The sequence below is a fragment of the Aedes aegypti genome, chromosome 2 (genome assembly GCF_002204515.2).
Source record: "Aedes aegypti strain LVP_AGWG chromosome 2, AaegL5.0 Primary Assembly, whole genome shotgun sequence".
Classification (NCBI taxonomy): domain Eukaryota; kingdom Metazoa; phylum Arthropoda; class Insecta; order Diptera; family Culicidae; genus Aedes; species Aedes aegypti.
The window spans coordinates 391,023,288-391,167,466 of NC_035108.1; the positions used below are offsets into that span (position 1 = coordinate 391,023,288).

A 144,179-nucleotide genomic window follows, 5' to 3' on the forward strand; every position below is an offset into this window, starting at 1 on the left:
GTAACAACAGTCAAACAAGTCTTTGAGTGAGTATTTCCGTGAAAGTACGGTGGATTGAATGTACAACAAGATGAAAGTCAAACACTGATGCTACTCTGTTGAACGCATATATGTCAGTTTATTAATAGCAATATTTTGTCCAAAATTCGTCTTAGATATGTCATTTCATATAATTAGCTTGCCGTTTCTAATGTATGGAACGACATTCAACCGATCAATAATTTCAACGCCGTTCTGATTGTGTGGGTATCCTACAGCGGAAAAATGTTTCAAAGTCGCATGTACCAGTGAACAGTTGAGATATGAAACAGTATACATCGGTGAAGTTCTTAGCGATGTGAAATATACATCCTGAATTCCTGAAAGCTTTCGTGATGACGGAAACGATGTGAAAACTCATCACTTCAAACTTTTTTTTTTCCTGAGAAGAGGGAGGATGTGTGGTACTGAATGAACATTGTCATAGATCTTGTCTTCCAACCCTGTTATGATGGTTGACAATCAAAAACCTGTTGAAAGAACTCCGAGAATGTAACATCGGATCGGACATCAAACGATCTAGTAGGCATGGCACAACTTCGTCGCCTTACTCCTATAGTAATGTCAGAATGGAATGCAAGGTTCTTCGTGGTGCTCCCGCTTGCCAACAACGATTCTGGGCTGCACAACTTACATAAAGATTCCACAGCTATCCAGGATGAGCCGTTTATTCAAAATTAATTTTAAGTCTCCAGAACTCCCGAAATAAATCCCTTCTCTCAGTTGACATGGACGAGTGTTCGAAACAAGGTTGATGAAGAGTCTTACATCGTCGTTGACGTGTTAAAAGCTTCCGTCACAAATATATTGAGCTCAATGAATGCATCATAAAATTTTAAGGTATGTTCCAATTCCTCTCTAGTAAAGAGAAAGTAACAAATAAAAATCATTTCCAAAGCACAAACAGAGTTTGGAAAGATTAAACAATACAAATATTGGTTAACATTTTTGTTCTATTTCCATTTTTCACATGATATGACGATTTTCACATTATTTTATGGGCCAAAGAATATGTACTTGAGAATGTCACATCTTGCAAATTTCATCTTACACAACAGTGTAGTTGAACTTAATTGTTCTGGATTCAGCCCATAATTATTGATACCTTTCTCAATCTTGAGACACTGTTTAGCTGGATCAATCCTTTGAAATCGAAACAAAAACTAGAACGAAAAAAAATCATAAAATCAGCTTGCCATTAACTGACCACAATCAGCTGGACCACGGCTGAATAGGCTGAAGCTTGTTCCGACAACGATCAGAACAACAAGAGTGTTTGTGTAAGCTTGGAAACCGGCAAACACGAGCAGCTCGTTGCATAAAAAGGCTAAGTGATAATATTGCCGGTACCGTCAATGAATAGACTTTGGGAATGTGATTTATTTCAAACGTATCAATATTATAATCAATAGGTTATAGCAGCTAAAGTTGCTATCATTTCCATATTTAGGCATATATTTTTTTCGAGCTTATTTACAAATAACATGCAAAGCCTCTAGAACAGAGGACCTTTATTACTTAAGACGCTGTCCATTAGAAATGAATGAGTTTTGAGGATTTTATGATCTCCTTTTTGCCACAGTAAATAAACCTGTTTAAATGTTAAAATAATGCAATATGAGAAAACTCGTTAGTTCTCAATAATTTCATGTATTTCTGAGTGATATGTCTATTTACTCCATACACAAGATTAAGACAAATAAAAAAAGTTACAATCGAAAAAACATACGAAAAATTTTAACACTATTAAATTTTTTTATTGATAGTATTTTGTTTTATTATTATTTTAAAGTATTCATTGCGATTTTTAACGTGTTTGATGTTTGTTTGAGCTCCATATGTTTAAGTTTAGGGGCCTTCCTTAGCCTAGTGGTTAGAGTTCGCGTCTTCAAAGCAAAGGATCTTTTCGTAATGGAAATTTCTTCGACTTCCCTGGGTATAGAGTATTATCGTACCTGCCACGTGATATACGAATGCGAAAAATTGCAACTTAGGCAAAGAAAGCTCTCAGTTAAGGTGAAGATAAATCGAAGCCAAACCTCAAATTTTCAAGAGCACAAATCTGGAGAACCAAACATCCGTTTGAGCTGAAAACTTAATCGTTTGGTCACTAGCTGGTGGTGAGCATCGATTAAGTTTTCAGCTCAAACGGGTGTTCAGTTCTCCAGATTTGTGTCCTTTAAAATTTGAGGTTTGGCTTCGATTCATCTTCACCTTAATAACTGTGGAAGTTCTCATTGAACACTAAGCTGAGAAGCCGGCGCTGTCCCAGTGGGGACGTAATACCAAGAAGAAGAATATGATTAAGTTTATATATGCTGCTTTGATGGAGCTGAACAGTTGCGTTAACTAATTCAAAATAATTTGTTTGACAATCTATGTTTCGCATATAGTTCTAGTATTTGCATCACTTACGGTTACACGAAACCAGCCGTAAGAGAAGGAACATAAATTAATGTATTCCAAATACACAGCGCTCTCAATGTATACACGGTGAGTGTTATTTTTTATATCACTCGCCTGAACACAGATCGATTTTTTGTCCACATCTTGCCGAGCAAGTTCTAGAGGTTATTTTAAAAACATTTCGTTTGTGTTATGAATGCGAAGTAGAACCGAAACGAAACGACATGGCGCAATGAGTAACAAGAATCACACCGATGCACACATAAAAACTGTTAACTGGAAAATATCGTGTGAATGGTTGTTGATTTACCGTTTGTGCAAAAAAGAGTAAGAGCGTAAGCGACTGTTTAGTGGTTATTGATGGGTTTAGGATACGTTGTTGGAACTATGGAAATTGAGACGATGGAAAAACAATCTACAAGAACTTGTTGCTTATTAGTGAACTTTTCTTTCGTTTTGATATTGCCTCTCAGTGGCAGATGTAGCCATCGTCTCATCTTAGTACAATCTGGTCGGCATTAAATCAGAGTGTACCAAGTAGAGTAACCAATATATTTTGGACCCCTATATATTATGGACCCCCTGGGCCATTTTCCTGCAAATTTCCCAGTTTAAATCGAAATACCAACTCAAATCGCATGCCATTTGGAAAGATAGGACTATTCCGCACTCGCATCAACCGTTTGTACATAGATAATGTGTTTATTTTATCTGAAATTAGGGTAACGGTCGTATTTTGGACCCCCTAAGGAAGTGATTTTAGTTTTTTGTCCTAATTAATTAATTGCACAGCGTAACCAAGTCAAAGAACATGCCAAAATGTAGAGAAAAACTTCCCCTATGAGATAAAAATGTCCCTACGATCATGTAGGATCCAAAAAATGTCGTAAATAACTGGTTCATCTATGCAACCGTTACAACACGTTACACACAGAAATTGAAGCCGTCAGAAATTTTTCAAATGTAAACAAAAACGTTTTTCATATTTCTGCACTAGAAGCGTAGAATTTCTTCGGTTTTCCATTGTCAATCGATTGATTAGACTATGGGCAAGCTGATTATACAACCAGTGTCGTGGACTTTGTCGCCAAACGATAAAAAATGCCGGGGGTCCAAAAAATATACTTTGAGGGTCCAAAATGTATTGGTGTGTCCAAAATAATGAAAAACCGTGCTTCACAATTCAATTATTTACGACATTTTTTGGATCCTACATGATCGTAGGGACATTTTTATCTCATAGGGAAAGTTTTTCTCTACATTTTGGCATGTTCTTTGACTTGGTTACGCTGTGCAATTAATTAATTAGGACAAAAAACTAAAATCACTTCCTTAGGGGGTCCAAAATACGACCGTTACCCTACGAAACATGGGAAAATTGGATGATTCTGATGCAAAACTATCTTATCTCCCTTTTACTTTGACCAAATTTGATGAATGTTTTAAACTGCGAGATAATTGCATTTTTAAGTCGATTCCAGAGTCCGATAGAAATTTTTTGGATGTTATATGGTACTGTAATCCGGGGTAACACTGGTCAGTTTTTTGGATGGTTTTTAAATATTTCGCTTGAAAATACAAATGTTGCATTTTTTGTATTTCTAACAAGTACTGTCATCCATAGCTCGTGACCATATACTGTATTTTGTTTTTTGATATAGCTGATATGGGGTAACATTCGTCACCTATCACACTGGGCCAGGAGCAGACAAAACCTCTAGCGCTTTAGGAGTGCATTTTTTCGGGTTGGTGTCAAAGGAGACTTATCTTGAATTTGGTTGTTCTTCAATTTGATGATGAAAGTTAGTTGGAAATTTCACCGCAAAGGTGGCGCTGCGATACAAACTTTTTGTTTTGCTTCCTAGAGCTTTCGCGTCTTCGAAAAAGTTTTAGATCGTGTAAAAATATGACAAAGTGTCGAAGACGCCAAAGTTCTTGGACTTTGAATAACAAAGTTATGGTAAAAAATGTGAAAATCAATTAAATCTTACGTTTTTTATACTTTTTACGTCAAAATCGTAAAATGATTTATATTGAACACCATGCGTTGCTTAAATTCGATAACATGCATTTACTATATGACAAAAAATCTTGTTTTTATTTGTATATTTTAATTTCTGAACAAATTATTGTAAAATATCATATTTTTTAACATAACTTTGCTCAAAAAGTTGCAAATTTTCGCAAAAACTTATCAATATTTCCAAATACGCTATATTTCGTCTACCAAATGTCAAACTTTGGGGGATGTATATTTTGATATATTTAAGATATCAAAATTCAAAATACCATAGTTTTCATATAAATAGAATAGACTTATTACATATTAATTACATCATTATACTACAAGTTTTTTGACATATTGCGTCAGTCAAGATTTGTTAATAAAATACTTTTTGTTAGTCAGGTGTTTAAGTATATAGAAATTTTCATATTGTTGTGTGGCTTTTTTGTCATCACCAAATGGAACTTCGCTGTGGCTTACTATAATTTATTTTTTACACCCTGTTATGACCATGTTGAGACAGTTCTCTCTGACATAAATCACAATTCACAGAATGTATTAAAATAAAAGTATATGATTAACACATCTTAACTGACGCAATGTGTCAAAAATCTTGTAGTATAATGGATAAAGTTAATAATACAATCTATTCTATTTATATGAAAAAGATGGTTATTTTTAAATTTAGATATCTTAAATATATCAAAATATACATCCCCCAAAGTTTGACATTTGGTAGACGAAATATAGATATGTGTAGTCATAACAGCCATAGATATGTGTAGTCAGTCTACGCTGAGCTAAGTGAAGCTAATAAACGGTTTAATCAACGAAAAACTATGCTTGCAATGATGTATGATTCCAAAAATGAGTCAAGTATTTCTCAATTTACCTTACATACAAAACATTTTAGTTATTCAATGTTTGCATGTAGGTTTATTGTTTGTACAAACTTTTCCAACAGTATCGATTAAATTCTTAAAAACTGTAAGTGATCCATTAGTTGAGGGTGTTCCTATAGTTGCAGTAGTGCCATTTTCACTGATTGTATTGCATTGGCCACAGAACCGACACTGCCAATCGACGTATTGGCTTGTTGATACACGAAAAAGCTATAAACAGCGTTCAAATTGCTATAAAACTGATGAAATATTACTAAAATTGGTAAAACTTTTCTTACTTGTACCAATAATTGCGGCAAAGTGTTCCTATAGTGGAGGTTCCCATAAGAAAACCACGGATACCGCAACTATAGGAACACAAATTAAAAATATACCGCAACTAAAAGAAAACTGTACCAATAGTGGAGGTTTTTTTTTCACTGACATGCCGTCGGTTACTGAGATGAAATCATTTTTCTCATTAAGTCAATGGTCGTTACCTCCCGTTGCAACATTAATATGTACATACATTGTGCTTCTTGATTTTAGGCGATTAAATGAAGTTAAATCGTGCTCCACTATTGGTACATCTACCCTATTTGTAATCAAAACGAACATTGTCAAAATAAAAAAAACTTTGAAATCACCTTTAGACATTGTTCGATCAAATTTCTCCCATCGATCAATTTGACCCCGTAATACGATACGATTCGCACACAATCGAGAACTTCTGTGTGTGATTTTAACACATGATAAAAAAAAACCTGCTCCTGTGATGATTCTTCTTTTTTGCAAAGTAAAGAAGCTCCACATTACTAAGCACCTCCAAGCGTCGTGAAGCTTGAGAAAATTGAGTAGAAATCAGCACAAAGTCGAACGCGCAACACGATTTTAATAAATGTTTGAACTCAAATCTGGTACTGGATAAATGTTTGAATGACATCTGGTGCTCTGATGGCTCAACAGTACAAAAATACTAAAATCCATTGCCCATTGTTCGTATGCAATTAAAAAACAAACAACAAATTTTACGTTCCGAATGGTTTTTATTTTTAATCTTGATACACAAACTTTAAATAAATACACTATTTATTCATTGGACGGTACAACAAAAATGTTTCGTTCTAATCTGTCAAGATTTACTGACATAAATTCTAAGCGACTTCAACGATAACGATAAAATACTACTTTACTAAATATGATCGTCTTTTGTTCTTAAAAAAATTCCTTTCTTTTGTTTTTTTCGCAAACAAATAACTTGCCAACAAACGCTTGCTATCTTTATGTTATGGGAATATTTAATTTTGATTCTCTACTCATATCGATTTTAACATAAAACTTCACAAGAAAATAATACTCGCATCAATAAAACAGATAATACAAATTCGTCAATTGATTGTGATGATCATACAAGGAAAGATAATGAACTGAACATATGCATTTTTATGCATCAAGCATATGATTTAATTCGATTGCGATGTGTGATGATTTGATTTATCTTTACGACTTCTGTAAATAACTCGTATGATCCTATCGATTCAATTTTACAATATTTCTCTAACATAATACGTGTTACGCGGTATCACGACGGCAATCACAAATTTTGCCTGGTTTGTTTCGTTTCGCCCTTAGACTCTATATACGTCCTATCCTATGTACATGTGTAAAACTATAGAGCAAGCAAAGACACTTGAGTTCGGCTTATGCACAGAGTACGGATTCACCTCCCGGTTTTCGTTTTATGTTTCACAGCTTTTCACCTCACCAGCACTGGTTGGCGCTTTCGCGAGAAAAGCTCACCAAACTACTCATATTATAGATTTCTATCTTTATGTTTCTTCCGAAGCTTCCACTATGGAAGCTCTGGTCGAAATCGTTTCAACTAGATGAAAATTTAATTAAAACACTTCTATTCGATGGATTCGATATTCATGAAACTTTCTATGCATATCTGGCTGTACATTTCCGAATTTTTCTTATGTTTACATAGCAGTCTCTAGTGGTTGAGAATAGCTGCGGCTATCCGAACTGAGCATGTCCGTCATTGGTGGCAATGCTTCGTCGAAGTTTGTTTCGAGCAGAGCTTCGGAACGGGAGCGAGCGTAGTTTGTACGTTGCGGAGCGCGTTGAGGTTCCTGTTCAGCTGATGCCTCATAAACAGTCTTTGGTCTACGGCTGCCGTTACTATCAACACGTGGCGGAGGAATTATGGACTCCCGTTCCCGTCCTGGAGTGGCGTACTTTTTGACCGCCCTCATGTATGAATCAGGGCGTCGAATTTCCCGAGCGTCAATGCTGGGTGTCGATGGTTCTGGCCTTCGAACTTGAATCGACGGTTGTTGGTACTCGTGAGGAGCACTGAAATTAAGGCGATCAATCTTCTGATCGTATGGCAGTGTACTTGCACTTAGCTGGGATGCGTTGGCCGAGGGTGGCTCCGGAGGAGCTGGCAGAAAACTACTGTGACCGTTGGAAGGCAGTGGTTCGTACTCCGGTAGGCGATTTTTGAGTTCATTTAGGAATGATAGATTATCACCTTTGATCCGCATCGGTAAAGTACTTGAATTGCCGTAGAAATCGGGCCCACTTTCGTCGTTATCGCCCTGGTGATGAATGATAGGTGTGTCTTCGTTGATGGCCGTGTTGATGGAATTGTTTCGGGTAACCCCTGAGTAAGTAGTGGAGTTGTCCCGGAATCCTTCGTTTCTAAATGCAAGCTCAAAAGCGGTACTTCCTCCATGGGAACTATAGTCCGGTAGACCGTAAACCTTGGTACGCGGTGGACTGTCGTTAGGGCGCTGCATGAAATCGGCTGCCTCGCTTGTAGTGCCATCAGTGTAACCCATTTGGCTCTTCAATTGCTCTGTATATTCGTTGCTGTACTGCTGCTTGTCGTACATATCATAATTTGTCTCCGAGCTGAGCACGCTTTTGTCTACGGATTCAATCGAACCATTTGACGCCATCTTTTTGTAGTCTGTGGTCCCGGTGGTGACCGATTTCAGCGTGTCCGTTGAGCGTGAGACGACCTGTTGGATATGAAGTGTTGTTAGAAATGTTTGTAAATAGACATTTTACAAAAAAAGTATAGAAAAGCGTGTTAGAAGATGGTTAGTGCACTTACAATATTTATACATCCGTAGGCTAGTATAAATGCAAATTACGAAAAATAGTAACATTAAGTATATGTAATCAAACGAGTTAAGATGAAGATAAATCGAAGCCAAACTTCAAATTTTCAAGAGCACGGATCTGGAGAACCAAGCATCCGTTTAAGCTGAAAACCCAATCGATTAGTCACTCGCTGGTGGTTCAGTAAAATTGTGTTTGGCTGTAACCCTTTTGTCGAAATCATTTCTTCAAATTTGATAGAAATTCCGTTTAGTCCATTCAATAATGAAAAAAGTAAATAGATTCGTTATCTGTAAACCTCATTAGAATTACCTTTTTTAATGAAAGGTTTGTAGTTATTCAAGAAAGCAAACGAATTATGAACAATTCAAAAAATAACTTAAAAGTTGCAGTATCTAGGCTTGGAATGCTCGAACATCAAGTTGAAAGAACAGCAAAAGGGCCAGATACAAGAAGGGTTAATGTTACGAAATTAGTACAAAAATTTAGTTGTGTATCACTAGTAATTAGATTGCTTTCTTAATAGTTTCACTATTAAAACAGTGTACTAACATTAAGGATAATCTAACGAGCATGGAATAGCATATTCTGATAACTATAGCAACTGAATCAATTTATCTCGTTTTCATGGCAAATGAAGCTGCCATGGGAAAGATAGGGTTAAATTTTCAACGCAATCCAAGATTTCCTGGCGCATCTTTTGAAATATATCTAACGTGTACTTGAAATTGTTGTTCTGCAAAACCCAAAGAAAACTATCTGATGGATTTTCTGTGAAATTGCTGGTTTCATTTTGCGGAACAATTATTTTTGGAGTAATTTGCGATGGATTCACAAACGGGAGATTTTTGATAAAATTCGATCATTTTAAGAAAGGTCTAACAGAATATGTAAAAAAAAAAAATGATTAAACTCATAATAAGAGAAATTTCTAGTGAAGTATCTGTATTTGTAGTAGGATTCCTTGCAGAGGCGCGTCCACGTTCGAAACCATGAAAAGGACAAACGTTGGTAAATATTTTGGACACAGTGAAGTTAAGAAAAACTTTAATCCTGGACTTGAAATTAAAGTTCTCTATATTTGAGGGTTTGAAAAAAAGGATTGTAAGTGACATTCTGGTCGGTTTTGAGTTGCGTTGAGGAAATTTTAATATTTTCAAGCGTTCTAGCGATATTTTAAGTTGATTTTTCTGCTCAACAGAACATTACAATACTAAGAAAGCTTTTCGTTTATACAGGGCTTGTAGCGACTGAGTGAATTAAAAAAGCAAAATGAAGACCTCTTGCTAGAAAAAAGAAATCTTAAAGGAATTAAAAAGATACCGAAAAAGACTAAACATGGACTAAAAAAACAAAACGAACCCTAATAGGAGCCATGAGATAAGAGCATAAGATTCTAAGATTAGACACTTTTTTTTTAGAATTCCTTGTGACATTACGACAAAAATTACTGTATGTTCTTCTACTTGACATTAACATCCTCACTGGGACAGAGCCTGCTGTTCAGCTTAGTGTTCTTATGAGCACTTACACAGTTATTAACTGAGAGCTTTCTTTGCTAAAGTTGCCATTTTTGCATTCGTATATCGTGTGGCAGGTACGATTATACTCTATGCCTCAAGGATATTTCCATTACGAAAAGATCCTGGACCAACCGGGAATCGAACCCAGATACCTTCAGCATGGCTTTGCTTTGTAGCCGCAGACTCTAACCACTCGGCTAAGGAAAGCCCCCATTACTGTATGTGTTTCTTTCATAATTTTCCTTAGGAATTTCGTCAGAAATTTATTCATGTATTTGCCCAGATGATCAGAAATTACTTCGGAAATTTCTAAAGGATTTCATTTAGTGATTATTTCCCAAGGAATTGCCCCACGAATTTTCCTAGGAAATTTCTTTAAGAATTTTGTTAAGAATATCTTAAGAAATATAATTTCTCCGACGATTACTTCATAAATGTTCTGAATTCCTCCAAAACTTCATTGAGACATTTTTCAAGAAAGTCCCAACTCCTCAAAGGTTTTATCCAGAGAATCATCGATCGGTTTTCCTGGGACATTCTTAAAAATTTCCGATCAAAACATTTTCTAAAATTCAATCAATAACTTCTCCAGAAATTCTAGGGATATCCTTCAACATTGTGTTTTAGAACCCAAATTATATTTAGAAACCCAACAATTGCTCCAGGGATTCCGTCTAAAATTTCTACAAAAATTCCTCCAGTAATTCTTTAAGATTTGCTCAAAGATGTCAAGAATTATTCCAGGAATGTCTCCAGGAATGTCTCCAGGGAAATGCCAAGGAAATTTTTCTGCAAAATAAAACCAAGAAGTTTTTCCAAGGAAAATCCCAAAAAAAAAACCTCTGATAAAACCTGTGTAAGTTTTGAAGTCACCCTTTATGATTATTCCACAGGATTTTATGAAGAAATTTCTCGAAAAAACATTAGACAGAATTAGATATGTGTGTATGTTTGTTTCGAGGAATTTTTGGTAAAACTGCATGAGTAATATTTCGATCAAATGATAGAAAATTCCTAGGAAAAAATAGATTTATTCCAAGAACACATAAAGGAATTTTGGATTCTTGAGAGGAAACGTGGATGAATTTTTGAAGGAATCGACATGAACATGCATAGGTATTCGCACAGGGTTTCTAAGGAAACAGCTTTGGAGGTAGTAGCTTTGGAGATCTCAAGGATTTCCTGGAGCAAATTCTTCTAAGAATCCTTTAAAAAATCGCTGAAAGAATTTTTGGGATAATAAGTAAAGAAATCTCTAGATGAATTTCTGGCGAGATCCCTGTAAGAGACCCTGAAAGTATTCTAAATAAAACTACAATGATAATTTCTGAAGCTCTCCCTCGGGGAATCTGAGACGAAGTTCTTAAAGAGCCGGTTGAACACGTTATAGTATTAGAACGTTTCTTTAGAGCATGTAGAATGTTTCATCACGAATCAATGCAAAGAGAATAAGGAAAAAAGATACCTCAAAAAACATTTTGGTTAAAATACATGTCTTAGAGATAATAAAATCGACCAAAAGTTATTCTCAGAAAAACTTTTTTATTACAGTCAAACCTCCATAAGTCGATAGCTGAAGGGACCATCGACTCATGGAAATACCGAATCATGGAAACTAATGCCTTGAAAAGCTTTTTGTGGAGACCATCATAGTAACCAAGAAATGTTGCTTTTAGTATATATAGTTCCATGAGTCGATATCGAGTCATGGAGTATCGACTCATGAAGGTTTTAATGTAACTATTTCTCCATCTATGTCCCAAACGTCTGCTTCCAATCAAGATTCGATGGCGAAAATTAAAAAATATCGAAATTGGAGTCTTTATGCAATAAAAAAATAAATTTAGAAATATTTGGAATATTTCTGAATAAAATCGGGAAGAAATTCATTGAAGAATTCTGGGCGAAATGCACCTGGAACATTGCATTATTTCTTTCCAAAATTCCCCAAAGAAATTGATAACATATGAGAAATTTCGGAAAGATTTTCGACCCATTCATACAATTTTGGCCTTCTTCTTCTTCTTTCTGGCGTTACGGCCCAACTGGGACAAAGCCTGCTTCTCAGCTTAGTGTTCTTATGAGCACTTCCACAGTTATTAACTGAGAGCTTTCTATGCCAATTGACCATTTTTGCATGTGTATATCGTGTGGCAGGTACGATGATACTTTATGCCCTGGGAAGTCGAGAAAATTTCCAACCCGAAAAGATCCTCGACCGGTGGGATTCGAACCCACGACCCTCACAGCTTGGTCTTGCTGAATAGCTGCGCGTTTACCGCTACGGCTATCTGGGCAATTTTGGCCTACTTTGTATGAAAATCCGAAGATTGGCAAAGAAATCTTGTAGGTCGAAAATTAGAGCTTTTCCCCTATCTTTACTAATTATGAAGCACATGTTATCCCAAAAATTACTACAAATATCTCTCAATGGATTTCTTCAGGAGTCAGAGTCTCCTCAGAACATTTCTTGATGTATTCTTCTCCAAATTTGTTTTCAGATTTTTCATCATATTAAAAAAAGGAAAATTAAAAAAAAAATACTGACGAAACTTTTTCAATTATTAGGATTTTGCAAATTCTGTTCCAGATTTTACATCAAAAATTCTCCATAATATTGTTTTTTTTTTCCAAATTTATCATCAACAATTTCTCAAGCGATTTTTCAGGGTTCTCGTTATAAAATTTCTACAGCTATTTTATCAGTACTTTTACACGAATTACTAAGGGATTCCTTCTCAAATGCCCCTTTGATATTTTCCTAGGATTCTTTCAATAATTCATTCAAAATGCCACCTCCATGCATTCCAACTTCATTATAAACTGCTCCGTAATTCCTGTAAAAAAATCTTCAAAGATACCTCCAAAAATGGGCAAGAAATTTCTTCACAAGTCGAAATTTTCATTAGGATCCTCTATCAATTAAGATGCAATAATTTCTTCAAAAAAAATATACAGGAATCCATTGCGAAAATTCCAACATAAGATTACCCATATTTTTCTCAAGCATTTTGCTGATCGATCGCATATGCTCTATGACTTTGCAATCGATATCGACAATTGTACAAAACAAACTACATGGTTTTAGGTAGAGATAGACGTAGGCTGGTGTTGGTAATGTATTTGAAGTTGTTGAAGAATTAGTTTACCTTAGAATACTCGTGACATTTGACTATGCATTTTCAGTGTAGCGAATGTTTCTGTAACCTCAGTGAACGTAAGGTCTGAATTATTCTTCAGAAGGTAAGGCGCACGAAAATGCCCAAACGGTAATACGGTGCGTTAATAAAAAGCGACATTCTGTTCTACGTTCTAGGTTCATACCAAATCATAGGAATATACTTACAAAATTCCTTCTTCGAATCGAACCCTGCGGATCAATGCTGTTAAGACTGCGCAAGCTTTGCCGAATGCTATTCCTACGCTGCAATCTCTGCGTTTGTCGATACCGAGATTTATACACCCAGCAAACACACAGACAACACAACATCATTAGCACAATTATCAACGCAGAAATCATTCCAATTGCAACGGCATCCGCTTTCCAGAAGAGAGGATCGATTTCAACCTGAAATTGTAGATTGTGTGTTAGATTACCTCGTTCGACCCTTTATCTTCACCCATTACCAACCTTGGGATCGATTTCACACAGGAACGCATGCCGCTCATAGCATTCCTCAATCTCCACATTCCGGTAGATGAACGAAGTGCACTGATCGATGTAGTTGGGATCTTGAACCCAAACCTTTTCGGCCGATCGCAGGTAACGAGACTGTTGCTCCAGGAAGAACCACAGTGCATTATAGTCCCCATGGATGAATGGCAGCGATGCGTTATCCGATCGGCAGAAGTCCCGCGCTTCACGGAAACTCATTGGTGCCCCGACGTACATGTAACAGGTGTCGATCAGTAGCGTCCATCCGGGTGGGCACTTTCCGTTCAGCACCGTAAGATTGTTCATGTGCAGTGGTAGGTATTGGACTTCCAGCAGCTGAGGATCATCGAAGCGATCGCGAATACGGGATCCAACGGCAAGGGTTTCGTTGTAGCTCCAGTAGTTCAGAGTTGCATCGATTTTGGTTTTCCAAACATCCAGGGTGCTAAATGATAATACATATGATATTTAAAAACTTATTCTTAAGACATGCGTTCAGACAACTGAGTAGACTTAGACAATAATATACAATAGAGACAATATCTACACCTACCTATTCCAAAACTGGAAGTCAAATCTGCAAGTACAACATGTCGGCGTCATGCAGAGGAGTTAGTTTGAATATGGGAAAAAAGAAGAAATAAAGCATGCAAATTTTGAATGATTTGTTCAAACCGGATTATTATGCTTAATATTGTATTTATATCGTTTGAAGAGATCGAACAGCTAAGCCCCAACTATTAATGTTTCTTACCTTGATGTTAGAATTGAAGAGTTTACTAAATAAATTCAACATGTAACGTTAGTGCTAAAGCTTATCTAATTAGTGCTTTACCCAGAACTTGGTTTTTAGTCAGACTTACATTGAACGATTAACAGTGATCATTTCGTAGTCATTCTCCGGATTGGCAAAAATATTATCGACATAATGTTGACCTGCCGTCCCTGCCACTATAGTTGCTCTTCCACTCCAATCCGTTGCAACATTACTGGAAATAAATGATCATGTATTACTTCTATTCTACACCATTAACATTGAAGTGCATTCATACTCATAAAATCCATTGTGTGAAGTCGTCTGATAGATTGGAAGGCGAACTCTATCGAATCCGGACACTTCAATAATCCTACCACCCTTGTTACTGTGGACATAGTTGTAGCTGAAGTTTGAAACCACCTGACGCAACACAACCACGTCCTTGAATGCAGCATCATTTTGAGTTATGTAATTGTTATGAACGGTAACTTCCTGATATGGAGACGACTGTCTGCCTTCCACATAGATTGCAGGTCGGTTTCGATTTTTTACAAATAGATTGTTATGAATCCATCCTCGAAGGGACGTAGCGGACCCTCGGGAATCTGCTCGTATCGATAAACCTCCCTGATTTTCTTGAACAAGATTATTCTGAAACAAATAAGAATTATCAATACAATCCTCCAAAAATAGAAATTTGAATTCTTACTCTAAAATGCAATGACTGCATGTTCTGAACATCAGCACGAATGGTAGCCTCACACGACGAAAAGTTACCATAAAGCTGTCGGCAGTTGCGTATGAATCTGTTCCTTTCCAGTGTCAGAATAGGAGAAACTTCTCCAACAGTCACATAATGTAATCCTCCACCGACACACTCCTGAATGTCCGAATTCGAAATGTTATGCTGTGCGTCACGATCTACAAATAATTAATTTAGGGTTAGCATCATCATTTCATTTGACTGTATTTATTATAACTTACTGAATCCAATTGCGGAAATTGGAAGCGTTACCACTTCAGCGATGAACCCATGCCTTGCTGGTGCTCCACTGGCAATCAATCGAACGCTCAGTGCAGATTCAACAGTTCTGAATAGCTTCTTCTGATTATCAGAATCAGCATCGAGAACTCCAATCGTCCTCGCAGATACATTGTAGATATCACCATCCATCAGTTGTATCATATCCCTTCGACCGTATTCCTTGGAGTGGTTGAACAGGTTCGACTGCAACAGTCGAAAGCCAAGCGGTTTTACGCGATAGGCACTTTTGAAGATCTTCACACAATTAACTGGATTATTGTCATATTTGTAATACACCAGAACTCGTTCTTCCAGTGTAATCTCCTTGTTCGTATCACATATGTCAATCATCGAAAACAGATTGTATGGTAGATCCAAATCTTTCAAAGGATTGTAACTCGATTCATCGCTTTCGCGTCCTTCACCGGTTAACGAAATTGCATTTATTCCTTGTCCTAATGCCTTGTAGACCGATAAGTAGTTCAAATGAATAGCATCACTTGGTGATACAAGGTTTACAGCATGGTGCGCACTATTCCTAACGGACACGAAGCTTATACTTGGGTTTTTGGAAATGGTCTGAATCGCTGGCGATTTCTCTCCGTGTAACATTCCCGCTCGATCAAGTTTAACAAATTCCATAACGCTCTCTACCGGCTTCGCAGTCGAATGAGTTATTGCATCATGAATTCTATGCTCGTACAAACTGGCTTCAAAATCCTGGTTAGCAAACCGAACTCCTCCCCAGTAGTTCCTCTCCTCTGGTTCTCCATTGCAGCTAATGAACACGAAATCAGAATCCCACTGGCATTCGTGTCGACGTCCGTACAACTGACCGTTTAATCTCTCAGGACATTCTTCTAAGCGTAGCTCATCACCATGGCATTCCATTGGCTCAACCCAAGACCAGATTCGAGTAAGAGAATTTGTATGGAACTCAATTCGACGATCGTGACCGAAGAAGACGTCAAGCGGATCATAACCAAGCTCCCGACAAACTACCTGAGCATTTCGTTCAGTAAATCTACGATCGCAAATTGGGATCCACTGGAGCGTAGTATGATTATAGTATTCCAAGAAGCCTTCTCGGATTCTGTCGTTCTCTTGTTCACTTCCTGAACAGTTCCTATTTGCGCACAGACGGATAGAGTCGTAATTAACCATATTCTCTAACGATCGTTCAACACGATTCAAGTTCTCCGAAGCACTTTGAATAGGCTTCATAATGATTTCTCCATCGCGTGTACCACGGGCAATCAATGTACCCAAGGCCAAAATACCAACGTTGGGTGCAAATTCCATTACGACACCTGGATAGATGTTCATCGTAACTCCTGGCATAACAGTTATATCTGCCTTGACGACATATGGTTGATCTCTCCTGAATATTGATATATCCTCAAAAATTCGTCCACCCAAGTTGTCCAAGTCAACAGATCTATTTTTGGAATGAACCACCGAAACACTTCCATCGACGCTATCCTCAATCAGATATGGCTTATACTGCGCCTCAGCATGATTGTTCCAATCGTCAAAGTCGAAGATTCGTGTTTTGATGTGCTCTTCGTCTTGCGACCCCCACCAGTTCTCTCGTACGTCCAAGAAATTATTCAGCCTTGCAGATTTGATTCCCGCGATCAAATCATAATCTTGCTCGTTGTTCGAAATCACGTTTCGATAGATTTTCACCTTCTGAACGCCACCGAATCCGATCACACAGGTGGGATCTTTGGCATTACCTCGATCACCTCGAATAAAATTCCTCATTTCGGACCGGGTGGACACCACTTTCTCGTTACTCTCGATATGATTAAATGCTACAATTGCTGGAATCTCGCCTAAAATTTCACTCTGACTATCCGAACGGAACTCCAACAAATATTTCCCGGAATTTTTAACGATTCGATTGTTATCAATGCGCATTTTCTTCTCCATTCCTTTGAATCCAACCAATCCATGGGCACAAACATTATCCATGAATATGTTTGACGAAATGTTCACCACCGCATAGTGTCCGTCGATGATAATTCCAAACCTTCGATTCCGAACCCAAGTATCGTTTCCCAAGAACACTGAATGAGTGAAATTTTCATTGTATTGCCAAACGTAGGGCAGGCTGAGCTCTAGTCCTCCAAAAGAGTTACTCTCAACAGTTGTATCTTGCAAAACGTAGTGGAATAGGTTATTGGATGATCGCAGGTCTTTGGAGAATTGACGGATTCCTCTACCGTTGTCTCGGATCATACTGTTGTTCACGTGGATCGTTATTTCCGAGATATTACTTTCGTGGACGTCCCAAAAGGGAGAGTTGATGAACATTGCTTCCTCTCGATTATGACTGATTTCACAGTTGACCAATTTGATTGATTCATTCGCTTTTCGCAAATAGAGTTCGCTCTGTTCTCCCAGGAATCGATTGTAGTAAGTACCAGTGATACCACGGAAATTTCTTTGAATCTTTGTTGAAGTGATTTGAAGAGTTGGTACTGGACCGCGAACTATTCGATTGTAGATGTTTTGTATTGGAGCTTGAATGGACCGCAGGACTAGAACTGCACCTCCGATAGCATTGTGCCCACTTTTGTATTGCAGAATTGCACCATAGCTACTGGTAGTAAGCGGGAACACCGATACATCTCGTTTTACTTGCCAAATATCAGAATTTGAGCTACCAGCTAACGAATCATAAATCCAAATATTTTCCGTAGATCTATTTTCGATAGGGTTCAATAGCTGAATGCCTATTACATAACCTGGCTGGCAACGAATAGTTATCATTTTTTCAACGGGCTCATCGTGAACGGGTAGGGTTATTATGTGTTTAACCTGCCACTGATCGATGTCGATGTTTTGAGAATCCTTCGGAAGCATAATTGGTCTATAGTCTGAATCATCAACGTTGAAATCTGGAACCATATTGAACCAACTAGTGATTTCTCGTTGCTCAAGAGCAGATATTACAGCATCGTGATTGATTCCGGATCCTCTGTTATCTTTGATTATGCTCCCATGAATCTTTAAGCCCAGCTGCTTGATACTTATCCCATTTCCACGATTCGCTGCAAATTCTGAGTTCTTGATAGTATTCACCGATCCGGCATAAATATCAGAGTAAATCACTCCCAACCCATCCTGCAAATTTTCTACGACTCGGATGCTATCCAAATTATGTCGGGACAAGTCCATTTGAAGTGCTGGTTTGAACATGTTAGTCATGTAATCAAAAAGGCCAGCTTTCTCAATCGTTACATACTGAAGATCTGCTCTCTCAGATAACACTCCAAAACGTAATCCTGCCCATGCTCCTTCATAACATCTCACACCAACATCATTCTCATGACTGCAGGAATGCTCAAAATCTCCTTGCGATGATTTTTCAGCTCGGCATTGCGTAATGTCAATATCATGCTCAGTACAGCGAACATTTGAAAGAAGAACATTTTCCGAAGTACCAGCTCCGGGAACCTCCGATCGCTGTAGTCTCCAGTCTTTCGGATTAAGTGCTAGTCCTAACTGGTGGCAAACCAGGGCAGCATTGATTATGGTCCAACCGTAATCACACACCGTTCCCCACTGCCCTTCGGTGTAGACCTGCAATCTTCCTTCATGGTCACTTATTCCACCAACCAGCCTAACGGGAATCTTAGGGGTCTGCGGATCTACAGGCCCCAAATCAACAATGGATTCGGTTTCAATGTCCATCATAACCTCAGGGTCCATCATGATAGCTTCTGTAGTGTCGTTTTCCATCATTACTGCTTCCCGCTTCAACGTAAACATGATGTCATCGGGTTTTCGTCCCCGAGCTTCCAATTTTCCTGTGACCATCATTCCTACGCTTGGTGCGAAGTTCAAAATAACTCCCGGGTTAAGAATCAGTTTTCCTCCCGGCCGGACATTGATGTCACGTTCCACAGTATAACTTCCTGACGGAAGAATCTCCTGGCCATCAACTTCTCCGCCAACGCGATCGCTTCCTTCTTTGTGGAAGAATGGTACAAATTTTGCGAACTGAGCTATGGTCTGAGTGCCAGGATTAGAATGATGCAACAAGTAAGGGAAGTATTCAATTTTTGCGAGATCGTATCGATCTTTACGATGAAATAGTCGCTCGTAGATTTTCTCCTCTTCCTGGTATCCTAACCAGTTATATGTAACGTTCAAGGCTTTGCTCTGATCTGACAACTGTGATCCCACTTCGTAATTTGATTCATAGTTTGATATGATATTCCGGAATACATCAACGTTATTGGAGGAGATGACGACAGGTGCAGCCACTCGTGATCTGGGATTTAACCGGCCTTCTCCACCCAAACCTTCTCCTTCGTCTTCCATAGGGCCGAACGCTTCTTTGATCTTGTTGTTCTTCACAAAGTTTCGCGTAAACAACAACCACTGTGTTTTATTGTCGGTGTTTGGAGATAACCCCAGAGAGGCAACGTAAATGCCTCTGTTGTACATGAAGTAGTTGTGCTGAACTATGAGTCGGACTGGTAGATGTCGGAATTCTTCCCAGGGTTTGTTCCTCGTCAACAAAGCTCCGTACCTCCCCTTCAAAAATTGATTGTACTCGATTTTTCCTTCCAAGTTGAGAATAGGGCTTATGATAATCCCAATCTTGTTCGAATGTTCAAAATTATTGTGTCCAATCTGAAGTCGTAGTTTTCGATTCTCTATTGTCTCGAACCAACATGATTGAATGTCGATTGCATTGTGAGTGCTGTCGTTGAACCAGTTTCCCGTAATGTTTACCCACGAATCGCCACAGTAGTTTCCATGCAGAACACCAATCTCCAAATTTTTGATGACATTAGAGTATTCAATAGTTGTCGTTTGGTTGAACTCCAAAAATTCCTGACGATCCTTTGTGGTCTGATTCAACCAAACCGCAAAACCGTAGCCTTTATTGGAGCTCAAAGAACTGCGTGAAATGTTCCGATTTCCACCGTAGTACGTAATGTTAATGCCATCGCCAATGTTGAAGCTTATCTTGGAGTCAGTAACGTTGACATCACCAGCACCGCTAGTAACGTGCAAACCGGCGGCATGTTTATTGTTCGCAATCGTTGATGCGTGCACATGAACCTGCGACCGTAGATTATCGATGGCTATGCCACGACCTCCATTATCAACGATCGTCGCTTGCGTTACGTTCAGATCGTATGCTTTGGTGGTACCGGCAGTGATTCGAAAATGTGCCAAGACTCGACTTCTAGGATCAGCACGTAGCTTTATATGCATTTTCTCTCGAGTTGTAGTCACAGTTTGTGGTCGAGTCGAGTTCCGTATGTTCCACGATGCTAACAATCGATCGTTTTCTGACATTCCGTCGTAAACTTGAATGACTGCACTTTCGTTGCGTGCCATCTCGAAGTGCACAAAGTGAAACGTAAGAACATAGCCATAGCCGGTTGTGAGGGACTGGGCGCATTGCTTCTGAGATAAGGCAAACGGAGACTGTTCGAACGACAGTTGCAGAGGGTAAATTTGCCAAGCAGTAGTCGTCAAGGTACAAAAGTCGAACACCTTGCTACGATCGGTACGTTCGTCAGCCCGTAGATCATGGCCCACATATCGGATGCCATCAGCACCATTTTCGCTCACTGTCACGCTGTCCAGCAGCGTAGATCCATAGCTCGAGTTGACGAATATTCCAAATCCGCGACTTCTTCGTACGGTTACATCCTTAAACATGAATGCTGCATCGTGCTTTGTAACGTTGATTCCCGTGAATGACGAATGATCAACTAGGACATGATCCAAAACAGGGGGAATTCCCAACACGGCAATAGCTGATCCAGCAGTTCCTCCCCGCCCTGTACCGGCACGTATGATGTCAACATTCCTCAACTCCGACAACGAAATGAAGTCATACAGAATGTGATTGTGCGCTAGCTTCTCCTTACTTTCGGCGTACTCGAACCGAATTCCCCGCCAATGGGGGGTTACCTGGTCAAACAATGGCAAACACTGGACTCCGATATCACTGTGGTAGTCGCAAACACCGGATCCAACCTGTCGGGTTTCCCAGGAGCAATCGAACAGCGATGCTTCCGTGCCTCCGCACTTTGGGTCCTCGTACAATAACCGAGGTTCGTAGTTCTGTAGACGGTCCATCCAGTTCCAGAAGCGACCTCCCTTGTAACCCATCTGGCGGCAGGTTGTTTCGTAGTCTGCGATGGTCCAGCTGCAAGTAAAAAATGAAAAGATATTAGGATCTACAAATGTAAATAATGGTAAACCAGTGATCTATCGAAGGCTTATAGATAATAATTATACCCATATAGGCTTATGGAAATATATTCTGCCTGATTTTGAGTTCAATGAACGTTTCAGAACTTGTTTTAATAAAAGGCTTTAGATATACAAGCGTAATCAGGTATCTTTCGTAGGATTATGGACAAGGTCGATGCCTTTCTTCTTGGCACTAATGTCCTCACTGGGACAGAGCCTGCTTCTCAGCTTAGTGTTCTTATGAGCACTTCCACAGTTATTAACTGAGAGCTTTCTTTGCCAAAGTTGCCATTTTCGCATTGGTATATCGTGTGGCAGGTACGAATATACTCTATGCCCAGGGAAGTCAAGTAAATTTCTATTACGAAAAGATCCTGGACCGACCGGGAATCGAACCCAGACACCTTCAGCATAGCATGGCTTTGTTTTGTAGCCGCGGACTCTAACCACTCGGCTAAGGAAGGCCCATACGGGCTTTTTCAAATATATTTTAACAAGAATTTGTTACAACGACTGTTTAAGTTTATTCAAGAACAGTTTGGAGAACATGTTGTCAGATCTACTAGCGTAACCAGTGATCTTACAATATTTTGTGAACAAGGATGTAACCAATACAAGCAAATCTCGTTAAGTTCAACCCAATTCTGAAATAAAACAACTATTATGGCAGGTTATGAGTTTGACGACCCTTCAATGTTATAAAAGAACACGTTTGAGTGTAGGTTTACAGATCTGCAAGCGTAATCAGAAATCTTTCGGAGGATTATGAACAAGGTTGATACTCATACTAGCTCTTTTATTTTTATTTTTATTTATTTTTAAAGAGACTTTTTCCAGAAGGGGCATTTGTCTCTATAACTCTTTCAATATTATTCTACAAATATTCTACAACGGCGGCTTGGGCACGTCAGGAGTTAATCATTAACCTCCTTTTCCCAAGTAGCCTAGATAACCGTGTAGTGTCGGTACTGTTTGTTTCAATTAGCTAAGAATTAACACTACGGACTGCCTGTTCCGGTGGTAAAAGTCCATCTCACAGGTGACCATTAAGGCTCCCCCAAATCTACGCGACTTTTTACGGCGACAGCGACAAAAAATCGTCGCGATTTCGTTGTTGTGTCGCTGCAAGCACTCTTCTATGGAACCATCTTGACTGACATGACGTGAATTGCTGCGAAATCGCGTCGCTGTGGCTTAGACGCGCTCATCAAACAGTGCATGCAGCAAAAAATAAGCGAAATCGCGGTGATTGTTTGTCGCTGTCGCCGTAAAAAGTCGCTTAGATCTGGGGGAGCCTTTAATTGATGGTGTGATACGTACCGTGCCTAGGAATGAATGGTTAAGGGGGTCTAAATAAAATCTAGCCGCTAACGGAGCCTGTGGAGTATCAGGGCGCTCTCCACAGTATTGTGCCCTTCCTGTGCTACCCGGAGCAATGGCGCTGGTGACTTTGTGTTTCTCCGAGATAATCGGCTACCCTTCTATAGTCTCTAGCAGACTCATAATAAGGGTGGGATTATGAATATGTTGCTATTAAATTTAAATTATCGTCCGTATGCAGCTTTTTACGCCATAAATTTTGGACCACCCCCTTGTGACGTTTCATGTCTACACTATAATTTATTTATAGTTCAATCAAAGCAAGCATTGTGGTTGAGTTTTAATGTTGACTATGTGTTTATGCCAGAAATTTTCACATTTGTGTTCAGGAATTTCAAAAAGGATAATTTTTTTTAATAAACTTAATGCTCTTCATTTCTTTCTAGGTTGATAAGCTTACTAAGCTACAGTTTGAACAACATAACCTAGGCGTACTGAAGGAATGACGTGATGACGATTTGAGAAAAAAATGCTTTCTTGAGATCATTTCACTAAAATACATTGAGCTCAATAACACCGACGCTTGTAAAATAATTGTTGTGTCAAAATATATAAAAAATCATTCGAATGCAACCTTTTTATCACCAAAACCAAGCTGAAGATTAAAATTTATTAGTAGTCACTTTTGTAGTGGCACCTTGAGTGGCACATTAATTGAAGACTTCTGGTAATTATATAATGTGTGGTGATCAGATAAGCCAACGTGTAAATCAACGACATATGATAGGTAACATAAATCTGAATGAATTTCCCTGAAATTTCCTACAGAGAGCCCCCTTTGAAGTGACATTTCTTCTCAACTGCGTACTGCGATCAGAAAAATGTGATTTTCTTGACCATTTCTTGGAAGAAATTTTCCACGCATCGAGATAGGCGATTCCTTTTCTTGTCAGTAGCAAACTGGCCTTAAAGCTAAGTATGCTGTTCCGCTCAAGAAACGTAAAAATTTCTGCGGAAGAAATGGTCAAGAAATTTTCTTCAGTGAGCTCCATTTGAAATGACATTTCTTTTCAACTGCGTACTGCGATCAAAGAAAAATGCTTTTCTTGACCATTTCTTGCAAGAAATTTTCCACGCGTCAAGATAGGCGATTACTTTTCTGTTGAAGTGCATACTTCGCTTGAAATTGAGAATGGCGATGAATACAATCGCATAGGAAAATCTAATGCTTTTAATTTAAAGAAGTTCAGCGTCGGCAATCTAATGCTTGCCTTGCCAAAAAAGGCGATTCTTTTAAGTCGAGGAAGATCTATTTAATGGCATTTCTTCAAATTTTTCCAAAACCAGGGGAAAATTTATATGCAGAAAAGCGCATGTATAAAAAAGAAGTGCTGCGAGGGCCACGGCAAGAGCTCATATTTCCCAAGGATTATTATTGGAGTTACAATGATTCGTCATAAGTTTATTTATTCCTGTGAATGATAACGAGGTCTTCATTTCATTGTGTACCTAAAACAAAATAAATGAAGTTTAGTTAAATGAAATATAGTTAACGAATAAGTAGGTACTTGAATACGAAACACGAATTGGTTGGTGAAAAACAGTCGGGTCAAACAGCTAAGTCACTGCCTACTAAGACTTAGTTATAAAATCTGTACGCAAAACATGTCAAATTCGAATCACCCCCTGTTGTTTTATAGCCAGCGTAAAAAGCTGGATGGTTTCGCATTATTCGTTTTACTCAGTGTATTCTGTGCTTTTTCGCCTTTGGCGACTTTCAATAGATACCGATCTAGTTTTTTCGCTGCTGGTCCTTTTCTTGCTGAGATTGCAAAAAGCTTAATCCTGCCTAGTTTGGGTAGCGGCTACGGTTATGTTAGCTCAGATCAATCTTCAGCATAAAAGAACAGCAACGATCAATATTTGCAAACTCATGCAAAATGGTACAGCCCAAGCGGCGCTAGTTCAAGAACCCTACTTTTGTAGAGGGATCTTCTATCTAGGTAACCTTGTGGAACCAGTTTTTGCTACTTTCAACAAACTTGAAATGGCAAACTCGCGCTTCATGTCCCGCGCATGCGTGCTCGTTGATAAAACAATCGTTGCTACACTCATTTCTGAGTTAACTACCAGAGATGTATGTGCTGACAGAATCGATGTTTCTGTTGATGACCTCAATAGGAAATACGTCTATTGTTCTGTATATTTACCACCATCCCCAACGGATGATTTTAAACGAGTTGTTGTACACTGCGTAACAAAAGGTCTTCCGCTGTAGGAGTTGGAACAGACGCCGTTCAGCTGGATAAGAGTCGTTAAAGACTTACAAGAAGGCTCTTAATTCTGCTGAACGATCCGGCTGGAAGTCAGTCGGCTGAACAAAATCCTTGCAAAATCTAAGGATTTCCAAGTTTACGAAATTCGCTTACCTAATGGTGACTTTACTTCTTCGGATGAAGAAGTTTTAGAATGTTTATTAAATACACACTTCCCCGAATGTGTGGACAAAGCATCTACGGATAAACCAATTGTTTTTTAATGTCATTAGGCTGATACAAATATTAATTTTCTTTTATGTCACCCCCCCCCCCCCTTCCAAAATCCGAAAATTTTGAAGGGGAGAAAAAAAAAGATTCCTAATTTTTTTGACATCAGTTAGGTTTTTTCAATTTTTAAAGTAAAAAACAAGTGAAATGATGATCCAGAGAACGTTTGAAAAAAGTTCAACAATTATCGTTAAAAATAAAAATTCGAAAAAAATACTTTTTTTTTATTTTTATTTTTTTGTTCCTTATTTATTTTTATCCCCCCTCGTACCTTCCAAGTGGTCTCGGACATAAAAGAAATTTAATATTTATATCAGCCTTATGAGTGTCTGGCTTAAGCTCGCAGTGTCGTAATCACTGAATCGATTAGATGGGCACTCAATAGCTTTGCTTCTTTCAAATCTCTAGGAGTGGATGAGATTTTTCCAGTTCATCTCCAGATGGGAATTGAGTTTATCAAACATGTTTTGAAAAAGCTACTTGTGAGCAGTTTTGCTACCGTATATATTCCCAGATCTCGGCGTGATATTAATGTAAAGTTTATCCCGAAAGGACGAATTGCGTTGTATGAAGAAGCGAAGAGTTTAAGACCAATCAGTCTGACCTCATTTCTCCTGAAATGTCTGGAACGCATTATCGATCCTCATATACGTCATGTTTATTTGGCAAACACGCCTCTTCATGTGAACCAACATGCTTACCAATCTGGAAAGTCTGACGTGTGACACAAAGTTGTATACGATATTGAGAAAGCATTCGCACAGAAGCAATCCTGCTTAGGTGCTTTCTTGGATATTGAATGTGCCTGCGATAACGTGTTTTCGATGCCATTTTGAAAGCGCTGAACGAAACCATAGGCTACCTACAATGATTCATCAAATGCTCAAAAACCGACATCTCTTCTCGACATTGCGTCAGTTGATTCGAAAATTGAGTGTTTGCGGATGCCCCCAAGGGGGAGTATTTTCACCGCTTTTATGGAATCTCATAGCAGATACGCTATTGAGGCAACTCAATAATAGCGGTTTTTCAACTTATGGATTTGCTGACGACTATCTAGCTTTGATAGTTGGTATGTACATAAGCACCTTATTCGACCTGATGCAAAGTGCTCTTCAGGTAGTCAAGAGTTGGTGTCGCCAATATGGCCTTTCGGTTAACCCGAATAAAACATCTATTGTTCTTTTTACGGAAAGACGAAACCGCGGTAGAAGTCGACCTTTACGTCTTTTTGTCACTGAGATTAATGTGACCAATCAAGTAAAGTATGTCGGAGTCATTCTAGTTTCCAAACTTTCGTGGACACCTCACATTTATTTCAGAGTCAAAGAGGATTGCATGGCCTTCGATCAGTGCAGGACAACCTTTGGTAAAACCTGGGGCCTCAAACCCAAGTACATCAAATAAATTTAAACGACAGTTGTTCGACCAATATTGACATATGGATGTTTTGTGTGGTGGCAAAAGGGCGAAGTGAGAACAATCCTATCTAAATTGGGCCATCTCCAAAGGATGTGCTTGAAGGTGATGTCTAGTGCGTTTTCTACGACAGCGCTCGAGGTTCTTTTCAACGTATTGCCACTACACATAAATCTTAAACAAGAAACACTTTCTTGCTCTTACCATTTATGGGTACTGGATCTACTGGAGGAAAATCCAGTGAATCGTAGATCTACACACACTTCGTTGTTTCCACTTTTGGTGAATTGGGACAAAATGGTTCTTGCTCCAAAAGATCTCACAATTGCTTGTCACTTTCCTCACAGGAAATTTACCACACAATTCTCTTCACGGGAAGAGTGGACGTCTGGCTATTTGGAAAGAAATATATCGAACAATGTAGTATGTTACACTGATGGCTCCCTTCTTGAAGGTAGCGCTGGTGCTGGTGTAGACTCTCGTGAGCTAAGGCTGAATCAGTTTTACTCACTCGGTAGAAACTGCACCGTTTTTCAGGCGGAAATATTTGCTCTTATGTGTGGAGCGCAATCAGCAGCGCGTAATGGGTAAAGTCATATACTTCTGTTGAGATAGTCAAGCTGCTATGGAAGCTCTTGCTTCAGCCAATTCAAGGTCAAAGCTTGTTTTCGCATGTCGAACTCAAATTGAGGAACTGAATTCAGTCAACTCTGTAAACCTTGTATGGGCCATTCTTCCATCGCTGGAAATGAATTGGCTGATGAGCTAGCCGCGAAGGAGCATCGCATGACTTCGTTGGCCCTAAGCCAGCTATTCCAATTTCGAAGTGCTGGAAGAAGCTTCAGATAAATTCTTGGGCGGCAACTCAACGTAAGCAATATTGGAAGAGTCGTGTCGTCAAACAAAATTGTACATTACTAAGCCATCTCCAAGGGTGGCGAAGTATTTAACAAATCTGTCAAAGCAGAATTGCAGTCTCTTGTTCTGAGTTATGACTGACCAATGAAGTCCATTTGTATGTGATAATTGTGATTCTGATTATGGAACTTCGTATCACCTGATAGAGTCAGTGACATAAGTTAGAATTGGATGCTGTTTTTCCATACAAAATGCCCAAGTTTGGGGTGCTGTATCTCAGCTTCTGGTAGTCCAAATCGGCTGAAATTTGGAGGACGAACTACAAATAACTTGAAGTTTTGCCTGTAAGGGAATTATAACATTACAGTCAAAGACAAAAGTAAGTAACCGACAAAAGTAAGTAACGAGACTTTTTAATTTAATTCGAAAACGGTAAGTCGTGGAAAGTTGGTGTGTTCTGCAAATTTTTTTAACTTCTGAAATTGAACAACTTTGTGGAACAAACCAACAACCCACAACTTACCGTACAACTAAACTTAGTTTAAGTATTTGTTAGATTCAGTGTATAGGGAGCCAGATCCTGTTATTGGGACTTTTGATTCACTTCGGCAGTAGGGTATTTTGAAAGCTAATGAGGTCATATTTGACCACAATATGCGTCGTATTGAAGTGCTTCGTACTCTTATTTCAGATAATTCGGTCGAGGAATACCCCCCATGCCAAAGTGATTCATGGAAGTGCCCTTATAGCTCTGCACCCACATAATCACTAGAAGTTCAATTAAACTTACTTCTTCGAGTTGCTGCAAACCGATCGCCATTTTCCTTGATTCAGTAGCTGTAGTCTACCCGCCAGCGGGTTGGGACCATCCACCAGCCGTGCACCGACCTCTCGAGGGTCCGATTCGATGTCCTTGTAGCCAGAGTTGGGCAACGACGTAAAGGTGATTTTGTTTTCCGATGTGCCCTGCAAGAATGAAATTGAAAATATGCATAAGAAAACATGTGTAAAAATGTATCAGTACGGAATGAACATGCGTTAACCGAAAGTGAAAATGAAATCAGCTGTAGGCCGAGTAGACGGGCAGGTGAAAACGAAAGCCTTCTAACCGAGTAACCGAGTTGCGGCGGAGGCAGATATAAATACGTTGAATGAGTGATGGAAGTTACCACACCTCAAGTGAAGTGAAAATTTCCCAATGAAAACTACGATTACTAACCCGAGAAAATTGCTGCAATTACTCGTGCATACATTCGCTGGTTTGAACTCTGCATGATGTACAATTTTTTACTTTATCAGATTCAATTTCACTTTTATTTTGATGTCTTCGAACGCTATCTCAGATTGAATCAGCCCTGAAGAAAAGATGTATCATGGTTTAATTTGCACTAACACTATACCTGAAGCAGTCCAAGTTTGTATAAAATATACAAAATTGTTATTGGATTACGTTTGTCTAATGGGGCCAAATAAATCTTTGACAAATAAATGAAATGTGATTTGTTGTTAAAAAGACGTTAATAATAGCTTAATAAATTCCACAACTAAGATGATAGTGTTGCCCAACATGGAATAGGTATAAAACGTGAAAGTAATATTCAATATAATATTGATGAAAAAAATTAAAAAAGGTTTCATTTGCATTGACAAATGTTATTTTTAATAAGAAAAATGGATTTCCATGATAATGTTAAAGTATAATATACTCTCCTCCACTGCCATTCAAAGTTTGAATCAATCTTAATTGCATTTCAGACGGGTAAAGATGTCGCCATTTAACAATTGACCTCGACCAAGCCACATGGTTGGCATCACGACATTACAACCATTCATATCCAAGAATGTGCAATTTGAAGAATCGGATCTTCTTTCAACGATAAATTGGCTTAGCGCGAACTACCGATCTGTCTTCTTAATTAATTAACGGCTGACCTAACCTTTCGTCGAGAGCAGCGAAAGCGGATGTTTTTCACACACACTCGCGACCAGCCAATCAGCCAAGCATATAGTAGCTAGATAGATACGATGATTTTATGAATGAAAACGATGGGCGGAACGGTTTGTCACGCGAGTGGCGTTCGCCGGGCTATTCACCTACTATACATTAAGAAAGAGATGATGGGGTGATATGCGCCCCTGAGAAAATAAAAACCGATGTGAATTGTCATATTTTTACTGCCGTGAATCGCAAGTCAGTCCCATCTGTAAAAAGTAGGCATTGAGAAAATGAGCTGTGAAGTTTTCAAACTCGTTTTCCATACGAATATTCAAAAATTCCAGAGGATTATAATATGTTTCAATCTTAATAAAACTTTCACAACTTGCTTTTTACTACGATACCTTTTCGAGAAAAATATAAAGATGATCAAAACAAGTTGCATTTTTGTGTTTCACGGTGCGAAAATCTGTGGTGGGACTGATATGCGGTTACTTTTCATTATGGGACAATTTGACTTGCTGTTTTTTTTCCTAATTTTTCCGAACAAATCATATTATTTCATTAGTGCAGCTGAAAGAGCATTGGAAGAGATGTTGAAAACTGAATTCAACTCAATTTTGACGAAAATGCAGATGGGACTGACTTGCGATTCAGGGCAGTTTAGGACATAATTTAAAATTTACCGGGAATTCATCTATTCTATCTATTATACGGTATCAGTTATAGATTAATGGCACCGTTCGTGTTCGTTACCGACAGCATATGAGCACATTGAAGCCTCCTGTATTTTGCCAGAGTTCGTGTAAAGCCTACAGCTTTGAGCCTATCTTTCTCGAGTAGAGAAATTAGCCAAAATACAGGGCGCTTCAATGCTTACTGATTTTCCCAATAGCATGCTCAACTTTCATCACTTAATTATTCAAAAACTACGAATAGTATTGGCGCAACTACTTTGCCTCATATTTTTTATTTCTAAAGTTAAGGTGAAGATGAATCGAAGCCAAACCTCAAATTTTCAAAGGCACAAATCTGGATAACCCAACATCCGTTTAAGCTGAAAACTTAATCGATTGGTCACCAGTTGGTCAATCGATTGAATTTTCAGCACAAACGGGTGTTTGGTTCTCCATATTTGTGCTTTTGAAGGCTTCGATTCTTTTTCACCTTGAATTTAATTATTAATTTGGTTTGAATTTTATTTTTTATGAGGAAATCTGAAAATATTTTTGCTTTTAAATTTATATATGATAGAATATGAATAAAATTTTCTTATCTTTGACATATTGCGGTGGCACGTTTTACCCCGACGGCGCATTCCACACCTAGTTCCCCTAAGTATATGTATGTTCGATTTCAAAAGCGTCAAGTGGATGACTACCTGTAGCCCTATTAACATTACAATTAGCGTAAAATGACGAGTAGTACACGAGCACCATCGGAACGCTGCTATACGTATTACGTGGCACTTTAGATGCTATTAAAACGTCATGAAAAACGGTACTATCGCAACAATAGGAGATTAGATTTAAATTTCGAAAGGCCTATTCCGAGAAATTGATGCGTCACACATTGGAGGCGCACCGCGGATGACTAAACTGTTTGCGATGGAATCGCAGACGTTTTATTTGCGTCACTTTAATTTGTTTAGGTGTAGGGGAAGACGGGGTAAGACGGGGTAATTCATATGTCAAAATCAAGAATTAATAAATCCTTTTTCGACGCAACATGTCGTTTTTTGAAGTCTTAGGCATGATCAAAAAATTTCACAGGTGTTGTATTTGTAAAAAAATATGCATTTCTTTACGCTTGAAAAAGTGATGTCTTATCAAGATTATTTTTAGCGACGGGGTAAAACCGCCCACCCACGGGGTAAAAGCGACCACCACGATTTTCGAACACAGTTTTGAGAAAAAATATATCAGTTCCCTAAGATTCTGAAAAGTATAATGTTTTATGAATTCTACATTGATTAACGGGGATATTGAAACATTTTTAGGGTTAATTAATTAAAAAACTTAGCTGTTTACTTATTTTTACCTTGAGACACCCATATTTTGGAAAAATATACGGATTTGGTTTGTTTTTATAACAAAATTCATTTCATTTTACTTGAATAGTAATGTAAATCGTATTTACAACTTATAAAATGGTTTTGACATTTTATTTGGTATAAATTAGGGGTGGCGGTCTTACCCCATCAACAGTGGTCGGTTTTACCCCGCAGCGCAATTTTCACAACTATGGCTCCATTTCATAGCTTAATATTTACAATTCATATTTCACTTCACTGAAGCATATTTCATATTTCTGTTGATGCATGGACGGGTAATTTGTTATGTTTTTTTCAAAAAATTCTCTTCCGAAATGCTTAAGTGAGCATCTGTTAAATTTAGATCAAATTCAATATTGACGAGCAGAATCTTTGTTTTTGATATTTGGTATGAAAAATTTAATGTAAATACCATCCTAAATGGTTCGGAATGTCAAAAATCTTGTATTTATGAAAAGTTCTTGGTGAAATTTTAAGAAACCCGCCATTTTCATGCCAAACTGAAGGTGGTCCGTCTTACCCCGGCGGGCGCTCTTACCCCGTCTTCCCCTATGAGTTCGATTCGTCGAACGGTTCCGATTTTGTCTGTTTTGAAAATGTCTTTGACATCCCTGTACACTAAAATAATAGGTATCTATAACTATCTTATAATCTTATCAGATTTATTATGATCATCATCTGTCCGATTTCTGGTTACTGATGGTGGACATAATTCTGATTAATGCTGCCCAATGAACAAAAAAAGGTTTCCTAAGATAATATATACTTTCTAAATCGAAAAATTCGCTCAGGCTATTTAAAGCCATTTTAAGTCAATTTAGGGCTTTTCAAACCAATTCACGCCTTTTCGAGCCATTTCAAGCACTTTATTTGTAATTAGTCCATTTCATGCCAATTCACACCGTTTTAGCAGTTCTCCTGGGCTAAAATTGTCTGCAGATATAAAGATATCGAAGGGTATCATTAAATACATGCATACAATTTTCTTCCATAAAAGCACTGCCGGTCAGTGGGAGGTGGATTGTATCACACACAATTCACACCGTTTTAGCAGTGTAGACCATTTCAAGCAATTGTCTGCCATTTTAACCCGAGTTAAGCCGTTTAAATCTATTCTCAGCTGTTTACATCAATTTTAAGCCTTTTTCAGCTGTTCTACGTCAATTTAAGTCATTTCTGGACAAACATTTCAAAAGGGCACATCGACATTGGTAAACATTGGCTTTGCTTTGCTGTTGAGCCCAATTCAACTCGATCATACTCACCAATACCACTATCAGGAAGAGCTAACACCAATCTTTCTGATAGCGGTGTTAGTTTGCGTGGGCGGGCTCAAAAGGGCTCAACAGCAACGTTTCAGAAAAAAAAGGCTCAAGACCTCTTGGGCACTTTTCAAATGTTTGTCCAGATTTTAATTATATCTCAGACACTTTAACCTATTTTTAACCATTTTAGGCTAATTAAGCCCAATGTTGATCAAATTTTAGCCGTTTTGAGCCGTTGTAAGCTGTATGAATCTATTCAAAGCTGTTTTAGCCATTTTAAGTCGTTATAAGTCATTTAAAGCCATTTGAAATAATTTTTAGTCACATCAAGTCGTTTTTAGCTATTTAAGTAAGCCATTTTAAATCATTTTAAGTAATACCCAAGTAACATTTAACAGCTGAAATAAGCTGTATAATCAATGTTTTAGCTAAAAAGCTATTATTATTCAGCTACCAATGTTACCTGGGTATTTAGTAATTTGAACAATTTTTAGGTGAAGATAAATCGAAGCCAAACTTCAAATTTTCAAGAGCACGGATCTAGAGAACCAAACATCCGTTTAAGCTGAAAACTTAATCGATTGGTCACTAGCTGGTGGTTACCAATCGATTAGGTTTTCAGCTCAAATAGAAGTTTAGTTCTCCAGATCCGTGCTCTTGAAAATTTGAAGTTTGGCTTCGATTCATCTTCACCTTAAGCAATTTCAAACCGTTTAAGTCATTCTAAGATGAAAATGAATCGAAGTCAAACTTAAAATTTCCAGAAGCACAAATCTGGACAACCAGACTGCCGTTTTTGCTGGAAAATGGATCGATTGCAGCTCTCTATTCATTGTCATTTTTAAACATTTGATGCCGCTTTAAGCCATTTTAGCCTATTTTAAGCTGTTTTAAACCATTTAGACCATAATAAATCTTCGAGTTGTTTAGTAGAATACCTACTTATGTAGATGAAAAAACCGAATTTAGTACTATAACATTTAATTCCACTATAGTTTAGTGGAATTAAATGGTATAGTACTAAATTCGGTTTATTTTATATACTCATTTTAGACCATTATTTTTTTGCAATTTGATGCCGCTTTAAACCGTTTCAAGCGATAGTCGCTTTTAGCGATTTTAAGCCGATTCAGCCGTTTTTGGCGTTAAAGCCGTTTTTAGCCTTTATAGACCCTTTTTTAGTTGTTTAAGCCGTATTGCGCCGTTTTAAATCATTTAGAGCCATTTTAAACCATTTTGAGCTGTCTAAAGCCCTTTTTAGCTATTTTAAGTCATTATGAGCCGTTTTATACCATTCTTAGTGTTATTTTTCGCCGTTTTCGACTGTTTTATGATGTTTTGAGCCATTTTAAGCCATAATTTCATCAATTTTAGACCGACAATTTTATGTCGCTTTAAGCTGTTCCAAGTCATTTTTAGCCGTTTTTTGGCTTTTTTAAGCAGTACTAGTCGTTTTTAGCGTATAAGCAGTTTTAAGCCGTATTGAGCCATTTTAAACCGTTTTGATGTGCTAAAAGCTGTTTTCATCCATTTTAAGGCGTTTTGAACAGTTTGAAACCATGCTTAGTAATTTTTGGCTTAGCCGTTTCAAGCCGTATTAGGGCAAACTTTCATCCATTCAAGCCGTGTTCCCGCGGATACGATCCGGCAGGGAAATAATTAATACAAGAGAGATACGTTCGAATTCACGGTTTATTTCATACTGGTTTCGTACAAGATTTGGCCTTCTATGTATATTCCACTTTACCCTACTTTGTTACATGGAACATCATGCAATCATCGAAAATTAAAAACCAGTTTTTTCGTTCAAATTTAAAGAAACCCTCATGAAAATCTATCACTTAATTACAGACAGTAAGTGCAATGATAGATTTTCATGAACATAACTTCGATTTTGAGTAATGAACCTGGTTTTGAAAATTGGAAAAACGATTATGGTTATTTTCCTCTTAAGCAGGTTAAAGCCGTATTATGCCACTTTAAGCCGTTTCAAGTCGTTCAAAGCAATTTTAATCTATTTCGGGCCATTGTAAGCCGTTTTATGCCATCTCCTTTAAAACCGTATTAACCCCTCTACCGACAGCTTCATCTTTTACCGTTAAAAAATATTCAAACCGCGATAACTTTTTTGTTTCTCGATATTTTTGCACCATTCCTAACCATTTTGAGCCGTTTTAAAATTATTTTTAACCATTCGAAGCCTTCTTAGTCAACTTTTGATATTTTAAATCATTGTAAGCCATTTTAGGTTGGTTTATGGCGTGTTAAGCCATTTTAAGACATTTTTAGTCATTTCAAGCCATCTTAAGCCATTTGAAGCCGTTGTTAGCCATTTTAGGGTATTTTAAGCCGTTTTAGGGCATTTTAAGCCGTTTTTTAGCCGCTCTAAACCATTTTAAAACGTTACACGGCGTTTAAGGCCGTTTTGAGCCTTATTAATCGTTTTAAACCTTATTTAACGGTTTTACTCAGTTTTAAACAGTTTTATGCCGTTTTAAGTCATTTTTAGCCATTTTATGTCGCTTTAAGTCGTTTAAAGCCGTTTTATGCCATGTTTGGCCATTTTAGGAATTTTTAAGTCATTTTTGGCCATTTTATGTCGCTTTAAGTCGTTTAAAGCCGTTTTAAGCCATTTTAGACCATATTAAGCAGTTTTAAGCCATTCTTAGCTATTTTTGGCCATTTTAAGCTTGGCGTGGAATTTGGAATTTTAAGCCTTACGAATTTCAGTCCAAATGGATTTTGGATTTTGGATTTTGGATTTTGGATTTTGGATTTTGGATTTTGGATTTTGGATTTTGGATTTTGGATTTTGGATTTTGGATTTTGGATTTTGGATTTTGGATTTTGGATTTTGGATTTTGGATTTTGGATTTTGGATTTTGGATTTTGGATTTTGGATTTTGGATTTTGGATTTTGGATTTTGGATTTTGGATTTTGGATTTTGGATTTTGAATTTTGGATTTTGGATTTTGGATTTTGGATTTTGGATTTTGGATTTTGGATTTTGGATTTTGGATTTTGGATTTTGGATTTTGGATTTTGGATTTTGGATTTTGGATTTTGGATTTTGGATTTTGGATTTTGGATTTTGGATTTTGGATTTTGGATTTTGGATTTTGGATTTTGGATTTTGGATTTTGGATTTTGGATTTTGGATTTTGGATTTTGGATTTTGGATTTTGGATTTGGATTTTGGATTTTGGATTTTGGATTTTGGATTTTGGATTTTGGATTTTGGATTTTGGATTTTGGATTTTGGATTTTGGATTTTGGATTTTGGATTTTGGATTTTGGATTTTGGATTTTGGATTTTGGATTTTGGATTTTGGATTTTGGATTTTGGATTTTGGATTTTGGATTTTGGATTTTGGATTTTGGATTTTGGATTTTGGATTTTGGATTTTGGATTTTGGATTTTGGATTTTGGATTTTGGATTTTGGATTTTGGATTTTGGATTTTGGATTTTGGATTTTGGATTTTGGATTTTGGATTTTGGATTTTGGATTTTGGATTTTGGATTTTGGATTTTGGATTTTGGATTTTGGATTTTGGATTTTGGATTTTGGATTTTGGATTTTGGATTTTGGATTTTGGATTTTGGATTTTGGATTTTGGATTTTGGATTTTGGATTTTGGATTTTGGATTTTGGATTTTGGATTTTGGATTTTGGATTTTGGATTTTGGATTTTGGATTTTGGATTTTGGATTTTGGATTTTGGATTTTGGATTTTGGATTTTGGATTTTGGATTTTGGATTTTGGATTTTGGATTTTGGATTTTGGATTTTGGATTTATTCACAATCACCGTGATAAGAAAACGGTGATTCAAAACCATAACAAAGTACTACATGTCCCATCATTCCATAACTGAGTTCCATCAGCTTGGAACAAACTATGCAACAATTAAAATAGAATTAATAAATAATAATTGCACTCAACGAAGGCGTTGACTGCAACTTACAGTGATTTATAATATGTAGTATTAAATTGCATGCTGTTTTTTGTGAAACGTTCTGAGTACAAAATACAAAATACATTGTTCTGTGTTGAGCTTCAAAAGGTAAATTTAAAAATATTTCGTATGACGTTCGTTAAAATTTTTGAACAACTCTACCATAACATAAGACGGTAAGCATTCGAAAGCAAAAAGCAGCAAGCTTAATCATTGGGGTGCACAAAGAAGCTCTTTTTTGTTTCGAGAATTAAAATTCATAACATTAATTTAAAAGATAGCATCACTTCAGTAACTTTCTTTCCTTCACAACGTCATCGTGTCCAGCCCAATGGCGCAGCTGAAACAAAGGTATCTAGCCCGACAAGGGTATGAGAACAAAATGAGATCAAATGCAGATTTTCAATCATTTAACAACAGTTTTGATTCATTTTGAACAAATTAAATCTTAATATATCAGAAACAAAAGTCTATGATATATGATAATATTTATACAAAACGTATTCTAGGATAGTCAACCCTCCAATACCCAACCTCACTTAAGACTGGGTGCTCTTTCGGATTTTTCGTATATTTTCGTAGCACGAAAATCGAAACTATTTAGGACTATAACACGCATATCTGGAATGTTTTTTAAACTTATGTGTTATGACTTTTGAACATTTTCGTACAATTGAAAAATGTTTGAACAATTCAAGTATGTATTTTATAATTCACAAATGCCTGAGTCTCATATAACATGTGTGTAATATAAGCATAAATAATAAAAAAAAACATAAAACTATGTTTATTATATATTTTTGCACGATCGACCTGTCATAGAATAAAAGCATTGCTAAATTAACTCCAAAATTGTTGTATTGTTAAAAATCTATGACCAGAAGAGACTCCACATAAATAAAAAAAGATAGGGATGTTCAACTACAAAAAATAATCCGAAATTCACAAAAAATAAATCATTTCCATTTTAGGCTTAGATCGATTTTAGATAGCGAAGCATGAAATTCAGGTCGAAAATAATAATTTTATTATTAGAGGGTTAAACGGTGTAAGTTCTCATTCATCCCTATCTATCCCATTTATTATTCAGTGTTACCACTGCATGCTCGGGCAGATCGTCTCTTTTACCTAACCGCTATGGTTCGAAATAGATAAACAGACATTGCTCCAGTAAGCGCAGTTATCTTTCCGCTTTGTTTTTATTTTCGGCATATCTAATGGTCGTCTAGTGTTGCGGATGAGACGACTCAGGGTGTCCACCACACTTACCAAATCAATCCAAGCGTGACCAAGTTTTGGTGCGTAGAAGTAGACGAACACCGTACAGCACAGGTCAATCCAGTTTAATTAGGGCGAACCGGGCACGAAAAGTAAAGACAACACATAGAACTGAAAGGCACGCGATGAATGACGGTTCCGAAAAACAAATTAGGTCAGGCGGGACCATTCCAATCCAATTACAGGGTTTTAGGCTGAAATTGGTGGTAGTGTTTGCGTCATGAAGTGTGCGCTTAGCATAATTGATACGAATCCGAAGCTTGCCTGGTCACTGGGTTAATGGGGCTTGGTTTAATTTGTTGGATAGGTGTCATGTCACATAGAGTAAAACTCATGTGCATCGATGTTCCACAACTAAATTTCAAGAGAATTAAGCAATACTTAAAAAATGTGAAGTTTACTATATGGTTTGGTCTTTTCGTCGCATTGTCGTAGGAACAGAGAGGGATCAGGGGGGCTAGAGCCCTTTTTACATATTCTTGGAAGAAGTAATCAAAGAATCTATTAGCAAATCAATAGACAATTCGCTCATGATAAATATGGAGGAATATACATGAAAGAATTCCTAAAAAATATCACGAAAAACGTTATGAATCAACTAAAAGAATTTGCAAATCATATACTAGACGAGTTTCTAGATTAATTTCCAAGATAATTATTAAAAACCAAAACAACAAACAAACACCCACATAATATCCTGCGGAGCTTTCTGGAGGAATTCTTTGAAAACATTGAAGGATACAAAAAATGTGTAGGAAACATCGGAGAAAATTCTGCAATAATTGCTGCTGTATTTGTGAATGAAATTTAGAAGAATCTTTGGAGATTTTACATTAGAAAATAATGGATAAAGCACTGAAGTTGTAACCCCAGTAGAAAATACTGGAGAAAGTATGTGAAGAATTTCGGCCTGAATTCAGTGAGGCTAATCCTGAAAGAATTCACAACAAATTTTCTGAAAAAAAATCCTCGAGGATTCCTAATTAGACCCATGGATGAACTATTTTAAGATTCCATATGAAACGGTTCAATGATTAAAAATCGGCGTATGATCTCCTCAAGAAATTCTTGTAGGATTTTCTTGAAAAATCTTCAAACAAATTTCTTCAGAAAATTTGGATTAAACCTGTGAGAGTTTGCTAGTAGAAGCTTTTGTAGGAATCTTTGGAATATACGATACAGCTAGAGTAACAACTGGAGAAATCTGTAGAAGAACTTAGGCAGGAATCTCTGGAGGAAATCTTGTGATAGTCTTCATGGAAAGAATATAATAATCCGTGTAGAAATAACTGGAGGTAGTATCGTTGGACTTTCTGGAACAAGGAGGAGAAATTCGTTTGGGTATGCAACGAAAAATATGGACGAATTCCTGGGAGAATTGATGGGGATACTGTAAAAGAATTTCCGGGGGAATGCCCAGTAAAGTAGGTAAAGTATGCCTATGAACTATTTCAGTAGAAATGCTTACAAAAAATCCTGAAGCTCCAGGAATCTGAGTAGAAATTCATGAAGAAAATATGGTTTAGTCTTGTGAGAGCCTCTGAAGGTCTCTCTTTTGCAAAGATAAGAGTAAAAAAAGGAGCTTTAGAGACCTTAGAGACTTTAAAGGCCTTTAATCAAATACAGTTACTTTTAAGAGACTTTCATTAAAACAGTGTACAAGTCTCTAAAAAAGATCTGCTACCATAGCTGCAATATCAAAATAATCAGTTCTTCAAACTCTTAATAAACTTTAGCTCATATAACATCAATTTTCCACTTAAATCGAAACCAAAATCCAAATTGAACTCGATCAACACCATTGCTGGTACGTTTTCAAAGATATACCGAAAATGAGTCAATTATAGTCCACTCGGAGCCTGGCATCACAATCACAGAACATTAGCGCCACCAAACAGATCCAGCATCGAAAAAGTCAATCATCGCAACCAGCTAAACGCCAGTTACGATCATTGAAAATTGACTCAAATAAACGTAATGATCATGATCATCATCGGCATGATCGCAAAAAGCCGTAATTAGCCATCGGTCTTCGCACTCAAGCCGGGCCCACCAAACGAAGCGCACTCGACAAGAGTGTGCACCCATGCTTGAAGCCGCATAATTGCTTTCAGCATTATGCCAATTTACTATGCACCTAGGTATACCTTTTTGGGTGAGCACTATTGTTGTAGGAATTGGTGCACCTCGGCTGGACGAACCCAAACAAATGGTTCCACTTACCGGAATGCCGTTGATATATCCGCCCGCTACACATTAGAATTTCGTCCAGCGGAAGTTGGGGCAAGTGTGACACTTTATGCATTTTGTTTTCTAAGTTTTTCCAAAGCTATCAAACCACCAATTTTGCGATGCATCGATACTAATAAAAATTCTAATTATAATTCATCTTAAATCCTGCTTTTTAAAGCAGCTCACGGTGTCTTTGTGGAGTAACTTTATTACAAAAAAATAGGTAAGTCTGAAATTTCGAACTAAAAACAATTATACTTTGCTCTTTCATTTGCGACCAAAATCAATATAATCGGTCGGGGGGTCCAGAACATGTTTTTTTTATTTTGTGTGAAGTATTCATGGATATGTGTTTTTGTACCGACGCACATTGCGTTGAACGTAGATACGGGACAAACTGCAAGATCAAACCATTTGAATACCTTGGCTTGGAAGGTAAAGTTGTTCTTGCACAAAAAAGCTGTAATAAGCATATATGATATATGATATACGCATAATCGCAAAACTGTCTCAAACGTCATTTTAGTTATTGTCCACGAAAAACCTTGAAAATCGTACTTAAATTGGTCATAATGATGTAAGAAGTTATTAGGAAATATTTTTAATAGGTGAAGATGCATCGATATCAAACCTCGAATTTTCAAGAGCTTGTTTGTAGATTTGTATCTTGAGAACCTGACAACCTTTTGCGTTGAACATTTTATTGATAAGTCGCCACCAGCGAGTGACCAGTGAGTTACCGGTTGTCTGCTTCTCTAGACTTGTGCTTTTGAAAATTCGAGGTTTGGCTTCTATGTACATTCACCCTTAAAACCATTGATAACCGAGTGTGTAGCTCGTTGTTATTAAACAGATAAACGGACCAAAATAAAAACAGTCACCGCTGGGTGACAGAGGAGGATCTTCTCTTCGTCGTAGCATTGTGAAATAAAGTGTAAATCCATTCGTTTGCTCAGTAATAACAAGCTATGGCTTTTAGGACGAGATCATAAATTATGCGAGATTTCTCTTTTTGCTCGTAGATACAAAAGTGACTTATCCGCTTTTCAAACAACACAATTTCAGTTATTCGAATTAACTAGTAGAGGGCTTCGCATGTGATAAACCTTGTTATAAGGCATGTAATATACTAATAATAATACGCTAATTTGGATGGTATTTGAGAAGTTTCAAATCTTATATTTTTTATGTTATTTTCTTAATGGCACAGTGCTTATGAAAAGATTAGAAACTAACATCATGAGGTTAAAATGGGTTTGGGATTTTTGTACTTGTTTACAGGGCTATAACCCCATATTAATCCCTCTACCGGCAGCTTCATTTTTTCAAAATAGTCAAATCGCGATAACTTTTTTGTTTCACAATATTTTTGAAAAAAAATTTCACAACTTCTCAAAAAACTCTCTTATTTTCAGAATCTGTATAAGTTTTGAGCATTGGTCATCTATATTCGGAGTTATTCCAAAATTTCTTGGGGGACCGACGCATAGCCATAACTCTCGTAATTATCTCTGGCTACAGATTTTTTCTCATATTCGGTTATTCGCTTTTCAAAACTATACTTTGATGAAAGTCTATTGTGAAGAAATTAAACAAATCGCTGTAACTGTTTTTGAGCAATGAGCTTTTATGTTTTTGGTACCACTCTAGCCGTAACGAGATCTTGAAAACTTCTTTAAACATCATATTGAAATTTTATATGGGAAGTGCCGGTCCCCCAAGGAACATCGAAATATCTTTAAAACTAGTTGACCAATGGTCAATACCGACATAGATTCCAAAAAAAGAAGAGTTTTTTGTGAAGTTGTGAAAAAATGGTGGAAAAATATAGAGAAACAAAAAAGTTATCGCGATTCAAATATATTTTTGTGCTGAAAAAATGAAGCTGCCGGTAGAGGGGTTAAGCTAAATAATAGCAAACAAACTCATGAATATCTCTTCTGCTATCTGTCGAATTGAATTTCTCTCTTCAGCAAATTTCTTTATTATGGTTTGAAGAATGAGCTTTTACAATGGGATAATAAGTTTGTACTTACATTACAGTACAAACGTGTTTGGAACATACCTCAAAATTTCTTCATAGTAATTTCCATTTAAACCTACATTGTCTTTGGGCCACCTTAAATCACCACCTAGAAAGCTGCGAATTTCACAGAACACTATTTTCATAGTAAGGATAGTAAGGAACATATGGGAGATTAAATTCTCAAACATTTTTTAATTTTGAACCGCCCCAATGTACATATACACAAAGATAGGCAAATTCAAACATACGTGCAAGTCTCTCAAAACCAAAAAAAAAATTACTCTGGACCCCCCGACCGATTATTTTGGTTTAAGCAGCAAATTAACGCAAGAAACCTAGACTTTATTGTGGATAAGTTTCAGACTTACCTATTTTTTTGTAATAAACTTGTTCTACGAAACACACCGTGAGCTATTTTTATAAAAATCTTACTATATTTGGTTATCTATACAAAAATTGATTAATATAAGTGAAAAAATTTATCAATATTCATAATATTTTATACATTATACTTAGACTTATATTGCACTCAAATAGAAAAAAAGTGTAATAAATTGTAGTACCATAAGAGTAACACTGACCCCAAACTCCGCTACGCGTCATGTGCTGTGTCGATTTTGAAAAAGGCACGAAAAGCACTGATGCAAAGAGTCCCATGTTACAGGTGGTGCATCCGGGAAAATAAATGCCACGCAGGAAAGGTTGTACATAAGTCCATTATCCACGTGCTTCAGTTCAGTTCTCATATTTTCGTATACCTATCGACACAGTCAACACATATGACTCAACGAACGAACAAACCAAAGAGAGTAACGACAAGTCACGCAGGAGAAAGCCACAAGGTCCTTAAGGTTCGGCATTCTGATCAAGGCCACTGACCTCTCCACGGCATTATGAATACCAAACAAAAAGAAAGAAAGACGCGTAAGGCGTAACAACCAAGTTGTTGCCCTCAATCTGTCGTTTGGTTTAGGTAAACGTTTGCGTCCGTTGGGACCAAGGTAATTTACGATTAAATGATCAACGGCTACACACACTCACTCCGAAAATAATGGTCGTAGTTAGACAGACGCGATTGTCTTTACACGCAGGTTGCTGATAATTTTTGCCTATCGCAAGGTTCGAATTGGAAGCTACATTGTGATAGAGGAAGGACGACATTCATATGCAAGACACATGTATCTTGTTGCCGAAGGTTTGAAACCTAATAAGTGATATGTTTTACAATTGAGTTAAAACATTGTTAATAATCATGGGATCCCTCTTTTAGACTTTTGTACGTACATAATTTTTGAAATGTGTATCAAATAAAGACTGTGACTGCCATCAATTGACCCATTGTAAGCAATGAATTATGATCAGGTACTCTCACAAAGTTTACAATCTCAAGTAATTTAATTTACTTAATTTATGTTCGGCGTAACAAAACTAACCTCTACTTGAGTTGACTTAAGCAAGCACTTTGCTAGTGGCCCAAAATTAAATACACAGCCTAACTTATTACGAACTTGCTTGAAAATGGTGCAGTAGTGTCAACCATGCGTATTAATGTGTTGAATCAAAAGCGCATGAGAATAAGCCCCAGATCTAGTTCAACATTTCAAAAAGAAACTGTCACAGGTGCATGGAGGTTATTTTAAGTTTTTCCGAATATAACTCTCAAACACCAGACTAGAAATAGTGATTTTCAAATTTATCGCCCAAATTTCTTCAAAAGGTGATAAATTTATCTTACATTACAAGCCTTTATTTTTTTAAATGATAATACTTCTAACATTTGGAATCGCTACTGTGCGGAATGACTTATAAGAAATAGAGATAAAGTTTTGGTAGAGTCGATTAGAACGCTATTGTTGCTTCTGGCTGAATTGTTCTTACTCTACTTTTTCGCTTGAAGAGAGATTCTTTCAGAATTAATACAAGAAACTACTTCCTTAGAATTCCTACATAGATTCATCAAAGTATCCGCGATGCTAAAACTAAAAGTAATTCCCATATGGGCTCTAATTAGGGGCCTTCCTTAGCCGAGTAGTTATAGTCCGCGGCTACAAAGCAATGCCATGCTGAAGCTGTCTGGGTTCGGTTCCCGGTCGGTCCAGGATCTTTTCGTAATGGAAATTTCCCTGACTTCCCTGGGTATAGAGTATCATCGTACCTGCCACACGATATACGAATGCAAAAAAGGCAACATTGGCAAAGAAAGCTTTAAGTTAATAACTGTGGAAGTGCACGTGAGAAAACTAAGCTGAGAAGCACGCTTTGTCCCAGTGGGGAAGTAATACCAAGAAAAAAAGGCTGTAATTAGAATATCGAAAAAAAAAGCATAAAATGAAGAATTCGTCAAAAGCTTCATCCAGAGATCTCTACATAAATTTTTACAAAGGTCCATCAAAAATGTCTCCAGCAGAGAGAAAATAATTAGAGTAATGACAGAATAAATTTTAACATAAAAATAAATAAAACAAAATTTCAGATTAAATCCTTAAGAAATCAATATCACATTTTTTTGTTATAGTTCCTGTTGACAATCAAAACATTGGTATTATTTTCTGATTAATTTTTATTTAATCTTTAAAAGATCTTCAGGAAAAGTTGTTAGCAAAAATGATAAGCAAAATCTCTAGCGAAGTCCCAGAGAAATTCGTGAAGGAATTGTTATTGAAATTTTTAGTAATAACTATTGTTCTATTTTTTGAGAAATCCGAACAGCAAGTTAGAACAGCGTTTCCTAACCGCAGGTCCGCGGACCCCTAGGGGGCAGAGTTGACCACTCGAAGGGTTCGTGAAGCCATTGCAACAAAAAAAAGTAAATGAAAATTAAAAAAGTTTTAAATAAGAGCTATTGCCAATATCATCTATTTTTGATCTATGGTAAATATGCTTAATGAAACCAATAATAAATTCTTTTAATGCTCTATAAAGCATTTTTCAATAAGAATCTGAAAGAAAGAAGTGCTCACTAGATTTCTTTCTTTGGAGCAGCGCTGTTCTCTTTGCATTTCCTCAAAATCTTAAGTGTTGATGAAAACTTTGAAAAATATTGGAGAGTTTCTTGTCCGACTCTCATTAAATTCATTGCATTTTCTTCTGCTGTTTTTAAATGTATTACACAGGGAACGCTTTGACTTATTCATTTCGAAGCTATCAGAAGAGATAGTACAAACTTGGCAAACTGATATTTTTTCATGGTCTCTTTTGAAATTTTTATGGATTCATAGTGCTATAACTAACTATAACTTGATTAGAAATTCACAATGGATTTTTTGCCAATTTCAATGGATTCTTATTAGTATTCTAATGGATTTTTAATAATTGTTTTGGCATAATTTATGTCAATTGTTCAGTAAATATTTCTATGATTCACACACAAAATATTTGGTGGGCTCTACAAATGGTTCTTTGTATGTTCTTTCCTTGAATCCTTGAAAACGGCCGTAATAATAACACAATGCAAATTCTTTTAACAATTCTTGAAAGATCTTGACATTTTTAGTCATTATTTTTTATAGCAAATCTTTTTCGAAGATAATTTATATGACTTATCAAAAAAATTTTAACGATCAATTTGCGAATTTCACTTGCATCTAATAATAATGAGATTTATGTAAATATTTTAATATTTAGTACCAAAAGTGCATTGAATTGATTGAGGTACTCAAATTGTAATGTTACTGGACAAATATACGTTCAATTTTCCCTTTTCATTTGTTTTCGATGACCAACGGCAAGAAATATAAAACAAATGAGATCAATATTGCTGTTGAAAGTTACCCCATAAGGGTAGTGAACATCGTTTTTGAATTTTTATAATGTTTAAGCATCAAATTATCAAAACTTTTATATTGTCAATTTGTACACTACTAAGTACTGCAACTGATAGTAAATGCCTCGAATGACATATTTCTACCGTTTTTGAGGTACGAGGAGCGTTTTTAAACATTAATTTCATACAATTCAATGTGTAATATGATTTCCACCTCCAGCAAACCAACCAAAAAAGAAACAATGCCCAAACCCTTGCCAAAATCTTCTGTTGTATTCCTAAAGTCAATGCACGGCGGAATAAATTATAATAATAAATAATAATAAATAAACTCAATGCTGAACGAAATGACAATTCGGTTACATGTCGAAGTGTTACAAGTTTCACCCCTGTTGCAAGATACCCCGTTTGACGGTACTGTATTTAACAAGATTAGATTGCGAATTTTGAGTGAATAATTTCATTAACGTTACGTCGATGACGTAACATTTCTTTGAAGCATCTCTTACCATGATGAATCAAAATCCGGACGGTATAAATATCCAGACACTCGTATATTATTCATTAATCAAAGGTATAATTGAATATTAAACTGCTGGATTATATTCATAGTTTCAACTTATAATGATGCTGATCATTTCACTATAATTTAAAATCTAGTTACCATTTGAAAATAAATAATAGAAAACAAATACCAAAATGTTCCTCCAGTTGAAGGTCATTCTTCTACAGTGCAAGTGTATGTGTTTATCAATCACGCAAAAGTATCATGACGTGTAATTGTCGATTACTTTTTAGCAAATTTTCATACAAATGAACGACGTGATAATTTAACAATCTGACAACACAATTGCCATGAAATATTGTGTGAATATACATTAATTGGCGTTAAAAACTGCTGTCCGGAATTATGTGCAAGAGACTTGAAATCCGGACATCGTACTAAAACCCTGTGTTTTTCCAGCGTGTGTGAATATTTGTAAAATATCTCTACGTGAAAACTTGAAAAATATTCATGCACAGTGTCGTGAATTCTCAGAATTGTGTTTAATACTAAAATAAGCTACGTGAATGTAGTTTCGTGGTTGCAACTTGAACAAGCTACCTTCAATTGGATACCGTCAGTTTCATGAGAGGTAATTACGACATAAATTCGTTTACATAAAGCTCTATAAAACATTCTAGAGGCCATGCATGGTTGAAATTCTTATGACTGTTATTTCAAACTGAATTGATACATCTTTTACGAATTAATTCACGAATTTTAAGGGGTAAAATGCAGCTTTCCGGATGTTGATTCAGTAGTGTCCGGATGTAAAGCCAAAGCTTGCATCTGATGTCCGGATTTATGGACAAGACATACAACATTATTTAAACGAATTTCATTCCATTATAGTAGTTGTCACCATGGAATTCATCATTACTCCCAAGATCTGATGTAGTATAATAACACTTAAACTAAATCTGAAGAAAACCTAATGAAAAAAGTGTTTGAACATTTGGTTTTGCTTAAAAGTCCGGGTAATGATGCATCACGGTATCAGTTCTGCACAAATCGCATTATTTTTGAGCGACTAAAAATCTGAAAAAAAATTATCAGTAACGATAGAATTCTTGATCAGATTATCACTTATTTTTACACTAAACATTTTTAAATTTAAAATTTATGTTGCCTATCTAAGAGATTAGAGGTCTAACCTCCGTAATTGTGAAATGTGTTATTTTTATTTCTATTCAAAGTATCTGAAAAGTTATGACTTCATAATGTTGTTTCCATTTAAAGAAAAGTACGTGATTTTTTCAAATTTTACCATTTTTTCAAGTGTTCTCTAACAAAGCAAAATTAAATTTGAAACAAAAAAATAGGTGGATCATCATTGATGCAATGTACTTGAACACACCACGGCGAAAGATTTGGTAAAAACAAATTATACTAATTATTTTTGAACAAAACACAAATGTGCTGGCTAGATAAGAATTGATTTTCTAAAATCGAAATTTCCAATGTAAATGTCTATAAAAAGTGTCTTCGACAAAGTTGTTCATAAACGTTTTCTAAGAGATTGCAGAAGAGCGTAGCCAAAAATATCGTCATACAAAAAGCAATGTCAATTTGGACCTAAGTAGTATGTACAAAAAATAAATATCCGTGTAAGAAAGCTTGCACAACTGAAAAAAGACGTACCGTTTTGATTCGAATCCCGGACAGCTTCAAATTCCGGACACTCTACTTTATATGGGAAAGATTTCACTCGAAAGGTATCACTATTTGCCATTAAAAAGTTTCCAATTTGAAAGATGATTTTAATAAACATTTTATACAGCAATCCATGAAAATTTACCAACTAGTTTTAACGTCATTCTAACGGCTTAGTGTGTTTAATCAATAATTTAATTATTCTAATTGTGTTTTTCAAGAGCTGTCCGGAATTCGAATCGAAGTGTATATTCCGGAAGCAAAAGTGTGGCTGTGTCCGGCATAAAAATCTAGAAGAGGCCGAATATTTCTATTTATTATAATGAATTCAAAATGTGGAATCCAAATCTTCACCCACCATTCGAAATTTAAGTGTTTGCAAGGCATCCCAGACAACCAAAATGTACGTATGACGAAATCACCTGGAGGCTTTGTATGTGCAAAATTTTACTTATAAGATGTCACGAAAAGGCCTTCTACGTACAAAAGTGGAGGCGAAATATATTATGCATATTGTATGTGATGATTTATAGCATACAATACGAGAGTGTAAATTTTCTACCGAACTAACTTGTGATCTTATGCGACTTAACTTATGATAACAAATGTTGATTTGACAGCTGCTACGGATTGATTCGATTTACTTTGTACGAGTGTACGGGACGAAACAAAATGTACAAATGAACTCAGAAAAAAGCGTTTTATGCGAGGAAACTCATCAGTATGTCAATTTTATCCACCGTGTTTTGCGGTTTTGATGTAGTTGAGTTATTACGTGAACTTTCTTGCGACTTCTGGTTGTCTGGGATGATTACGCTAAAGTTTCATACAGAACGATTCAATTGATATGTGTTTTGATTAGTTGTACTTCACTGAAGCCTTAAGTGTCCGTAATATAAATCGGTAACTCTTAGAACAAATCGCAATGAAAATGTACGCCCTATGCTAAAGATGGTTGTAGTGTGTAAACGTCAAATACAATGCGAGCGCTGCGGGTGGTGTATTGACAACCTACCATATATTTAAATCGACCGTTAAAAAGATGAACAATAATTATGAGAATGTGACGTCTATTTGACTGTGTTTGCACGCACAGCGCTGTTCTACATAATTGTAGCGCATGTAATTTTCCATACAAAATGCTCAACTTTGCCTTGCTTTAGTGTTGTTTCCTGTCAAGCAGTTGAGCTGAAATTTTCTCAAAATTACAATTACAGTGGAATTTCGTTTGTTGCACTATCTTTAAGTGGGCTTCGTTTTAATTGGGCTCCCGTTAGGTGGGCTATAGCACTTAAAACGAAGATAAACGCCACTTTTTTACATGAAGCTCGATTTATCAATGTTGGTAGCCCTGAATTTCTATTGTATTCAATATTTTGAAGGCTAAAAACTCAGCCCGATTAGTGAAAGTCTTTCACTAGGTGGGCTACAGGTTTAGTGCAACTAACGAAAGTTGACTGTATGTTCAATTTTGTAAACACAAAATTTTTTTTTTCTCAGCCCCTGCCGGAAAGTGAGATGTTAGGTGACATTTTTCTAAATAATAGCAGTTTTAAAATGGATGGAATTTCTCCTTGACATTGATTTCTTGATATATATGAATGAATATCACTTACTATTTGAACATCTTCCACTAACTTAACAAACATACACCCAAACCAAAAATGTTCAAAATGATTGTAGAAGAAGAAAATCAAAATGAAAAACTGTTTTTGTTTTTGAAAAATTTAACCTAGTGCCTCACTTTCTGAAAGGGGCTTAAAAATTTAAATTTTGTGGTTACAGAAATGAACATGTTTGTTGTTCGGTGGATCTCGATTGTCTGAAAGGGAACAAAACTAGAGCATGCTATAGTTGAGCATTTTGTATGAAAATCGACATGCGCTGATGCATTAGAATACCTAATCGCACTGGTAGATACATTGGGTCGTGAAATAATAAAGCAACTCTCGGGAATGCAAGATGGTTAAGTTTTGAAGGTGGTCTCTAAATCACATGTAACCAAAAACAAAAATTCACTGGAAGACATCACCAATCGTAAGGAACGCTTTGATTAAGATGAACAAATCAACGGATAGATTTGCTTTATGACCTGAACGCCCTTATTTGTTTGTTACGATTGAAAAATGTTTATATTATGTCACGAATTCATGAATAATAGTCATGATTTAAATAGAAATTTTCTGCATTTTGCTAATCGGGTCTATCCTAAGCCGTTAGCTTAGCGAAGCAGATAAACTAAGTAGCGTTTTGAACTCCTCTTGCAGGGCAAATGCCCTTCATTATTCTGTTTATATCATAAGAAGTTAGAAAATGTCTCAGAGTGAAATTCATGAATTAACTTTTTAACCTATGAAGAAAAGGATAAATCAATAAGGATGTTTAATATATATTTAACGAAAAAAGGGATTAAAAAGTACGGCATCATTATTGGATTAACTTTTTTTTAGTTTACCGATATATATTTGCTAAAGACTTAAATATACAAAACCCTTCTGTGATTGAATGCTACCTTTTAGTTTTTCAAACAAACATACCATGCGCCCTGCCCTGTGTCAACCCAAGGTTCGGTGCACCTGTTACCTTAAACGATAGCATATCACTCCGCGGTTGTGTGTGCTGAAGACCAGAAACCTCACGAGCTCATATCAAACAGCGACAAGTGTTGTGTACACAAAACGAATCGATTTCATAACAAACACACAATCATCACACAGCAATACACGCTTCCACAACCCCCTTCATCGAATCATGCCCCAGATAAGATAAGATAAGAAACACCAACACTCACCAATGCCACCAGTGAACCTCGAACGGTGATTCCGACCATAGGCGCTACATATATTGTAACCCCCGGCTCGATGATCAACCTTGCCTTCCGTTCGACCTCCAGATCCGTCCGTAGTGAATAAGGACTATCGGATGCTCTCAGGTGCTTCTCTCCAAGTACCACATCCCCGGAAATCTCTGTATAATGCACTTCTCCCTCAGACCCCGCTACACTATCGTACTTATAACGTGACTCATCGTCACTACCGGCACCTCCTCCACCTCCATTTTCACTTGTGGGTATATGATTAGTAATGATTTCCCTATTTTCCACCGCAACGTGCTCAAAATCACGATCCGGATGATTGAAAGCACTTTCCCCGAATTCTTGACACCTGGTCACTGTCACCATTACATTACTGAACACTAAAAACACTATTGCCAGCCATTTGGGCTTCCACCGATTCTTCCAACAGATCCGCATTCCCACGCTTCTCCGAGCCATACTCGGTCGTTTCGAATCAAAATTAATATCACTTTCGATACACTTTCGATTCATCATCACAATTCGATTTTTCGTTTCGCTACTTTTTCGGGGGTTTGAATCGAGATCTTCTTCTAATTGCCTCGTTGCATTATATTGGAATCTGAATTGCACTTAACACGTTTTCCCATTTAAGGCACACATTAGCACCGAGGCACACAATACTGACGACAGTAGAATAGGCACTGTTTGAATGCAGCTCTTTTCATGAGTGCGACGAGGCGTAGACTGGCAGTGACACCTTCATGCGCATCGGCGAGGCGATTCCCTAGATTGATAAAGGCACAAATATAGAAAAAAACCTTCATTAGTACGGGTAATGTTCGCGATAAAACAGCAAAGAACACAGATAGGAACATGTGTGACGAACGGTGTGTTGGTTGATGAACCCCCAATACGGGGCTGGTAATGACTGAGGGTCTTGAAAATAGCACCTCTTGCCCGAATAATCAAATCAGAAAGAGACCAAAACGGAACAAAAAATTAAACCAATAGGAACAAAATGAGAGACCAAATATGAACATAACAGATATCAAAGCGGAACCAAGGTAACAAAAAGAAACCCTACAAGTATACCAGGAGATTCGAGATTGATTCCTGAAGGAATCTGACCAGTAGGGATTCCAATTTATACGAAAAAAGGGATAAAAAAATGGAATTTCCAGGGGATTCCTAAGATCCTTGGAATTTATACAAACTTGAAAATAAACCAAACTTTAAACAGAATCATTAAAAATAACTTATGTGAGCTTTCAGAGCCCAATTTTTGTTAAAAAAGACCCATAGAGACCTTCCTTTAAAATAGAAACTTCTTAGAGACTAATATTAAACTAGTGAGCAAATCTTCAAATAGAGACTTGCCACCAGCCCTGTGCCAATGCCAACCAAAAGCCTTCAGGTGAAATTTGATTAACGACACAGTAGTGCACAAAATCTCTGACTACACACGTAAGTGAAAACTATGAACAGTAAGCAACGGTGTGTAGCTAACTGGAACATAATTTAAGGGTGCGCCAAATGATAAGTGTTGTGTAACATGTAGAGCGCAGATACTGTGTAGAGTGGCACTACAGTTACTTCCGAACAAGGAGTTTACATGGAGCCGCTATGCGACAGTTAATTTAGGCTTGCAAGCACAACTTTCAATAGGGGGTGAAAAACAAAGTTACAGTGTTGTTTGAGCATTGTAGCCCTTAAAATCATCATTCATGGTAGAAAGCTAATTGCGTTGAGCAGAATGCATTCATTTGATTCATAAAATAGCAAGCAGCGAAATCCGATCGTTTCTACTCGATAGAGACCGGATCCGGAGCTTCGTCATCCATGGACGGTGATGACTCATGCAGATCAGCCGCGCATATTTAAAAGGCCTTCGTAAAGCTCTTCGCTTGTGCTGCTATTCGTGATCTGTGATGGTTGTCGGTCAAAACTTCCATTCCAACTCTCCTGAGCTGAGCGCCCCTTCCTCCCTAACCTATTTGAAGCTATTTTGAGGTTGAGGTGTTCGGTTTCAGCTATGAAGCTGGAGTCTTTTCCATTGAAGTATGCAGCAATGTAGGGAAGAGCCATCTGATTGAACTGCTTTCCGTTGAGCTTCTCTTCGTCGCAGATGTGCGGGAGTCTTAGCTGTACCTAGCACTAGCAGTTGTGGAGTGAGGAGCGTTTTGACCCACTTACCAATGGAAACAAAAGGGAAATAAAAACTTAAATTGTGATGGAAAATTGATAATATCTTTGGATCGACAATTGAAGTTAATGTAGCTTTCGATCTGTACGGTACACGAGGAAATTTATTGTACAACTGTTCGTAAATTGTAGTATATTGAAACACTAAACAATTGTTTGTTTTAATATAGGAATGATCGTTTAAAGGTATTAGTAATTTGTGTGTGTGTGTGTGTGTGATACAATCCACCTCCCACTGGCCGGCAGTGCTTTTATGGAAGAAAATTGTATGCATGTATTTAATGATACCCTTCGATATCTTTATATCTGCAGACAATTTTAGCCCAGGAGATGAAAGGTGATAGCTCTACTGAAATTCCAACGACCCATTTCAAGAATGGCAGTAAATACACACACATTCTGAGGTCATTTTTATTTACAGTAAGCCCCGCATAAAAACATCCAGATATCAAATGGATATATGCAATGTTTTTACACTTCCCGAATCGAAAATTATATTTTCGACCCTGGCACGTATTTAGTTTGAATTGGTAATAAGTGAGTAAAGTAAACAATAATAAAGAACGATTTTACCAGGATGTGAAGCAGTTTTTCTCCGTCGCTGCACTGGGGTTTCCGTAAAACACTATACACATTTTCACTGCACTCCACGCGTAACACGTTCGATCCTGACCGCATCACCCGCCCCGCAGGAGCAAGCGTCGCAGTCAAAGGAACACACACTACTGCAAAACAGGGGAAAAAATTCTCCGGCAACGAAAATACGCGCGAATCCGTCAGAAAAATCAATCGGACGACGCAAAACCGAACTGTCCTGCTTGGGCTTCACGAAGCACTACCCAGCAAGGCGCTCCAAAACAGGGAAAAAAAATCCAGCAACGAAAATACGCGCGAATCCGTCAGAAAAATCAATCGGACGACGCAAAACCGAACTGTCCTGCTTGGGCTTCACGAAGCACTACCCAGCAAGGCGCTCCAAAACAGGGGAAAAAATTCTCCGGCAACGAAAATACGCGCGAATCCGTCAGAAAAATCAATCGGACGACGCAAAACCGAACTGTCCTGCTTGGGCTTCACGAAGCACTACCCAGCAAGGCGCTCCAAAACAGGGGAAAAATTCTCCGGCAACGAAAATACGCGCGAATCCGTCAGAAAAATCAATCGGACGACGCAAAACCGAACTGTCCTGCTTGGGCTTCACGAAGCACTACCCAGCAAGACGCTCCAAAACAGGGGAAAAAAATTCTCCGGCAACGAAAATACGCGCGAATCCGTCAGAAAAATCAATCGGACGACGCAAAACCGAACTGTCCTGCTTGGGCTTCACGAAGCACTACCCAGCAAGACGCTCCAAAACAGGGGAAAAAAATTCTCCGGCAACGAAAATACGCGCGAATCCGTCAGAAAAATCAATCGGACGACGCAAAACCGAACTGTCCTGCTTGGGCTTCACGAAGCACTCCGTTTAAAGGTATTAGTAATTTATTACCAAATTTGTTTTAACGGTGCATTATAAAGTTTCAATAGCTTAAATAAGATTGCATCAGAAATTGGGACACCTAAAAAAAGTTCTTGCCGTTCATCAATAATTCCCCAAGAGATTCCTCTAAGAGTTCATCCAAAAATTTCTCCAGGGATTTATACAGAAGCCCTTCGAAAGTTCCTCTTTAATTTTTTAAAGTATTTCTTTGAGTGTTTTTTTTTACTACAGTCAACTCTCCACATCTGGATATCTCTACCTATGTCGGTCGATGATGTTTTCGATCCCTCCATTCTGCATACATGTTAACTCTCCATATCTCGATATCCTACTCATCTCGATATCTCCCTATCTCGATATAATTTTCATTCCCGTTTTTCTCTCCGTATGTCGATACACCTATTATCAAAGGTTACTAGACTAGATGTTAGGGATTCAAAACCAATTTGCAAAGACGAAATGAAGTTTGTGTGTTTTTAATTTTCCTGGTAACGGAGGGATTTTTTATTCCTAACTCACGCATACACAGCATATTTCATATGTAGTAGAAAAGGCATTTTTTCGTTTATGCAATTTTTCTGCGGTAAATTATAAAAGTCACGAATTTTCCAGTGACTCCTCCAGGGAATCCTCTATTGAACCTTGAAGGTATTTATTCCGCCACTCTTCCAGAAATTTCTCTAGAGGTCTCACAAGCAGCTCCTTTATAATAATACATTCCTTTACAAATCCAATAGACGTCTCGGAATACGCGTGAGTGTATCTATTGAACTCCAAATGCTCTTTTCACGCTTTCCATGGCGATTCCTATAGAAGATTAGCAAATTTTGCAGAATAATGCTTCAAATTTGATGGAAGTTGTATTGAATCATTTTGCAAAACAATCTTAAACTATAATTAGTCACAAACAATATTAGATTCTCGACATTGCATTGAAAATGTTGACCTTACATCATAGATCTTACATCATGATCATATTGAAATACGCAGCTTATTCCAACCAGCTTGACGCTGTGTCGTGGGAAATCTGCAGCTTATTAACTCGGGTCACACAATACAACCCGAGACTGTTTCGAAAGTGAAGTCAAGCCACAGAAGCAAACAGTTCAGTCACCACCAACAGTGAGAAAAGCGTGAGTAAATTTAATTTCTGGTCTGCAGACAACGGACGGACAAAATATTATGAAAAACCTTGTTCATAACTGCTGGCTTGACCATTCTTCTAGTAAGTATTTTTATACACTTGCACACCTACTTTAGCTGCTGACTGTTACATGTACTTCCCTCAAAAGAGATGAAACCGCAATGATTGTTGTGGTTCCAATGCACAAATGCAGTGAACAAGAACTAACAGAGGCAGATTTTTATATATTTTGCCTTATTCAAGCATCATACGATTTAGAGATGAAAACAGCATATTGAGGGGGTCAGAAGCAAAGGGGTTTGAGTGACAAAAAAAAAAAAGATTATGACATAATAAACGTTAACTTCAGCATCTCAATTGGAAATGTTTGCTATTTTTTATTGGAAATGTTTGTTATTTTTTTATCACTTATGCTCATATACCACTCCACTGTTCACTTAGGGATGATTCAAATATTACGTAACGCTGAATTTTCCAATTTTAGCCTCCCTCCCTTCCCCACATAACAGCTTTTGTTTGGAACATTTAAAATTTGTGTATGAAACGTAAAATAATGCAACTCCCCCTCCCACCCCTGTTCTTCTTCTTCTTCTTTCTGGCGTTACGTCCCCACTGGGACAGAGCCTGCTTCTCAGCTTAGTGTTCTTATGAGCACTTCCACAGTTATTAACTGAGAGCTTACTATGCCAATGACCATTTTTGCATGCGTATTTCGTGTGGCAGGTACGAAGATACTCTATGCCCTGGGAAGTCGAGAAAATTTCCAACCCGAAAAGATCCTCGACCGGTGGGATTCGAACCCACGACCCTCAGCTTGGTCTTGCTGAATAGCTGCGCGTTTACCGCTACGGCTATCCCACCCCTGTTGCCTTCCGTAATATTTGAACAATCCTTGACATCCCTTTATGCAAGATCTATGGATGAAAATGAAATGTAATGAAAATCTTCGATAAACTTTTCTTTTGATTCTACAATTTTAATTATTTTTCAATAGGGTGTCGGTGCCAATGGTTGTAATGTACCGGTAGATTGGACAGGTTGTTTAAGTGGATAGATCGCCTCTATTTTAGTCGATTTGCCAAATTTCAGCTTTTTATCTTATCAAAACTCATATAAATAATTAGGTTTTCGTAAAAATTCAGCTCCCTAGCACCAGTAATTGCCGTCGTACAGTATTTGATAGGCCGAAATCGTGAACTTAAACGTGTAGCCCTCATAAACGTGATTTTTTGGAATGGTGTAGCACTCTTAAACGTGATTTTTTGGAATGGTGTCTTCGGATGAAAATTTTCTTAAAATACAGCGCACATATTGGCGGTAAATGTTAATTCGCAACTTAAGGCAAAGACTCTGATGAAAATCCCATTAACTGAAAGGGATACTCGTGGATAATCATATATATTTTTTCAATCCCAGAGCGTTTCATCTGCCACCACTTGCCACCCGAAAAAATATACGACCCCCAAAAGTGACTGATATTTGCACTTAAATTAATATAATTGCTTTCCCTTACAGTTTAGAACCATAGTGTCTTCGAGAAAATGATTCAATATTGTAGAACAATATTGCTACCGAAAACCTCACATTTTCAAAATATTCGAGAAAAAAATTTTTTGGAGGTCGTTCATAAAATACCTCTATGATTTGTAAATGTGACTAGAAACAGACTAGGTGTCTTTGGCAAAGTTGTTTGTATTTAAATTATCTAGAACTTTGCCAAAGACACTATTATTAATGATCGCCATTTCAGAAATTTTAATTTTACAGTGCCGCCTACGGTAAAGTTGCGAATTAACATTTACTGCCAATATATGCGCTTTTTTTTTAGAAAATTTTCGTCCGAAGACACTATTCCAGAAAAATCACGTTTAAGAGTGCTACTGAATTAAGTTCACGATTTCGGCCTATCGTGTGCGTCGTGTTCCAGTAGTGGACCAACTTGGAAGCAGTTTTTTTTTTTAAACGATGAATAAAAATGAAGAAAATTCCTACATATGATATTTATGCTTCATACGAAAGTTGCTGCTTTGAAGGTAAAAGTGTAAGCCTTTGTAAAAATCAACCATTTTGTTTGAAATTCCTTGCATCATTACCGAACGGCCACTACTGAAGTACTTGCGCAACTACTGGAACACGTGTACCAATAGTTGCTCAAGCGATTTTATGCTAAAAACATAATATTAACACTGTTTTTTTTATTTCAACTTATAGGGAAGAAGCATCGGTTTTGGCCAACGTTAGAGAAAATATGTAGGAAGCCTTATTTAAACTACAAATATGTCAAACGCAAGCTTTCAATCTAAATTATGTATGAAAAATATCGCAACTTAGTTATCAGAACCAGTTTCGGCCAAAGATTAAGCTTCGGTTCCAAAATTGGTCAGACACATTGATTTCTTATGCGAGTGGCCAAGTTAGTAGTAGCCTGGCCAGATTAGGTGCATGCTGAGAGAGAGGAGACAGCTGGCTTAGATTGCGACCTCCCAAAAGTCAAGGGAACTTGTCACCAACTGTCACTGGAAAACCTACACATTCGAAGGGCACAGAACGTGAAGAACCGTCAAAATTCAAGTAAACGTTATTATATTTATAGGTGTTTTTCGATGATTTAATATTTTTAAAAGTTGAATACCTGAATGTAGTTGTGTGTTGGTAAACTGCTATATTTTTTTTACATTCATATCCTTTTTTATAGTGAACAACAAAAAGTGATTATGATTTTGACCAACATAACTATTTATACTATTTGTCTTCTACCATTTGTAATGTTAAGCACAACATTCGACCGCTAAATAACGGTGTATTTGGCAAATGTTTAGTTGGTACCACACAGCTATCATTATATGGTCGTTTTCTGTAAGAAGTGCCGTCAGCATTCATAAGCTCCCACAGGTGGTAAAATTCAAATGTTATAACATATTTTATGCTCGTTCGCTTCGATTTAGTATGAATTCATCTTTGGAAAACATTTTTCTTGATTGTTGATTCTAAATATCGAATATTAGCACTTCTAACAAGTGATCCATAATATGGACCAGGAAATGATCGTTTACCACGGTTATGGATCGTTTCCAAAGAATGTAAATTTCTGCTATTTTGTGCATTGGATTCGACATTTTCAGACAATAGCACTAAGGATAAAACTAATAAAACATCAAGGTTTGTATATTTCATTTTTTAGCAGACAAAAATGGGTGGTAAACTTGGTGTATAGCGAAAACAGTTCATGTCTCAGTTACTACAATGCAGTATCACAAAAAATGGCCATTTTACCCTGGTTTCCAGCTCTAACACAGCTATTTTTTGCAGTAATATATGGCACATTGTTAACTTTCGCTATACCATGCAATACAGATGCATTGAATTGAAAATCTCTTGATTTTGCGCACTGATCCGTAATATGTCACATTTTGATCCATAATATGAAAATTGATCCATAATATGGTTTTCAGGAACCGATACAATTTTTAATTTTTATGCAATCCTATGTAAATATTACACTCAAAACAGTTTACTAACCGAAGTTCCAATTTGAAACGATTCGATTCGTGCTTTTATATTACGTTTTCCATGTCGTTTTATTGAATTTTATAGGTTGGACTCCACACTATTTGATCCATAACTGTGGGGTTATGGTACGTCACATGTTAACAATCATACTGGGTATTTACATAAGTAAAGAGCCTGCCTTGTTAATTTTTATGCCGGAGGTCAAAGAAGGCAAGAAAACTGTCAGTGAGCTGTCTCCTCTCTCCACCCTAAGAGAGTAAGTAGAGAGTAAGTTAAAATGATAAAGAAAATAATTATTTATCTTATGTTTGGATCAATTCGGACGAGTAAATTAATATAGCTCTATTATGTGAATGCTATGTCTACTGAACACAAAAGGTTTCACATTGATTGGCTAGGTAAAACGATGTATAATCTACTATGGCTACAACTGGCGTATGGTCAAAACCGGTGCGTCTACCCTAGTAAAGCTTGAAATCTTTCGATTGACACTAAAAAATCTCTTTTAGGACTTTTCGTTAACATGTTATGATTTTTTTTTTTGTTAGGTAATCCACTATTGGCACCGACACCCTATTTGAACAGTTGTAACAAATACATACATGTGTGATTTAGTGCTTTATTATATCATATTTAATATAGAGCAAATCATTTAAAAACTTTCTTTTTTTTTATTTTTGCGGTAACACCATTAGGGTAGATTGCTAATTATTGCACAGGTAAAAACGCAACAATTATTGCACAGCCCATGTATTCCTTATAGGTGTGCAATAATTGGCACGTTTGAGCCTGTACATTAATTTGCAAACTACCCTAATAATTTGGAGGTTCCAGAATTATGCTAATTTCTCTGTATCGCTCTTTTGATATGATGTTTACAATACATACCCATATAGGTTCCTTATTCCTAAAAACTAGAAATTCTATCAGTTGCTGAAACACTGCTACAGATCCTTTTAGACATTATAGATCTGTGCGCAAAATCTAGAAATTTCAACTCAATTCTCACGTATCTTTTCGAAAGGACCTATCTAACAATTCACGCGAGACATGCGAGATTGAAGGTTATGAAAATTTATTTTGAAACTGTATCAAACGATATATCTTTCCCGCACTGTATTGCCTTCAGAGAGAAGCAGTTTCATAGAGTTCAACGTATCAACTGTATGAAGCGGCTTATCATTTTTTGTAGGAAATAATACAAACTAACTAGTTTAACTAGTGAACGCGGGCTGGTTGTATGCAAAATTGAAACGATATACACGGCGAAAAAAAGTTTATTCATTTTAATTCAGTTTTAGAAGACAGGTTGTGATTCTTCTTAATTATTTTCTCCAAATCGTATGAAAGTTACGTCGATTTGAAAAAGTAATCGAGAGTAACTGGACGGAACGGTGTATCGTTTTGTCATACAATTTATGTGGAAAACAATAGAAATTACGTTGTATTTTAACACGAGCTGATTGCATGCATTAAACGATGTACACGGCGAAAAAAATGTTAAGTGTTGAAAAGGGGATTCATTTTAAAACAGGTTTAGACGACAGGTTGTGATTCTTATTCTTGATTTTCTCGAACTCGTTTGAAAGTTACTTACGTCAATTTGAAAAAGTAATCAAGATTTAGAATTTTCTGAAATTTTAGTGAATAACTTACTTTTCTAACTAGTAACTTATATATTGTTTGCATCATAAGTGTAAAATTATACGCGCATGCAAAGATGCAGGAGGGGGGGGGGTGTCCATTCTTCACCGATTGTTCATACTACTCCCATACCCCAAATTTCCTGAACTTCATTTTCGAAAAGGTCTATCAAATAAAAGATGTTCTATTATTTGAACATTTATAGCTCAAAAACAGTACGTTTGTCAAAAATAATGTATTGCAAGAAGTTTCAGGGAATAGTAACAGTTGTCTATAAAGCCGACTTTCTCAAAACCATAGCTTTCGATTTTTCTTTTTATGTTATTTTTAAGAGAACTGCAGTCTAGCCTTAAGGCTTGAACTTGTAGACCTCTTGCCCTGGGGCCCAGATAGCCGTAGCGGTAAACGCGCAGCTATTCAGCAAGACCAAGCTGAGGGTCGTGGGTTCGAATCCCACCGGTCGAGGATCTTTTCGGGTTGGAAATTTTCTCGACTTCCCAGGGCATAGAGTATCTTCGTACCTGCCACACGATATACGCATGCAAAAATGGTCATTGGCACAGTAAGCTCTCAGTTAATAACTGTGGAAGTGCACATAAGAACACTAAGCTGAGAAGCAGGCTCTGTCCCAGTGGGGACGTAATGCCAGAAAGAAGAAGAACATTCTTGGGTGAATGCCTGGAAAAAAAATCTTTGGAGATTTCCTTGAGAAAATCTCAATGAGATACTGGATGAATTTCTGACGAAACATTGGGAGTAATTTGGGTATCCATAGAGAAAACCTTAGTTGAAATCCTGCTGGTCGAGAATGGCCCAAGAATGTCTCCAGGGAAATAACGAGGATTTTTTTAAAAATTGATGAAAAAAATTCATGAGGTATTTTTAAGGAAAATCCTGAAGCCTTCTCTGATAAAAGTTGTGTATGTTTAAAAAATGCCCATAATGAAAAAAAAATCTCGGGATAATAATTCTGTATGATTTTGTAAAGGAATTTCTCGAAAAACATTACAGTAAATCCCGAAAGAACTTTGTGCCTAAATTATCAGTGCTGTGAGATACATAAATTCTCATAACCCACGATTGAAATTTTTCATGCGTGTGTTGTCAATCACACAACTCAGCAACCAAAAAATGGACGAGTTGGCTCATCTGTTTGAATCATTGTCCCGTATATCCACAGCTTACCTACTCATACAAAGCAATGATTTTTTGTTAGTCTGGTAGTATTATAGTAATCCTTTCTAACGTAAACAACAACATTAGGTTTTCAAGACTTTTTGACGGGCCTTATGACTGAATCATTTTTGGCGGCTTAAGTGTGATTGAAGAATTTGCACGAAAAACTCAAGCATGAGAAAGTTGAAGCAGATCTCTAATGAGTTTGCTCTCGCGGGAGAACTAATTTATTGAAATTAGAGTGTGATTCAGTTATCCTTCCAGTCGTCGCGCGGTTCGTCAGAACCACCACGCTGCTGTTGTGAACGAAAAGCGAGCTTTTTTCACCAGTGTTGTACAAAATACAACAGCGCGACGACTGAGGTGTTAAAAATGATCAGAGGAATTATTGAAAAAAAATGCTGTAGTATTAACTGGTGTGAAACCTTATACGAACTTTTGAAGATTCTATGGGGATTTTTTGAAAAACTCCTTGAGAATTGTTGATAGCGTCTACGCGATTTGCTTTTTGAGCAGGAAATGCTCCATAGCTACTGTCTCTTACATTCACTTCCGCCAGAAAAGATGAAGCCACAATGATTGTTGTAGTACCAATGCACAAACGCAGTGAACAAAAACTGACAGCAGCAGTTTTTTTATACATTACTTTATACAAACGCCACACTTTTTAGTGAAAAAAATGTTTCCAACTGCTGCATTTCTCCGCTCCACTTCGCAAATAAGCGACACTTTCATCACGTACCTCATCGTACAATCATCGCGTTCACTCCACCAGGTTAAACCAAAAGGTCTTCACGATACGATCCGATGGGCTAAACAGATTGAAACAATATCCTCCCCCGAAGTGGAAAATTAGTGTAAATTGCATCTCAGCACGGATTGAAAGCTACAAGCTGAGAATAATTATCAGCTATTTCGTGAACCAAAATCACCTCCCTCGCGAAGATCTTGAGGCGATTCACCACCGGACACACCTTTTTTTTCTTTCAATCAATCCAACTCACAGACTGCAGCAAAAGCAGTGAATTCAAACGCGAACGCCCATGATGATGATGATGACGACGTCACGTTTGCGGTATGCGTCTGTCTACTACCCCGAAGCGCCAGTCATGTTTAATCAATATCACGGTACAAACAAAACACGGCAAAACATTCGTTCACACAGCTGTCCGATGATGTGTTTGAGCATTAGGATGGCCCATTATGATCAAACCGCAAAAAAATTAAGTTGCACACAACAAACTTGTTCATTCAGTCCCCCAGAAGTTACTGTGAAATTTGATCGGAATCTATCAGCTCCAAGGAGGAGCTAAACAATCTTGAAGTTTATATGGGAAAATTTACCAAATATATGGGACAAAACGGTTCTAATTACATTTTCAACCTCCCCCTGAGAGTTGACGGGTTTCGCTTAAATTTTCACAGTAGCTTTTGGAGGTCCAAATCAACACATTTGAAGAGTGTAACTTAAGATTCTTACACGTTGATTTTTTTTATTTTTATACAAATATGGTCCACCTTACCTTGAGCATGGACTGGCGGATTGTAACGGTGACGGCGTGCGGGAAAAAAACGATGAAAATCCTTCGGCTCGTTAAACGAAACTATGAAAAGCGAATCAACAGATTGTTTTCCGCGCAACCACGTTCTTCCCTCATAGAGAGACGCGCGCGCGAGCTCGCCCAAGGTGGAATGCAACAACGTACCTATGTAAGCCTACTACCGACTCTAGCAACGTGACGACTCAAACTGAACGGTTTGAATCGAGCTGTGCGCCTCTTTCTCGCTAAGTTGGATTGTCCGCGGCGAGGGGGAGTCGTCTACCAGTAATAAAAACAACGACAAGCCAATCACGGTGGGTCTGGAACCGTTGTTAAAGAAAAAAAAATCCATGCGCATCGTACCTTCGTACTATGCGTACACGAATTCTCTCTGCTCTTGAAAGTTTTTTAAAAAACTACCTAAAGCAATAAAACAGTACTTTTCAGTGCTAAAAAAATAGTACTTTTCAGTGCTAAAATTAAAAACGGTACTTTTCAGTGATATTGAAACAGTACTTTTCAGTACTGATCCCTTTACGATCCTTGTTTGGACCCGTGCCTATGATTTTTCGTTGGACCCGTTGGCGAAAGCTAGCGGTGGTAATCCTTCTTTGACACCGTCTTGGGATAAAACCTTTTAGGATGTCTCGTCTTCTTTCGTTTATTCACCAAACATGATTGCAACTACAAACAAAAGTAAGGGTGAATCTCTGAATTCACAACTTCCTTCCAAAAAAGTGGGATTTAAAACTGTAACTAAACGTGGCAAGAATGGAAGAAAGAACGTTTCTACGGAATGCGAACTTTCTTCCAAGGGTGAAATGGATAATGTTGATAATTGCATCGAAATGAGCAATCAGTTCGATGCTCTAGACAAATTTTACGAACACCAAATCGAAGCAGTATCTAGCCATGATTCAAGTGAGGAAGCCGCCTATCGTGGTCAGTTGTTCCGAATTTGGGGGATTTAGGCAGAAGATCTTGAACTTCATTAGGGGAATCAAGGTTTCTATAAGTCACCTGAAGAGATCAAAAAATGGAATAAATGATTTACTTGGATTTTCCTCAGTCCAAGTAATCATTATGAAAAAAAGAACTCAATCTGGCATTGTTCGGAAAGGGCTTTCTCAAGAATATTATTTAGTTCACTTTAACAAAAGAGATCTAAATAATATTAAAGCTTTAGAAAAAGCAAGACTTATGCTCGATGTCCGTGTTGGACCCTGGCTCTAAGCACTTTTGGAAATTATCTAAAATTTTGAAAAAAAAACCTCAGAAGCCAATACCGGCATTGAAAGAAGAAAACAAATTATTACTAACTAATTGCAAACAAGCTCAAAAACTTGCTATGCAGTTTGAAAGCGCGCACAATTTCAATTTAGGACTTACTAGTTCAATTGGAAATAAAGTTACTCAGGACTTCGACAATATTCTCAATCAAGAGAACGTTTACGAAAATTCATGGGAAACGGATTTGGAAGAAGTGAGAACTATTATTAAAAATTCAAAAATATTAAAGCTCCTGGCAATGATGAAATTTTCCACATCCTCATTAAGGAACATCCAGAAAGCAGCTTATCATTCTTGTTTGATATATTCAATAAATGTTTTCAACTAGCATATTTCCTTGACAAATGGAAAAATGCTAAGGTTGTACCAATTTTAAAACACAAAATCTAGCAGACAAAAATCTAGCAGAAGCTTCTAGCTATCGTCCAATCAGTTTGCTTTCCTCCATCAGTAAACTTTTTGAAATGGTCATTTTGAACAGAATGATGGCCCACATCAACGAAAATTCAATTTTTGCCAATGAGCAGTTTGGATTCCACCATGGACATTGGAGCACTTATCAACTTTTACGTGTAACAAATTTGTTTCGTTCCAACAAATCTGAAGGCTATTCTACTGGTCTTGCTCTTCTAGACATAGAAAAAGCATTCGACAGTGTTTGGCATGACAGTTTGGTCGTAAAATTAAAAAACTTCAATTTTCCAACATACTTCTTCTTCTTCTTCTTAGCATTAACGCCCCCACTGGGACAGAGCCGGCTGCTCAGCTTAGTGTTCTTAAGAGCACTACCACAGTTATTAACTGAGAGCTTCTTTGCCAAAGTTGCCATTTTCGCATTCGTATATCGTGTGGCAGGTACGATGATACTTCTATGCCCAGGGATGTCAAGGAAATTTCCATTACTAAAAGATCCTAGACCGACCGGAATTCGAACCCAGACACCTTCAGCATAGCTTTGCTTTGTAGCCGCTGACTCTAACCACTCGGCTAAGGAAGGCTCCAAAAGGGTACTTACAGTTAACTCTCCCATAGGGGAAGACGGGGTAAGACCGCCCACCTAAGCAATTTAATGCACATGTCAAAATCATTGAATCCTTTTTCGATGCAGCATGTCTTTTTTTGAAGCCTTGGGCATGATCAAAAAATATCACAGGCTTTGTATTTGTAAAAATTTATTTATTTCTTGAAGCTTGAAAAAGAGATTTCTTATCACGATTATTTTTAGCGACGGGGTAAAACCGCCCACCCACGGGGTAAAAGCGACCACCTCGATTTTCGTTCACAATATTGCGAAAAATTATATCAGTTCCCTGTTATTTTAAAAAGTATATTGTTTTATGAATTCTACATTGATTAAAGTGGATATTAAATCATTTTTAGAGTTAATTAATTCAAAATCTTAGATATATACTTATCATTACCTTAAGACACCCATATTTTTCAAAAATATGTGAATTTAGTTTGTATTTTTAACAAAATTGATTTTATTTAACTTGAATTGTAATGTACAACGTAGTTACAACCTTTAAAATGGTTTAGACATTATATTTGGTATAAATTAGGGGTGGCGGTCTTATCCCATCAACAGTGGTCGGTTTTACCCCGCTTGCGCAATTTTCACAAGTAGAGCCTTATTTCAAAGCTAAAAATTTACAATTCATATTTCACTTCATTGAAGCAAATTTCACATTTCTGTTAAAGCATGGACGGGTAATTTGTTATGTTTTGACAAAAAAATCCCTTCCGAAACCCTTACGGGAGCATCTGTTAAAATTAGATCAAATTCAGTATCTACAAGCAAAAACTTTGTTTTTGACATTTGTTATGAAAAAAATAATGTTGGTATCACCCTGAATGCTTTGAAATGTCAAAAATCTTGTGTTTATGCAAAGTGCTTGGTGAACTTTCAAGAAAATCGCCGTTTTCATGCCAAACTGAAGGTGGTCCGTCTTACCCCGGCGGGCGCTCTTACCCCGTCTTCCCCTACTCGATATTCCGTATCTCGATATCGAGTTAGAGAACCATAGTAAAAGTTAGTTTTCATGGCTAACTCGATGGTCCCTTGGAACGCAGTAGCACTGCTTTTGTGTTCTGTAATTCGATACCTCCCTAACTCGATGATCCCTTCAATATCGAGTAAGAGAGCGATTACTGTATATTGTTAGAATAATTCAAAGTTTTTTTGTCAAATCGTACACTTCAGGTTCATTTTCAGAACTCCAGCTCTGAAAGACTTCCTGTAAGAGCTGGTGTTCCTCAAGGCAGCATTTTGGGACCAATATTATACGATATTTTCACATCTGACTTACCTGAGTTACCTCAGGGATGTCAAAAATTCTTGTTTGCGGATGACACAGGCCTCATCGCCAAAGGACGAAGTCTGCGTGTCATCTGTAGTCGATTGCAAAAAAGTTTGGATATTTTTTCTTCATACTTGCAAAAATGGAAGATATCTCCTAATGCTTCCAAAACTTAACTAATAATATTCCCACATAAACCAAAAGCTCTTTATTCGAAACCTTCAAGTAGACATGTTGTCCCGATGAGAGGGGTTCCAATAAATTGGTCAGATGAAGTTAAGTATCTAGGGCTCATGCTAGATAAGAATTTAACTCTCAAAAATCACATTGAGAGCATTCAAGCCAAATGTAACAAATATGTAAAATGTCTCTATCCCCTTATTGATAGAAAATCAAAACTTGGTCTCAAAACAAGCTTTTGATATTTAAAAAAATTTTCAAGCCAACCATGTTGTATGCTGTACCAACATGGGCTAGCTGTTGTAATCTCAGGAAGAAAGCTCTGCAGAGAATTCAAAATAAAATTTTGAAAACAATTCTGAAGCTTCCTCCCTGGTAAAGTATCTATGAGTTACATAGAATATCCAATGTTGAAACATTGGAACAAATGTCGACTAAAATTATTGATCATTTAAGACAAAAATCGTTGCTATCTTCTATTGTCACAATAAATGCGTAATATATCTGGGTTAAGTCTGGTTATGTTAATTGGAAGCGTTTTTTTTTTCTTATATAAGCAGGTGAAATCAACTCACCTGTAAGTATTCTGGACTGCTACGGCAAATAAAATGTAATATGTTGTTAACAAAATATTAATGAAGGCTTAATTTAGGTTCACCAAATTATAATGGTAGTGTTGCCTAACACAGAACACCTAGATCTAAGAAATAAACGTAACGTTTGGAATGATACTAGGTAATAAAGAATTTAAAAAAAAACAGTGAACCATCATATTTAACTCATATGGAACAGAAACATGAAGCCATCCATATCTGTTGATATTCCATCCTCGACTGAGCAACAAAAAGCCACTTTCAAATTTCTACCAATACTGTCCAACTAAACGTCCAAACACGAAACAATACTTACACTCCGGTGACGTGATAAACGAATCCGCTCACTTTGACTGTAATGAATCACTGTAACGTTTTATTGCGTATTGTAAACACTATGTTAGTCAACTGAAACTTGAGGATAGGTCCAAAACATCAAAATACTATAGTTATGTTTGTTTTTCGATAAAGTTTGCTCAAACTAACTGCGAAGATGTTTTGATATTTTATGTTTTGAATGCCGAGTGTCAATTCTATGGACATGTCTTTTAAGTAATGTTCATTACTATAAACAAGCTCTAAATCAAACTTAGTATACTATAGTAATTATGATATATTTACCAATCACCGTAACTTCAGATTTTCACGAAGAAATTATTTCAAATTTACAGTGAAAATGCCTGGATATTACATGTTTTGAACTCCTAATGCAAACCTGATGATTACTTGGTTAGTTTACAATTTGTTAGTGATGCACTGTTATACTGTTATACAACTGTAATCCCTCGTTCAAATATTTTCATATTCACGTAGCAGATGCTTCAATACTAAATGGTGGGAACCAAATTCTCGGACTTTTTTTTTTGGTAATAACGGTTTCAGACCTACCGTGTCCACCACTAACTACAACATGTAGACCACGCCACATATACGCCAAACTTGAGTCAGGCAGTCTCGGGTGAGGCGCAACGATATTGTGTAGTGGAAGCTTTTCTGCCTTTCTTGCGATTCTTGATGGCATTTCCACTTCAACTTCCCATATGTGCTAGGTAGGTAGCTCGGGGTAAATATGGTCGGTGTGGCAGCAGGCCAAACTCGCGTAATGTTTTCGGTGGAATCATCATCGAGTTCGGGGGTGAAACCGTAAATAAGACAGTGATGAAGGCGAAGAAAAACCACGGTTGGGTAAGTTCAAAGTTTGGAATCATGTATAATGGAAATCTAAAGAAAGTAACCCGCGGTACGAAAAATCTAATAAAATTAAATTTGGGAAATGTGTTTTAGGCTTTCTTGCAAATAATTTTCGCAAAATAATATGTCGGAGAAAATTTTCACATATATTTTGTATGACACAGATTAAGCTTCAAAATTGGCTTTTCGAGAACTTAGTAAAAAATGACTAAAATCAGAAATAAGACACAATATTTTCAAACTTTCAGAAAGTATAGTGCAAGTCCTCTTCTAAGAGTTGAACTAGAATTCTAATGCCACATTGATTTAAATTTCTGGTTGATCTTAAACTGAGAAAATTGCCCATGCTTTAGTGTGAATCTAAAAAAACGTTACAACTTGAAGTAATCATTTAGTAAATGAATACTTGGAAAACTTGATGATCAAAATATCTACGAAATGAGCTTAACTTAGTGCCTTTCGATTATGCCATAGAGAGTCTCAATTCAACGTCTATTTACATAGCTGTGAAAAAATACTATTGTATGTTTTTTGGGGACGACCGCAAACTTTTTTATAATATTTCTTTTTATTTTTGTTAAGTGAGTGATGAAATGAAGTGTTTGTAACGCAATATGTATTTTCTTATAAATAAGTGGTAAGTTTAGTAAGAAGGACAGGAAACTTTTATTCGTGTCGGATAGGATAAACTTATGTTAGTCTTCCTAAATAAAGCTTGGTAAGATAATCGATGAAGTACCGTCAGGAAACTGTCTAGAGATTTTAATATTTCTCACAAAAAATAAGTATATGCCATAACATATGCTAAGCATGAAGATCTATGTCCTAGGAATTCAAAACCTTTGCTAATAGAACCTACGACTGAATTTAGCTAAAAAACCGAATAATAAACGTGGAAAGTTTGTGTAAGAGTAGGAAGTGTCAAAAAATACAATTCATTTAATACGTTGAAAAATCACCCTTATGGATGTCCTATAGACAAAAAAGGAATACCTATTTAACAAAAGGAGGAAAAGTATCAATAAGTGTCAAAGTGTACTCGGATATTACAATTTTAAACTAAATTTTTATCCAATGTTTCTTCTAATAATGAAACATGTTTTTATAATTATAAAAATATAATTTTTTGGTCAAATGTTCTTATTCTGAGTTTTAAAAATTTTGATCGATTTTCCAATCGAAAACACTTCTCGAGGTGTTTCGAGCCAATTCTGAGAAAAAAAAACGTTTTTAGTTAATAGTTCTAATTTTATACGGAAAATCACATTTTTTTGAACAATTTATGGCTGAATGCAAGGTTAAGGTATTCAGCGCAATGCGTTGCTAGAGCCTCAGGTAACGCTTGTTGTTTTAAATAAAGCTCAGCTGTAAGTGTCTGGGTTCGATTCCCTAGCGATCCAAGATCATTACAAATGGGAATTCTTCGACATTTCTGAGCAGAGTAAATACGAAATACGAAAATAAAAATGGCAATTTTGGCAAAGAAAGCTTGAAGTTAAAAAAAATGTGGAAATCTAATAAAACATTAAGATGTTCCACCAAGAAAGTAACGCCAAGAAGAAAGGAAGAAAAGTTTTGTAACGCAAAATTATAATATTGTTTCGATTGTATTTTTGCATGATTCAAGAAATAATTTTATGCTACTCCTACCTTCATTCAGTTCAGTAAAATTTTGAAGGATAACTAATTTATTGTATATCACAATCTCATGAAAACTAAATGTTAATTACTGCTCGCTTAAAAACTCATTTAGGCAGCGTCCATTTATTACGTAACGCTAAAATGAAAAGTTTCAAATTTTTGTATGAGCCGTAACACTTGAGCCTACTTCCCCCTCCCCCTAGAGCGTTATGTAATTTGTGAATGCCACCTTACCATTCAGAAACGAATCTCCTCTTCAAAATTCTTAGTTCTCCCTCCCACGCTTTTCAACGGTCAGAATAGTACAGCGTCTGCTTCCTGACCATCAAACAACGAAGATTAATATTCATATCACACACGCAACGAAAAGGTGAATCACCTTGTTAAAGCACTCCAAGAAAGTCAACTCGGAGGCAGTTGAAAAGCCTTAACAGAAATCGTTAGCATTCGCCAGCCGCAAAATTGTTATTTTCAGAATGTCGTTAACAGGATCTGAAAAATCCCAGATTTATTCAAATGGGTGCTCATTCCAACAACGTGCTGCTTGGCTTGCTTTGGCTTCATAACGGTCGAAGGAAGTCGAGGCCAAGAAGACCTTGGAGTGCGCGACGATGACGACGACAACAACAAACTTAGGTATACTCCATGTGGCGAGGTCTGGAGGCTTTAAAACTGGTTTCTGGAACGAAGAGATGTACCTACCTCTAGTAGTGTTTACCTTTAGTTACAACATTCCTTCTAGTGATCGCGCCGATCCAACTTGGATGGTGGGTATTTGGGTGTTTGCTCCGAGATCGGGTAATTATCGGCCACGATGCAGGGTCGAAGAAATAGTGTGGTGCAGCCAGCGCGGAGGATGTGAACGTTCAGGATAGAAAAAAGGGAATAGACGATCCGGGCACAGGAAGCGAACTTGTTTTAAATCACCGCCCTGTGCGGTGTAATTGGATGGGAGAGGGAATTGATTTACATGTTGAACATGTGTGACTACGAAAAACTGTGAGTAGAGAAATAATTGGAGCAAATCTGGAGGATAAGCATTGTTTAAGTGGCGGATGTAATGAAGAGTAATACATGCAGCACACAAAAAAAATATCTTGTTCTTTTTTCTGACTTTACGTCCGAAATGGGAGAGATTTTTTTTAGTTCCTTCATTATGATACTAATTCAAACATTATATTAATTTCTTATATCTAGGTGTTCTGTGTTAGACAACACTATCATCCTAATTTGGTAAAACTAAATTCAGCTTTCATTGACATTTTGTTAGCAACATATTACATTTCATTTGCCGTAGCAGTTAAGAATTTCTACAAGTGGGTTGATTTCACCTGCTTATAAGAGAAAAAACGCTTTTAATCTACTAAACCAGACTTAACCTAAATATATAACACATTTTTCGGGGATTGCAACGATTTTTGTCTAATTTTTTTTTTTTTTCAAAGTCTCAACATTGGATATTCTATTTATCTCATAAGTACTTTTATAATACCAGGGAGGGAGCTTCAGAATCATTTTCCAAATTTTATTTTGAATCCTCTGTAGAGCTTTCTTCCTGGTATTACAACAGTTAGTCCATATTGGTACAGCATACAACATGTCCGACCCGAAAATTTGTTTGAAGATCAAAAGCTTGTTCTCAAGACAAAGTTTCGATTTTATGTTAATAAGTGGATAAAGACATTTTATATATTTGTTATATTTGGCTTGAACGCCCTCAATGTGATTTTTGAAAGTTAAATTCTTATCTAGCATGAGCCCTGGATACTTAATTTCATCTGACCAATTTATTGGAACCCCTCTCATCGTGGCAACATGTCTACTAGAAGGTTTCAAAAATAGAGCTTTTGGTTTATGTGAGAATATTATAAGTTGAGTTTTGGAAGCATTAAAACAAGTCATCAATTTTAACAAGTATTAAAAAAAATATAAAAAATCTTTTTGCAGTATACTACAGATGACACACAGGCTTCGTCCTTTGGCTGAGAGGCCTGTGTTATGAGGTCATGCACAAATTACGTCACGCTCCGAGGGGGGGAGGGGGTCAACCAAGCGTGACAAGCCTTACAAAAATTTCGGAGGACTCGTACAAAATATGTGACAAGGAGTCAAAAAAGTTGAAATTTAGCGTGACACAATTTGTGTACCAACCCTTATCCGCAAACAAAGATTTTTGACATCCCTGAGGTAACTCTGGTAAGTTAGATGTGAAAATATTGTATAATATTGGTTCCAAAATGCTGCCTTGAGGAATAGCAGCTCTTAGATGAAGTCTTTAAGAGGAGGAGTTCTAATCAGGCATTACAATCTCATCTGAGCGTAGTAATATCTTCCCATAGAGAAAGATATTATCTTTTAATCCAAGAGCACATTGAAAAGATAATATCTTTCTATATTTGTGACAATCGATGATCCGAATATTTTTGACAGCTCCGTAGAATTTGAATAAGAAGAGGGATTCCACGGAGGCATGCAAGTCGATTCTGATCGACCATTTCAAAAATATCTGAAACTTTGCACAGTTTTTCAGTTCCATCTAAATCGTCATTTTCCGATATCAAATCTTCAAGTTGAGTCACGACTAACTTTTCAAAAGGGTGTATGTGAAAATGGTTCAAAAATATTCAAAAGCTGCACAGCAAAAACGGTTCGTTCGATTGTTAGACAACTAAAGAAACAAAGTTAGACAACTAAATAAAGATTCCAAAAATCAAACAAACGACACCAAACTAGTCAGTAAAAACTTAAAAGTGATTTTGTTTATTAAAATCTAACGAGCAACATGAGTAGTCGCTTTCTCAACTGTTGCAGGCCGTTTGCAGAAAAAAAGTGTTCGAAAGAGCTACGAAATCTCACCGAAAGCACCATAGATAAACTGAAAGCGGCTGGTTATGCTCCAATGTCTACATTGAATACAATTTTACGCATTTGTACGTCCTGCCGTTTAAACGTTGACAAACGGGCAATCTGTACATCATCGGTGGATCAGGTTGCAGGAAGTTCGAAAACAACAACAACTGAGGAATTACTAGATGCACCGACAACAACTGAGGAGTTACCAGAAGTACCAAGTGCAGATAGTCTTGCCACGGTACCATCAGCGACATCTGTTTCAACAAATCAATCAGAAGATGAGTGCATCCAGAAGGTCAACATCGAACGCTTCAACGAAGGGATAGCTGAAATAAAAGTGACTCCGATTAAATGAACGAAGATGGGTTACGTCAATTATCCCGAGAAAAAATACCGTGAAATCAACGAAGCTGTACGAAGAAACCTCTTCAAATTAGGACCTGAGGATGTGGAAAATACAGACTACGATGAGGTAATTATGAATATGAAGGAAAGGTTCTCGAATCTAGCCACGACAAGGAAAGAAAAATTATTGATTTTGTCGATGCTGCCAAGCTCGTGGTCTATTCAAGACGCCATTGATGAGTTCAAAACCAATAGAAATACAGCAAAAGAGGCAAAACAATTCAAAAATAACTGTCTTGCAACCAAAAATGCTAGGTCGAGTACTTCATTAACAGATGAGACAAAAGAAAAAATAATTCAATATTTTGAAGACGATGAAGTAAATAGAGCTATGCCTGGTCAAAAAGATTATGTATCTGTGAAAAAAGATGGAAAGCGTCAAGCAATCCAAAAACGATTAATGATGACTACTTTGAAAGAAGCGTATACACGCTTCAAGGAAATTAACGAAAATATTAAGGTAGGTTTTTCCTCATTTGCAAGCCTTCGTCCAAGGCAATGCAAGCTTCAATCCAATTCAGGAACACATAATGTTTGTGTGTGCACAACACACGAAAATATTAACCTAATCTTACATAGTTTGAAAAGAATCAATTTATCAAAGGATATTAAAATGTTAACTGGTAGTCTTTTGTGTGAAAATACAACATCAAATTGCTATCTACGATCTTGTTCGGATTGTCCAGATTCTTCATCATTGGAAAATACTTTATTCGCTGAGTTTGAAGAAAATTATATTGATCAGTTATCATTTGAGCAATGCGTGACTACGGATAGGTGTGACCTAGAAACTATTGTAAAACCTGTAGATGAGTTTGTGTCATTTTTTTGCTTGAAATTAGAAAGTTTAATTCCTCACGACTTTATTAAAACAGAGCAATCCCGCTTTTTAAAAAATACGAAAAATACATTACAAGATAGTGAATTTTTAGTCATTTGTGATTTTTCTGAAAACTATAGCTTTGTATTGCAAGATGAAGTGCAGTCCCATCACTGGAACGTACAACAAGCTACAATTCATCCATTCGTTATTTATTTCAATGGAAGTACGCAAATTGAACATTTTAGTTTTATTGTAATTTCCGAAGATTTAAGACACGACTCAGTATCTGTAAATTTGTTCATTGCCAAAATGATTAACTTTTTACGCGTTGATAAGGATAAAGAAATCAGAAAGATATATTTCATGTCTGATGGAGCAGCATCGCAGTACAAAAACCGTAAGAATTTTTCGAGCCAATGTCAATATAAATCAAAGTACGGAATTGATGCAGAATGGCATTTCTTTGCTACGTCACATGGCAAAGGTCCTTGTGATGCTATTGGATGAACCATAAAGCGCATGGCCACAAGAGCAAGTTTAGCCAAAGAACGTGAGCATCCAATTAAAACTGCAAAAGAACTATTTGATTGGGCGAATCGCAGAAAAGAAGAAGATTAAACAAAATTATCATTTTGTTTTACTACTACTGAAGAGTACGAATTAACGGCATCAGAGCTCAGCGAGCAATATAATAACGCGAAAACGATCCAAGGAACCCAAAAATTTCACTGTTTCATTCCATTGTTCTTCTTCTTCTTCTTTCTGGCGTTACGTCCCCACTGGGACAGAGCCTGCTTCTCAGCTTAGTGTTCTTATGAGCACTTCCACAGTTATTAACTGAGAGCTTACTATGCCAATGACCATTTTTGCATGCGTATATCGTGTGGCAGGTACGAAGATACTCTATGCCCTGGGAAGTCGAGCAAATTTCCAACCCGAAAAGATCCTCGACCGGTGGGATTCGAACCCACGACCCTCAGCATGGTCTTGCTGAATAGCTGCGCGTTTACCGCTACGGCTATCTGGGCCCCATTCCATTGTCAGAAAATAAAATTAAAGCAAAACTATACTCGAACATAGTTATCTTGTGTGAGCGGTAGTGAGCCTATCACAGACAAAGCTTCGCCATCAAGCTGAGAACGTAGATAATGGAATTTTTCGATGGTAGGCAGCTTAGCTGAACTATGGATGAGAGCGACATACAAATCACGGAAGGCAAAGTAATTCTAGGCAATTGAACCTTTGGAGATAATTGCTGTACCATAATAGACGCATTGAAACGGATGGAACGTTCTGCATGTTGTGGGTCTTGATCCATTTTGTTGACCAGAAATTCCTTAATCTTGTAGTATTTCTTCTCGTACAAGATTTTTTCCTTCAGGTAGGCAGTGACATTTTCAGGAATTTCATCGTTGATCTGCAAATCCATATAGACGGGCATCAGCTGTTCGTGAAGCTTTTCTAGTTTTTCCAGGCGGATTTTGAGTGCCGCCACTGGTGTGTGTTCGTTGTAGGGGAATTAGGGGCATAATGGACACGTTAAGCAAATGTTCGTTTTAAGACCCTTAAATGGCAATGTTTTTAATTTATCCCCGGCTAGTTTTCAAGTTTGATGTTAGTACGACGTGTCACATTCATTCATAGTGATAAAAATCATATCATATGTCAGAAAAGCGAGATAGAAAATTGGGTCGAAAACAAGGCTGGTAAAAAGGTATCGGGGCGAAATGAACACCTGTATGAAATTTAGGTATTCCAACATATTCAATGACTGTCAATCATTCCGATATGCAAAAGTTCTCTCCCTCAATCATAATAGCTAAAAAGAACCTTTCTGGGTTCGTTACTTTGCTCAAAAATTAGATTCTTCCACGGTCTTGCTTATATGCCAATTTGAAACTGAGAAAAATTTTAAGTCAAATTTTAAAGAACAATTGAACAAATACAACAAATATTTTTTTTTACCGTCAAGCATTTCAAATGCATTACAGATTTCATGCAGTGAATGAAATTTTGATGAAATATGTGTATTATCAGATATTGAGAGGGTGTCCATTTCGCCCCGTATGTTCATTATGCCCCTAATCCCCCTACTCATCCATGAACTCGTAAAGTTTTCGAACGATGCCAACTCATTCTCCTTCTCCACTAGAAGTCTTTTAATTTTTCTTGCGACAGACATTGCTGGATTAGCAGAATTTAACTTATAACTTGAATATCCGCAATGAACCGCATCCGGTTCGAAGGACCAATATTCGATAGCCGGAGAACACCTTTCTGGTTCGTTCTACTTTTGGACTCCTTCGGGATTATTGCGGATTGAAACACTAACGTTTGGTCGAAAAAGAACTATAATTCGCGCTCGTTCTCTATCGACAAATGAAACAATACTGATCTACAAAGGCAACATGAAGAGAATCTTCTGCTTCATCTACATCATTCGACCAAAGTGGAATCTTTCTATTTAGGGCACTTGAAATCATAGTGTGAAGCATGAACAACAAGTGACCAACTATTCAAAACTACATCAAATAGTAATCGTAGAACAGATTGTTTGTAAGCGTTTCGAAAATGCTAAAATCGTATCAATTTTTAATATTCATATGTAAAGCCTTAAATGTGCTCGATTTAAATAAAAACAGCTCTTACATGAAGTTTCATACTAATATTCTTTAGTTTTCCATTCATTTTGTTTAACCGAATTGCAGAAATTATGATATTTTGGTTAGTATGCGGAGCACAGCTAAAATATGTTGTAAATTTAAGTTTATTTTCATGCACATATTTGGAGCATCAAAATAAACTGAAATGTCAACGATAAATCGCTTATTTTTCAATCAAATGCACTTTAAATTTACACGATCATGTAACATTCAAGCACCTTTGATTGAAAACTAAACGAAATGCCGTAAAAATAGATGAATTTGGTTTATTTTTACTCTATGCCTCAGTTTACACTACAATGAAATTTAAATATTTTTATCTGTGAGGGTAACGCACTATCAAAGTTACCCGCATTATCAAAGATACCTCGTTTTACGGTATATAAAAACAGTATGTCTTATGAGGCAAAGGGACACCGCAATTTTCTCATATAAAGTCAAATTAAGTTTATTTTTCTTGTTTAATATTGCATTAAATCATTGTTTCCTACCAAAAACATCAAAATAAACCGTCTTGCACATTCAAAAAGGTTTCTGAGAAGCTTAAGTATTATTCCGACAGTCAAACAGGATGAAAGCTAAATTTATTTTGTAAACTTACTGTTTTACTAAAAAGTCAACTATTATACCCCAGTTATTATTTTCTCTTACTCTATAATGTACCGTTTAGGCGGAAAAATAATAATATACAAGATTTGTTGCATTTTGCTCTAGTGGTCATTTTTCCCCATACGAGTGACACTCTTGCCTCGTGCTTCGTTGAAAAACCTTATAAGAAGAGACATTATCATAAATCTCAAATCAACATGTATTTATTATATTTTTGAAATTCATTTAGAACAAGAGATGAGCTTTCTCCTACACTGTACTGATCTTCAAAAATTATGCTAATCAGTCATGATTTGAACCGATATATATTAAGGTGTCCTTTTTGCCCTAGACCCCTATGTATTGCACGAGGGTACGATAATTTGAAGGATTGCTTTACCTTCAAAGCAATACCTTAATAAGGATATTTTGTTCTAGAAATAGTTAACTAGCTAGTGAAAATCGGAACAATATCCAAATTGATCAGCTGCCATAATAATTTTAACGTTCTCTAGTGAAGTTGACCCACATTCTCGTAGCCCATCCCATTATTTCACAGCTGACCATACATAAGACCCCCGCAATAACAATCTATTGCAAGCAACACCCCTCTCAATCGCAATCTCCAACCACCCCTAACCTATGCCATTATTAGTGACCGAGCTCAGGGCGAGGGACACCATGGGATGATGTACGATTGGTGGCGAATTCCACTGATGATTCACTACTATATATGTCCAACGGCACACCACTGACAAGCTGGCGCCCCCAAGGTCAACAACTCCAGAGTCCCCACTGAACGCCTCTCAACGAACAAAGAATGAGCCACAGTGGCAGCAACTCCAACGGGCAAGACGACGACGGCGATGCACAGTGGTACCACCCATAGGCAAAACAAAAAAAACATATGTTGTCTTATTTTTCATTTCTTAATTCTAGTTGTAAATGTTTGCAAATAAGTTTGTACAATGCCCACAAAGGTGTTAGCTTTTTCTAGTGTAGAAGCTGTGAATAAACATTCGTAGAACAAATCGGACCACTGTGTGATGACGACGTGATACGACATTCTGACGCCATCCAGCCCCAACCAGCCACCAAGTGAAGTGAACCGAGAGAAACCTTTCAATAACTGCTGCTGCTGCTGCCTCTGTTGCAATTGCTTGCGCACATGTGTACGTGCTAATGAATCCACACCTCAAACTATGCTGTACAAAAGTGCGTTTTATTACGTGTATCAAACTGAGTCACTACGAAACATATCCAGCCCACCTAGCGAAATGTAAACAAATTTTCACTTTTCCGAGGAATTCACTTCACTCTTATCTACATCTTCATCCGATAAGACACACCGTTTCTAGTAAAAATAAGCTTTTGTTGTTTCACATACTGCAATTAAAGCTTGAATGTGGATGGTTTCCCAACATTGCCACACACCATATTCATGTGATGCACCTCAACCCTCAGACCCAGAAAAGTAGGTTGCACAATCAACACACATCATTCCAACACGACCTCTGCTTAAGACTTCTCCTGGCTCAACGTTGGACTAACTGCCTCTACTAAAGCACAGACCACAGAAGTAAAGAAAGAACATCAAAGAGGCACTAACCCAGCACAAAACGAAGGAAACGTAGCTTCTTCACGCGTTGTCTTCGAAAGATTTGAATCGGTTGGGGCGTATCACCGACCACAGCGCACTTTCGTTGCTTTCGTCACTACTTTCGTGAAACTTTCACAGCTTTTTATTCACTCGCGACACATGACACGACCGAAAAGCAGTATTTTCATGAAAGAATTTCAAACCGTTGCTAATCAATTTAAGATGAATCAATTCTAACCCGTATTATTAATCGAGCTATCCAGAACTAGGTGCGGTTCGCGAAGTGGTAATAATGAAACTAACATCACGTTAGCTCGTTGTCTCAACCGAAAGTCCAGCCAACCGACGAACAACAGAGTCTACGGTCGTATTGGTGCTGGTTTGGGGGGATTTTACCTTTGGCTCTAATGAACAACACACCTTTCCAACGGTCTGTTTCAAGCAACAACATCAGCGACCATCAAGTTGCAAGCAGTTGTGGAGGCACTTGTGGGCTCATCAAGCGTTTCACTGTGTGGATACAATCGAGCGGTTCACGCTATGCCCAAAGGGGGTTATTATCCAACTTTCATGTTCAGGAGCAACAATAGCTTAAGCTTGTGAAAACTATAAAATATGCTACATTAGATTTTTTTGATAGCTCGTCTTTTGCAGTTTTCCATAGTTGCCCACAGAAACTCATGAAGACCAACAAATACTCCAGCTGTTTTGGTATTTTAAAATGTATCTAATGCACTTGACTAGGAATTGTGTGATAACAAGTGTAGTACCCATATGCAGAACAATAAATGTTTAAACTAAATTAAATAAAAAAATCTATAATTAAGAACGCCATAAATACTGGACTAATAAATGGTTGGATCAAATAAAATGAACTATAAAATATATTATTGAACCAGTTTTGAAATTATTGAATTGTTTGGCAGTTTACCTACATTGTGTTTATTGTGTATCGATTGCTTTACGATAAGTCCAACCCTGTGTTAGTAGCGAACGACAGCAGTCTTGATGCAGCGACGTTAAAAGCTTTTGAAATGAACGAAGACTGCGAAAGCTTCCAACCGCTTCGCGGAACGAAGGAAAAACGATCATTCACTAGCGTAAATTCGGGCAGTAAAGTTGTGCGCGTATCTTCAGAAGAGTTTCGTCCGAAAACAAAATGGAGTCTCATAATTCCGGAGACCATCCGGATTCCGAAGATTACGACAACAAGGATGTACTTATCCTTCAAAATTTTATCGATTTCCATACAAAACCTACTTTTGCTGAACGATAAGTTCATTTCTCCATAATTCTAGGTGAAGCACTTCCCCTAGCCTTGTTTTTTCATTTCCTTTATTGTAGGGTGTCCAAGAAAGAATGGGCCCGACTTTGATAATGAAAATCATGGTACTTTTCCAAACAATCAAATAATTTTATATTTTTGTGTTTTTCTATAGGCTATTTCAGCCAGCATCTGAAATAAATTTGTTTGAATGATTAATCGTTTACATTGGCAATTTTGAGTTTAGAAAAAAATATATCTTTTTTGTTGAATAAGAACTGGTAAAAAATGTTTTTATCAAAATTTTTCATCGTGGTGAGTTCAAGTACATTGTATCAAGGTTGTTACACATACATTTTTGTTTGAAATTTTATTTGGCTTTGTTAGAGAACTCTTGAAAAAATGGTAAAATTTGAAAAATCTCGAACCTTTTTCTCCATGTAAGACAACATCACGAAGTTATAACTCGTCAGGTATTTCAAATAGTAATAAAAATAATGCATTGCACATTTACGAAAGGTCAATCCCAATTCTCTTGGATAGAAATCCTGAAGTTTTGATTTACTCATGTTTTTTCCGTAAATTTAAGGATTTGTTATTTTTATCATTTTGAAAATATACATGCTAGAGTTCAAAATTTCAATTTGAATAAGTGATAGACCGATCAAATATCATATCGATGCTGATAAATAGGTTTTTTCAGATTTTTAGTTTACGCACTTTCTGACATAGAACAAATTTTGTAAAAAAGCTCAAAAATAATGCGATTTGTGCAAGGCTGATAAGAGATGCTTCAAAGAAGTGTTACGTAATCAACACATTAATAATTAAATTATTCATTAAAAAAATCGCAATCTACTCTTATTGGGTACAGTAATCAAATGTGTAAAAATCAAATTTTTATCTTCCCTTGCCTGGAAATGGCAGGATGGTGAAGTCGTGCCCATACTTTCTGGGACACCCTGTAGTATCATTTCAAACATTAGATTAATTTCTTATAACAAAATGTTCTGTGTTAGACAACACTGTCATCATAATTTGGTAAAACAAAATTAAACTTTTATTAACATTTTGTTAACAACGTATTACATTTCATTTGCCGTAGTAGTTCAGTTTTTTTACAGGTGAATTTAATTTACCTGCTCCTAAAAGAAAAAATCGATTTCAATGAACTCAATCTAACTTAACCTATATACATAAATAATTTGTCGTGCCAAAACGACGAATTCTCAAAAAAATCAAGATAGAATATCGTGTGGTTTTTACTACAGTCAACTCTTCCTTACTCGATATTTCGTATCTCGATATCGAGTTAGAGAACCATAGTAAAAGTTGGTTTTCATGAGTCGATACCTCCTTAACTCGATAGTCCCTTCAATATTGAGTTATGGAGTAATGACTGTAACATGTTTCTTATGATCAAGAGTAACTTTCTGTAAAAGAAAGACTCGGTAAATGAAAGTTGCAAAATAACCCCCTTTGGACAAAGCGTGCGGGTACCTATAAGCGACAATGCAATGGGGCTTCTCGCTCTCCGGATTCTCTCGTTCTTCTCCAACGCGGGGCTCTTTAGTGGAGAACTGGTCAAACCAGGTATCAACGCCGGGAAGTTCAGTATGGTGGGCAGTTCGATGCAAACTATGCAACCAGTTGAGGGTGGTCAGATAATGTTGGCAATTCAAGATCACAGAACATAATTTGAAATTCCTATTTAATCAGGTCGTTCGGTGTTCAATAGCAATTCCTTTCAAATATGCGCAATGAATAATTGACATCACAAACTTTTTATGTTTTCTAGTTTAAAGAAGCCTAATAAAAATTAACCCCGATGATTTGCATGAGCTACCGTTCAAATTAACCGGGGTGCACTGTAATGATTTCAATTTATTTTATTATTCATAAGGTTATTTTTCATAGCAATATTAACAGTTTTTAAGGTGCAAGCAATACAGTTGGAGAAGTCAGTACCGTAAAACGGGGTAACATTGATAGGAATGCCTCTCCTAGTAATCTAATCAACATTTATCGATGGAATATGTTCAACTGAACATTGAAGCATTATTGCATGAATAGTGCTTCTATTTTTCTTATATTCATGAGCTTATAATAATTAAGGGGTAGTGCTTCGTGAAGCCCAAGCATGACAGTTCGGTTTTGCGTCGTCCGATAGATTTTGCTGACAATTTCGCGCGTGCTTTCGTAGCCGGAGATTTTTTTTCCCCTGTTTTGGAGTGTCTTGCTGGGTAGGTATTTGGGAAGGCCCAAGCAAGACGGTTTGTTTTCGGGACGCCAAGAAGTTTTGCTGTCAGTGTCAGTTTTGTGTTCAGTCGAGATTGGATTACCAACTGGTGAGTTCGTTTCATGCTTATGATAACACATTTTTTCTTGAAAGCGTAACTTTTATGTAATATTAAAACAAACTTTGTATGGTTCGTCACTATATGTGTCGGCAGTATGTTTTTTTCTTATACAATTTCAATATACATACATTATTCTCTTTTTGACATTATTAAAAATTATCTTTTGAATTGTTCGACATTGTGAATGTTGACGTATTTTCTAATACTTCCACCATATCGAGACAAAATGCACAGTAATACTCATATGTAATTTTCAAACAAACTATGTATGGTTCGTCACTACAAGTGTCGGCATTATTCCTGTTTCATATAATTTAAAATATATACATGTCATTAATAAAAACGTCTTTTGAATTGTTCGACATTTTGAACATCTATTGACGTATTTTTTCCAAAAACTTCTCGAGACAAAAATACAAAACTAGCTTTAAATATAAGTCGTATATTTCCCCCTTGTCCATGGATCGCATCACCGACCAGAGGTGACTCCCAGATCTTTTCCTTCCTCACTAATAAACACCCTTCCCGTGGTGATTGTGGAGATGCAGAGGTATTCTCGGTCTCTAGAAGCAACAATCATTACACCCTAACATTCCTTCCCCATCCCAACTGACTGTAAGGACTTGGCCGGCGCCGTTATTGATCAATAATATTAGATCTGCTAAAATTGCACTTCGAGAGTAAGCGGAAACTCCCATCCCTTATTCATTTGGATCGCAGTGCAATTCTTACCAGTTCCGATCAATCACGGAGTAGCAACCATTGACATGTGCAGTCAGTCTATGCTATGCTATGCTATGCTATTCATGAGCTTATAATAATTAAGGTTTAGGTACACTCTTAAAAATAATGAAAATTACTGTGGACGTAATTCACATTATGACTGAATGACACATGATGTGAGTGATGAAATGACGTAAAATTGTGTTCTGAAAGATGTATTGAACGAAAAATGTCATTTTACACGAGGAAAGACATGAAAACGATGCCACTATTATTGACATTTCCAGAATCAGACACCATTGTATTTGAAATGTGACAGAAATTCACGTCATTTGGCTCGCTTCTTTTATGTGCATCCAAAAGACGTAAAATCACATGATTTTTTCGGAGTGTATATCAATGGATCATTGCAGGTAGTTTTTGTCAGTGCTCACCGCATCAAAACAAAGGAGCCACTGTATATGGGATTTAACATTGTGACAGCATTGCTGTTATGCCAAACACACAAGGCTGCGATGGCGCTATCTATGCTTTCCATAGCGGCCGTTTTGATTATTTTAATGATCCATTGAGTTTGATTCATGCGTATTTTTTTTAATATTGGTTCTGATGATAACACAGGGGGACAAAAACAACCTTTCCTTCGTGTCTCAAAGATCAATGTATGTGTCTTCACACTCTAAGAAACAACTAAAATTATACGTGACGTAAATTTAAACGTACATTTAACGTTATTAATTCTTGTAAGATTGCGTCCATTGTGACGGAAAAGTTGTACAATCCAAATAATGTTAAGTTCAATGTGACGGAAAATTAAACGTCATTTGCATCTTAAATTTACATCATTTATTTTGCTACGATATACCGGGCATCTATGACGTAAATTTACAAGATTATTTCTAAGTGTGCAGTAAATTTGGAACTGCTGAATCAGCCGCCACCAGAAATGTTCCAGTATCCCAACAAATAATTTTGCTGAGTAAGAGCTGAGCAAATCACTCTTAAGCTTATTTCAACTTAATAAGCTATTGTTGAATATTTGGGACTTGGGACGTCACATTATTAACTACAGGTCGTCAAAGTTGTATGAAATACTGGTTATGATTATGTTAAAAATGGATTTTTTTCATTATTGTTCGTATTTAAATCTAACGACCATGCCAAAAAGGGCAAAAAAAAAACTTTTGCTATAGTTTGATTGAAATTGCACAATACCCAAGTAACCATGGAGCATTATATCATTGCTTATATAAAGCAGCTGCATTGCCATAAGCCTACCATTAAAGTAGTTTAAAAGTGGAAATAGGCGCAATGTCGCATCAGTATTGTTGATATGCAGTAGAATACGTGCAATGATATAACGCTTGGTGTTTCTTGGGTATAATACCGGTTCAGTCGAAATTATGGACATGTAGGGTGCAATCTATACAAAATTCGTATTTTCTTTTATATGGACGAATACATTTTTTCCAAATCATTAATCACGAAAGTATCCAGCTTTTTACTGAAGCTTAAAAACAACTGGGGGACATTTGACTTTTACATTTCTTGCCTACCGGTTTTATAGTTAAGTCTTAGTAGGCAATAATTTTAGATTGTTGAATGAATTTTCAATGAATTTATTTTGTAGCTGCGTTTTTTGTATGGACCATTGCACGAGTTCACTAATTTGACGTTTGAGCGGTGCCGAATTCACTGGTTTTCCATGGCCACATAAATAACACGACACCGCTAAAACGTCAACGGATGCGGTGAACTCGTGCATTGTAATATCTACCCATTTTTTCACAAAACTTCATTTTTTTTTCAATTTAGGCATAACTAGGCCGCAATTATACACATGGAAAACGTTCCAAACTAACAGACATAAAGAATTTCAAAAGATGAGCATGTTTTACATTATCATTGTACTGAATTTTAAGTCAGTATAACCCTGATGAGCGCCGCTATTTTAGATACCTCCGAAAAACCATCGTGGACAAAGGCAAAAAATTAAAACAAACATTATAGGGCCGGATCCCATTCTTGGCACTTTTGATTCACTTGGTCAGTGGGGTTTTTTGAAGCTACAGATCTGATATTTGGCCACAATATGTGTCGTACACTTCTTATTGCAAAGTTTCAGACAATTCGGTCAAGAAAAACCCCTAATGCCAAAGAGAATTATGGAAGTGCCCAAGTGGTTTTGCGCATTTTCAAAAGTGACAAAATCTATGATGTTCAAATATTGATCGTCGTCAAAGTATGTGTCGTTAATGGACAATTAAATACATGCTATTACATGACTTGAACCCTTCGCGACTGCCGTTTTAGCCGAAGATTAGCTTATTTCAATCATAGGTCCAGCATTTGTAAGGAACAGTCCATGTTTTGGATATGGAATGGTACATGATACAGGGATTCTACCCTATTACCCCGAATTTTCTTATCGGCAATGTAATTCTACATTCAGGGTAACAGCACTTGGGGTAATGAAATTCGGGGTTATCGCCAGAGTTGCTTAATATCAATCATATCAGCTGATGGCTGATGGTCTAAAACTATCAATATCACTTGCGAGCTATCAATATCACTTTGATTTGACAACCAACAGCAGTGATGCGACATCGCACTCTAGATCAAAATCACTGCAGAATGAGTGATCACGTGGTCATTATACATGCTATTAATGTTTTTCAGTGACCAACACATAATTTCAATCTATCCGCAACACTGTCAAAAAAATCGTACTGATAAATTGCCATTTTATCTGCTCAATTTAAAGCTAAACTTAACCCATCAGTGATATCCATAGTCTATCCCCATCAATGCACTGGTGATGGAGTAGACAGCATGATGTTGATGTGATATAGAATGATCCGATTTGTATCGCAGTCGGCCAGTACAAATCAGCTAATTTTAAGCATTGATGGTGACATCGAGCAACTCTGGTTATCGCTGCTGTAGGCAAAATGCCTTGAAAATAGCAAAACACACGTTGCTAAGGGCAACCAAAAACTACTGTAGAAAAATGTTCTGTTTCCCGCATTTAGAGCCTTCAATGACACTACCTATTGGGATGGCACGGTAAATTTCAACTTTTTCGACCCCCTCCCCCCCTTTGTCACACTTTTTGTATGAGTCTTCCAAAAAAATTGTAAGGCTTGTCACGCTTTGCTCTACCCCCCCCCCTCCTGGAGCGTGACGTAATTTGTGCATGACCCCATTTAGAAAATGCATGTTCCCAACATAGGCTACTTGATGAGATTCACAATTTTGAACTACTGTATTAGAAGAGCCACGTGATTTTCGCAAAAACTCAAGCCTACTACTATTACCATTTCCAGCTCCGGTTATGGGTACTTCTTCTACAGCACTCCCAGACAACCAAAATGTACGTATAACGAAATCACCTGGAGGCTTTGCATGTGCAAAATTTCACATATAAGATGTCGTGAAAAGGCCTTCTACGTACAAAAGTGGAGGCGATATACGTGCATATATTATGTGATGAATAACAACATACAATACGAGTGTATAAATTTTATACCGAACTAACCTGTGATCCTATGCGACTTAACTTATGATAACAAATGTTGATTTGATAGCTGCTACGGATTGATTCGACTTATTTTGTACGAGTGTACGGCATGAAACAAAATGTACGAATGAACTCAGAAAACAATCGTTTTATGCGAGGAAACTCATCAGTCTGACGATTTAATCCACCGTGTTTTGCGGGTTTGATGTAATTTGTATGAATTAACGAGTTATTACGTGAACTTTTATGCGATTTCTGGTTGTCTGGGCTATGTTTTATTTTGTCTATTTGATGGCTTTTTGAATAGCACTCAAACCGTTGATTTTAGCGATATAGTTTGTTTGGAGAAGTTTCTTGGTATATTAAAGCGCATCTTTTGATGTAAAAAAAAATGTGATCAATCCACCTAGCAGTGAGATAGAAAAACTATTTTTTCATAACATTAAGATAGACATATGGTGTCTTCGGCAAAGTTGTAGAATTGGTCATTTGAAACAACTTTGTCGAATACACGATGTTTCTATCTCTTATACTTTTTGAGATACAGTCATCTCTCCCTTACTCGATATTCTGTATCTCGATATTTCCCCTAACTCGATGGAATGTGCGATCCCTTCAATCTACACACTTAGATCAAATCACCGAACTCGGTAATCTCATTACCGAAATCTCAACAGCTGAACGATCGGTAATCGTTTCGGTAAACGAGCCGATTACCGACCATTCGGTAATTTGCATTTTAAAGCTCACCTGTCAAAACTACCGACTCTTCGGTAAACGTTTACCGAAGATCTGTAATTACGGTGCTAGTTTTCACCCCCCGAAATACCACTTTTTTGTTTGGGAAAAAGACAACGTTTTTCATCAATGTTTCACTTTTATTTCATCTTATAATACTATACTAATGAACAAAGAAGCATCGGAACACAATAATCAGGCATGAACGATCTAGCAGCAGAAATCAAGCCATAATACATTAGCTATTCAATGCAGCTGGGACTCGTGCAGAGCAGCGGGAGAATTGCGGTAGAGCAGTGGTCAGCAGCGACCTGTCGTAATTAATTATGTCAGTTCGTAAATAAATCGTTTGTATACTATTTTTTACTCACCTCTAATATATTCCCACGTCAAGAAAATCTCCAGAACATATTTTCTATCGAGATCGAGACAACATACAGTCCACCAGCAATTTGATTGCAACGACAACAAAAACACAACTTGACGCTGTCATTCAGCCGAATTACTGATTTCGGTAATCTATCGCATGGATTACCGAAACTTCAGTTAAACATTTTACCGTTCTCGGTAATACTGTCGATTCACAGACTATTCTGTAATTTTTTTGGCAGTTCAGCGCCAGATCACCGAAGATCGGTAATTTTATCTCTGGTGAGCTGTCAAAAAACAATCGATTACCGAAAATTCGGTATTTCTGTGAATTACAGACCTGTTTCGGTAAATTTATTTACCGAACACTCACACTCTGTTTGAGTGTGTAGCATGCTTTGATACCTCTGTAAGTCGAAACCTCTCTAACTCGATGTTCTCTAACTCGATGGTATCTGTTTCAGATTCCCAAGTAAGTTTACCTCTCTAACCGTATGTTTTCATGAAAAGTTCCAAATGTCCTCCAAACGTTAATAAATTTCAGGAATTTGATTATTATGATTAAATTGATAGTAAATGAAGGTTTACTACCAATTTCTGAGTGCTATTTTTTTTGTTTTTGCAGATTAGTAAAAAAGTTTCACATAGGTAAATGTGGTAACATTGTTTTGTTTTTCACGTTAAAATAACTATTCTGAATGTATTTTGTCAAAATAATAAAAAGTTTAAATTTTGAAAAATATGTGTTCTGTATCTCGATACCTCCCTAACTCGATGGTCCCTTCAATATCGAGTAAGGGAGAGTTAACTGTATATGCCATTGGGGCCATTCACACCCGTAAAATCATATTTTTTATCAAAACTTTTTTCCAAGATTTTTGACATTTTTTGTGTATTCTACAAAGTTATTTGTCATGGAAAAACCCGTGTTTTGCTAAACATATCATCACGGTATCTTTTGAATTAACAAAGTTATTCATGAATTACTCTTTTCTTAAGGGGTAGTTCAGGCCCGTATAACTGGCTTCGGCGCAAAATGGCGCAGACAACTCTTACGAATCATGAATTACCATATCTTCCCTTTCGGCAGTTGATAAAACTTTAGTCTATAAGCGTTTTTTCATGGGTTTTGACTATCAAACTAATAAGCCTTATTAAACCGAATTCGACTGATAATTCCTTTACTTTAAAAAATAGAGAGGTGCGATGTTCAGCAAAAACACGCGTATTAAGATGTCAAACAACTTTGGAGAAGACATGATAAATGTAAAAAATCTTGTAAAAGAGTTTTGATTTTTTTACCAGAATATACACAAAATTGTATGAAAAAACTCGTCTACAATTATTTTTGTTCATAACTTTTTACTATGATTTTTTACATTTTTTACATTTTTCATGCCTTCTACAAAGTTGTTAGATATCTTGGAACGCGTATTTTTGCTGAACATCGCACCTCTCTATCTCTTAAAGTAAAGGAATTACCGGTGGAATTTATTTTAATAAGGCTTATTTATTTGATAGTAAAACGACGGCCTTACAGTTGAGGTCGAAATACGCGTATCTGTCAAAGGATACAAACTCTAGTGGAATTAAATGGTATAGTACTAAATTCGGTTTTTACATCTACTTATAGGTATTCTACTAAACAGCTCGAAGATTTATTATCATAGATTTTTGTTTCCTGCCAGCAAGATATATTTTGACATTCCTCTTATATCAACATGGAATCAAGATCGCAAAGTTTGCTTTGACCAAACCATTAACATATTATACTGTAAGCATGAAAAGTCAAAAGAGGGTGATTCAAAGGTAACCAGTGTCAAACTTCGTTAATGCGTATTCTTGATGATTTAAAATCTGTTTCTGTAATAAATTAATCAAATGACAAACTGGTAAACTTGCATGTAAGTTGACTGAAATCGATAAATAATGCATTTTCGATTATTAATATCTCAAAAACTAGACATGCTATATATTTTTGACGTAGAAGTACGTCTTTCTTCTCTATACAGGAGTGAAATTGGAATTTCAAAACCAAGAGCGTTACGCTGGCATGAAATATTTTAAACGTTTATAACTTCTCGCTGGCTTAACGAAATTTCTTGATTAGCACCTCAATCGAAAGATAAGACATCAAAGCTTCATGTCGTTTACTTACTGAATCCCACATACCTGTCCAAATAGTTTAATAACTGTTTTAAAATAGAACGTTGATTTCAAGCAAATCTATAAATAGGGGTGGCTAGAGAAAACTTGACGTCATTTGCTTTTCACTCACCGATTGGCTCGCATCACAGCATTGCTCTGACCGGGCGTGCTTCTCAGGCACAGACATCGATAGCGAAAGACGCCCCCGTTTGTCTTGCTTTGCTCAAATCAAACTGTCGAGCGAGCGAGAGAAGATGCCGTCCGAAGCTAAAGCCATCACCGCTGCCGCCGCCTAGAAGAAGAAGAGGAAGCAGTCCACAGGTGAATTTGCGGTCGAACTGTGAACACGGTCGGACGAGTCATTCTCGCTTTGTGGTTCACCGCTTGTTTGCGTTCACCCAGCCATCGTCATCGCCGCCGCAAATTTCATCGGCCGAGGAGCTGTTGACCCGCGCTTCAAAATTTCGACTCGTGATGAAATCATCATTGGTGGTCAAGAAGCAATCCCGTTAGGAACAAATACCAGAAGCCCCTTGAGTTTTTCTGGTCCGAGCAGTGTTATTTATCCGTAACAACATCGAAACTAACAAAGCCATCGGTTCTTTTCAGAGCCATCAAATTTGTGGAAAAGAGTTACAAGAGAAATATTTCCGACTTTATTTATAACTTCGAATATTCCTAAATCAATTTCACGGCTTCATACAAAATTTAATTTGTCATGAATAATTTATGACTCAACCATTTGAGTTGTACGATTGTACTCGCGGACGCTGCTGCAGTACTGTCGGGGTAAGTGCTCAACATTTCACAACGTTTGTAAAATAGAGTGGCTTTTCCAACAGCGCCTTTTATGTTCCATATTTTATGGGAACACCTTGATTAGGAAAATTATCCCATGTAACAAAATTGCGACATATTTAGAATGCTTTTGATAAGACATTCTCATTGAACAATTGTAATAATGTTGGCACCCATGGATCCGAAATTTACCGTCATAATAAAGAAAACTATTGATTATCAATAGCTCGTATAGAATATTAAGGGAATGCCAATCATTCCAACAATTCATGTTCGACCAATTTCTCACGTATTAGTATTCTCCAAAATTTTCAAGTAATTCCAAGCCCAACACATTATTAGCACATACCCATTTCCCAGATTGGTCGATCAGAAAGCGAAGAGCACAAAAGGGAGGAGCATCATCTGCTATTCCAAGGTTATAAAACATGCTGCCTTCGTTGGATTCAGTTTCATTCCATTTCCGCTTTCGAGCTGGTAAGAGCTCTTACTTAGCGAGAAGTACCTCGCTGCTAGAAGCCTGCTGAGCTGTTAATCCAGAATCTGGTTTGTGAAATCGCTCAAGATTTCAAAATTGAGCTACGTTTCCAGATTTCAACTAAATCCCTGTGATCCGCTACCCTGTTGCTGTTGTGCACCCATGAAATATTTAGCTGGTTAGGCGAATAAACTGAGAACTTATTCACATCTTCTTATTCTTCTTCTTGGCATTAACGTCCTCACTGGGACAGAGCCTGCTTCTCAGCTTAGTGTTCTTATGACACTTCCACAGTTATTAACTGAGAGCTTTCTTTGCCAAAGTTTCCATTTTTGCATTCGTATATCGTGTGGCAGGTACGATTATACTCTATGCCCAGGGAAGTCAAGAAAATTTCCATTACGAAAAGATCCTGAACCGACCGGGAATCGAACCCAGACACCTATAGCATGGCTTTGCTTTGTAGCCGCGGACTCTAACCACTCGGCTGAGGAAGGCCCCAACTTATTCACATGCATTTGAAACTTTTTCAATTTTCCATACAAAATGACCAACTTTGGTATGTTAGATCTCAGATATTTATGGAAATATTTTCGAATGAAACTTTCACAGAACATCAGATGTAACTTGAGTTTTAACATATATTTTTGAATAATTTTTCCAATCACAAGTTTATAAGTAATAACGGTTTGACTAAACTGTAATTTTCGACGAAAAATTCAAAACTTAAATCTCTTAAATCTTAAGTCTTATCTTAAAATCTGATAGCCTTACACAAAAACTGTCTTCAGCAAACTTATTCATTTCGTCAAAATCTACAACTTTGCTGAAGATACCATGAAGCTATTCCTTCAATATGTTTAGTTATGTCAATTATAAAAAATCGTCAAAAAATTCACTTTAGTCAAACTGCTTTTCAACGTGTGATTGGAAAAACCACTCAATAAAATATGTTAAAATTTAAGTTATGTCTGATATTCTGTGAAAATTTCATTCAAATCGGTCTATAAATAACTGAGATATAGTTTATCAAAGTTGGTCATTTTGCATGAAAAATCAAAAGAGTTGCAGTTTTTTTTTCTCAGCGAAGAATCACACCATCAACGAAAATAGCGCGAAAGCAATAACCAATCGCGTGCGAGTAGCGAACGGAGTGACGAAACAACCAAGCGAGAACCCCACCACTCGCCATCGGTGAACAGAGCTCGAGCAAATAAAACCACTGGTTGTTCTGCTCCCAGCTCATTCACAAATCGAACGGCATAACGAACGGATCAAGCAGCGGAGCAGCAAAGAAGAGCGCGTGAAAGCCACAGCAGTGTGCGAGTAGCGAACGGAACCAGAGAGCAACGAAGCGAAAGCAACAACTGAAAAACATTCAGTGGACGGATTAGTAGTCAGCGCCAACCGGCGACCTGTTGGAAACTAACGCCATCTGCCTCTCCTTACCATTCATATTCTTGTACTAGATGAATTCAATGAAATGGTTTGGTTTGGCGATGGAGCAAAGAGTTGTTTAGGATGATTTTACTTAACAAAGAGTTGTTGATAAATATTCCAATCAATAAGAGTTGTTTTGAAAAAGTTCACTTTAAGCAGAATTTTCCTCGGAAAATTTATGCTTTACCAAAGAGTTGTTAATGAAATTCCTGCAGCAAAGGGTCGAGTTTCTCCCCACGAATATTTCCAGCCAGGACCAGTTATGGCCCCCGCTTCCAAAATTCTCGAGTACGGAAATTGGAAAATGTATTAAAATTGCGACAGATTTTAAATACTGTTCAATAAACTGTTTCTTGACCAATTGTAATAAGCAACTATTGATCTGAATTGATTGTTCGACATGTTGTCTATTGCGTTAATCTGAGAAATAGGCTATATGAAATTGATGTCTTGGCAAGGGATGTACAAGATGAGCATTATGCTGTTATTGCATCCCGACGGCACTGCAGCAGCGTTCTCGGAACATCCTCAAATGGTCGTATTGTCGATTATTCGTGATAAATCAGATATTGTATGATGCTACGAGATGAATTAAGAGATTATAGCAAGTATGTGGTAAGCACATTAAGAAATATTACTAGCTATACAATGTTTATCACAAGAAGTTCTTACTAGCTCGAAAGTGTAAATGAAATGAACCGAATCCTGTTGTTGTTACAGAGGGATTTTAATCCGAAGGTCATTCGTCCCTTAAATGAACCGAATCTGTCGAAGATTTGAAGATTCTCCTCCCTTTCGTATTCTTCGCCTTCTTCTGATTGACCAATCTAGGATAAGGTACATGAAGTTGATGTCTTGGTTAGGGATTTACATATCTTGGAAAATTCACATCCGCGTTCGTATGGACAGTAAAAATATCAACATTATTTTAATAACTTACAATAAATTAAAATCACGCATGATTTGCTTTCGTGCAAATTTTAAATATTTCTGATCAATGTTCAATGTGTTCTGATTTATATACTATGACATTTGCCATGGACTAACATGTAGAAAAAATTCAGATCAATAGTTGCTCATTACAATTGGTCAGGAAACAGTTTATTGAACAGTATTTAAAATCTGTCGCAATTTCAATACATTTTCCAATTTCCATACTCGAGAATTTAGGAAGGTTTCCCCATTATATGATAAATCAACGATGCTGTTAGAAATACCATACAATGCTGAGTAGTATGATGTTATTACGGTCCGACGGCGCTGCAGCGGTAAATTCTCAAATTCATGTAATTATGTGGGGTAAATTATGTGAACCAAATTGTAGTATACCGCGATATTTAGATCATTATAGATAAATCAGTAAATATCATCCAATAAACCCTTTTATGAACGTATATTGGCCCTGAAATGGGCCGATTGAGCTTGGATGTGACCACGAGTTTACCACGAGTCGAAATCTAGAAGCGCGGATCGGTCAACCTAGAAATCTTGAGCGATTTCACATACCAGATGCTGGATTGGCAGCTTGAAGATTAACAGCTCAGCAGATTTCTAGCAGCGAGGTACTTCTCGCTGAGCAAGTTCGGAGGAGCTCTTACCAGCTCGAAAGCGGAATTGGAATGAAACTGAATCCGACGAAGGAAGCATGTTTTATAACCTCAGAATAGCAGATGATGCTCCTCCCTTTTGTGCTCTTCGCTTTCTGATCGACCAATCTGGGAAATGGGTATGTGCCAATAATGTGTTTGGCTTAGAATTACTTGAAAATTGCGGAGAATGCTAATGCGTGAGAAATTGGTCGAACATGAACTGCTGGAAGGGTTGACATTAACTGAATATTAAATACGAGCTATTGATAATCAATAGTTTTCTTTATTACAAAGGTAAATTTCTGATCCATGGGTGCCAAAATTATTACAACTGTTCAATGAGAATGTCTTTTCAAAAGCATTCTAAATATGTCGCAATTTTGTTACATGTGATAATTTTCCTAATCAAAGTGTTCCCTTAAAATTTGGAACATCAAGGACGCTGTTGGAAATGTCACTCTATTTAACAATTGTTGTGGAATGTTGAGCACTCACCCCGACAGCACTGCAGCAGCGTCCGCGATTACAGTCTCAAAATGTTTAGTCATAAATTATTCATGACAAATGAAATTTTGTATGAAGCTGTGAAATTGATTTAGTGAATATAAGAAGTCAGATATAGAGTTGGAAATATTTCTCTTTTAACTCTTTTCCACTAATTTGATGGCCCTGAAAATCGAATCAAATTATTAATCATCGTAGTTCTACGTCAACCCCGCGGTAATGTAATAGACATTACCCACCCCAATTTTTTTTGCTAAATTCATAAGATTTTACTAAAAATGGCATAACCGAAATCAATTCCATTGTCAAAATTTTCATAAGCATTTTTTTAATTCTAAAATAACTCAGAAAGAAAATGACTTGTAAGAGTTTGACCTTTACTTTTGGCTTCAGAGGCCATGGTTTAAGTAAGTAACAACATTTTCATTATTACTTTTCATTATACGCATGGGTGATCAATGTTACTATTTTTGGTTTTCAAGAAACACCATACAGTATATAGTCACGAGCGATGTGAGCCAGTACATGTTACATAAAAACACAACTTGCAACATTTGCAGTTTCAAAAGAAATTTTTGATGATTTATTCACTAAACTGATTAATGTTACCCCGGATTGCGGTACTATACAACCCACTGGTGCTAAGTGTACATACAAACTATGAGTGTTTGAATCATTGAGTAAGCTTAGTTGTGAACTACTGAACCACACAGCATTACAAACACAGTTTTTCAGCCACAAACCTGTTTATTGAAAAAAAAAAATGTTTTTTTTTTTAAAGAAAATTGCCTACATTTAGGCGAATTATGCATATTTCCAAGTTTAAAGTTTGCGATGAAATGGTCAAACACACAAATTGCAAGAATGTTACTATGTTTTTTGTTACTTTTATCCTATTTAGAGAGATATTAAGTCAAAGACTGGTTCATCTCTGAAGTTGTAAGAATTCTGAAGAGAATTCTGAGAATATTGCAAACCAAAAAGAGACTATAAAAGGGCAAAACTAGAATAATTAAGAGACCTCACACGAACCACCAAAACGAAATAAAAAACGTTACAAAAGAATATTTTTTCCACAGACATTGGTTATGACATGACGACAAGTATTTGTGCTGATAGGGTAATTAATCTGTTGGGAACCACTGCATGTCCCAATACTCTCTCTCGAAACTGCTTGCTCATCGAAGGCAATTCAATCTGCCTTCGAGTGATGCACACGAGCAGTAGAAGTTTTGTAACAGTTGAATCATCCACAATTTATGAATCAGCTGACTTCAAAAGACAAAATTATAATCAAATTTGCCACAAAACATCACAGAATTATTTTTACTGATAAGAAACTATGTGTAAAAATAATTCTGTGATGTTTTGTGACAAGTTTGATAATAATTTTGTCTTTTGAAATCAGCTGATTCATAAATTGTGCGTGCAATGAGGAACCGCATGCTGATCTATACAGCGCACCACTTCCGACATTAGGTTTAACGTACAGGAAAGGCAACGCTAGTAAAAAAAAAAGCGGAAGACGCTAATCGGTTTAGTGCTAGAAGGGGTATATATTCGACTGTCATGTACGCTGCTGGGATATCCTACAACCATGTGACGATTTATTTTTTCTCATAATCATACACAGCTTGTACCTTGAATGAATAATCGTGGATACGAGAGCAATAAGCCTTAGCATCTTGCTGGGGCTTTTCAGACAATTTTATCTCGATACTGCCTACATACTCTATGCAGTAGACTAAGACTAAGATTCGCGGAATGTCTTTGACACTAATTGTTCACGTTCTTTAGAATCCGGCCAATACACATACCTCCTGGTTTAACATTGCGTCAAAAACACTTTCCGTCAATACCTGAATAGTTTCTCCATCGCCAACACCAAAAAACAGGCATTTTTTTGTAATCGATGCTCCTTTACCTGTTAAGGTTGGGCTGTAAAAACAAATGATCGCGTCTCCAATTGAAAACCGGAATCATCGACATGCGAATACCGATTTTTCTCCAAATCTATGCGTTGAACCAAACATCGGGCGCGTGACAGCAGATCTGTTGTGCTATACAGTGCACCTTGCCCGACGTAGCTCGTTAGGGTTTGGCAAAAATATAGGGGTCTATTTTATAAGTCGAGTCGATGAAATCGACTCGACTGGAGTCACTGTCGACCGAAAAATTCGCTCGACTCAGCTCTGTCACTCGAGTTTTTCGACAGTTGTCACTCTATGTGACTGGATTGATATGGGAGTCGACGGGTGACATCTGAAATATGCATGTTTGCTTTGATCGACAATGAATACAGACGAGTCACATGAATCTGCTCAATTTACAAAATAGACCCCATAAATTACAATGCAATAGGTAACATGGACCGTTGAAAACCGCACCATTTTTTATCAAATTCAAAATAACGCTTATTTAAGTTAATAAGTTATTTCGGCTGACGCACACAAGTTTTCTAAACCTCTGTTGATCCATTTCTGGTAGAACATGCAGCAAGATGTTGTGATTTAGGAACTGAGCTAATCAGGCATATCAGAAATGCTTAACATTGCTGTGAAATGAACAACCTCGTCGACAATGAGATCTTCTTGTGCATTGTGGAAGCCCGAAAAGTTAGATAATTGTTAATTAACTTATGCAGTTATATGCAACTATGATTAGTGTTGTACTGCAAGATTCCAGGCTTTCCGACTCTTAACTTAAGGTGAAGATGAATTGAAGCCAAACTTCAAATTTTCAAGAGTACGGATCTGGAGAACCAAACATCCGTTTGAGCAGAAAACTTAATCGATTGGTCACCACCAGCTAGTGACCAATTGATTAATTTTCAGCTTAAATGGATGTTTGGTTCTCCAGATCCGTGCTCTTGAAAATTTGAAGTTTGACTTCGATTCATCTTCACCCTAATTAAATTTTAAATTTCGGTCTCTTTGAATTCTTTGTTTTTTTTCGCTTTTTGGGCAAACTAAGATAACACAATAGTGAACTGGTTCTTGAATCTATAAATTGTCAAAATTATGAATTAAAAATGTTTCTTGAGCGGTTTATACGAATATATGAAACAATTCAAACAATCAATTTACGTAAGGATTTAAGCTTTCAAGTTAATGCCCCTACTATATTATTGATTGGAAATGAGAAAAAAAAACAAATAAGTGCTATAACATATTGCTTCTCTGCAAATATAAATTTAGTTCTAATCAGTTTATTAGAAGAGACTAGTTGATAAACTTTATATCAACATCAACCTAAATTCTTTGGAACTATTGACAATTCGCGTGACAATTAGAAGTTCGGCAGTCAAAACTTCGGCGAAGTTCGGCGTCGGCATTCTAATTTAGTGCTTCGCCGACGCATAAGGAATGCCTTTGTCGGCGTAGCACTTCGGTAGAATGCCGACGCCGAACTTCAGCGAACTTTTGTTGGTGATATTTCATTTCTCTTATGAACTTCAGTCTAAAGTTAATCTGCATGCACAATATCGTGACGAAAAAGCGTTTGGCATGCAAACGCAGTCAAATTGAAATAAAAGATGCCATAAAAAGTGAAGACACCAACCTACAGTTTTAAACGCTTTTCAATTCCATTACGTTACTTTCCGTCAGCCATGAATATCTTAAGATCATACAAATTCTTCTTAATTTAGTTCTTCCAGATCAGATTACTCTAAGCAGTAAATTAATTACCGAGTAACACTTTTCAAACTGTGGTTTCAAATTATATAATAAATGGGTTCCACGAGATGGATTTTGTAACAAGTGCATGATAAAGTCGAGAAGCCAAAACAAACCATGGTGAATTATAGAAAACATCTAGCATAGCTAACGTCTTTGAAAGCCTTGTAGTTAAAGGAGCCATATAGCAATTATGGGTAATCGGATTTATAGAGTAAAATGCTGGGGCAAGTCAATCGCTATATGCCTGGGATTGGAATAACATGTTGTTAACAAAGATATAAACACTGATCTTAAAATTGTAAGTTTCCTTAATTTTGTTAATCTCTTCATACTGCGTAAAAGTATTTTATCTACATAATTTCATTGTTTGGTTCTTTAAAAAAGGATTTCTCAGTTTTTACAGAGTTAGCACGTAAAAACTAAATTTTCTAAAGGATTTGTCATCATCAGAAAAACAGAAGTATTCAAGTGTTATATAGATTTATTTTTGATCTATTCAAATAAAATATTTCAGATAAAATGTTTTCGATTTCATGTGTCAGGAAAGGTTTTTGGTATGGTGATTCAAGTCAGAATTTCACCGTGCTTTGTGTGTGTGTCTGCCCAGTACTACGACGAGATCATTACCATGTTTTTCCTTTATATTTGCTGGTAATCATGAAAATAGCATACCAAAGCTTCTTTCCTTTCGAAGATATTGCATCACGTATTCACTTGGACTTGAATTTCGAATGAAGTAAATTTGGCGTCGTTTCACTTTTTCCTTTTTTTTTGTAATAGTTTTTCATTTGTGTGAGTCATTTGATTTATTTGCCGATTCATACACGTTTCAGTTTAACATAAATGTAATGAATTCATTTTAGTGCCAACGATTTCAGTCACAGAGACACAACATCGTTGAAGCATTGTTAAAGATTGCCTTTCCTATTTTATATATTAAAACACATATAAAACAGTACAAAATAGTTTTACATTTTTGGCGAATCTCAAAATATTTTTTGTTGTTTCAAAAATGACATAGGTTGTGTTGTCTAAACAATTATTCTATGAGCTATTTGGATCATAAATCGGTAAGGTCTAATTCGTCTACAGCTTTCTATGTGAGAAATTTGCAAGTGCCAAATAAATTTTCTCTATCGCCATAGAGTGAGTGAAAACATTAAATTATTGCCAGTACAATAAATAAGACCGTGCATGGACAACTGCACCCGTGGTTAAAGTTGTATATGGCGTTGTATTTCTTGTGTGAGAAATATTACGCCGCATAGAACAAGGGACAGTAGCTCAATCAGCTTAAATGCTATTCACTTAATATCTACCGCGAGCGCCAACTGGTGATCTTGATCGGAACCGTCCGCCGCCGCCACTGCTTCGACCACCCCCGTAGCCGCTTCCGAAGCCACTGCTGTAGCTATCACGACCAGAATCACGGCTGTAGCCACCAGATCCACCGCTGGAGCGGCTGCTTCCGTAGCTATCGAAGCGGCTTCCGCTACGGCTTGCACCACGGAAACCACCACTGCTGCCACCATTACGGTAGCCACCTCCGTCGCGGAAACCACCACGAGAGCTGGAACGGAAACCACCGCTGCTGCCGGATCGTCCTGGTGGACCACGGAATCCTCGTGGGCCCCCACGTGGATTACGGCGACCCTTGGAGATCTCAACGCGAAGCTTGGAACCAAGGATATCCTGGCCGTTCAGGTTGTCGCATGCCGACTCTGCTTCCTCTTTGTTTTCGAACTCAATGAAAGCAAAACCTGGGGGATTGAAAGCAACCCATACAGAGTTCAATTTACCGTATTTGGTGAATTCTCCTTCGAGATCTTCCTTCTTCACTTTATCGGTGAGGTTGCCGACGTAGACTCTAGTGCCCTTCTCTTCGCTCATTTTTACTGTTCAAACCGTTCAATCGACGAGTGTGCGTGCCTTGCGTAGATGTCGACGATGCGTTGATAAACGTTGATAACGTCGATTGCGATTACTGTGGAATTGATCAGAACAGTGGGTCGTAGCAAAATAAGTTACTCAGATAGATATGGTATATGATTTTTGTTGGTGTTGAACATAGGCTCGATGAATGTGTAACTGAATCGTTTCTACTGTTAGCATCATTCGTGCGCTTCTACTCTTGCGGCGAAGTAACAGTACTAGAGGTTTGCATTGGATAGCTACTCTTTTTGCTTGCAATGATGCTTCAGTTAACACATGCGTCGTAGACATTTTTTGATTTTCGATTTGGTAAATGTGTGTGCTATATCAAACAAAACATTTGGTGTGTCGTAGAACGTGGCTGGCTAGCAGGATTTTTGGTGGCAATCGAAAATAAATAGTTGAAGAATAAAACTGCACATAATAGTAGGGTTGGTAGGTAGAAGGCTGTTACACAGATACGTAGATTCGAAGTAGAAAGCGTAGATGAGGAAACGTTGCTTTTCGATGTATGAAATAGGATTTTCTAATCAGATGTAGTCGCCATTTTGTTTTTCTTGTTGGATTTTCTGATGGTGTTAAGTGCGCAGATGAGAATCGATATTCGATTGCAGGCTAGTAGGGAAACGCAGTGATCCTATTTTTTTCCGGTTTGCAGTTTTTACAAGATGCATATTATTTTTAAAGGCGAGTAAAAGGACTTGGAAACGCCACAAGGATATAGAGTTGAAGCACGTTACATTTATATCGAAGATAAAAAGTTTCTAACAAAAATATGAATTGATGATTTCGGTTTTTTTTTTTGAATCAGGTGATAAGATGAAGTACACGAGGAAAGTGTTCCAGGATAGGTACACCGAAAAATAACATTAGTGGCAGGTTCAAAAAAACTAAATTAATTCCATGCAGTTTTTACAATTTTCTAGCTCAAACAACAAAAAGTGGTCTCTCGCATGGTAAAACCATGCCAGATCACAAAATTTTGTATTGCGTGATCGTGTCTTGTCTCTTCTTCTAGCATGTTACGCTCGGAGAAATATTGATTTTTCGTTTGACGCAGTAGCAAAGATGGCGATGCAATTTTCACTTGTTCGTTGGAGTGCTCGGGTAGCAGAAAAGAAATCTATTTTTAGCCGATGACTGTATGAAATTAATCATTTTACGCTTTGATTCACTCGGAGCAAAACTGAATGCTTTTTTATTATTTATGAAGAAGCTCAAAACGACGCCAACGAAGAAACAGCACCAAATATGGTGAAATCGCCGATTATGTAAAGGGAATCCATTTTAACTGCGTTTTTGACGAAGCGAAGGAATCGTAGAAAATCAGAGCGACTTCTGCGTTGGTAAATGATTGCGATTGACTTCGAAGAATAATTTTCCACACATTTTTTGGTTTCACTAGAGATCTCCAATATGGCGTCGTTCTTTGTTTCAACAAGGCACGCACAAGCACTTTTACGGTTTCGTTGCAGAGAATGAAAAATCAATAATTTTCACTACTATACGGATAAAAAGAACTGAAGAATACTGTCGTAAAGCGGTTCTGATCGAAAAAACGTTGAAATTATTGGTTTGGTGGTGGCTGTAATAGGTTACCGTCGAATACGAGCGAACTTCGTCGATGCAGAAAGGGCGGCGGCGTTCTAACGAAGATGGCGTACGGTGTCGGTTTCGACTTTCAATTTTTTCAGACCAGACCAAGCTTCAAGTTAAACCTTCCACTGAATATGAATCACCACAGAAAAAACGGAGAATGAACTAGAATACGTCCGATCCAATCGAACGATTGAGACGGAATAAAGCTCCGGTGCTACCAGTTTGCCAAGCCGACTTCGTTTCGTTAAGTTTCGTAACGCATTTGGAAGGGGTCACGGGTAAATTTGTCGAAGCGTTATTTTTTATATTATTTGGTTCAAAAATGCTACCTATCAAACAAATTCACTCGAACAAAAATAAATCTAAAAATTCAGTTTGCCAATATTTTATACGATTTGATCACGGTCATTCGTATCAGTTTGTTCTGACTAAATCGAAAGGCTACGAAAAAAAAATCGGCAACTATTTAAGCTGATCGTTCAGTGATATTCTAAACACAGACGAACAGACGTAACACTTAGAACAAATTTCTTCAAAATTCATCGCCCAGTTACACCATCATCATCTGGTGAACAGGTGTTTCGTACAAGACCGGCAGATGGCGGTAGTGTGAAACGTCAAACGCGAACTAAAATGATGCGCGTGTCTCTGATTGTAAGATTTGTATAACATGACGAATTTGAAATGATCGTTAAATGAATGGTCGATGGAAATTTCGACAGTGTTATGTCTGTTTGACTGTGTTCTAAATATACCGAACGAACTTAGTAAGTTTAAAAATCAGTGAAATCAAAGTACCAGTTTTCAGTGATAATTATTTTGTACCGACTTTTTTGTAGGAATGCAAAGAAAACAAAAAAAGGACATGAGAGAATCTGACACAAAAACAATTACAGATAGATTCTGAATCAAAAGTTGCTGTGTGAGAAGCTGATGAGCTGCTTTCAAACGAAGAGCAGTTTTACTTTCTGAATGCTGATTCCTGTGCGCTTGGTGCATGTTAAGGAATTGATAATCGGCATTAGATTGTTATTTATTAAGCTAATAGACAGCTCAGTGTATTCATTGGTTCATTGGTTCCAAAAACCTTTAAATTTCGGAACTCAATAACAGCCCCAAATTGTTGAGGTAAGGTAAGAAGCCGGAATGTTCCCAATTCTACACAATCTAAGACAAACAATTTGTTGCCAATTTTCAATTCCGTTTAGAAGTGACGAGCCACTCTATATAACATCATGATGTGAGTGGTATGGATATTCAGGCAGGGCAGGCAATCGTCAGATTCGTCACCGTGCGGGGACGAAATAAAAAAAAGGTATCGTCATACAGTATAATAACTCTGGCACTGGCAGGTCTTCGTCTCGTCATCGACGAAAGAATGCACGACTAGCTTCAGTCCAAAATCGTCTACGAGCAAATTTTTCTTCATTCCGCTTGCTACTTTTACTCACAAGAAGAAGGCGTTTACTGTATATTCGCTTGCTTTGCACCAACCAACGAATGTCATCACATAATTGCTTATATTGGCAACCCACTCTCCTCATGATTCTGCAATAGCTCTGTTGGTAAGCGCGTGGAGTTGACGATTCAGAGATCGCTTGTTCGAATCCAGACGTGTTTTGTTTTTGTTTATTTTTTTTCAAAAATGCTAATAATCTGTCGAAGGCACGATTCATATTTTTAGTCGGCTCAGTGCTCCCGAACGAAGATTCGCCGGTAACGAAAGAATCGTAGTTGTTCGTCATGACGCCGTGCCTATGTGATCGGATCTCTGCGGCAAATCGTCATCCGACGCTTGTTGAGTGACGATGACGATGCTTCTTTTAGTTTCGTTGCCAACTTTTTCCATTTAACGATGACGATTGTCAAGCCTGATTCAGGGTATGAATTGGGATTTTGACCAACAAAAATATGGAAGGAAAAGAGGGTCTCTGCTCTAAAGATAAAAAATAAAATCAGCAAATTATGGTAAACAAATTTACCGTAAAATCCAGTAAATGACTGTAGAAAGATTTACTGACTAAACCAGCATTTGTTATGTCAACTCGAGAATCGTGTCGATTTACGGAGTTTTCAGTTCTTGTAAAAATTATCGAGTAAACTCTACTGTACAAAAACCCAGCAAAATTTAACCGACTTCGGTAATAACATCTTATTGTATACACAGACAATTCCGAAAAAAACAGTAAACCAAGATATGTTTTGATTGATGGAAATCACTGACTTAGTCCCATAAGTTGTAGAGTGTTTTACTGGCTTTTCCAGTTTCCCTTGATTCATTCTTTGCTCTTCCGGATTCTGATTATTTCAAAAATTTTACTAATAAAAAAATCCAATCCACATGAACATGAGCACTTTTCGTGAAAATAAACAACTATCATAAGCTATTATTTCAATGAAAGAAGTCAAAAAATGTGTGACAAAATCATTATTATTTCGTTGGTTTCCATACAAAAGGCAAACTCAATGATGGTGACGAATTTACCTCTTGTATGGAAACCAACGAAATTTACCACGATGATACGATGATCAAAGTATTTTGGACAGACCGTTACGCGTATATAATTTGGCCATTTATGGCCGGTACGCTGATCATAAGTACTGTGCAAAAGGATACCCGCATAGAAAAATACAGCTTCCCTTATATTAAGAACAGTAAATATATCCTATATGTAAAGGTTAATGTATTTAAAACAATTGATTTAATGTTCAACAATATGATTCTTTTCATGCTAAACAATACAAAACAGATTGAGTAATCCATACCAAGCTCTAACAATGTATTGTACTGTGCAAAAATAGTGAAATGGTATGGGGATAGACCATAGCTCTAATGCAAGGTGAAATAGTAGAAATGTACCGTAACCTTTTCCCAAATGGCTTGTGTTTTTATATACACAACACACTCACACATGTGTGTATTTGACTATATATTACTATTATTTAACAGCTTGGGAAACAGTTGCATGTATCGGTATTTGTGATGCACATAAGCTTCCAAATGTTCATAGCTTTGCCGTAGCTGCCATGTTTGTTTTGTTTAAGAAAAAAATATTCCCAGTCACAATTTGCACCCTTCGTGAAATTTAATGGTCCGAATACGTCCGTTCAGCTGAAAATATATGGTTCATTGTCGGCGCATACTAAGCGGACAGGCATTCCTCGTGATAAAACTTCCTTTGACTGTAAGGTAACACGGAAGAGAAGCTGAAAAGCGAACGTGATGCTGGAAGAATCCGAAGAGAAAGCGAACTTTTCGTGGGACAATTTTCGACTTTGAAATTCGTCGCTGAAGTACTGGGTTTGTGCGGTTCGGATGGAATGAAACACCGCGATTGGAGCACAAAATGATCACTTCCTCTGGAAAAGTAAGTAGAAACGGTTTGCGTTTTAATACATTTATTATAATTGTTGCTTTTCTCATCCCTAGAACGAACCAAATGTTTCTCCGCTCTGCAAAATCTGTTCCGGATCGATCTAGACAGCATCTGAAAGAAGTACCGAAGAACATTCTTCTGAGTATTTTACCAAGAATTTTACTTGAGAATCATTTTAATTCCACTATACAAAAAAAGCCATAGGAAAATATGAAAAAATATTTAAACGTAATTTGGTCATGTTTCGATGTTTTCAATAAAGAAACAAATGCAAGGATAAATTATATTTAAATTTAAAAATGTTTCGTTTCGCTAATTTTTCTCTTATAGTAAGACCGAAACGGCACAATACCGTTAATGGGTGAAATACCATAAAATACCGTAAACCGATAATTACCCTTACATTATTTATTTCTAATGAAACTTTATAGTTATACTATTCTTACACTGTTTGCTTAACAGTTGATTTGTGGAAAAATAGATAGTATGTCTACCACTTGCCAAACTGTAATCAAAAAATTTTGTTCGAGAAATTCGTCATTTTTTTATGGTTACATAACTTAACCGCCTATTCCCCATACTGTTATTTACCCAATCACCATTTCCCGAACTGTCAAACCCGTTTGCGGTATGGTTGTTTTATTGTTTATTTGGTCGGTTTGAGAAATTATTCTGATATTGTCGCAAACGGTTGTGGATGTTCTGGGAAATGATTCTAATACGGTTCGTGATTATGGGTCGTATCCACTTCGTAAGTACTGTGCAAAAGGATAGGACAAGTAATGGCCAAGAAATACTTCAGCTGTCCAAATTACTTGAGCTGTATCCAGTTGGCAAGTAGAGCTGATTACGTAACATTGGTAACGCCTGCCGTACAAATCAAATGGAGCTGTCACTATTCCGTACACGCTCGTTCAGATCTACTCAAAAGTGAGTAGATTTCGACTCACTTCGGAACAAAGTGGAACTGCTCTGGAATGGATCCCCGGATGTTATAAATCTCTGGGGGATTGATTAAAGGCATGGAGGATGTACTTTGACCGGTAGCCTTCCCGGTTAGACTGTAAAAATTGATAATTAGTCCAATAAAAAGTACAACGGTATAACTTACTGTTTATTTTTTTTCTTGCGATTGTTCGATCAAAACCAGGACTTAGTCATTTTCACTCCGACCTCGCTTCACTTGATATCAGGATTATTGACGCAGCACTAATCTGGAGTTCACCGGTCCGACTTCCGATGCAGGTTCAAATGAACTAACTGTCATCGCTTTGCCGGCTCGGCTTTTATCTCGACTGTTTTCGAAAACAGGCCGACATCACGTCGACGGAAGAAATTTCACCACAACGAAGGATTTGTCAGTTCGAGCGCGAAATTTTCCAAGTCTTTGACGTTTACAAAGTGAGTCAAATGTGTTTGTGTTTACTCAAAGGTGAGTAAGGTCGTTTTCTTTCATGGTTGAGTAAAAAGTTACTCACTTTGGTAAAATAAAGTTACTCACTTTTGACAGCTTACTTGAAACTTCCAAAGTGAGTCAAAGTTACTCTATTTTGAGTAGATTTGAACGAGCGTGTACGGAAAAATGTGCCGCTCAATTATTTCGCAAGTAAAAGTGACACTTCGCTCATTCTGGATCAGCTGTCAAAATTACTTTGGTAATTAGCAACAAATTGTACTTGAGCGCTCTACTTAGGATGTGGATACCAGGCTTAATAGTGGTTTCTGCGCTCGTGTACATACACGTTACATGTCACCAACAATACTTAAAAAGTGCTGGTGGAAAATATAAACAAAGATCAGCTGTTCCCAGCAAAATCAAACGGCAGTATTTTCAACCAGCAAATATGCGCATGTGTTCGTGGCACCGCTCGGCAAGAGCTCAATGTGCCGCTCAATTATTCCGCAAGTAAAAGTGACATTTCGCTCATTCTGGATCAGCTGTCAAAATTATTTTGGTAATTAGCAACAAATTGTACTTGACCGCTCTACTTACACTGAGAACAGCATTGCGGTTGAAAATACTATATCAGGGTTAAATTAAATACACAACGCCACTTGATTTGTGCAGACTAAATCCGCATTTATTTAGAATATTTTGTGCATTCAATTTTACCATGGCACCATTTGTATAGTAAAAATTACTATATCATGGTTAAAAACTTGCAGCAGACCAGAATCGAACCGAGGATCTGGCGATTGTCAAGCGTGAACGCTAGCCGCTCGGCTATCGACGAGGTTGGATAGAGAGGGAACAAAATGCAAATAAAAAGCGTTCATGATAGCTCAATCGTGGTTGGAATAGTAAATTTAAAAACACGTTCATGGTTCTCATTACTGCAACGCTTGTTTCAGTGAGGATGTGGATACCAGGCTTTATGCGGGTAGGACAAGAAACGGTCAAGAAATGATTCCGTAAGGAACTGTCACCGTGTGCGTGAAAAAAAAAGCAAAAAATATATCTCTCCTTGTTTTACTCACAGAAAACCGAAGAAAACATCAGCAGCTTCGTAGTCCCGAATTGGTCTATTCGATAAAAAAAACATGAGGTGTTACGGTCTGCTTGTCTGTGTACGATAACGCCCGAATAAAAAATACAATACAAAAACAATATAACGTATTGAAACAGTACCATTCAATATATTGGAAATACAATACAGTATATGTAAAATGACAATACAATTACAGTACAATATATTGTTTTGAACAGTTCACTGTATGGTATATGAGATTTTTGCAATATAATGTATGGGTGGTTAAGTATCGTAACAATACAAATATAGATATTTTCTCATACAAACATTTTGAAAATACAATACGATATAATGTTCATGTATTATCTTGATTAGCAATTCGTGTATTGTTGTACAATACAAAAACAATTCAACGAACTGTATCATGGTTGCATTCGTCGTTACAGCTAATGTCAAGTGACTTCTAAAAAACTACTTATTTTTACTTTTTGAATATTTTTCACCCAACATTTCTTGCTTTCTGAACTTGTTTTGTTTATTTCTTTCAGCAAAGCTACATAGAAAAAAGCAACCGTTGTTTTACGCGAAAATAGGAATTTGACCAAAATTGTAAGGTATAAAACCAATTAAAAACAATACAATGTTCTGTTACAATATATTATATTGTTTTTGAATTGTATATCCAAACAAGAATAATATTGCTTCGACATTCAATTACAATACGCTGTATTGTATCCAATACGTTATATTGTACATTAATGGTTTATTCCATTCACTGAATGATACGTTTTTAGCCGGGCGGTAGTAACGTTTGTAACAAATTATGTAACGCGTGTACGACCTTTCGTTGAAATTTTGACAACTCGCGAGTTTGCATCAAATCGTGCGACTGGAACGCACATGAATCGCGTCGATTTGCCAACAGTGTTTTGAAGAAACTTGCGATTTTCTTGCGCGTATCTCGTTTGTTCAGTCTTAAGTTTTTGCGTTCCTTTTAATTGTATATATTTTGCTTGCCTTTTGTTTTGATCCGGATCTTTGGTTGTTCTCCCGGCGGGTGATGCGCAATCCGGACGCATCCCACGGGCCCAAGCTATGTTTCAAATAATAAAAACGGGTCAATCGAAATCGAACCCAAAACAGTCGCAGCTTCATTATGTGAACTTCGCGCGAAAGGATTGCTCGTCTCCGCCCCCGTTGGTTTTGAGTGCCGCGGCTTACACGCACATGAGTTCCGGTGGAAAGCGCCAGTTTGTCAAGGTGAACGAGGAAATGTTCGTCAACGAAATCAAGAAGCGGCCAATTCTGTATAACACACACCTGAAGGACTACAAGAAGTTCAGCACCAGACATGAAGCTTGGGCCGAGGTGGCCGTGGCCATGAATTTATCCGAGGGCGAATGCAAGAAGCGGTGGCGAAGTCTGAGAGACGCATTCATGAAGGTTGTACGGAACAAGAATGAGGAGGAACAGAAAACTTGGCTGCACTATCGACTGCTGGAATTTCTCTTGCCTTATATTGGCGATAGGTAAGGTCTGGGGTGAACCAGTGGAACTGAAGTATTCTCATTCGCTTTCCCCTTTTGTAGAAGTAGACGGCCATCGAGGACAGTTGAGCTGATGGATGACTTCGACGAGGACACTGAATATGTCGAGATAGAGGAGGATATGGATATCTTCGAGGAGAGCAGAGAACCGATTACAGTGTCCTACGTAACCGAAGATGGGAAGGAGGTTTTTCAAATGGTAAATACTAACTTAAAATTCTTATTCTTATGTTGATATCAATAATCACGTACCTTGACCATTTGCAATGTATAGATTTTAATCTGCTGATTTTAAATCTGTTTTTCAAAATTTTCGTAACACGTACAGTTTTTGAGAAAAAAATCTTTTAATATTCACAAATCTGAATATTTCCATTGTAGTTTTACTGTTTTGTTCCACAATTTTTTTTCGAGCAGAGGGACGTCTTCTGGTGGTGTTTCTGGAGATTTTCCCAAGCTTCCTTGGCCGTCTTCGTATCGCGAATCAGGGCGTGTTGTTGATCCTCTACGAGCAGCGCAATCGTCGCTCTTGCTTTGCGGTCACCACCCTTCCATTCGTTCGTCATCGGCTCCGGGGCTTGATCTTCGATGTACTTCCACGTGTCCTCTCTAGTCAGCAACATTTCAGTTTTCAACTTCCACACAGCATAGTTGGAATTGTTCAGCTTCACGATCGAAATCTTGCTTACCTCCATGGTATTGCTACTTCCAGAAACTTCTTCGGCAACGAAAATTGAAATAATTCAAATTCGCTCGAGCGCTCAAGGCCCACAACCTATTGGGTATTTGAAGGGCACCGGGGTATCCGTTCGACTGAACGACTAATTTATTCAAATAATCGTTACATTCAATATAGTTTAACAGTTGCTACGATTCGTAATCTCTAACAGATTTCAATTAGTTCTAGCATTAAAATTGGTAAAATAGTAACCACGTGTGTAACCCGTTCGTTCTGACCATATGATGATGGATTTGTAGGTTTTTTAACACCGACATTAGGAAGATAAGACCATTCTCTTACTCCCAGTGATAATTTGGATTTGTTTTTGATTCATTGACTCAGAAACAACCAGCTATCACGTGACTATCAATGGATTTTACGGCTTTATCCTAAATAAGCGATAGTTTTAAGCACTTTTATCACCATTTTTTTTGACTGGAGTCCAAAATGATACATAAAAGTTGTCCTGTCTGACATTTCTTTAATTTCATAATCTGTCAAGGCTGTTCAAGTATGTCAAGTGATATTTTGTGATAATTAATAATTATCGCAAAACTTATGACCTCGCATCGCCCTGAAAGCCATTGGTCAAGTGAGTAGACTGTTATTTTTAAGCAAATGTATGAACTGAGATACAAATTTTTAACACTGGTAACACTAGGAGATAGAGGAGAATCTTCTGTTCATCGTTTCATTGTTAAATAACGTGTTAATCCATTTGTTTGCTTAGTAATAACAAGCTACAGACGGGAGCGGGCCATTTGGCATAAAGCCATTTGCCATAAGGTTATTTGGCATAACGCCATTTCGCATAACGGTCATTTGGCATAATTTTTAACTAATTGAAAGATGAGGGTCATGTGGTATAACGGACATTTAGCATAATTTCAATATATTTTCTGTACATACTTAAATTGAAGATTTTAGCATTTAGTTACCGTTTTATTTTAGCAACAACTGAATCCGTTTTATAATAATTAGGGATTTTCCATCTTAAACAAAACAATTTACTCTTTTAGTCAATATCAAAAACAGTTTAAAATTTTGTCTTTCTAATAACAATTATAAACTACTTATTTTCTATGTTGTAACTATGGGTGTAACTGCCTTTAAAAAACAAATCCTGAGAAATACTGAGATCTTTTCCCAAATTACAGAAGATTAGTAGCAACAGCTGTCAAATAATCGTACATTTCGTAGTTGTCAAAATCACTCACAATTTTCATGATTTTTTTTTATCGTTTTCTTCCGCATCGGTTTTGCGTTCCCGACTGGAACTGGCAGACATTAGAGCCAGAATTTGTCCGCGGGTATGCTTTTCTTCCAGCTGAAATTCTTTTTTTTTTTAATTTCTTTATTAGTATCATTCCAAACATTACATTCATTTCTTATATCTAGGTGTTCTGTGTTATTAGACAACACTATCATCCTAATTTGGTAAAACAAATTTAAGATTTAATTAACATTTTGTTAACAACATATTACATTTCATTTGCCGTAGCAGTTCAGTTTTTTTACAGGTGAGTTAATTTCACCTGCTTATAAGAGAAAAAAAAAAGTTTTTAATATACTTAACCTAACTTAACCTAAACATATAACGCATTAATCGTGGCAATAGAAGATTGTAACGATTTTTGCCTGAAATTATTAATGATTGTATTTGACATTTGTTCCAATGTTTCAACATTGGATATTCTATGTAACTCATTGGTACTATACCAGGGAGGAAGCCTCAGAATCATTTTCAAAATTTTATTTTGAATTCTCTGCTGAAATTCTTTCAACATTTTCAAGATTCTTGCATGACTCCCAACTAGACCATTCCAGCGCCTATGCCAGGCTTTGATCTGGTTGGTTGTTCTAGCAATCTTGTTGTTGATACTGTCATAGACAGACCATAGAGCTGGATGAAACATTGCATCTACTCTGATGACACGTCCAGTCTTCGTAGTCTTGCGTATCCTACCTGAAACATATGTTGTTTCGAAGTAGGACACGAAGTCTTGTAGAATTGTGGGTGCTGTTTTTTTTTAGTTTTCCGAAAGCTTCTGTAATTTTGCCAGAGCTTGGATCTTCTTAAAAAAATTAAGAGTTCAACATCGCTGCTGAAAGCTAATTGCAACCCACCCGACTGGACGTGTTTCCAAAGTTTCAGTTCAGATGAAAATAGCAGGTGTGATGTAGAGAATGAGGAAACTCTGCTTTGCAAGCATTCATTAATGATTTTTCCAGGTCGGTCAAGATCGAATGTGGATTTAGCTCGATTTCCAGCTCATCTGCTTTTTCGATCATAGTACTGAATACTTGTCGATAAAGCGATTCAGTTTTCGACGACATGAGCACATAAACCATCGGGTAAGTATGTTTCTGCGACGGAGCAATACTTGCATGAATAGTGAAAAGTTGCCTGAAATGCCCTGGGGCGGTGTCAAATGTTCCATCCCAAACCCAGTACTTGGCCTCAGACAGCTTTCTGATGTTATCGCTCGTCGATCAATGCGCGCTCTGTGTCCTCCACGATATCAGCCAAAAGAAATCTGTCACCGTCGATGGTCTGGGTAAATTGATCCGGAACACAGAACTCTTCAAGGTTCTCCTGTTCTTTTTCCGAGGTGTTCGCCACAGTCCGCGTCCCTTTTATCATTTTTTGCTGGGCTTCGGTAGTAATGTTGCTTTGCATATGCGCCGGGAAATCTGCTAAGATATTCCGAATCACTTTGGCAGGCCCACTGGAATCTTCTAAAGCACACCGCTTGAGTGTATTCCTCATTTTGAATTCAAGGATCTTTTTAGGGTCGTTTCCATGGTTGTGATTAGTTTCTGAAATTATGTGGTGTTGTCCGTTTTGGAATTGAGTCACCACACGCGAGGGGCATTTGCTACCATCCCGTTTAGTTTTGTGCGCACGCTCTCTACATTCCCAATAGTGAGAATTATCGATCTATTATTCAAGGATAAAAAAAAAACAATTATTCAGAATTGTACAAATTACGGTATGGTTTTGATATCGCCGTGAAATAATTAATGGTTGATAGATGTGATGTAAGCAAGCGCGTGCCTTTTTGTGGTTAGGAAACAACGTGATCAATATACGCATTGTCAAAAGATAACCTCAAAGTGCACGTGCTTCCTCTTCGTAAAACATAATCAAACTTACCAGTTTTCTGTTGGCGCAGTAGGTGAATCCTTCGTACGTAAGTAAATCCTCATGGGGCTGGACACTAGATCCAGTATTAAAATATTAATATTTATTAATGATATTAATATTGATATTGCGAAGATTATCAAGTATGCATGGAGATTTGCTGTTTGCCTGTTGCCGGAGTTGCCAAGGCAAATTGATTATTTATATGAAAAAACAAGTTGTGTTTATCGGCAGATCGTCTGGGCAAAGTATATCCGTCCGATGCAATAAAGACCACACTAATTGATGCCAACATCCATCTGGTAGTCTGGCTAGAAGGAGACTGGCACCTGTACGATGCATCACATTCAGTGAAGCTCCATTGTCATCAATGCTCTACATATTTCTACGATTTCCGGGCCATTCCGCAACTCGATTCCGATGCAATTTGTCTCCAATGGTATTTCAGATCGGCAAGACATACAATCCACAATCCCTAGCCTCTTGTTTATAAACCCCCACCATTGAATTAAATTCAAAAAACTTCTGTCAGATTTCTTTAGGAAAATCGTAGGTAACTCGATGATATCATAAAAATAATATATATTAATCCGTATTAACGGATATTAATACCAATATTAATGAGTGTCTTACCCCATGTAAATCCTTGCCTTTTGAAGTTTTTAGAATTTCTGGGAAGATTTCATCATTTCTCGAGTCATCACATTCCAATGATACGCTAGTCTCACTTTCTGTATCCGACATTGTGAACTTTACTCTCCGACTTCTCAACACGAACAGAGATGAAATGAACAGAACTTGGCGGATGAGCCAATGGACCGATGCACAAGTTCACTATCTGACGTTTGAGCGGTGCCGTGTTATTTACGTGACCATGGCAACGAGTGAATTTGGCATCGGTCAAACGTCAAATTAGTGAACTCGTGCACCGGTCCATGGACCTATGCACGGGTTCACTATCTGACGTTTTAGCGGTGCCGTGTTATTTATGTGATCATGGCAACGAGTGAATTCGGCACCGCTCAAACGTCAAATAAGTGAACTCGTGCATCGGTCCATGGTATCTAGCCTAAGGTACCAGTGATAAACAACGTGGCATTTTTAGAAAAAATGGAAATCTACAACCGGTTATGTATTGGGGTCATGCAAACACTTTACGACGAAAGAGTGGGAATTATAATAGCTAATATTGAGTTGTCGTTTATGGACGCTCCGTAAATATTGTTTCGTGTACGCATGTGTAGTTTACCACCGACACCTTGTGCATGTTCGTGACTAGTACTTATTTATCTAATTGGGACTTCTAGATCAGCGGTTCCACAACCCACATGAAAGATTTATATTCAATTACAAAAAATATCATCAAATATCTCATTTCAAGAATGCATTTTTTTGTTGGGGGATTGAAACTATTGCGTCCATTATTTAGAACTATTGTAGTATGAGGAATGCATTAAAAAACATGAATGTGTAAAAATACACATGTAACATGATGGTTATCCACGATATTCTGTACTTGTTCTATTGACATCAACCGTATTAGTCTTGCTACCCAGCAGTGAGTTGTATCGGACAGTTAAACATATGCCTCCCTTTTGCGCACGTAGAAATAATATCATATACAGGGCTGTTACAATAGGCGCGAATTTCGCGGATTTGTAGCGGATTTGGCCAGCCAAGCGCGAAAATCGCGGGTGGGTAAAATTCTGTCGCGAAAATCGCGGATTTCCCAAATGATGCGACAAAAATTGCAATCATATACATACAGTCGTGATTTTATAATAAGGAAATTTCTATTTAAAATAGAAAATCCAAGTCTTCTTTTATTGACGGCGATCTATAGGTTCTTGACTTGAGGATAAACTTGAAATATAAAATTATACCGTTCAAATCCTGTGAGTTTGAAGGACATTTCTCTTCCGTTAAAAATCTAAAATGGCGCTGATTAAGACCACTCAGCACATTTGGCTTGGCTTTAAAATATTTGAAATCAGAAATGTGTCAAATTTACTGATCATGGATATAATACAGTCAACTCTCCATGAGTCGATATTGAACGGACCATCGACTCATGGAAATATCGAGTCATGGAACAGCAATGCTATGGAAAGCCGTTTGAGGGGACCATCATAGTAACCATGAAAATTGTTTTTTAATATGGTTCCATGAGTCGATATCGAGTAATGGAACATCGACTCATGGAGGTTTAACTGTATGTCAAAAAATTAAACCGTGTAGGAATGCTAAATTTGTTCAGCTTGATTACATAAATGCATGCCTTCAAAGTTTGTACGGATAATATGCGGACACTATGGTTGACTGTCGGCGACAGTGGCGCAACCAAGGGGGGGTTTTGGGGGTCAAAACCCCCCCCAGAGCAGATTTTTTTTATAATAAATTTTAAATATATTTTTGAAACTCAACACCAAAGTCCACAAACACTGGACCAGTAAGTTGTATTGACAATTATGTTGTTTTGAGTTGTGGATCTCTAATTTGAAGACTTTTGAAGGAGTTAAAAACGTAGTTTACTAGCTTTTTCTGATAAATTAGCCACAGATTTTCGAAGAGAAGTTTGTATCAAACAAACATGCAAATATGTTAGTATATCTATACCGTTCAAAAAGCTGTTTGATGCAAAATTCGATGCTTTGAAAAATCTTTTAGTTGGCTCAGCATTTGGCAAATTTCAAGATCTCCAGATGGCACGTGAATTTCCGGAGAGTTCTTTAGTTTTAAGTATATGATTACAAATAAAAACCCTAGGAAAGATTATGGAAGATGGTGATTCCATTGCTAAGCTGAAAATTCGTCTACAATATGGAAATGCTTCAATATCTACAATGCTGATTTGCCCTCGACAAACTGCTAATGACAGTCGCAATGCTTATTACTGCGACTTGTACTTGAAAGATTCTGATAGTTGAAAAGTGTGTATAAAATGGGATTTCGGATGGACGGAAAAACTCGATTAAAAATCCAGATATTACTTAGGGAGATAACATAATCTTGTAATTCGCGGTTGGTAATAAAAGAACAAAGTAAACACATTTGACATTAGCAAAATACAGCCAAGTCGTTATAAAAGTATGCATACAGTATTGGGTATTCATACAGGCCTGGTTGCCAGAGGTTGATCCTTTACAGTGTATGTGCGCGCATCCATATGTAGCTTGGATAAACTTTCGAACAAACTACGCGATATGTAATACGCATTTTGGAAAACTTCACCAGGTACAAAAGATTTCCTTTGAATAGAGTTGTAAATTTATATAAAAAATTGGGGTGGGTAATGTCTATTACATTACCGCGGGGTTGACGTAGAACTACGATGATTAATAATTTGATTCGATTTTCAGGGCCATCAAATTAGTGGAAAAGAGTTAAAAGAGAAATATTTCCAACTCTATATCTGACTTCTTATATTCACTAAATCAATTTCACAGCTTCATACAAAATTTCATTTGTCATGAATAATTTATGACTAAACATTTTGAGACTGTAATCGCGGACGCTGCTGCAGTGCTGTCGGGGTGAGTGCTCAACATTCCACAACAATTGTTAAATAGAGTGACATTTCCAACAGCGTCCTTGATGTTCCAAATTTTAAGGGAACACTTTGATTAGGAAAATTATCACATGTAACAAAATTGCGACATATTTAGAATGCTTTTGAAAAGACATTCTCATTGAACAGTTGTAATAATTTTGGCACCCATGGATCAGAAATTTACCTTTGTAATAAAGAAAACTATTGATTATCAATAGCTCGTATTTAATATTCAGTTAATGTCAACCCTTCCAGCAGTTCATGTTCGACCAATTTCTCACGCATTAGCATTCTCCGCAATTTTCAAGTAATTCTAAGCCAAACACATTATTGGCACATACCCATTTCCCAGATTGGTCGATCAGAAAGCGAAGAGCACAAAAGGGAGGAGCATCATCTGCTATTCTGAGGTTATAAAACATGCTTCCTTCGTCGGATTCAGTTTCATTCCAATTCCGCTTTCGAGCTGGTAAGAGCTCCTCCGAACTTGCTCAGCGAGAAGTACCTCGCTGCTAGAAATCTGCTGAGCTGTTAATCTTCAAGCTGCCAATCCAGCATCTGGTATGTGAAATCGCTCAAGATTTCTAGGTTGACCGATCCGCGCTTCTAGATTTCGACTCGTGGTAAACTCGTGGTCACATCCAAGCTCAATCGGCCCATTTCAGGGCCAATATACGTTCATAAAAGGGTTTATTGGATGATATTTACTGATTTATCTATAATGATCTAAATATCGCGGTATACTACAATTTGGTTCACATAATTTACCCCACATAATTACATGAATTTGAGAATTTACCGCTGCAGCGCCGTCGGACCGTAATAACATCATACTACTCAGCATTGTATGGTATTTCTAACAGCATCGTTGATTTATCATATAATGGGGAAACCTTCCTAAATTCTCGAGTATGGAAATTGGAAAATGTATTGAAATTGCGACAGATTTTAAATACTGTTCAATAAACTGTTTCCTGACCAATTGTAATGAGCAACTATTGATCTGAATTTTTTCTACATGTTAGTCCATGGCAAATGTCATAGTATATAAATCAGAACACATTGAACATTGATCAGAAATATTTAAAATTTGCACGAAAGCAAATCATGCGTGATTTTAATTTATTGTAAGTTATTAAAATAATGTTGATATTTTTACTGTCCATACGAACGCGGATGTGAATTTTCCAAGATATGTAAATCCCTAACCAAGACATCAACTTCATGTACCTTATCCTAGATTGGTCAATCAGAAGAAGGCGAAGAATACGAAAGGGAGGAGAATCTTCAAATCTTCGACAGATTCGGTTCATTTAAGGGACGAATGACCTTCGGATTAAAATCCCTCTGTAACAACAACAGGATTCGGTTCATTTCATTTACACTTTCGAGCTAGTAAGAACTTCTTGTGATAAACATTGTATAGCTAGTAATATTTCTTAATGTGCTTACCACATACTTGCTATAATCTCTTAATTCATCTCGTAGCATCATACAATATCTGATTTATCACGAATAATCGACAATACGACCATTTGAGGATGTTCCGAGAACGCTGCTGCAGTGCCGTCGGGATGCAATAACAGCATAATGCTCATCTTGTACATCCCTTGCCAAGACATCAATTTCATATAGCCTATTTCTCAGATTAACGCAATAGACAACATGTCGAACAATCAATTCAGATCAATAGTTGCTTATTACAATTGGTCAAGAAACAGTTTATTGAACAGTATTTAAAATCTGTCGCAATTTTAATACATTTTCCAATTTCCGTACTCGAGAATTTTGGAAGCGGGGGCCATAACTGGTCCTGGCTGGAAATATTCGTGGGGAGAAACTCGACCCTTTGCTGCAGGAATTTCATTAACAACTCTTTGGTAAAGCATAAATTTTCCGAGGAAAATTCTGCTTAAAGTGAACTTTTTCAAAACAACTCTTATTGATTGGAATATTTATCAACAACTCTTTGTTAAGTAAAATCATCCTAAACAACTCTTTGCTCCATCGCCAAACCAAACCATTTCATTGAATTCATCTAGTACAAGAATATGAATGGTAAGGAGAGGCAGATGGCGTTAGTTTCCAACAGGTCGCCGGTTGGCGCTGACTACTAATCCGTCCACTGAATGTTTTTCAGTTGTTGCTTTCGCTTCGTTGCTCTCTGGTTCCGTTCGCTACTCGCACACTGCTGTGGCTTTCACGCGCTCTTCTTTGCTGCTCCGCTGCTTGATCCGTTCGTTATGCCGTTCGATTTGTGAATGAGCTGGGAGCAGAACAACCAGTGGTTTTATTTGCTCGAGCTCTGTTCACCGATGGCGAGTGGTGGGGTTCTCGCTTGGTTGTTTCGTCACTCCGTTCGCTACTCGCACGCGATTGGTTATTGCTTTCGCGCTATTTTCGTTGATGGTGTGATTCTTCGCTGAGAAAAAAAAACTGCAACTCTTTTGATTTTTCATGCAAAATGACCAACTTTGATAAACTATATCTCAGTTATTTATAGACCGATTTGAATGAAATTTTCACAGAATATCAGACATAACTTAAATTTTAACATATTTTATTGAGTGGTTTTTCCAATCACACGTTGAAAAGCAGTTTGACTAAAGTGAATTTTTTGACGATTTTTTATAATTGACATAACTAAACATATTGAAGGAATAGCTTCATGGTATCTTCAGCAAAGTTGTAGATTTTGACGAAATGAATAAGTTTGCTGAAGACAGTTTTTGTGTAAGGCTATCAGATTTTAAGATAAGACTTAAGATTTAAGAGATTTAAGTTTTGAATTTTTCGTCGAAAATTACAGTTTAGTCAAACCGTTATTACTTATAAACTTGTGATTGGAAAAATTATTCAAAAATATATGTTAAAACTCAAGTTACATCTGATGTTCTGTGAAAGTTTCATTCGAAAATATTTCCATAAATATCTGAGATCTAACATACCAAAGTTGGTCATTTTGTATGGAAAATTGAAAAAGTTTCAAATGCATGTGAATAAGTTGGGGCCTTCCTCAGCCGAGTGGTTAGAGTCCGCGGCTACAAAGCAAAGCCATGCTATAGGTGTCTGGGTTCGATTCCCGGTCGGTTCAGGATCTTTTCGTAATGGAAATTTTCTTGACTTCCCTGGGCATAGAGTATAATCGTACCTGCCACACGATATACGAATGCAAAAATGGAAACTTTGGCAAAGAAAGCTCTCAGTTAATAACTGTGGAAGTGTCATAAGAACACTAAGCTGAGAAGCAGGCTCTGTCCCAGTGAGGACGTTAATGCCAAGAAGAAGAATAAGAAGATGTGAATAAGTTCTCAGTTTATTCGCCTAACCAGCTAAATATTTCATGGGTGCACAACAGCAACAGGGTAGCGGATCACAGGGATTTAGTTGAAATCTGGAAACGTAGCTCAATTTTGAAATCTTGAGCGATTTCACAAACCAGATTCTGGATTAACAGCTCAGCAGGCTTCTAGCAGCGAGGTACTTCTCGCTAAGTAAGAGCTCTTACCAGCTCGAAAGCGGAAATGGAATGAAACTGAATCCAACGAAGGCAGCATGTTTTATAACCTTGGAATAGCAGATGATGCTCCTCCCTTTTGTGCTCTTCGCTTTCTGATCGACCAATCTGGGAAATGGGTATGTGCTAATAATGTGTTGGGCTTGGAATTACTTGAAAATTTTGGAGAATACTAATACGTGAGAAATTGGTCGAACATGAATTGTTGGAATGATTGGCATTCCCTTAATATTCTATACGAGCTATTGATAATCAATAGTTTTCTTTATTATGACGGTAAATTTCGGATCCATGGGTGCCAACATTATTACAATTGTTCAATGAGAATGTCTTATCAAAAGCATTCTAAATATGTCGCAATTTTGTTACATGGGATAATTTTCCTAATCAAGGTGTTCCCATAAAATATGGAACATAAAAGGCGCTGTTGGAAAAGCCACTCTATTTTACAAACGTTGTGAAATGTTGAGCACTTACCCCGACAGTACTGCAGCAGCGTCCGCGAGTACAATCGTACAACTCAAATGGTTGAGTCATAAATTATTCATGACAAATTAAATTTTGTATGAAGCCGTGAAATTGATTTAGGAATATTCGAAGTTATAAATAAAGTCGGAAATATTTCTCTTGTAACTCTTTTCCACAAATTTGATGGCTCTGAAAAGAACCGATGGCTTTGTTAGTTTCGATGTTGTTACGGATAAATAACACTGCTCGGACCAGAAAAACTCAAGGGGCTTCTGGTATTTGTTCCTAACGGGATTGCTTCTTGACCACCAATGATGATTTCATCACGAGTCGAAATTTTGAAGCGCGGGTCAACAGCTCCTCGGCCGATGAAATTTGCGGCGGCGATGACGATGGCTGGGTGAACGCAAACAAGCGGTGAACCACAAAGCGAGAATGACTCGTCCGACCGTGTTCACAGTTCGACCGCAAATTCACCTGTGGACTGCTTCCTCTTCTTCTTCTAGGCGGCGGCAGCGGTGATGGCTTTAGCTTCGGACGGCATCTTCTCTCGCTCGCTCGACAGTTTGATTTGAGCAAAGCAAGACAAACGGGGGCGTCTTTCGCTATCGATGTCTGTGCCTGAGAAGCACGCCCGGTCAGAGCAATGCTGTGATGCGAGCCAATCGGTGAGTGAAAAGCAAATGACGTCAAGTTTTCTCTAGCCACCCCTATTTATAGATTTGCTTGAAATCAACGTTCTATTTTAAAACAGTTATTAAACTATTTGGACAGGTATGTGGGATTCAGTAAGTAAACGACATGAAGCTTTGATGTCTTATCTTTCGATTGAGGTGCTAATCAAGAAATTTCGTTAAGCCAGCGAGAAGTTATAAACGTTTAAAATATTTCATGCCAGCGTAACGCTCTTGGTTTTGAAATTCCAATTTCACTCCTGTATAGAGAAGAAAGACGTACTTCTACGTCAAAATGTATGACCAGAATGGAAAAGAAAAGCTTAAGTTTGCATTTGGTGTTATTTTTTTCTTATGGTAATCTCGCAATAAGGCTGATACAAATATTAATTTTCTTTTATGTCCGAGACCACTTGAAAGGTACGAGGGGGGGGGGGGGGGATAGAAATAAATAAGGAACAAGAAAATAAAAATAGAAAAAAAGTTATTTTTTCGAATTTTTATTTTGAACGATAGTTGTTCAACTTTTTTCAATCGTCCTCTGGACCTTTATTTTACCTGTGTTTTACTTCGAAAATTAAAAAATCGCAACTGATGCCAACAAATTGATGAATCTTTTTTTTTCTCCCCTGCAAAATTTTCGGATTTTTGAAGGGGGGGGGTGACATAAAAGAAAATTAATATTTGTATCAGCCTAATTTTAAATTATTCAGCCCGAAAGTTTTTACACCCGTTTTATTTTACCAAAAACACATAATCTTCAGCTTCACAAAACCCCCCCTAGAGCCAAATCCTGGTTGCGCTACTGGTCGGCGATATAGTCATAGTTGGATACCCTATGAAATCTTAGGATCGATAGAAAAATTTAAAACAATAGATAGCCCCGCAGTCAAATTAGGAGTTTTGTCAGTAAAGTATAGTCAAACGAAAAATTCATCGTCGGGGCGCATCAGTACGATGCATATTGTGACCAAATATGAGCGCTCTAGCTTTCAAAAAACCCCACTGCTGAAGTGAGCCAAGAATGGAGTCTGGCTTCCTACTTTCCCAAAAATTGTTACCTTCAAGATTTCAAAACCCCCCCCCCAGAACCAAATCCTGGTTGCGCTACTGATAGGCGTTGAAAAACGGGATAAAGTTGAAGTTCAAGTTTTATGATGTATAGCAGATGTTTTTTTGTGAGTGTTAAACTGTCTAGTTTTGTCAAGTGACAATGTTGGCGTTATTCTTATCGATTCACTCTTTCGTTTGAACACGAGATGAAATTTAAAAGGTAATTGTAGCAGATATCCTAGTTCATCTTCTGTTATCCTGTGTAGTCATGATATTTATCTAGAGATTTATCCTTCTTTTTAACATAAGGTATTCTTTTGAGGGCTATTACTATTGACGCGATAGTTTTAAATATAGGAATTTGCCCTTCTTTTTAACATGACCCATTCTTTTGCGTAATATTACAACAGTGCTATGTGAAAAAACGAGTATCTGAATTATTATATTAACCCGTATAGGCCTGAGTGAAAGCAAAAATACTAAAACCCTCACCGCTCAGCGAATTCTTAACGGATTCAAATGATTTTTTGTCAGTTTACTGGCCCACATATCTAGTTTCTAGAAGTGGCCAGAGGAACTCGGAAATATTCCTGTAGCCGGAGTTATTCCGGTGGATCACTGAATCAAGCCGGGTAAAAAAGGGATATTTTTTGGGACATGCTAAGTTACCTTTATTTATTTGCAATGACATTCATTTTAATTTGCATAAATCATTAAGATCTGAGATACAACATTATACATCAATATATCGGATGTGGCAGTTCGGACGTAATGCACGGAAGTACCGGCTATAGATTTGTTGGATTCTAAACTGTTTTAACTCTTGAAAAGTAGAAATCAGACATAATTGTGCACTAAAATGCGTTCCCATAAGCTTGGCACAAATGTTCAGATACAATTTGGCCACTTTATCGTAAGTTTGAGGCGTCCCGGGACCCGAAAATGGTCATTTGTAGGATCAATCAAATGCAAAACTCATAGTTATCCAATTCAATCGTTTCTCAAAAGGTTCAAACTGATGCAATTTTCTTAAAATTCCGTCATATAGTGGCCACATCTTATCTGTGACTTGAAATTTGCCTACCTCCAGGGGCACAAACGCGCAGTGACCTTTTCAGCCGATCTGACCCAGTGACCCACCGGAATAGCTCCGGCCACAGGAATATTTTCGCGTTCCAATGGTTTATATACCAAATAATTCTTACTTTACACATGACTTGATATTATGCCAAATGTCCGTCAAGCCAAATGACCCTTTATTTTAACATAGTTCAAAATTATGCCAAATGGCGTTATGCCAAATGGCTTTATGCCAAATGACCCAGACCCGCTACAGGCTTGATTACCAACGACTTTTAGGGCGCGATCATAAATTAAGCGAGAATTATTGTAATATGGTGTTTAAATTTTAAAATTACTCTAGGTTTCTGAAAAACTACTTGTCTCATGAACTCATGTCGAACAAAAAAGTTAATTTTCCATGAATATATGAAAATTTGTGAATAAAAAACAATTCCTCTAAAAATATGCGTGGGTAGAAATTTTTGTAATAAAATTAGTGTGCCGACGATCTATAAATTACATTGTAAATGTGAACCAGTGTTACCTAATGTAATGTATCTTTTGTTCCTAGTTGCAAGATCCGGATACAATTCCGGAAGGTGCGGTCATAGGAATTGAAGAGACTGAAGAGGAAGATGAGGGCGAAGAAGAAGAGATGTTCCCAGCCATGCATCACACGGAACAGATGACGCCGAATGAAAATCTCCATTCGCAGGACAATAACACGAACAGCTTCATGTACGAAGAACGATTGGATTCCACAATGCTGGAACTTCAGGAAGCCTTTGAGTCCTCTCGACAAGCGTCCTTCGTTGAAAGCAGAGAGGATGACATCAAACAAGAAGCCCTCTCGGAAGCAGAAGGATCGGAAATTCACGTAGAAGAAATAGAAATGGACTCACTGATATCGGAACAACCAGACGACTATCAAACAGATACTCAATCAGAAGCGCAACATCTGATGGAACCGATCCCGCCAAGTACGCAAGAATCCCCACTAGATCTTTTAGAACCCAATCATGAACCTGACCCAAGTTTACCGACAACGGTGCAGACCTCAATGCCCTCGCCAGTTACAAATTCGGCCCTCTCAACACCAGCTGAAAAACTTGAACCGATTGCCAATCCACCTACAAATCCTCCCGCTGCAGTATCTAGAGAGGAACCTTCAAACCGAGAACCAGACGCCAAATCATCGTCATCCACCTGTATGGACTCAGATGAGCGGTTTCTATTATCCTGTGCACCTATTTTACGTAGGCTACCGAACAAAAAGAATCAACTGGCAAGACTGCGGATACAACAGCTTCTGTTCGAACTAGAATATGACGAAAAATACAGTAGTTAGCACTGGAACGTCTACCACAGGAATTCTTTCGATTCTATCACTCTTCCCGAGAACTTTCCGTAAATTGCGATGATTTATTACGAAACGCTCTAAATAAGTATGGGTTTATCTTTGCTTAGATCTATCAAGTAAAATGAGAAATGCTTGAATGAGACTTATATACTATTAATCTTACCTTGCTTGCTAGGGATCTCGCACGATGTCAAACGATAATGGATCCAAATTAGGTGCTTGATTGCCACTTGCTTCCGTTGGGATGAAAATGCCGTTGAACACCAGTTGTTGTTAGGTTTGACTCGTCAAACTTGCCATCAGGAATTCCATTTTATTGTGGAAGTTTTTACCCTCCATTTTATCGAAGCGCAGCTGGGGATATGGACGATTAAAATCAGTTAATTTATCTGTATATAAATCGTTACAGTGATGGACAAAGATCACTTCAATAATTTTTTTATAGTAGCCGAAATATTATATTTTTAGCATATTGCCATCGTGATTTGCCCCTGTAACTTCATTTTGCTATTAAATTTTGTGAAGAAAAAAATGAGTGAAGGGATCTTAGAGTTTCGTTCATCACTGTTATTTTCATTCCGACTTACCTCCTTGAAGTGCCCTCCCAGATGTTCCCAGTGTCGACCCTGTACCAGCGATCCAGGGAAGAAGTCCTTTCCGGGGCTCTGGGCAATGTACACCTTGACATCGAGTTGCGGATCGCATCGAACTTGCACCGCAATCAGACGATCACTGTTGGGAGATGCTAATACGCAGGAACTGGCATTTCCCAGTGGTTCAACCGATCCTATCCCCAAATGGCTACTGTTGGACAGAATTTGCCACGCCATACACTTGGCCAAGCTCTGTAGGCAAACGATTTGATGTTGGCTAATCTGGTAAAGGATTAAATCGCGGAGTTCCTGCATCTCGTAGGACATGTGCATTATGCGACCATCTCGACAGATACACTTGAGGGAACGTTCCTTCACGTGGATGACCAGCGACGTTCGTAGATTAGCATCGTACCCATGTGACGTTATGTTGATTTTCACGCAGGACATCGTGGGACTATTCATGGCATTCCAGTGAGATGTTATCTGAGGATCTTTCACTTCCCGTGCCAAAGTATCCAGAACGTATTGCGCTCGACGCCTTGTGAAAATGTGCTGCGCTTGGGCAATGATTTGCTCCAAGAGCGTTTGAGATTTTGTCATTTCCAGCAGCTCATACCGATCGAAAGCCGAAGGACCAGCCAACATACGTTTCTTACTCGGGCCTAGTGGAGCACTGGCAGGATGTGGGAAGGGATGATGAGTATTCTTGTGATGGAATTCGCGCAACAATTGGTGTAACGAATGCTCCAAGACGTGATCGTGATCTTTGATAGGCTCGGAGCTGTTGTTCGAATCCGACGAAGTCGAATGACAAAGAGAGATAACTAATTGAATGCCTGGAAGTAGAGTTGCCCGGATTTGATTACCAACGACAACGTGCGGTATCGGTGCTTGCAACTGTACAGCCTCTCTTGCCAGTTGATTGAACAGTTCCTTGCAAAATAGAACATTTTGTGCAAAATCAAGGGTTTTCTGCCACTCTCCGGCTTGTGGAAATAGTTGAGTCGATCCCATCATATTCAAAGTAGCCGTACAAAGATCGCCCTGATCTTTTTGAGTAATAACTTTGATGAATGCTACACCTTGCAGTTCTGTCGGGACGTTTACTTTCAGCGAAGTCAGCTTTGGTTCAGGAGCAGTTCCAGTTGTTGCAACGGTTCCAGCTGCTGCCGAAGCATTTTCATCATTATTGTCTTCGTCCTCCGCCTTGGTCACTTCAAACATTCCCGGATGCATAAACTTTGACCCCGCTGTTCGGTAACTCAAATCACCAATGATCGTATTGGAAACTTTTTTCAGTCGCCAATTCCTCCTTAACCGCAGAAGTTCTATGTGGAAGTCAGGTGCACTCCGGTTTCCACCTTGATCAGTGTGAGCCGTTTTTAGTCGTTCTGCTCCGGTCAAAAGAATATTTGCAGCACTGGCCAGTGCTTTCTTCCGCGCGTAAACCTGCACCATCTGCTTGACCTCCGGGGGTTCTTGTGGAATCGGATCCAACACCATGAACCGTTTCTCCTTAGCAATGGCCAACACATCCGACAGCACACAAACCTCTGTAAAGGCATCCTTCAACTTGTTCCTGACGGAATCCCACGGCCACAAGCTGGACTGAAAATGTGCGGCCGCATCCTTCGAGTCGTCGTCCTTTTTCTCGTCCTCTTTCTTGATACTTTGCTTAACCAGATCCAAATTATTGACCGTTTTACTGAAGTCTATCTTTGCCGCACACTTTGCCAAATGCTCCGATAGAGTCGGTGGCCTGGGGAAACAGCAATTTTCATTACCTCTGATCATAATCATTAGCAATCAAAAAACCTAAAACTTACAATTGATAAATCTCCGTCCCATCGTAAGCGATCTCCTGGATTTGACTCTCAATCGGTGCTTCCACACTTATATTAGCCGATACGGACATTTTTCGATTGAATTTCACTGCACTTTTTCCACAAATTGAAAATAATTCTGTGCCGAAAATTCACCACGCCGACATTTTTTTTCTTGTCAAATTATTTTGTTGCCATTCGCTGTCACGTTAACCCTCACGCGTCTGCGTTGTGTTACGTGCGTTACGACAATGCCACAACTTTTGAAAAAAGGCTCAAAACGCAGTGCTCCATGGGGCCAAGGTATCTAGAAGGGAGGTAACACGATGTGTCAAATTGCTGAAACCGCCATATTGGAAAAGCATACGACAGCTGGCCACTCTGTTTTAATGGAATAGTCCAGCATGCCATGAAATCTAGTCTGCTTTTTTCTCTTCACAGTTTGTTTTGTTTTGTGCACCAACTGAAACGTCAATATTTGTCTATTGTAGAGAAATCAGTTGGAAGCTTTCTAGAATAATGAAGCTCTTTTATAGGTAACATAGTAAAATCAAGAGCATACTTCACGATCTATTGACAAAAAGGTAAATGATAATCTGACGTATTTCTGCAGATATAAATCATCCGTATTCGGAATCTTTCAGGGCACCCTCAATTGGCTTTGTCAAACTAATGCTTTGGACTCCTTAAATCGAAGAAATTGCATCGGACAGAGATAATCGGAAAAACAAGAATGTTGGCAAATTTCACCGAGAAGCGATCGCGAAAGATGAATGCCAAAAAACGACCCGATCAATTGAATACTGTTTGATTCATTCCATTGGTTGAACAATAAAATAAATTTGTTTCAACACCGTTAGTCTTAAAGGGTTTTATCCTGATTGAGGATTTTTATCCAGGCAAAAAAGGAGCTGCAACAACGCTTATAATGAATGAATTGAAACTATCTTTTAATCTACACAGAAAACCTAATTATAATACAATTCAATTGTGGCTTTTTTAGCTTAGCAGAATGCGTTGTAGGGTAACGGTCGTATTTTGGACCCCCTAAGGAAGTGATTTTAGTTTTTTGTCCCAATTATTTAATTGCACAAGGTAAAAAAGTAAGAGGTTGTTTCCGAGATACGACCGCCAAGTTGACGTTGGATAACGTTAGCTTCTTCTATTTGCTGGCTTGAGACAGTCACAAACTTATGAAACATTTCTTTTGCTAAAAATCCAATTAATTTTCACACTATTTGTTGCATGTCAATTCTGATTTATTATAGACATTGTGTGTTATTATTTTGTGTTAATACAAAATAATCACTTTACATGTATTCAGAAGCTTGGGAGATTATATTGAAGAATTGTTTTTCAAATGTATTAATTCAAAATAACTCTTTTCATTGATTTTGTGGCCCTGAAAAGGGGAAATTAGGGAATATTACACAATCAACTCTTTAAAACACATTTGTTGGCTCTCAAAAGGGCCGATTGATGAATTGTTGAATTTGCGTAACACGGACACATTTTGACGGCGCACTGGTTTCAATCCTCGCCCGATGAGATTTGCGGTGCGGATGACGATGTGCGCTTCAACAAGCGGCTTTGGTCGATTTTCTTCAGCCATCTCGTACAACAGCTTGCCTCTGGTGGCGAGGAGCTGAGCAGGTTTGGAGGAGCTCTTACCAGCTCGAAAGCGAAAACAGAATGAAACCAGATTCAACGAAGGAGGAATGCTTTATACCCTTAGAATAGCAGATGATGCTCCTCCTTTCATATTCTTCGTTTTCTTATCTGGGAAATAGGCTATATGAAACTGATGTCTGGGTAAGGGATGTACAGATTAGCATTATGCTGTTATTGCAACCCGACGGCACTGCAGCAGCATCCTCGGAAACAGCTTCAAATTGCCGTATTGTCAATTATTCGTAATAAATCAATTATTGTATGATGCTATGAGATGAATTAAGAGATTATAGCAAGTATGTGGTAAACACATTAGGGAATATTATACAAATAACTCTTTAAAACACATTTGTTGGCTCTTAAAAGGGCCGATTGAGTTGTTGAATTTGCGTAACACGGACATATTTTGACGGTGCACTGGTTTCAATCCTTCTCGCCCGATGAGATTAGCGGTGCGGATGACGATGTGCGCTTCAACAAGCGGCTTTGGTCGATTTTCTTCAGCCATCTCGAACGAATTAGGGAATATTACACAATCAACTCTTTAAAACACATTTGTTGGCTCTCAAAAGGGCCGATTGAATTGTTGAATTTGCGTAACACGGACACATTTTGACGGCGCACTGGTTTCAATCCTCCTCGCCCGATGAGATTTGCGGTGCGGATGACGATGTGCGCTTCAACAAGCGGCTTTGGTCGATTTTCTTCAGCCATCTCGTACAACAGCTTGCCTCTGGTGGCGAGGAGCTGAGCAGGTTTGGAGGAGCTCTTACCAGCTCGAAAGCGAAAACAGAATGAAACCAGATTCAACGAAGGAGGAATGCTTTATACCCTTAGAATAGCAGATGATGCTCCTCCTTTCATATTCTTCGTTTTCTTATCTGGGAAATAGGCTATATGAAACTGATGTCTGGGTAAGGGATGTACAGATTAGCATTATGCTGTTATTGCAACCCGACGGCACTGCAGCAGCATCCTCGGAAACAGCTCCAAATTGCCGTATTGTCAATTATTCGTAATAAATCAATTATTGTATGATGCTATGAGATGAATTAAGAGATTATAGCAAGTATGTGGTAAACACATTAGGGAATATTATACAAATAACTCTTTAAAACACATTTGTTGGCTCTCAAAAGGGCCGATTGAGTTGTTGAATTTGCGTAACACGGACATATTTTGACGGTGCACTGGTTTCAATCCTCCTCGCCCGATGAGATTAGCGGTGCGGATGACGATGTGCGCTTCAACAAGCGGCTTTGGTCGATTTTCTTCAGCCATCTCGAACAAATTAGGGAATATTACACGGACGGTGACGGCTGTGCCGCTCGATCTAATGAACCAGAATGACCGCGCTAGCCTCCCGCATGGCAATGACAGCGGAGCACTGGCTGGTAGCGACGATTTCTGGCCGAAAACGATTATGCTGGCTGGTGCACTCAAATGAGCGGCTTCAGTTGCTGCGGCTCCGAAATGCGTGGTTCTTCGGTTCTAATGCGTGTTGTATTCGCGTCCTATTGAAAACTGAACTGAGGACGCGAATGACTCTCGAAATTTGCTCGCCGACCGTGTTCACAGTCTGACGGCAAAAAGAAGAATGAGGGAAGAAGCAGGGTGCGGTGCGCTTTTATAGTGGGAAGCGGAACCGAAAAATGTGCTTGAACGTGATTGGTTAGATAAGAAAGGGGTCAACGTTTTACGATATTTCAATAGTTTGTTGCTAATAATCAATAGTGTCCTCCATTTGGATCGACGCGTAGATAAATTTCCAATCGATTCATGGATAAATATTGAAAATCTATCGATAAATGACTGAGTTATTAGCGGTCAAAACCTGACCATTTTTCGTTACATGCTCAATTTTTCGTTTTTCTGAATTGTACCCCCATATGTTGCCGTAAGACGTTATCCAACGTCAAAAGGCAAAAAACATGCCAAAATGTTAAGAAAAACTTCCTCTACGAGATAAAAATGCCCATACGGTCATGTAGGATCCAAAAAACGTCGAAAATAATTGAATTGTGAAACACTGTTTTTTCATTATTTTGGACACACCAATACATTTTGGACCCTCAAAGTATATATTTTGGACCCCCGGCATTTTTTATCGTTTGGCGACAAAGTCCATGACACTGATTGTATAATATGCTTGCCCATAGTCTAATCAATCGATTGACAATGGAAAACCGAAGAAATTATTCGCTTCTAGTTCAGAAATTTGAAAAAAGTTTTTGTTTATGGTTGGTATCCACTTCGTAAGTACTGTGCAAAAGGATAGGACAAGTAATGGTCAAGAAATACTTCAGCTGTTCAAATTACTTGAACTGTATCCAGTTGACAAGTAGAGCTGATTTCGTAACATTGGTAACGCCTGCTGTACAAATCAAATGGAGCTGTCACTATTCCGTACGGAAAAATGTTCCGCTCAATTATTCCGCAAGTAAAAGTGACACTTTGCTCATTCTGGATCAGCTGTCAAAATTACTTTGGTAATTTGCAACAAATTGTACTTGACCGCTCTACTTAGGATGTGGATACTAGGCTTTACATTTGAAAAATTTCTGACGGCTTCAATTTCGGTGTGTAACGTGTTGTAACGGTTGCATGGATGAACCAATTAAATTAAATTAGTTTCAGATAAAATCAACACATTTTCTATGTACAAACGGTTGATGCAAGTGCGGATTAGTCCTATCTTTCTAAATGGCATGCGAAGTGAATTAGTCTTTCGATTTAAACTGAGACATTTGCAGGAAAATGGCCCAGGGGGTCCAAAATATATAGGGGTCCAAAATATATTGGTTACCCTATATTTCCATATTGTTTGGTTGTTCTGTGATGACCGACCATCGTATTGGTCACATGACGATAATCAAAATTGGTTTCGCTATCAACCGTTCGGGGATTGATGAAAAACTACACTACGGTTTTAGTATTGGCAACCGTATTCCCGCAATCTGCAATGGCAAAAAAATGATGGTGTCTAAAATAAAATAATTTGATTTAATCTTAAAGACAATGAAACTTTATCCTGCTTGCCTTCACTTACGAGACACGCAACGATCTTGCGATAAACATCTCTATGGTTACGAAAGAATCTTATGGATGGTAAAATACAAAAACATATCGACCAGCTCGCCGACTCGCCAGCTGTCACTTTTTGCCCCCTCTCGGTTTACCACTCCCCGCATCTAGTGACTGCTTAGATTGTTGTGCCTGTACTTTCAATATACCTTGCATGGGGCTCTGCACAAAAATCTTTCTCTTTCTTTCATCCCTTCACAAAATTTGTAAACAACAAGGCCAGTAAACGTCAAAATCCCATGCAAAATCAAAACAGTGCAGAGCCCCATAGGCGCTCCAGGCGATCTTGTACTTGTACCAATGTGAATGTGATATTGCGGCGCTCATTTTAAATCCACATCCAGCGGCGGCGGTAACGCGCAGAAGATATGCGCGCCATTAAAATGCAACGTCAAAATTCAAGTACGCTTGGATTTTTTCGTTCGGTAAACAAAAGGAACATATCTAGTAAGATTGAAAATCAAACAACCGGAAAGCTGTAACTATAGTTGGATTAAACTCCTACAAGAAACAGTTGTTAATATGGTACAAAAACATTTGGTTTTTCTTTTTTCTTAGAAAATTAAAAATAAATGAATGTTTTGAACATAGAAAATTTTATTGAATCAATAACCAGGGATGTCACACTTGTGGTTAATAATTCGTCTGAGTTTTCCTGGTACTGCATCAACGGATGGATTATTTACTGCCAAACGCCTATTTTGTTTCCGATACTGCTTTGGATTGTACTTTGTGTAATATTACCCCCGTGCAATCTCTCTCCGCTCCTTTTCCTGCTGCTGGTACTGGTGGTGATTACGCTTTTGCATAACAGATTCTTCCAAAGGTGCCGATTCCGTCGAATTTTCATTGCCGACATGGACATTCACATTTTTCTGGCAGTTCTGACGAACTGATTGAGTGGGTGAAAAAAAAAAACATTGCGAAAAAATGCGAGGCAATATTGCAGCAGCTGCTGAGCCGTAGACCATAGATGATGTAGTTTGAAAATGATGTTATATGGTCGAAGGTTTTCAACCTGTTCGGATACATTACCAGATTAAGCCTAGTATCCACATCCTAAGTAGAGCGGTCAAGTACAATTTGTTGCTAATTACCAAAGTAATTTTGACAGCTGATCCAGAATGAGCGAAGTGTCACTTTTACTTGCGGAATAATTGAGCGGCACATTTTTCCGTACGGAATAGTGACAGCTCCATTTGATTTGTACAGCAGGCGTTACCAATGTTACGAAATCAGCTCTACTTGTCAACTGGATACAGCTCAAGTAATTTGAACAGTTGAAGTATTTCTTGACCATTACTTGTCCTATCCTTTTGCACAGTACTTACGAAGTGGATACCAACCATTATTTGTAAACTGTAACCGATAATGTAACAGTAATGCGTGACGTTACAGTATGGTTTTACCACAGACAAACAGACGTCACACTCTCACCGATGTCCATCGACCACCTTTTTAACGGCCGATTCAAATATATGGTAGGTGGCCAATCCACCACCCGCAGCGCTCGCATCGTTTTTGTTCGCGTTTGACGTTTACACACTACCGCCATCTGTTGGTCCATCGGCCAAACACACCGATTTTAGCATTGGGCGTACATGTCCTCGCGACTATGATTTTGATCGGGATTTGTTCTAAGTGTTACGTCTGTTTGTCTGTGGTTTTACCATAATCGGGAGAATGCATGGGAACCATAATTCAAATAGGTAGCCATTTCCATCACGTTCATGAAAAAGTTTGTCTAGTTTAGAGAATGGTAGGTTTCTATGCGGATAATTGAGCGGCACATTTTTCCCACGGAGAAAACGAAGTACTCAAATTTGGGTTCTTCTAACCCAACTCGGCACGTTCGTGCGTTACCCCAAATTTGAGTAAATAGCCTTGTACTCAAATTTGAGTAGCTGCACCCAACTGTATCAGTGGGTAGTTTTTACCTAATGTATTTTATCGCGGAAAAACGCAAAAATAGGTAGTTTGTAAAACCGAAGCGAATTGAAAACGAAAAAACAGTCACAAAAAAGGTAGTATACAGTCGTGTTCTCGTGAGGGATGATTCAAATATGACGTAACGTATAATTTGCCAATTTTAGACCACTCTCTCCCACGTAACAGCTTTTGTATGGAAAATTTAAAATTTTTGTATGGACCGTAATACTACGGACCCCTTCCCACGCCTTGTTGCGTTACGCAATATTTGAACAACCCCTGATTATTAAATAACAACAAAATTGAATTTAAATTAATAAAACCTTTATTTTCTTTTATTTCACAGTAGAACCAGCTCATAATAATTTGTTTTTATATTTTCTCGTTATAGCTAAGTATGCTGTTTCGCTCAAGAAAAGTAAAGAAATTCCTTGACTGAATGGGTCAAGAAATTTCCTACAGAGAGCCCCCTTTGAAGTGACATTTCTTCTCAACTGCGTACTGCGATCAGAAAAATGTGATTTTCTTGACCATTTCTTGGAAGAAATTTTCCACGCATCGAGATAGGCGATTCCTTTTCTTGTCAGTAGCAAACCAGCCTTATAGCCTGATTTGCTGCTGAATAGGAATCGCTAAAGAAATTTCTCGCCAATTCCTTGCAGAAATTTTCTACAGCGACTCCCGTTTGAACTGACATCTCTTTTAAACTGCGTACTGCGATCAGAAAAAAGCGCTTCCTTGATCGATTCCTTGCAGGAATTTCCCATGCATCAAGATAGGCCAAGAAATTACTTGTCAGCAGCGAATCAGGCTTATTAATAAAAACAAAATTGGATTCTTATTATCATAACATTTATTTTATTTTATTTCCCAACAATGCAGCAAATTTGTTTTCAGACATGCCTTTTTATCATTTAACATTAAATTTTATTTACGCCGTTTTTGCACCAGTGCAATTGGAATAATACTTTGAAGCTCAGTATTTTTGGAATAATAATCCAAATAAAGTCACCTTATGCTGAACAAGTGCGGCGAAGACACCGAACCGATCCAACGCAATCCCGCACTCTAATGTGCGCAATACGCTTCTTCTTTTTCTTCTTGGCATTACGTTCCACTGGGACAGAGCCGGCTTCTCAGCTTAGTGTTCATTGAGCACTTCCACAGTAATTAACTGAGCTTTCTTTGCCAAAGTTGCTATTTTCGCATTCGTATATCGTGTGGCAAGTACGATGATACTCTATGCCCAGGGATGTCAAGGAAATTTCTATTACGAATAGATCCTGGACCGTCCGGGAATCGAACCCAGACACCTTCAGCATGGCAATACGCTATATTATTCCAAAAAAATATCCTAACCATTTGAATAAAAAAAAACTATAAACTATCCTAACTATTTGAATATCAGAAAAAAAATGGGGGAGTAGGATTCATTCACTGGCAACAGCTTGTCGGTTCTAACAATCGTTTATCGAAATGGCCGAGCACCTAGAATCTTGTAACCATTAAAAAAATAACACTTACATTTGTCAAATCCGGAATGCCGGCGATGGCAGCTGCAACTGGAAAAGCAACAGTCGGGGCAGGCCGCGGCGGTGTGGCAAATCTAGTCGGACCAAAATGCGCTGCTCTCTTCCGGAATCGTTAGCTCTTTTGCGGCGGATAGGGCAGAAGGAACGGAGCGGGGCGGCAAATATAATCGGATCAAAATCCGCTGTTGTTTTCCGAAATCGTTTGCGGCGGATAGGGCAGCTGGAACTGGAGAACTAATAGCCGGGACGGGCGATGCGGGAAATCTAACCGGATCAAAATCCTCTTCTCTCTTCCGGAATCGTTCGCGGTGGGTAGGGCAGCTGGAACGGGGCGAGGCGGCAAATCTAAGCGCATCAAAATGCGTTCTGTTCCGGAAACATTCGCGGCGGGTGGGGCTCGCGGCGAGCTGTAAACAGAAAAAAAAGCGTGTTACTATTTTGCCTCTGAATTGGGAGCCGGATCCTATATTCTCGGTACCGAGTTGCTAGAATCCAGCAAACAAAGAGGACCATTCAAAAACGAGTACTTACCTCTTTAAAATCCGGAAATTATTGTCGGGAAGCTGGAACGGGAGAAGTAGCAGTTCAGGCGGGCGGTGCGGCAAATGTTTGGGACTTATTTTAAAAAAAACTTCAAATAAACAGACAAACACGTCTACCTCCGACAATTGCGACTGAAAAATGACCAGCGTTGAAAATTCAAAATGGCTGCCGCAGTTTTTCAACCAAAATTGAGTTTAAACTACTCAACGGCTAGTACGCAGCCTAAACGTCACACGTTGAGCAATTTTTACTCAACCATGTGTTTTTTGAGTGTTTGGCAAATTAATCATCGATTCACAATTTGATGATTAACTATTTTAATTACCCTAACATTGGATAGACTGCAGTGTTAGCGCAATTATAAAAACGTTGAGTGACCAGTTTCACGAACAATGAATACCTAAAAAACAATCTAGGATTCCGTAACTTGTCTTAGTTTAGAAAATACGCTGACACTAGTTCAAGTATTAACATTGGGTGGAAAAAGGTGCAATAAATTGAATAAGTTTTTTTTTACTCAAACATGAGTTTTAGTTAACAACTCAAATGTTGGGTTAAATGTACTTGTTTGGCAGAATGAAAATCACCCATTTTCCCAGTTCAACGTCTTTACTTAATTTTGAGTACAAAAAAACTTATTTTTGAGTAATTCGTTTTCTCCGTATACGGATTAGTGACAGCTCCATTTGATTTGTACGTTAGGCGTTACCAATGTTACGAAATCAGCTCTACTTGTCAACTGGATTACAGCTCAAGTAATAGGCCTTTTCATGTGACAGATCCGTCTATGCATTTGTTTACATCGGTGGAGGACCGGTGCTAACACGGGCCTGTCATTTTCATAGAACAACTGTCAAAGTGCTTCCCGATCAGCTGATTTGAGATGTCATGTGAATAGGCCTATTTGGACAGCTGAAGTATTTCTTGGCCATTACTAAAGAGTCTAAATTATAAAGAGACGAAATCTGATCATATTCAAAATAAATCAGCTAGCAACTATGCCAAATCTATTACGTAGCACTGCCATTGTTGAATCCCACGCTAAAAGTGAGTCACAGGTTTTATTTGTTGAGTTTTCACAGGTTTGGGTAACGAATAAAAAAATGACTGAATGTGTGGAAAACCAATGTAATGAGTAGAGCATTCTTTATGCAAAGCATGCAAATTGCAACCGACACTCAAGTATTCAGAAAATATCGAAAATATGCTACTTCAGAAGAAGCAAAATTTTCGTGGGCGGTACCATTTTTGTGTGAGCCGTTTTCAGCTTGTGTGAAAAAGTGTTTCACAAGTCTCCTGCTCGATTGGAATGACATTGACAGTAAACTTGGAATTCCAATTGAAACATTTCGCTTCTTTGCTTATAGTTTCTTTAGCCATTACTTGTCCTATCCTTTTGCACCGTACTTACGAAGTGGATACTACCCATTAATTGGGACAAAAAACTAAAATAGGGTCCTAAAGCCCTGTCCCAATTTTAGTGCCAAACGCTTAAGTTTAGGCCAAAAACACATGTTTACTCAATTTTCTAATGATTTCCGTTGGTTTAAGCCCAAAAAACATTTTTTTAGATTTTGTTAAATCTTTTGGCTTAAACTCAAATTTTGGGTGTATTTTGTTTTCCGTGTCCCTTACGAAATGTCAGATAGGAACAACCCCAGTGGTCGAACTAAAACCCCTATGGTGTTTTTGTCGACTAAGCGAACGTCAAACATGATCAAAAGTGTCAAGGTTCATTTATGGACCAAATTTTTAAATTAAAGTTTGAACATGATATAGCCGTTATTTGAGCGGGAAATATTGCTAAAGTAGTTACAGTAACATGCTTTTTCGTGTTATTAAATAAAAACAAGATTTCATTAAAAATTTTAGGACCCAATTACTTCCTGTCCAAAATACGACCATTACCCTATCTGTTTTTCTGCGAGTGTTGTTCCGTTGCGGTCGAAAATTTGGTGCTTTGACCCTATAAGTAACGACAGTAACGCCTGTAGATAAACGTCAGACATAAAATAAACAGAACTTCTTTTTTGGAGCTTTGTGCAGTTCTGCTAAAAAATTGTTTGAAAACAACGCCTAGTTTATTGTACATTTACATAAAAATAAAACAAACTCGCGAAATTCCAGTGTGAAACAGATTTTACGTTATATTCTCTAAGAATAAAATGAGTCCATCAGCGGAGCTGGACGGCATGTGCCGGCTTTGCCTGAAAAATGCCGACCCCCTGGAGGACATTTTCGAAAACAATGAAGAAAGTTCCCTGGTTCTGCGGATTATGGCTTGCGTTTCTCTGGAGGTAAGGTTCTTTTCGAGGGCAAGACATCTGAAGGCAAAGGAATGCAAAAATATTTGTCTTTTAGGTGCACAAAATGGACAATTTGCCGAAAAAAATATGCGCACCATGTCGGTACCAGTTGGAAAAAACGTACATTTTTAGGAGTAAATGCAGGGAGAATGACTCCAAGTTGAGGCGCCACGTAAAACTGCGGTTGGCCGGAAAAGCCAGTAAGGTTTTCGAAGACTTGGATGACGGTGATGAGGAATTTTCTTCGAGCTTACAGTTCATAAATTCATTTGACCAGGCTAATGAGAGGAAACGAAAGGAAGAATTGGATTTGACTATTAAAGCCCACGATGAAAAGCTTCAATTAGAGTGGGAAGGTCAAAGAAAATCAATTTGTATTGAAGCTATTCGACAATATGAATTGCAAAGGCGTCGTAATATGGTGGACACTGAAGTAGAAACCTGTAGTTTAAGCACGACGAATGAAATTTTATCCATTGTACGAGATGATGAGATTGATAACGAACTCATCCAGGTGGAATCGACTAAAGCGGAAAATGAATATTCAGATAATGATTCTGAGGAAAGCAGTCAAAACCAAGTTTTGGAAGATATTGAATATGAAACGATTGAAGAAGATCTAAACGAACAACTAAATGAAACAATGTCTGACTCGAATACTAACTTGAAACAAAATATTGAAGCTAGGCATGAACAAGAAATGATTAGTTATTTAGATCAAGAAGTTTTGATGGAAGTGGATGAACTTGACGATAATGTGAGTACTGTGACTATTCTGAACGAGAACAATCAGTCAAACTATACCAGAAGAGAATCGATGTTAATTCATCCAAGTCCTTCTGAGCCAGATGGTTACGTTATCACCGAAATGGATCCGGATTACGTCCTAGATGAAGAGTTGAGCCAAGAGGAACGTAAACTCTACGATGTAACGGATGATTCCGACGAAGACATTGAGGCTGTAACCAATGCAGTGAAGGCAGAACTAGCAGAACAACCAGGATTCAATGTCGGAGAAAATTGTATCATGAAGGTGGAAAAAGATCGCGATCTAACCAAGGTGGAAGTTCGCGCAGAAGATGGGTCAATCATCTGTATGGAATTCAGTACGGAACCAATGAAGAAGCCGTCGGAGTCGTTGGCTACCTTGCGGGCCAAAGTTGCCGGCGCATTCAAATGTCCGCACTGCATCGCACTTTGCAAAACTCCAAAACTGCTGCAGGAGCATGTTCATACAACGCACCCCGAGCATAACAAAGGACACGTTTGCGATGTTTGTGCTAAGTGGTGTCCCACAAAAAGTGGACTCGAGCGACATTACAGGATTCACACCGGTAAGCCAGCTATCAGTTTCGCAAAACAAAAATAGTCTCTGGAGTTACTACTTCCCATCTAATGATATTTGACTGGGTTGATGTTCATAGAACATTACTGACCATAAATGCATGTCAGTCCCATGTTTGCTGGATTTCCCATTTACATTGGACAATTATGCGTTTATGGGCAGATAATTTATTGATTGCACAAAATGTTTTACTTAGCTCCAACGTTTCAATTCCAATTTGGCCCTCTATGAGCCCTTCTTAAGACTGCAAGCCATATATAAGATTAATCATAAATTGAATCACGATTTGTCACTAAATATTGTGAATTATTGGCCATAACGAAGTTCAAAAAAATATTATATGGAATTTATCGTTAATCGTGAGTAATATTTATCATTTAGTGTATAACCCTTAGCCTTCCTTAGCCAAGTGGTTATAGTCCGCGGCTACAAAGCAAAGCCATGCTGAAGGTGTGTGGGTTCGATTCCCGGTCGGTCCAGGATCTTTTCGTTTTGGACATTTCCTTGACTTGAGTATAATTATACCTGCCACACGATATACGAATTCGAAAACGGTAACTCTGGCAAAGAAAGCTCTCAGTTAATAACTGTGGAAGTGCTCATAAGAACATTAAGCTGAGAAGCAGGCTCTGTCCCTGTGAGGACGTAATGTTAAGATGTGGCGAAATTTGTCAATTGCAAAAAGCCACGTTAATGAAGATAAATAATAATTTTCTCTGGAGTAATTTCTAGGGTTATTTTTTAAATTGAACTCTTGAAGGTATCATAAAAGAAATTCATGAAGGAATTCCTTAAGATTGCCGTTGAATAATTGGTTTCCTTCAGAAATCCGCAAAGTAATGCCTGAAGGAAATTTTGGGTATACATTTGAATTGTTTATTTTTGCTGAAATTCCTTGAAAAAATCCTTTGAAAACTATTAACTCCTCGTTTCTGTTTGAATTACTTTTATTGTATCGCTTCCTGCATGGTCTCTAATGGATTTCTGTTTGGTCTTTTTCCGGTCCAATCTCTGAAGTTCCTATTTTTGAGACACTAATAAAATCTCTTTTTCCAGGAGAAAAGCCATTTGTTTGCGGAGAATGTGGTAGGGGCTTCGTTCAAAAAGAAATCCTCAAAAGACACATGCTGGTCCATACCAATGTAAGTGGATTGTTATTCTAGATTAACCCAACAAAAATAATGTTCGATCCCTTGGTTTTAGGAAAAACCATTCGTCTGTAAGCTTTGTCCGAACCGCTATAACCAGAAAGACCAACTGAAGCACCACGTGAACGTTGCTCACACGGAGAATCCAACGATCACTATCCACAAGTGCAGTTTGTGCCAGAAGGAATTCAAATATGCTTCCGGGCTGAGTAGACATCTGTCCACGCACTACGGTCGTACTTATGCTTGCGAATGCGGGAAGGAATTTACCGATAAAAGCGCAATGAAGCGACACCAGAGGGACGTCCATGGCGAAGGTAAAAAGGACAAGCAACCGGCAACAGTCTCTGTAGTTTAATGTTTATTCTTGGATTGTATTAAAATTTTAGTATTGTAACTCGGAAGAAAATATACAAACATCTGCGTTTTAGTAGTGTAGGTCACGCAACGTTTTTTAATTTCTTAATTTTCCCATAGGTAAATGAAGTGCCTCAACAAATTATTCGAGCATTGAAGCATGTTGGTTCTTCGAACTTGCGTTGCATAGCAACTACAGAATGCTATGTAGAACGGAAGGAAAACTTAAAAATATTATTTAATTTCCTAGTGATCAGATCAAAAATATTAGTGCAGAAATCGAATTAGTTTCTCTTATCATTTCTTGCTATGTTTCAAGGATTCATAAAATTTTTGTTCGACCAATAAGACCGGACATGTCCCTGTTTTCCATATGCAGTACAGACTTTGATATAAACCAGGTTGTTCCGGAATTTTACGACGGAATTGGGTAGAATTTTTCCTAGGTTTCCAAAATGTTCTTAACACTCTAAAACCCAAATTTTTATTTTCGATCTAAATATCATTTTTAGTTATCTAAAATCGTTCTAAACACGTTTTGGGCAATGGTTTATTTTTATTCGCAAATCTATGAATTTTGGTTTTTGATTTTAATAATTTTTATTTTTGAACATACCTATCCTTTTTCATTTTTTCTTGAAGCCTCTTCTAGTTACTGATTTTTGGCAACAATAAAAATTCAAGTTATCACGGTACTTTTAAAAATAATAAATTTCAAATATTTTTCTGAAAATATTTTCATTTTCCGTGTAATTAACGGAAACACAGGTTTGGAATTATTTTAATACCACCAAGCCCTTCTTCTGTTATAGGTTAATAGTAGAAAAATATAAAAGGTATTTTTTATATTACACGTTAAACAAACCCCAGGCATTTGTTGGTTACATAAGAATACCATTTTTCAAACAATTTTCAAAAATACAAAAAAGTTTCAAAAGTCATAAAAAACTTTTGTCATATGCATGTTATGAGTCAAGGTTTAGGCTAAAAATAAAATCATTTTGATTTTCGAGCTACAAAAAATACACAAAATTCCAAAGTGTACCCCGTCTAAAGGCGGGGTTGGGTATTAGAGGGTTAATACATAAACTTAACAGGTCAGTAATTTTCAGGATTTAGCATTGACCAGATTCCGAATCATCTACGGAACCATGTTTGCGACACACCACTTTTCAAGCTTTCATAAAACAAATATATTGAAGTCTATTCCAAAGATTTTTGGTTTCATTGGCCACGTTCCAATGGACCTATGCACGGGTTCACTATTTGACGTTTTAGCTGTGCCGTGTTATTTATGTGACCATGGAAACCAGTGAATTCGGCACCGCTCAAACGTCAAATTAGTGAACTCGTGCATTGGTCTATCGACCTACTGGTCTGGGGGTCATACTAGAAATTACTTTACATATTCATCAAAGGATTCCCCAAGAGTTTCCTTCAGGAATCATCCCAGAGAAGCCTTCAAGGAAATCGCTACAGGAATTACTGCTTGATGTTATTCCAGGGAAATTTTTCCAGAAAAAAAAAAATACCGAAACTCATTGAGGAAGGCCGGGAGATATTATTGCAGGAGTCTCTGAAGGAATACCCGGGGGCCGGGGATATTCCTGAAAAAAACCTTTTGAACAAT

The 144,179-nt window shown here is 37.5% G+C and overlaps 5 protein-coding genes across 8 annotated transcripts; 2 read left to right on the forward strand and 3 right to left on the reverse strand.

Annotated features, from left to right (window-relative positions):
* Positions 1 to 6,357: 6,357 nt before the first annotated feature.
* Positions 6,358 to 80,433, reverse strand: LOC5572817 (protein bark beetle). 4 transcript variants are annotated; one of them, XM_021847008.1, is made up of 12 exons: positions 63,984 to 64,209; positions 51,299 to 52,088; positions 28,590 to 28,765; positions 15,383 to 21,609; positions 15,108 to 15,319; positions 14,694 to 15,049; positions 14,505 to 14,630; positions 14,195 to 14,218; positions 13,618 to 14,086; positions 13,333 to 13,554; positions 8,456 to 8,475; positions 8,274 to 8,360 (listed from the first exon to the last, which is right to left on the reverse strand). In XM_021847008.1, exons 2-11 carry the CDS (start codon positions 51,836 to 51,838, stop codon positions 8,461 to 8,463), a joined length of 8,367 nt encoding a protein of 2,788 aa, XP_021702700.1. In that variant the 5' UTR covers positions 51,839 to 52,088; positions 63,984 to 64,209; the 3' UTR covers positions 8,274 to 8,360; positions 8,456 to 8,460. The 4 variants fall into 4 exon arrangements, with proteins under 4 accessions (XP_021702699.1, XP_021702698.1, XP_001654222.2 ...); XM_021847007.1 differs by lacking the exons at positions 8,456 to 8,475; positions 63,984 to 64,209 and adding an exon at positions 80,138 to 80,433 and having other exon boundaries at positions 6,358 to 8,360; XM_021847006.1 differs by lacking the exon at positions 8,456 to 8,475 and having other exon boundaries at positions 6,358 to 8,360; positions 63,984 to 64,208.
* Positions 80,434 to 100,202: 19,769 nt separating this feature from the next.
* LOC23687450 (RNA-binding protein Rsf1) lies at positions 100,203 to 103,492 on the reverse strand. The gene is made up of 2 exons (XM_011495222.2): positions 103,271 to 103,492; positions 100,203 to 101,723 (listed from the first exon to the last, which is right to left on the reverse strand). Exon 2 carries the CDS (start codon positions 101,627 to 101,629, stop codon positions 101,048 to 101,050), a length of 582 nt encoding a protein of 193 aa, XP_011493524.1. The 5' UTR covers positions 101,630 to 101,723; positions 103,271 to 103,492; the 3' UTR covers positions 100,203 to 101,047.
* Positions 103,493 to 109,989: 6,497 nt separating this feature from the next.
* Positions 109,990 to 126,217, forward strand: LOC5572818. Its single transcript, XM_001654173.2, has 3 exons — positions 109,990 to 110,647; positions 110,708 to 110,864; positions 125,427 to 126,217. The coding sequence occupies exons 1-3, from the start codon at positions 110,214 to 110,216 to the stop codon at positions 126,201 to 126,203; spliced, it is 1,368 nt and encodes a 455-aa protein (XP_001654223.2). The 5' UTR covers positions 109,990 to 110,213; the 3' UTR covers positions 126,204 to 126,217.
* Positions 126,218 to 126,263: 46 nt separating this feature from the next.
* On the reverse strand, positions 126,264 to 128,834 carry LOC5572828 (mediator of RNA polymerase II transcription subunit 17). Its single transcript, XM_001654174.2, has 3 exons — positions 128,638 to 128,834; positions 126,803 to 128,570; positions 126,264 to 126,569 (listed from the first exon to the last, which is right to left on the reverse strand). The coding sequence occupies exons 1-3, from the start codon at positions 128,724 to 128,726 to the stop codon at positions 126,489 to 126,491; spliced, it is 1,938 nt and encodes a 645-aa protein (XP_001654224.2). The 5' UTR covers positions 128,727 to 128,834; the 3' UTR covers positions 126,264 to 126,488.
* Positions 128,835 to 139,379: 10,545 nt separating this feature from the next.
* LOC5572819 (zinc finger protein 853) lies at positions 139,380 to 142,635 on the forward strand. The gene is made up of 4 exons (XM_021847013.1): positions 139,380 to 139,690; positions 139,755 to 141,033; positions 142,101 to 142,186; positions 142,248 to 142,635. The coding sequence occupies exons 1-4, from the start codon at positions 139,559 to 139,561 to the stop codon at positions 142,548 to 142,550; spliced, it is 1,800 nt and encodes a 599-aa protein (XP_021702705.1). The 5' UTR covers positions 139,380 to 139,558; the 3' UTR covers positions 142,551 to 142,635.
* The last annotated feature ends 1,544 nt before the right edge of the window (positions 142,636 to 144,179 follow it).

What these genes read in the sequence shown, in the direction of transcription:
- LOC5572817 (XM_021847007.1), bottom strand. Translation starts at nt 51,838, where the DNA reads ATGATGAATCGAAAGTGTATCGAAAGTGATATTAATTTTGATTCGAAA. An exon ending in AATTTCCGCAATTGGATTCA is followed by an intron (nt 15,320 to 15,382) that starts GTAAGTTATAAT and finishes AATTATTTGTAG; the next exon opens with ATCGTGACGCACAGCATAAC. An exon ending in TGCAGTCATTGCATTTTAGA is followed by an intron (nt 15,050 to 15,107) that starts GTAAGAATTCAA and finishes TATTTGTTTCAG; the next exon opens with AATAATCTTGTTCAAGAAAA.
- LOC23687450 (XM_011495222.2), bottom strand. Translation starts at nt 101,629, where the DNA reads ATGAGCGAAGAGAAGGGCACTAGAGTCTACGTCGGCAACCTCACCGAT.
- LOC5572828 (XM_001654174.2), bottom strand. Translation starts at nt 128,726, where the DNA reads ATGTCCGTATCGGCTAATATAAGTGTGGAAGCACCGATTGAGAGTCAA. An exon ending in GGGACGGAGATTTATCAATT is followed by an intron (nt 128,571 to 128,637) that starts GTAAGTTTTAGG and finishes CTGTTTCCCCAG; the next exon opens with GCCACCGACTCTATCGGAGC. An exon ending in TGGGAGGGCACTTCAAGGAG is followed by an intron (nt 126,570 to 126,802) that starts GTAAGTCGGAAT and finishes CCATATCCCCAG; the next exon opens with CTGCGCTTCGATAAAATGGA.
- LOC5572819 (XM_021847013.1), top strand. Translation starts at nt 139,559, where the DNA reads ATGAGTCCATCAGCGGAGCTGGACGGCATGTGCCGGCTTTGCCTGAAA. An exon ending in TGGCTTGCGTTTCTCTGGAG is followed by an intron (nt 139,691 to 139,754) that starts GTAAGGTTCTTT and finishes TTTGTCTTTTAG; the next exon opens with GTGCACAAAATGGACAATTT. An exon ending in ACATTACAGGATTCACACCG is followed by an intron (nt 141,034 to 142,100) that starts GTAAGCCAGCTA and finishes CTCTTTTTCCAG; the next exon opens with GAGAAAAGCCATTTGTTTGC.
- LOC5572818 (XM_001654173.2), top strand. Translation starts at nt 110,214, where the DNA reads ATGTTTCAAATAATAAAAACGGGTCAATCGAAATCGAACCCAAAACAG. An exon ending in TTGCCTTATATTGGCGATAG is followed by an intron (nt 110,648 to 110,707) that starts GTAAGGTCTGGG and finishes CCCCTTTTGTAG; the next exon opens with AAGTAGACGGCCATCGAGGA. An exon ending in GGAAGGAGGTTTTTCAAATG is followed by an intron (nt 110,865 to 125,426) that starts GTAAATACTAAC and finishes TTTTGTTCCTAG; the next exon opens with TTGCAAGATCCGGATACAAT.